This window comes from Dreissena polymorpha, chromosome 13 (genome assembly GCF_020536995.1).
Source record: "Dreissena polymorpha isolate Duluth1 chromosome 13, UMN_Dpol_1.0, whole genome shotgun sequence".
Classification (NCBI taxonomy): Eukaryota; Metazoa; Mollusca; class Bivalvia; order Myida; family Dreissenidae; genus Dreissena; species Dreissena polymorpha.
The window spans coordinates 11,737,280-11,874,527 of NC_068367.1; the positions used below are offsets into that span (position 1 = coordinate 11,737,280).

General features: G+C 34.6%; 2 protein-coding genes across 5 annotated transcripts; both read right to left on the reverse strand.

The window, feature by feature from the left end:
• Positions 1 to 35,902: 35,902 nt before the first annotated feature.
• Positions 35,903 to 119,535, reverse strand: LOC127856292 (nephrin-like). 4 transcript variants are annotated; one of them, XR_008037946.1, is made up of 21 exons: positions 119,027 to 119,535; positions 111,673 to 112,029; positions 95,953 to 96,285; positions 95,496 to 95,792; positions 95,084 to 95,377; positions 94,350 to 94,634; positions 93,426 to 93,725; positions 89,237 to 89,557; positions 88,592 to 88,882; positions 82,012 to 82,317; positions 56,160 to 56,450; positions 55,907 to 56,017; positions 51,814 to 51,867; positions 47,609 to 47,645; positions 47,305 to 47,363; positions 46,940 to 46,952; positions 46,749 to 46,831; positions 46,485 to 46,582; positions 39,420 to 39,473; positions 38,817 to 38,865; positions 35,903 to 36,843 (listed from the first exon to the last, which is right to left on the reverse strand). XR_008037946.1 is itself a non-coding variant. In XM_052392402.1 (18 exons), the coding sequence occupies exons 1-18, from the start codon at positions 119,163 to 119,165 to the stop codon at positions 46,548 to 46,550; spliced, it is 3,606 nt and encodes a 1,201-aa protein (XP_052248362.1). In that variant the 5' UTR covers positions 119,166 to 119,535; the 3' UTR covers positions 44,082 to 46,547. The 4 variants fall into 4 exon arrangements, 2 of the variants coding, with proteins under 2 accessions (XP_052248362.1, XP_052248364.1); XR_008037947.1 differs by lacking the exon at positions 119,027 to 119,535 and adding an exon at positions 114,050 to 114,164; XM_052392402.1 differs by lacking the exons at positions 35,903 to 36,843; positions 38,817 to 38,865; positions 39,420 to 39,473 and having other exon boundaries at positions 44,082 to 46,582.
• A 9,154-nt stretch (positions 119,536 to 128,689) lies between these two features.
• LOC127855956 (uncharacterized) lies at positions 128,690 to 129,615 on the reverse strand. Its single transcript, XM_052391893.1, has 2 exons — positions 129,155 to 129,615; positions 128,690 to 128,818 (listed from the first exon to the last, which is right to left on the reverse strand). Exons 1-2 carry the CDS (start codon positions 129,536 to 129,538, stop codon positions 128,690 to 128,692), a joined length of 513 nt encoding a protein of 170 aa, XP_052247853.1. The 5' UTR covers positions 129,539 to 129,615.
• Positions 129,616 to 137,248: the final 7,633 nt, after the last annotated feature.

The window sequence follows — 137,248 nt, forward strand, 5'->3', positions numbered from 1 at the left end:
TAGCACATACATATCAAAGCAGAAATATACTTATTAGGTGTGCACATCTTAAGAAATAGCCAAAGTAGGTTTATTGTCCTTTTCGACACCCATACACTACTGTTATTTTTTCTTATCTAGAATTGATAAGCAGAAAGAACTGAACAAATCATGACATATTTAAATTAGAATGTCAAAGACACCGTTCCCCCTGTCTCCATAACACATCGTGACAGATACATTTTAATCAATTTTGAGTCATAAATATTACTTCTTAAATTGTGACAAGTTATTTTCTGAGAATTCACCTGTTTTATCAAGTTTTGTATTGGATATGATCCGTATTCAAATATGGCCAATACATTAGCAATATATTTATTGTGAGAAAGTTTAATTAAGAAAAAGCCTTCCGGAGTTGTAATACAGTTTTAATAAGATTGGAAATGGTGAATTCGTTTTTGAACCCACTTGACCCAGAATTGAAAATGTTTTAGATATTGTCAAGATAAACATTTTTACCAAGGTTCATCAACATTTGGCGAAAAAGTGGCTTCTTAAAAAATATTTGGGCAGGGCATAACATTTCACAAACGATACCTCTTAGAACCTTATTACTGTGAACTTTACTTGTGGAAACTTCAATAAATCTTCATAAAGAATGGGCGGAAACTTTAATAAATCTTCATAAAGAATAGTCAAAAAATTTATAACTTTGTATCATACTGTTTGGCAGCTGATAAAAGGTCCACATACTATATTAAGCTAGCTCTGATACTGGTGCAGTTGAAGTTTCGCTTTGTTTATATTTAGATAGGTCGCACAACGCGACAACAAAATATTTAATAACACATACTCTAATTTAATCCGTTTTTATAAACATAATCCTCCGCTTGTTTTAGAAGGAATCTTCGGAGCTATTTTGTTCGCTTGCTAGACTTCATATCAAGAAGGTAAGAAGGTCATTTACAACGTGATCAATTTTAACAAAGATAATAACGAACATAAGCTCTTAGATGTAACCTGCTAACCTGTGATGTCTTTTTTGCAGGCTATATAATAATTATTATAAATAAATGTATAAAGCATCCGTATTATAACCAACATGAGTATATCATTCAGAAATATGTTAAGCTCTTAAAGTTTATCGATAGCTAATCTTTAACAAAGTATTTAACTGCTGATTTAAACTTTTTAAATTTCCACCAGGCAGAATTATAATTAAAACGTTTTTTTGTAGTTTGCATTTTCTAAAACATGAACATGCGCAATTCTATTTTCAGTCACAGCTCCAGCTGCGAATAGTTATCACAAAAATATATGTCAACAAAAGCTGTGTTTGTGAACATATATTTGACCTTTGACCTTGAAGGATGACTTTGACCTTTCACCAATCAAAACGTTTAGCTCTATAGATACGAATGCATGCCAAATATCAAGATGCTATCTTCAATATTGCTAAAGTTATTACCAAGGTTAAGTTTTTTGGACAGACGCACACAATGACAGACAGACAGACAGACAGGCCAACAACAATATACCCCCCGATCATTCGATCCGGGGGCATAAAAACCATGATAGAACGACATCCTAAAAATAAAATGAATACTTAAAATATTCGTCAATATTCGCCTATTGATAGTGGAACATCAGAAACGCGTATCAGGGACAACATATTTCATTTAAGCTCTGAAAAGTACTTTCAATGATCGGTACGGTTTTCAATCAATATCCTCTTTTTAATTGGTTACAGGTCTAATTTATACGAAAACCATTGTTTACCTACACCGTTACGACATTGTGTTATTGTTAGTATAACCTTGTGCAAAAAATAAAAACAGATACTTTTTGGTGCACTGATTTGACTTTTTAACGAGTGAAGCGAATCATTGAATACGTTTGTCACATGATCACGGCGCTGTCATTTAGTTATTTTTCGGACACTCGCTGTTTCCCTCGTGCGCCTACTTTCCTTCCAAATCCTCTCACACCAACTCTTCCCAATAAGAATCAATTTGTTTTATCAATTTGATTTGACTTTTTGTCGATAACCTTTATTTATTTAAACAAAATATAAACGACTGAGACATGTTGAATATTAATGTATACTCAAATGAAAAACAACGACTTTTGACAATTACAAAATCAATACGGAAAATAATCTGCAGATATGTGTTGTAAACATGGACGATATATCGAATATTTTGCACATAACTTAGATGACAACAATGCATATCTTATCCATAGCACTAGATACACATACACATTAAATAGATCGTTTCTTTAAAAATGGATACCACTGCTTACTTTTTGTGGTGAGGCCAGTATCTGTCAAGGTGGAAGTATTGACAAATAATTATTTAATTTTGATATGCAACAGTCAAAGAGGGTAACATTAACAAGGTTTTTGACGATGCTGCTTCATACCATGAAAAAATTCTTTACAATGGCGACCTATGTAAAAGACCGAGCCAGTCCGATTAAGTTAGCTAAATTTTCTCAATCGGCATACCTCGCTGATTATCAGTGATAAAGGTAAAGGCAGCTTTGTTCCCGTCCTCTTTCAAATTTACCGAGAGGTTCGGGACAGGAACCAGACACGAAACTGCGTACATTTCCTAGTTGTTTAAAATATATACATTTATATTTATTTCGTATGTAATATTTGGATATCTTTTTTTACGAATTGTGTCCACTGTTCAAGCGATTTATCAACAGATTTTGAATTGATAAATGTTCCCTGCTCAAAAACCGGTAGGATCGATTTATAAAGTATATTAATGATATTAGTTTTATAAAGTTTAATTTGTTAAAAGTGTCAATAATTGACATTTAATAATCCTTAAGGAATATGAATACAAAATAAAGATTAGTACTGTATATTTATTAATTTATAATTATGAACCAATATTGTAAGGTCATGATTAACCCCAACAAGTTCACTGAGTATAAACTGATCAGAATTTTACTACATACAAAAACAAATGAATGGACTAAATCAAACTAGCGCTGCAATTGTGTTTTATGCGTTTTAAGTTTAACATGACCTTTTTATTTTTCAATCACCACAAATAAGTTGATATTGGATACATTGGTTTTAAAATCTAACAAAATAAAATAGTAAAGTGAAGGAGATAAGAATATGAAAAATACAAACAAAAATACTACTACTTCTGGTACTACTACTACTAATAATAATGTTTAATAATAATAAAAGTAATAATAATAATAATAACACTAATAATAATAATAATGCTGAAATAATTATACTTATTAAAGATAAAAAACAAGAAATTGAAGAACTAAAAGAACGCAAAATAAATGGAATCATTCTTAGATCGAAGGCCTTTCGAATAGAACAAGACGAAAGAAATTCTTTATATTTTGCAAACCTGGAAAAAAGAATGCTAAAAAAAGCTATACATAAATTACATATCAATAACAAGTATATTACAGACAAAGATGAAATATTGAAAGCTGAAGCGCACTTTTTCGAAAAACTATACAGTTTTAAACCTGTTGAAACAGAAAACTACTCATTTTTAATATAGCAGATAAGACTTAAGACGAACAAAGAAAACTGTCTTGTGAAGGAAAATTAACAGAGCATGAATGCAGCAAAGCTCTTTTAGAAATGCAAAACAACAAGAGTCAAGGTTGAGACGGTATTACAACTGAATTTTTAAAGTTATTTTGGAGACAATTAAACAATATCTGATTAAGTCATTTGACTATTCATTTGAAACTTGCGAATTATCAACTCTTCAAAAACAGGGAATTATAACACTGTTACCAAAGCAAGGAAAGGATTTGTACAATCTATCAAATTGGCGACCTATTAGCCTATTAAATATCGACTACAAAATTGCCACAAAAGTTATATCAAACAGAATTAAAAACAATCTACCAAAAATAATTAGCAACGACCAGACAGGTTTCATGAAGAATAGATACATAGGAGAAAACGTTAGACTTAAATTCGACATTATAGAATATTTCGATCATAATAATAAACCAGGTCTGCTGTTTTTTGCAGATTTCGAAAAAGCTTTTGAACGTTTAAACCATTCATTTATCACTAAATGCTTACAACACTTTAATTTTGGTAACGACCTTATACAATGGATAAAAGTTTTCTACAAAGACATAACTAGCATGGTAATAAATAATGGGCATCTTTCAGAATCGTTTCAAATTAAACAAGGAGTCAGACAAGGATGTCCCCTCTCTTCTTTATTATTCATAATTTGTCTTGAACTACTATCAAATTGTATTGATAAAAATGATAACATATGTGGCATTAAAATTGATAATGTAGAAATCAAGCAAACATTCTTTGCAGATGATGCAACATTTTTCAATAATGGAACACAGTCATCTTTGATAAACTTAATTGACATGATTTCAAACTTTGGTAAAATATCAGGCCTAAATCTCAACACCTCAAAAACAACGATTATGAGAGTAGGTTCTTTATCACAAACATGTACAAAATATTGCCATGATTAACCCTTCATTTGGACATCAGATGGCACAAAACCCCTAGGAATAACCTTTTATAACAAAACACAACTTAACATACACACAAATCTAGTACTTAAAATAAACGAGTTTAATGACTGCTTAAAGCGATGGCAACATCGAAAATTATCTCTCATGGGAAAAATCACAGTTATCATAACATTTGCTCTTCATAAACTAATAGACCCATTTTCTGTACTCCCGAACCCACCAAAACATAAAATAAATGAAATAAATAAACATATTTAATTTCTTATGGGATAATAAACCAAACAAAATCAAAAGAACAACACTATATCAAAACTATGAATATGGCGGTTTAAAAATTACAGACATAGAATGCTTTCAGAACTCAATTAAGGCTTGTTGGGCTGAACGTTACCTGGATAATAAGAATGAAGGAAAATGGCAAATATTAATTAAACACAGACGCAGGAACCAAGAAAAACCTAAAATATGAATCTGATAAGTTGAGAAAAATTTCAATTACAAAAAAACAATTTAGAATCCTTTGTAGTTTCATCTCTTATTACAATGTATACATCATTTATACAGCATTGCTTATCTATACACACTGAAATATATCTATATCATTAAATGCACTTATTAATGCTTCTCTCTATGCCTTTACATTTGTTCGTACAATTTAAACAGCATTGGTCGTATATATATATAAATAAACAGACACACTGGAAAATGGCTTTTCTTTTTCTTATTTCTTTTTTTTTCAACACAAAGTTAATAGCATCATATAGACAACCTTAGATGTTTTGCATTTTTATTTTCGCTTTTGATATCTTCATCTCTGATTGAATCACACCATTGTGATCTTTCTTTATCAATTCTGTATTTTGTTAAATCGACATTATCAGAGAATCATACATTTCGCAATTCAACACTTTAGTTATCTTTAATATATGTGTGCAATATAATATAGAAAGAATATTCACGTACTATCATGTAAAATTATATTTAGTAAGTATGTTAAACAGCTTCCTTGAAGGGTTTTATTTTTGAAATATGTGTTGTATTTGAATGTTTTGAATACAATTATGTTTATATACTCCCTTCAATTACATGTCAATGAACTGCAACATATAAAACATGTATGTATGTAATACTTTATATTGAAAATAAAATTTTGCAGTTGAAAAAAAATTCTTTGTAATTTTGTATAATATGAGCCACTTCCAAGTTCGTGGTGTTGATCTGCTTCCTGCAAATTAATGATTGCTACGTCTAATAGATCGGCAAATTGTTCTAGGTCTTTTGCGTTGCCAAGTCAGATGTTTTCGAAGTGTTCAAGTTCTTCTAGGTAAATTGCTATCTGTCGACGCCTGCCCCTTATATATATTTTCTTTCAAGTCGATCTTTTGCCACTTCGTATGCAAACGCCGAGTACACAAGATTTTCAATTACCTTTAACGCTTCGCCAGATAAGTACTGTCTAAGCTGAAGAAGTTTGTACTCTGCTGTGGCTGGCTCTCTGTCAATACAAGCAAGGAATGCTGCTTTCCATGATTGGTAGACTCGCTTATTACCATTGAACACTGGAATTTCTACAAGTTTGAGTTGCCTCCGAAGGTCTTGTCCTAATGTAGGATCGATGCCTGAAATCATAGCATTGCCTGCTTCAAATTCGTCTTTGTTGTTAGAGGCATGAGGTGCTTCACGCCCACCCTCGTTTTGCGCATCGAACCCGGCCAAATTACGCCACATACTTGAAAATATGTCATTGTGTCGCACAGTTTCATGTAAAGCCGGCCAGTCGTTAGAAATATAAAGTTTACTCACAGTGTCCTGCGACAACGCTTTGCTTACTTGACTTGCTGTTTCACTGCGTTGATCGTCTAGATAGGCACAGGCATCCCCCGTTGTTTTTCCATATTGAAGTTCTATCATCTCCATTTCCGCAATTACTATTTTACTTGTTTCAAGTTCATCTTCTTCTATGTACCTATTGGATAAACTATCAAGCCCTTCAACCAGTTCATCCATTGCAAAATCCAAATGCTTGCAAGCGTCTTTCACTGTCGCACTAGATGCATTTCCCTCCAAATGTGACACTATCTTTTTCCGTGCTCTGGTAAAAAAATAGTTTTCAGTCTTGTTTTCTCCTTCTTCAACAAAATCTCTGTCTTTAAATATCAACTCGATCCATCGCTGATTCAATTTTGAAAACCACGCTCTGCTACCAAATGTTAAGAAGTTTCCCCGATAATGGGAATTTCCGTATTTTACTATTTACTGATAAGTTTCACCGATAATGGGAATTTCCGTATTTTACTATTTCCCCGAAGGCGGGAAAAATACAAACGCCAAATGACCGCTTTTGGTATGAACATTTATTATCGATCTTTAATATATATACTCTCCTTGTTATAGATCTAGTTCATCACTAAGTAACAACGTCACGTCTATAACGTTACGTCACAAATCGACGTCACGTCATGGAACCAATCTGCTGGTACCAATAAAACGTTTAAAACTTATGTCCATCACATTTTATAGAAGGTCCTGTCCTTGAGGATTTAAGTTTCAGCCACTCGAAACTGCACTAAAACACACACACACACTGGAGCACTTTTTTGCAGTTTTATCCATTTTATTTATGTCCATAACACCTACTTCCACTTACAGAGAAAATTAGCTTAATGGTCTGTCACTTATACAAACTTTGCTGGGACTTGCGTTAGTCTTTAGTCCAGGATCTCTCAGACACACGGGCAAAATGTACATTAAACACTAGATAAAACAGTGTAGCCGGATGACTTTTCACGTACAGTGACTTGGTTTCAATAACCAAACGACACTAACAAAATTACGTGTAGATGAGACAAACAGGTTTAATGGTGATACAGTCACGTGGCTGTCATGTGTTCTACTAGCACGTATAAGTTGATGGTTGGAAAACTATTGTATGAAACTTTTGGCAACTGAAACATTGGCATTAAACGTTATAATTAAAAAAAAAGTCTAACGTGCATTAATTGTCACGTGCATGCGACGAATTCAGACGACAGGTCACTATCAGCGTGGTGGTTATTTGTGTTCTCTACAATAACCTAATAGTAGATTGTTCGAGAAAAATCTTGATTCGGACTTTTGTCTTCTGAACTTTGGGCGCAGGACATTGAACAAAATAATAAAACCGACAAAGTGAATGTTTGACCATATACATTGGATGTGTGGCCTATATCTTAATATTTAAAAGTGGTATTTAAGCAAAATATGGTGAATCGGATGAATCAGTTGAACATATTTTTCCGATTTAAAGAGACATGCTTTAATAACGGTATATTCCCTCAATTGGATACATTTGTAACTTCTCTTACAAACAAGCGTCAGGCTTCCATACCAAGCTAATCTGCGTTACTATGTGTGTGGCGCTCTAGAAAGCGAAAGGTACATGAAAATACACTATCAAACAAAATAAAGGACAACGTCTAAGTGCCGCGCCAGTTAAAACACGATACAATCAAATTGACGTGCAATAAAAGTGGAATAAAATACCAACAATTGTAAAGCCTGTTCACTACTATTACAAGGTTGATGAGACAAAATACTACCATTATTGCGTTTCGGAATAAGTGACGTAATTCGGAATACCTGACGCGACCCGAGATGCATATAACTACATAGGCTAACGTTTATATTTATTTATTTAATTTCTTTGTAAAACTGGTATTGTACGTTCTAAAAAAACTCGGATTTTGTAAATTAAGTAGTTTATATTTTAACAAATAGCGCATGGTAACGATTTTATAATACCTGTATTATTACCAATAGGTTTTTTCACGCATAAATAATCGAACAAAAAATCATAGACTTTATATCTATATATATAGCACAACATTGGTAGTATTTTCTTTCTTTTATTTAGCAACATAATTATATTTATACATGTTTTTATATAAATTGAAAAAAATTCTGATCCTTGTATGGTACATATTGCGACTTGCTTTGAAGATTTAATTTTGTGAAAACTCATAACTAATCTATATTTCCTTAAGATTTAAAGATAATTCTCCAAAACCGCTTTAAATCGTGGTTAAATATATAATCACCAATGCATGAGCAACCCTGAATATATAAATGACACTACATAAAATTTAAGGGTCAATTTATGCAAGTAAAATATTAAATTTTCTCGCAACCATGGGCATTAGACTAAAAGGGGCCTTTTCACGTTTTGGTAAATTGACAAAATAAAACAAACTGTTTCAGATTTGCAATTTTTCGTTTTAGTTATGATATGTTTGAGGAAACAGTAATACTGATTATTTACCATGCTCTAAAATAGCCATTAATATATGCATCTTTTGACGATAATAAAACCTGAAAATTATAAAGCGTTGCAACGCGAAACGATTGAATAATTTGGAAGTTCTGTTGTTGTCTTTATATTTTGTGAAACTACGCGGATGGCTTGTATAAAGCATAAAATACATCCACCATTGTTTGATCACCGATGGCCGAGTGGTCTAAGTGGTAGACTTTTACTCTAGGAATCCAGGGGTCAGTGGTTCGAGCCCTGTTGAGGGTTACTTTTTTTCTTTTTTAAATTTTATTCTGGATTTTTTACTGTAGCTTTTTAGATCCAATGCTTACATTTATAAGTATAAAGTATTTAATGGCAAACTTCAATTCATGACAAAATCTGTGAAAAGGCCCATTTTATTGAAATTTATTAAAATGCTAACTAAAAACTGACCATTGTGATGGATGTCAGCCCAAAGAACCTCGTCGGGTAATCTAGATCTAATCTTTAAGTTTTAGTCATTTTTGCTTCAACTTTACATGTTTAACATGACTTACAAAGGTGTACGACATTTATCGTTAATGTTGCGACATTTATCGGCAGCTAAACTTTTTGCGACATATATCGTTAAAGTTGCGACATATATCGTCAAGAGGATTTCCGACATTAATCGTTCCTTGCGACATTTATCGTCGAGGTTGCGACAAATCCCGTAGCCTGCGACATATAACAGCGATGCGACATTTAACGGCGCTACAGTCATTAAGCATTCAACCTATCACAATGATGTGTGTATCAATTGGAAATCGTGCAGGTGATTAACAGTACACAAGTATTTGTGAATCCATTGCAAAGTTCGAGAACGGTGGCATACACTATTTCAACAGTACACGTGTTCGTGTTGAAGCTATGTTACATCTTTGGACATTATTTTTCGTTTCGCCCCGCCTTTTTGTTCTCGCTTTAACGAAATAATGTAAACGTTATCAAGGTAGATCTCAAATTTTAAATGCTCTTCTTCCGTCGTCAGTTTTGGTGGGTGGCAGTTAAGTTGTTTTTGTGGTTGTTAAGCGTCTTTGTTGCCACTGGTGTATATCTTGCAATTATTAGCAAAAAGACTGCCAATATATGCATTTGAAAATTCACTAGTTTGCTTGGTGAATCTGTCCGAGCACATTGGAACATGAGCGAACGCATCATCTCAGTTTTTTTCTCCCAACAGTATTCATTCTCTGTTAAAAAAATAAAAAATAAACTCAATATTCATATGCACATATGTTTTTTTTCAGTTATGCTATTATGTTTACCTGTTTAACAAAAACCAAACCTAATATACGTATTAGTTTATGTTAAATAACACCGAACAGTTCATAATATAACCGGATATATCGCCATTTAGATGGGAAAAGGCGACATGCTGGTAGGCGTATAAACGAATCGCTACGAGAAGTCATTTTGATTAACGTTAAGTTAAATTATGCGAATTTATAAAATATCAACAATATATAAAACCGGTGTATTAATGTACGTACACTGGTTATGTCAAGTTGGTTAGGCGAAATGAGATAAGGTTAGGAATATTGCAAGACACAATTTAATTAGAGCACTTGCATGGAATGAAAAAAACAACAACACAGCAACATGTTATTGTTATTTACAGATCACCCGACTGAGTGTCCCCTTCTGCGCCGCTTTTAAGCTATATATTTGACCTTTGACATTGAAGGATGACCTTAACCTTGACTTTTCACCACTCAAAATGTGGAGCTCTATGAGATACATATGCATGCGAAATATAGAGTTGCTATCTTCAATATTGCAAAAGTTATGGCAAAATGTTAAAGTTGGGGCAAACAATCACACAAACCAACCAACAGACAGGACAAAAACAATATGTCCCCAACTTTAGTGGTGGGGGACATAAATATAATTTGTTGTATAAGTTCCAGTCTGGCTTTAGGCGAGGTTACTCAAATGATACATGTCTAATTCATCTTTTCTATTTTATTAGATTACAAATGGATCATGGCAATCTTGTTGGTATGATTCTTTTGGCTCTTCAAAAGGCCTTTGATACTGTAGACCACGGTATACTTTTAACGAAATTGAAAGGTTAAGGTCTCAGTAAAGATGTTTTAAGGTGGTTCAAATCGTACCTTTCTGAACGACAACAACTGGTTGATGTTTCAGGAACGTTTTCCTTTTTTTTCTTGTGGTGTTCCTCAGGGCTAAATCCTATGACCGCTTCTGTTTTTATTCTATGTAAATGACATGTCAGCACTTGTAAAAAACAAGCTTTTATTGTATGCTTCTGATTCTGGCATTATGGTTACCGGAAAAACAAATCTGATGTTGAAAATGCACTGAATGAGGAAATTGAGGTTGTTAGTAAATGGCTCATTGACAATAAATTGCCTTTAAACTTAGGTAAAACTGAGTCCATTCTGTTTGGCTCTAACCACAAACTGCGGTAAAATTCTTATCTAAATACATCATGCAATGGCCAGGTTATTGAGAAAACCCCTTCTGTTTATTATCATGGTGCAACATTGGATCAAAATTTATTTTGTGATTCAATGGCTTCTTCAGTCATGAAAAAGGCGAACTCTAGTTTAAAATGTTTATAAAGGAAACGTGAATATCTCACTCAACATACTAAGAAACTTTTGGTTATGTCACTTATTTAATGTCATTTTGACTATGCCTGCTCCGTTTGGTATTATGGCTTGAATAAATCATGGATGAACACGTTACAGGTAACTCAAAATGAATTGGTAAGGTTTGTTTTGAATTTAGATCCACAGCGACACATTGGTCCTGAGCAATATAAACTATTAAATTGGCTCACGGTATCCAAACGAGTCATTCAAAATATTCTGTCTCAAGTATTTAAAATTGTTGCTAGTACAGCCCCTGATTAAATGGGTGAGCATTTCATTCCGGTTAAGGAAACACATGGTCACAATACAATGTTCCGTGAAAAAGCTTCTTTCACAATTCCGAAGGTTAAAGATTTCGGTATCAAATTCTTTTCGTTTGTGGCTTGTAAACTATTGGATGGGTTACCTCCATATACATCCATATACTAGTATATCTGAGTCCCATAGGTTTAAAGTTGCCGTCAAAAACCACTTTTTAAGTCAGATTTTATAATATTCTTTTACTAAGTAATCGGTATCATTTGTAATTTTTAGCTCGGCTGTTTTCGGAGAAAACCCGAGGTATTGTCATAGCCAGCTCGTCGTCCGGCGTCCGCCGTCTGACGTCCGCCGTCTGACGTCCGCGTCGTGCTAAAACCTTGACATTTGTCTCTAAAATCAAAGTGCTACCACCTACAACTTTGAAACTTCATATTTAGATACACCTTGATGAGTTCTACACGCCACGCCCATTTTGGGGCCACTAGGTCAAAGGTCAAGGTCACCGTGACCTCTAAAAAAATAAAATTCTGACAAGCTTTCATTTATTAAAAATTGCAACCGCAGCCAAGCGTTTGCACCCGTTATGCAGTGCTCTTGTTTTAATACATTCTGCTTCTTAATTTTATTTCACTAGTTAGTTTGTGATGTTAATGTTGTAATTATATGTGATAAATTTTAATTTGCTATAACTATTTTAATAACTTAAGCCATTTATCAACTTCATGTTGTATGTGCACATTTTTAACTGTGATATTCCTACATGTATGTCCACCAATTCAAGTATTATTAATGCTCAGTTTAAATCTGTGATATATTATTAAGCTCCAATTCATGTCTCTGTATGTCAGGCCACCAGTAACAAGGACCACAATGGAAATAAGAGATCACTCTTTTTTGTGCTATCCTTGGTACTGTGTTGCATGACATGGTTCATTCTCATGTTTGTATTTTTATGCCCTGGAAGGAGGGCATATAGTGATCATATAGTCCGTCCGTCTGTCTGTCTTTCCGTCACACTGTGCATTTAGGTTTCGCATTTAGGTTTCGAAAAATGCTCATAACTTCTATGTCGCTTCAGATAGTAACTTGATGTTTGGCATGCATGTGTATCTCATGGAGCTGCACATTTTGAGTGATGAAAGTTCAAGGTCAAGGTCATCCTTCAAGGTCGAAGGTCAAATATATGGCTTCAAAGCGGCACAGAAGGGGACAAACACATCTCTTGTTATGTATTATTTTATGAATACAACATGTTTCTTGATTGTGTTTGCATGATGATACCGAAATAAATCTATCTATCTACTCCACCCCCCTTTTTTCAAAGAACGTGGTTCGTATAATACACATAATAAACCATATACATGGCGTTCATGCTAAGACGTAACGGTCACGCCTGTATATAGCTATTTGTACAAATTTGCCGGTTTTTTATGTTGAATGTACTAAGGTTGCTGAATCGACTATTTGTCAGTATACAATATCAACAAAAATAGACTTTGTGGCGAATCCAATAAATCGAGAAACATTATCTGCATTTGACGAAAGTTGTTACAGTTTCAGTTAAAAAATGACAGAAAATGAAAGTTTTTTGTTTTTACCAATGGTGAGTATCATCAATAACGATGACTTTATAAGTAATTGTAAAAATAACAAGTCACGGTGCACAAGATTTTAGCATTATTTATTTTAGATTCAATAATACTGTCAGTAAAAACATATAGTAAAATATTTAAGGAGTTCACATGTACACATGATTTAATTTTGTTGCGCTCGTAAATATGTCAACGTGCGAACAGTATGATGACGAGAAAGCGACAGTGCGATAGTTACAATACGAAATTATTTCGCATGTTCATCGTCATAGTATCTTGTCTTTGCCATCTTTCTGTCTCGTTATCGTTATCGTCCAGACGCATTGTCGTCATCGTTATGTCGAGCACTGTCTCTAAAGTCAATCCATACATGGACAATAACACTAACGGGATTCCGTACCAAAGTGGACACTTGGCCTTGATGGTTTGATATTAATACTAGTACACATGTATACGGAATGGAATTTCTGCCAGTCCATTCATGTTGCAATATGATAATCGCATATTGTTTAATCGCTATTGTATATTACTTAGTAAGAATTCCTTGTTGACAAATAACACGTGCAGGATGCTATATGACAACTACTTATTGCATTGAGTTATCCGTTATTTACATATTTCAATTTTAATGCTTTATGCTTCTTTAATCATATAGTGTCACATACTAGTATCTTAACTGCATCTGTTTTCACTAGATAAATGTAAATCACATCTTATTGTGTATAAATGACAACGAATGCATTTAATATCACGTTCTTTTAGCTAGACAGTTTGTATATTACACGTTTACACTAGTTATTACCTTAGTTATTACACTAATAACTACAAGTAGCAATTGAACAAGAAAGCAATAACCATTTAGCAAGTTACAAGGCTTGATGCAACATTTGGTAAGTCAAACGAAACAAGCAATTTGTTATATGAAATGTATATAAAGCGGAGAACCTGAAATATCGGGAAAATTACACTCCAAGCTTATGTTGACAATTAAATCCCTGTCTTTTTTTTTCGAAAAAAAACCACAACAACACCGCCTCAGTCAGTAACACACCAGAAGCAGGCTGGTTTCATGTGCTTAATCGATGTATGGTTCGTACGTTTGTATGTCGGTACTTCCCTACGTCCATCTTTGTTAGTGAGCCACGGTTTGCGCATAAACTGTAGGGACATATGTTATGGTCGTTTTTAGACTTGCATCTCCCAGACGGGGTAAGAAAGTCGAGGAGGGGGTAGTTCGTTTTTTCTCAACTGTCATTAATTGATTGATTGATTGATTGATTGATTGATTGATTGATTGATTGATTGATTGATTGATTGATTGATTGATTGATTGATTGATTGATTGATTGATTGATTGACTGCCACACTCCGTATTAAAGATATAAATAAATTCCAGAAGAAAACGCGTGAACCATTATGTCCATCACTTACGCACAAACCGTTACGTTGAAAACGTCATTTTGTGAGCCCTTGCTTTTATAGAAATAGTTTCAAATGATTAAGATAAAAGGTCAATCTTTGTTTTAAAAACCTGATTTCATATGTATGCAATTAGAGCGCAATCTAGAATCTTTAGCATAAAAGATGTAGGATCTATATCCGAGGCTCTCTTTTGAAAGCTCCGTCTTTACTATTCTCATTTACTCATAGAAGCCATTCACAACTGTTACAACCGTTCACTTCATTGCACCATGGTGAAGTGAACAAAACAAAACGTGGAGTTCAGAAATGCTTGGCGAAGGCGAACAACACACCTGTCACAAATTACCAAGTTGAGTGAAGAACTGGGGAAAACACATCATTCAATAACGTTACAAATGTGCAAACGATGTACAAAAAGCTTAATCAGTTCGACCAATGCAAAAGAGTCCTTCCAAACGGTTCGGATCTATGCCCGGTGCTTGAAGTTGCTTCGGATCTGGAGCAGACATATGATAGATGCATAGCGAAGAATTCTATATGGCAGCAGGCAATATAAGACAAGACCGGAACCACTGGGAATGAGGAAGACATGGCAGCAGTACAGGCTATGTCCTGCAATAATGATGACTCGGGCAAGATGGCTGACACTTCTGGGCTCACGTGCGGGAACATACCAAGCGGTTGACACTTATTGGCGAACGGGGAAATACCTGAGTCACGCGGGCCTGGTGAACGTGACTTCGAGAAGCACGATTGCCACAAACCGAGCGGGCATCGGGATCGCCAGAGGCGCAGACATTGGAACCACCCGTCGGCCATACAGCGGGGCGACTAACGAAGATACCTTTTGGCAGCTGGAAAAAACTCTTCAAGAAGGGATCAACCTACCGAAGCCGGAACTACTGACGTGGAATGGTGATAGCACAGAGTTTTGCAAGATTATACAGAACTTTGCAACAAAAAGGCAGAGGTAAGCGATGATCGACTGCGGCTAAGCTATCCTATACTGTGCAGTTCATGTGGGCCACAAGTATTGAAGACTGTTTAAGTACATTAACGTCAAGGCTATAAGCGGGCTAGATCCAAATTGTACTGACGATACGGAAGACTGTACTTGATTGTTTGATCGTATAATAATAATAATACCACATTTATATAGCGCCCTTTTCATACAGTATTGTGCGTTCAAAGGTGCTTTACAAAAATGTACATGTATAACAAATAACATTTGTTAAAGCGTCAAATTTAAGAGCACATTCTAAGTCATAAAACGTAATACAAAAACTGGCTTTATCAAATGACGATTAAAATAAAGAAAACGCCTAATTATAGAGCTTGTACAACATGATACTCAGATAAAAGAATCAGACACAAATAATTTGTCCAAAATAGCATTAGAAATGCAGTAATTTGTAATAATAATTTTAACATAATTTGGCTTTGCATCAGACATTAATAATTCTGAAAACATTGATCTTGTTCAGGAAACCACCCTATCCGAATCCGACAAATACAAACATGATTATTAACAAATGAACGTTGACAAGAGCAAAACACCAACCATAATAACAGTAATTCACAACAGTAACCACTTAAAGTCGCAACATAGGTGACACATGTCAGTTTTGCACAAAATCATGTTCAAAACCAGTGCGCTTTGCGAAAGTCTTTTTTAGCGATTTATAAAACAGATAGAGTGAATTTTGTTACGAAAACTTAATTGTGCTTTTGTTGACTGAAAGGCAACCTTCCATTCAATGAGTTCTAGAAAAGAAGCTTTTTACCTGAGCTTTTTTGCATTGTCAGTATATTCACCGATTGTTGTATATAAGAGGTTTAAATAAGGTTGATCCCACGGCTTAAGATACGTCAGGAACATGCGATGCTACTAAGACTGAAGAAATGTCTTAGCAAAATTACAGCGGCGGTTATGGGCGAGAACGAGTGTAGCGCCGTTAAATGTCGCATCGCCGTTCTATGTCGCAGGTTACACGATTTGTCGCAACGTTGATGATAAAAGTCGCAAAAATACCGATATATAGAGAATAACATGTTAGTGCCTGATCTTTTTGAAATATGTCAGGCAAGGCTTAGAATAATATAACGGCAATAAATGGCGCAAAAATTTCAATATATTGCAAATATATTTCGCAACATTAACGATAAATGTCGCACACATTTGTAAGTCATTTTTAATATGAAATGGTGAAGTAAAAATGACTTCAACTTAAAGGTTACATCTAGATTACCCGACGAGGTTCTTTGGGTCGACTTCCACCAGAATGGTCAGTTTTTAGTGAGTATTGTCCGAAATGGTCAGTTGTGGTCAGTATTGCCCACAAACACGTTAAGCTGTATTCAAAATGTCAAAAATCGTTGTTTTGAATTGATCGGAAATCGGAAAAGCGAGGTGCCCACAAGTTTTGCTTTGGGTTTGAGGCCGTTTCGACAAGTTTGTTTATATAAGGTCAGCCTTACAGGAACCGTCTGGGAAGAATAACATGTGAATCCCTCGGTATTCTGCTGGAGACTGACAACTTTGCCATCGTTGAATAAGCGATGGAAGGCGTATATTCTTTGATAGAATCGTCAATCCAAGATCACACCGGTACCTCTGGTCCCAACCCCTGTGCTGAGCTCTTTTGCACATTGTGGAGCCGGCAAAGGATAATGCCTTTCTATGAAAACTGCCAGTAAATGCGGGTTCTCATCTGAAACAGTTGGTCGTTCGGATGCAGCTGCGCAATGCATTAGAAACTAAACCCATAATCAAATTATCGCCGAATTCAGCTCACTTTGATCTGTGAACTGCTTTACAACCAACGTCATCAGTAATTAGGCTCAAATGACAAGGACTCCGTGTCGGTCGTAATTACCAGTTAACTGAATAAGCTGTACGATTTTCCTACCGAAATTTGAAGAAACACTTGCACTAAGGTCTGTATTGTTGTACGGCGATAAGTTCAGTAACTTAAAAAAAGTCTCTTTAGCGACACATACATCACTGTTTTCATTGACAAAAATAAGATACAAACGAAAATTCTTTATAGAAATCGGAATATATTTATTTCATTTAAAAAATCCATTTATGTTAATTTCACCAGATTATATTCCAATCTTCACGGTTGTCAATTAAATGTCTATCCATCGTATTACCAAATGCTTATTACATGTGCGACCGCATGGGAAAAATATGTTTTGTTTGCAATTTAATCAGAAAAACGCACAATTAAGGTCTAATATAATCGGCTGGTTCATGTCAGGGGAAATGACCTCGTAACCATAACGTTTTAATTGGAATAATGCCATACAGTGCTATTTTATGTCAACCTTGGTCAACAGTGAGCTCTACTGCTTTTTTATTAAGGTCTTATAATAAAGATTGAAATTCCCGTAATTTGCGATTTTTCGAAAACAGGTATTCTAAAAATATAACAACAGTTTAACGTTGATAAAACATATAAGTAAAAGCAATACGATACTAGAACTGTTAACAGAGTTTTAGTTTATTGTTGTTTACTAACATCATTTTATTGATGTATTTCAGGTTTGCTGTTTCCCTATTGTGATGGCGCTAGCAAAAGGGCTGGAGGACGTGTGGGCTATTGTCCGATACAGAGTATAGGATAATACTCGAAGTGGTATCGGACAGAACCTATCATGTACCGGTTGCAGAAAGGACACATTTAGAACGATCTACACTACGAAGATTTTAAAGTTACAAGGGGTTTTATTCCATTGAAAATAATCGACTGTACTATAAGGGAAAAGAGCTTTTGTGCATGCAGCAAACTTATAACTCATAATTACCGTAAAAGTAAGGGCGTGTGTGAGAGAAGTGTGAGAAGGTTATATCATTTGTTATAACGAAGATATACTAAGTTTCAGAGGCAAAGCATGTTTTCAGCAGTTCTATGCACGATATACTTCAAATCGATCTTGTCGATATGCAGAGGCATGAAGTTATATACAATACAGTATGAAAGAAAACGTGAATTCGATGGGGAAGTAAAACGGTTGTTGAAAGTTTTCAAAATAAAGAATAGCAAAAGTCGTCCTTATCACCCTCAAAGACAGGGGAAAATTGAAATGATGCATACAACATTGAAGCAAATGATTGCATACGATTTGACGCATGCGGATAGCTCTGGTATAAACAGGGCAAAACAGCTACCAGAGTATCAACGTATAGTAAACAATTACCCAAACAAATGTCCAGCATTGAAGTAACCGCATGAAATTATCTATGTAAGGTGTCAAATAATGATGAGAAATTGGGTGAAATATTTGGGTTTTCTTTATGTACGAAATATTGACAAGTATATCAGTGGCGAGTATGCATGACGGTCAAAAGATTAAATATTTGGATCTGGTGTATGTTTAACAACAAAGGGGTTACAATGCTGTTGACACAAGCCTTAGGCTGTATTTGCATTATTTATGGTATCACAATGCTGTTTAACGTGTGCATACTTGAATAGTGACTTCTCCAGTAGGTTGAAATTCAGCCAATCAGAAATAAACACGCATAGAACACTGACCAATGGGATTCATAACAGAGTTTCACTGGGCAGGTGTTAGAGGGAAACAAGACGGTTAGCGTTTAGACTTGGCGACGTACGGATCGAGAAAGACACAATCATGTAGCAATCACAACGTATTTGTATAACTGAAAATATTAAGTATGTTAGACATTAAATTGGACTAGAAACTGATATGTGGTGTTGTTGAATATTTTATCCTATATTATGCAGAGAAATTAACATAAATAGAGAGGGACCGACTTGTTCCATGCGCGGCACGAGAAAATGGTAGTTAATGCAAAACTCGTCATCTTGGCATTATGCGCATGACGAGATATCGAATGATAGGCTACACACTGGTAATTTAAGAGTATTGAACATTGTTAGTAACTATGTGTCGTCCATGAACTATGAACGATTACGCGACAAAGGGATCCTTATAATGACACTTCAAAGCTAAATTGCAAACCACTAATAAAGAAACTAAGAGATGCCGAAGAAGTCGCGACCCTAAAGTGTAATAGCCGAAACGACAGAGCTCACGAGAAGGCAAACAAAACACCGATTTATGATATTGGAGACACAGTACTATTACGCTATAAGAAAACATGTTTATTCAATAGGAGAATATAGGCAGTAGATGGGTCGATGATGACCTGAACGCTAGTGGTTATAACCTGAGCGCTGGCGTTGATGACCTGAACGCTGACGGTGATAACCTGAACGCTGGCGACCTTGGATCGCACAATACCAGTGACATGTCGCGATTGCGAGAAAAGGCACGCTTTAGAAGAAACAGAAAACGCATTCACCAAAACCGCCATGTGAACTTGCCGCGTGAGATTTTGTCTATACTTGTTGATATTGTTCTAAAACTAAGCCCTTTGTCAAGATACTCCTTTTAACGGGTAAATAGGATGTTTAGAGATTTCGTAGGTAAGACACCGCCTCCGCGGTTGTATCTATGCCATGGTCGGTTCAATGACGTTACCGTATCGCCAATAAGTGTTCGAAAGATTAACGCAATATCTGGCTCTGGCAGTGGGCTGGTCCAGGCGATTCGTCAACTTATAAGGCTTTCTTCGTGGGTAAATGCATGGTTTTTTCTGCGTTTAGCTACTATATGCGGCTGGTACACGGTAGAGGGAATTTGGTCTAGACGGCAACGGCGCAATTAATGCCATATCATCATATGTTCAACTGCAGCAATGGTTATACATAAAACATCAAAACTGAAAACACGTGTGTGTTATCATTTTTATTTTATCACTATAAAAAAAATTAACATTAAATTATGTATTTCTTCAAATAATGTGTTCGCAAACACTACTTATGATATAACCAATTGCTTTTACGGCTTTTTATTACATGATGTTTTTAGAAATATAGTAATTACATAGTTTTTGTTGTTATATATTATATAATTATTGTTATAGTTATTGTATTTCTAAATTATAACCAACCTCACTTAATTTCGTGCGCGCTTTTTGTGCCCAAGGATCATGCGTTAAGCACTTTGTATCATTCAGTAATATTGTCAGTGTCTGGAAATAGTATTGGAGATCAGCATGTGTAACCTTGCAGTCGGCTATATGACTTATATCTCGGCCTATCTGACGGACCTAAAGACAGATCATGAATAACTTTAACATACAAGCAATAATTTTACTGATGCCAAATAGTGTAGTTCAATTCGTTACAAAGCCAACTGCATATACCATAGTTTTGTTACACTTTTAAGTAAGCTTATGCTGTAAACGTAACCTTTTTTTAAAGGACACTGTGGGTCAGGTGGTTTTAAAGATGAGCTAGAAGAGAGACACGTATCGAAGTGTGTGCAGTTCAATATGACACTTATCATGCCATTAAAGTCCGATTCTTGCATCACGGAAACAACTATGTATCCATCCGGAGGGAGGTAACATTTGCAAATTTCCCATGGATCGGTCACCCAACTTTCTGCCTGTGTATTGCGCCAGGATGGGTTGCAAAATCTATGAAATGATATGATTTTTAGCTTCACTTGATCGCACATTTGGCATTGCTTGGGTACTTTTGTTTGGTGGAACGTGCAGTCATTTCGTTTCCTTTTGTTGCACAGACCCGAAATAGGACATGCCATCAGACTTTCAATAGAACAATTCCCACAACTACTACCAACCGCTGCGTGGACCTTCTGTAATTCGGTTTCAATGAAGTCATTCAACCCTTCCTTTGCAACGTTGAGAGCTATGCATGCCTTGAACACGTAATTGGTCTCCTTTTCAGTGAATATGTTTGTGTTTGTCGCAATCCAGTCTGAATCCACATTTTAGTTAAGTGGCAAATGTTTTTTGCGTTTGACCCTGTTATTGTGTCATGACATCAACTCTTTGATCAGCAACATTCCTGTCATCAGTTTTCTCTCCATGCATTATTTGACTGCACATCACACATCACCTATAAGTACAAAATTACAAGTACAAGGTCCTTGACGATATATACAAATATGTGCATGCCGTTTATGAATGCACTCTCTCACTCTTTCATTTGATACTTGTACAAATCTAAAGAATATGTAGTATCCTTCCAAACATGCCATATCATAATAAAACAGTATGTGTGTAAAAATGTAAAATATAAAAACTTGCTTTTGCACTTTTCACCTAACAACATGCGTCTTATGCCTTTGTTACAATTATTTAAGACATTGGGAATATGTTTAAATTTCAATGATATTTTCAAATTCGTACCAAGTATGGATCTAGCGATTACACAAGTCATACAAACAATAGTTTATAATATCACCGTGTGTATACAATACATATAAATACACGAACACTTGTATTGTTTTTCACCAGTTTAATAAGTGTTCGTGTATAGTTATATAACTGAGTGCGTGTAGAAATAAACTAATTACAAAAGCATGAAGCTAACTAATGTAATACCATCAAACTGTATCACAGTAGAATTTTGAATTTAAAAAAAGAGAACCAGATTATCATTAACATTGTTTTGACATTAAAAAGCGCACTGTGATTTTGAAATTTACTGTGCTAATGAATTCTGCCTATCCCTATTTAATCTTTATCAAAACATTTTGATAGATGGCACACGCCATTAAATGATTTTCTGAGAATGCTCATTTCACGGTTTAAGTAGAAATAAATTTGCTGCGGACAATTTTTTAATTAAAGTGCATTAAAGTTTTGTTTACATTGAGGATATTTGTTGGATTCGGTGGATTATCGATTTTAATTCACGAGTGATCATACAAAATAATATTTTCGCCACGAGTGAAAATATATTTTTTCTATGATCACGAGTGAATTAAAATCGATATTCCACAGAATCCAACAAATTTTTTATTTTTTTTTCACAGTTTATATACATTGTGAAAGTGTTTAACTAAATAATTTCGCTGGGATAATGACGTCATTTCGTCAAAAAAATGACGTCATTTCATAGTAAACAGTGAAAATTATCGATAATTTTCACTGATAATTTTCACTTATAATTTTCACTGTTTGAAACAGTGAAATTATCAGGTTTAATTCACTGATATTTCTCTATAAACCACCGGAAAGCATAACATAAAAATGTATTGTTACTAGACAAATAAAGCTAAAATTTGGCAAATCTTCATATGAATGATGCTACTATTAGATATTTCTGTATTTAAATTTTAATATTCCAACTTATATGATATCGTGCTGCTATGTTTAAGACTTAAGTGAATATTAAGGTAAACACATTTAAATGCAAATATATGTTGTCCTAAATGCATTTTATATTCAGACTTTGGTAATATAGAGGATATTTTTCAAATGTATTTTATTGCCAAGAATATGCGTATATATATGTAATGTTCATATATATTGGCCATGTATTGAGATAAAGCATATACTTTCCATCGTGAGATGTGTTTGTTAAGGACGACACTAAACTGCTTAAATAAAGTCTAGAGCTATTAAGGTCCTAATAAAGATAAAAACAAGTATCGGTAATACACTTCTTGAGAGGTAACTTTAGCATGAAAATCAACTGAGTTTAAATACATATTCGTATGCTAATGCCTTCCTAGAGTTCACTTATAATATGTTCATTTTTCATGAAATTCCGACTAAATTCTAAATTGGCAGAAGTGGAAATTCCATCATTCTAAAATTAAATCATAGAAAAATATACGAGGTTCTCAGTTGAACCTTAAATTAGACCATTACACAATTGCGTTATCGATATACACCGACATCTCCTGGTAATATTTCACTTTCTTGTATATCAAATATTGCCAATACCCGGTTGAATTATTTAAAGTGTACATAGTTATGTCTGCTAGAGTTAAACATCAAATTGAATGACTTGAAATTGAATTTCTGAGTAGATGACATGAGCTTGTTGATAAATGCGGCATTAAAATTATATTTCGTTAAAACAGCGCTTTAAACCTTTTAAACATGAGCTATAAGGTCAAGTATCAAATTATATTTACCGAAGTATTGCCTTAAACAATAGTGTTCCTAGTTAAAATTTTTATCTTCCTTGTTACCATTCAGAATTGTGACTAATGATTGTTAAATGAGTAATCAGAGGAAATCCGGTCTATAAAAACGCTTCAGCGCATAGCTCGAGGGTTACACTGCACTACATTCTGCACTCGAAAGGACCCTTTAGATGTTTTCTACTTCGCACACTACTACTGATAGTATTAAGCAAACTTCAGTTATTTTAGAATATATACGATCTTATTACTTTTTTTTCAAAACAGATACAAATTTATGTTGATGAATCAAAAACTGTAAGAATATTTTAGACGAAGTTCGAAAATACAGTGTTTTTTTTATACAATTATTAGTTTATATTGATTAAAATATCACGACTGGTATATCATATTACTTTAAAAAAGTGTATACTTTCAGTATATTCGGTAATAAAATTTTGCGATGTGAAATCTTACGTACATCGCGAAAATATGTGAAAATAGGTGACATAACGATATACACACTATAAATAACGCAAGTATATTGATCATTTTATATATGAAATATATACAATTCACTACGAATGCACAATTTGCATTCCTGGGTTAACCACGTGACGATGATGATCAATCTACATGCGTTTTTTATAGTTAACTGGTAGTTACCTGGTACCTGTACCCAGTAAAATTAATTACCGAATATACTGAAAATATGAAAACTTAACAACTTTTTTTCAAGTAATGTAATATACAAGTCGTGATATTTTAATCAATATAAACTAATAATTGTTAAAAAAATACGGGTTTTTAGAACTTTTCTTTTTTCGTAAATCGCGGTTGACGGTCCCTTTGAATGATTGCAATTACTGTTCTTTTCTACAGCAGACAACAACTTCATGTATACAAGACATGTGATCGGTTGGAAATCCCCATTAGTATGTCGGTATCTGTGTTGACTTTTGCTCGTTATTAATGTGACTACAGTATACCACATTTGATTGATTATACTTTATAACGATTGTTCATTCATTGTATTTAAGATTGCTCGGTCATATGCATGTGTTGGTTACGAAAATGAAATGTTGACATTTAAATCTGATATGCTCGCTTACAGCTGCTACTGCAAATATATTCACCTAGCTTGATAAGATATATTATTAATTAAAGATAGAACTCCAGATTATAAAGTTATAGATTAGTATTATTAAGTGTAGCCGATTTATTTCTTTTTGATCGATAAGATTGGGGCACTTGATTAACAACATTTTGAGCATCCAATTTGGAAAAAATTCATTAACGCAACATTTTAGAACATCACTATAGAATTATAGATGAAAAATTATTTTTACCATTAAAGATGTCAAAGAAACTGTTTAATATAAAACCAAATAATTGTATTTTCTTTCGAAACTTTGTAAACCTTTTGTATTATTCATGAAATGAATATCCGTTTTTTAGTAATGGAATACTAAGAGAAATGTTACATTTGTTGTAGTCATTAGCTCATGAACAGGCCCTCGCTTATGGAACTAATTTTGGAACAAGAGCACCGCATAACGGGTGCCACGCTCGGCTGCAAAAGCTTGTCAGAATATTTTTTTTTAGAGGTAACAGTGACCTTGACCTTTGACCTAGTGACCCGAACTTTGGTGTGGCGTGTAGAACTCATCAAGGTGCATCTACATATGAAGTTTCAAAGTTGTAGGTGGAAGCACTTTGATTTTAGAGCCAATGTTAATGTTTCAGCACGACGCCGGCGGACGACACGACACGACAACGACACGACACGACGAGCTGGCTATGACAATAGCTAGGATTTTCTCCGAAAACAACCTTGCTAATAAATATGTCAAATTCTCTTAGGAATATTACCTTCCGACAAGGGGAAATTAACAATTTATAAATCAACATAATCACGAGTGTCGTAAGACCAATTGGTATTTTGTTGTTATTAATAGTAAGGTGTAAATCTTGAAATGCAGAATCAGCACTAGATGAATTAAATTACAGTTTTGAAGTGAGTTTAAAAGCTTTTCCTTTATTAGACTTATCATAAAATCTCACTTATAGCAGTATAAAACTTGGTCGATATTAGATGCCCGAAATTACTGTCCATAGGAACCCCAACAATTCGGTAAAAAATCTTGACATGGACTTTCATAAATAAATTGTCTGCATGGAAAATGGAGAGAAGTAATTTAATCTAGGCATGCCATAAACATATATATTTCCAATTCTAATAATATTTTAATATTGCAAATATTTCTTCAATAAGCGCTAAACGTGTATATTTAATAAGATTGTGCGGAAGCGTAGTGTATACAATTAAATAATCATAGGTTCTTAAGTGGAATGCTGAGAAATAATTTGTTTCAACTTTCGAAACAACTTACGAAGATTATAATAAATAATAAGTTTAAATAAATAGTAAATAAGTTATATATTTTTTTAAACTGCATTTCTATAATTGATTATGTGTCTTTTAATCACACTCAGTCTTAAAATGAGATAAATGGAGACGTGTTAAGTAGAATATGAACACTGAATTTGCAATCACTATACTCTTAAACGGAGTTTTATGGAGTGCAGAAATCCAGTATAGTTTGCCGTTGATTTTTAAACTTAATTTGCTACAATCCGATAAATATGCACACACATTATTTCATAAGCATCGTTATTAAACTCAATATAATATGTCTTATGAAGCAATAATTTTTATACTGATGTTCGAATATAGAATAAACGTCACACTATGATAATAGTTAGATTCTTGATCAGGGGAACCATAACACGTTTAGAATTCAGTTCATTCTTATGCTTACATCAGTTTTATTGAAATGTGCTTTTTGGTTTTTGTAATAGAAATCTACTTGATTAACATCCACTCATAACACTTTTACACTCGCAAAGAATATAATTGATCAGTTTTCGTTTTCCGTTCTGCACCATTTTTGGATATTCACTTTTAAATCAAACTTTTAAATGAAAAAAAAGGATGCGATATATTTCAAAGATTTTTGTTTTTAAAGAAAATAACGTCAATTGTTATAACATACCATATCGGTTGATAAGTACATGTTCAAGTACTTGTTAGGAAATTATTATCTAAGTTGTAATTAAAAGAAATAGCGAAATGGTTTACTATAATTAAAATAAATTATTTCACACGTGTCTTCAATGTCTTCATTTCAATTGACTGACCTAAACTCATTTAATCGATATGCATTTGAGCATAATAAAGAATCTTTAGCTAAAATTTTGCGTACAACAATTCAACATCATTTATATCTGCTAAAGATTTACGATTTACCATAATCTCTTGAATTATGTGTACCATGATGTGATTTGAGTAATTGGAGTAATTGGATATAGCCCATGTGAAAAATGTATGTCATATATATTTCTGTTTCTGCTGTATGTATTCAATTCAATACAAACATATGTCAGTCTAAACTTTTTTTAGCGTTTTTTAAAACATTTTTTGGAGTAATGAATGTTTAAACGCGATTTTAATCTATATTAATTATGCAATGTATCGATGACGCTTACTTAAGCGTTAAATTAATGATAGTTACATACGCAGTCTTTGAAGCCGCCTACAGAAAGGATGAAAAGGCGAATCTTAGAAAAAAAGGTGGTGCATGTTTTTAGTATAATTTATTTCTAGTTTGGATAGTTTTGATTAATTTCCGTGTTTAAAATAATCAGCATATAGTAAATCGATCATTATTGCACATTATACATAAGATAAGTGTTCTGGTAAAACCGATGATTGTTTTCATAAGCGATTTTGATAGACGTTAGGGAACCGAATGGACAACACCATGACACAAAACACATGTCCAATCAAAGCGCTGAAGTCACTGAATTTGTTTGCTGTTGTCGTCCTTGATTAGCTTGTGCGCATTGCACAGGCTAATCAGTGTGCACAGGCTAATCTTATTTGACGTGCTTTAAGCCCCGTTTTCCCTGAAAGCAGCCAATATGTACAGATTTCAATGATAAACACTAGACTTGCCAATGTCGTTTTACAAGCTGGTATATACACTCACTGCTAGAGCAATATCATTTGTCGTCTGCTGCAGACAGGCAGCGGTAATCGTCTCTAGCAGAGTGAGTTGCGGTTCTTACCGTAGCTAAGGCTTCTAAGCACAAACTGATTTGCAAAATATGCTCTGTAAATTTAGTCGGCCGCTAACGCCACCAACTAAAAATGGCACTTAAAAAACAACAAACACCCTGATATGAATCCAATATGGGTCACCGCCATGACTTATAGTTAAAATAGTTTGATTAATTTAACGATTAAGCTGTTCAAGCTTAAAATATGTTAAAAGATTGATTCAGCGTTTTCTTAAGCCGTTATGTTCGAACTTGAATCTGAATGATAGCATAATTTTTTATGTTGTATAAGAAATAAATACTGAAAAGGTTTAAAATGAGCAGTAAAACAGCGTTTAATGGCCACATTGACATCCTGTCACGTCCATGAATATAAATTAGACGGCATGTCACCTAGTCAGTCTGATAGACAATACCTTGTTTTAAAAAGAGACATAAGTAGTATTTAAGGTGAAGCTCTTGTTATCTTAAATGTAACCACAACACCTTTTGAAAGAGTTGCATGAAATTTGGCACAACAGTTTTGATAATTGAGACCATGTGCAAAAACAGGTATATCTAGAAGATAATTTTTATTTTATGTAATATCAGTAACATAGCCGATTTTACAGGAACTTGTTTGCAAATTTTTGGCTATTTTGTAATTTGATATTAGATGCCATTAATTTATAAATGTAAACACCGCAAATAAAAAGCTCATATATAAAACAAAAACTTAAATAGAATTTAAGGAAAAGAAAAGTTCCCGTCCTTAGCTCGAACCAGTGAACTTAGGTTTTTAAAGCCGTCTGCTTAACCCGCAAATGGTCGACTCGACAATCCCTGAACAAGTCTGTTTTAAGTAAACGTATTAGTATAAGGTAACTATTTGTGTCAACTAAAATAAACTCATAGTACATAAACCAATAACATAGGTTATTATACAATAATATAATCAAAGCGTACATAATCAGGTAGACGCAGTTGACGAGCCTCTGTATGTATAACAACTATGAGCGAAACACGCGAGACCTTTATTATGTGAAAACTATCTGGCGTAAAAGTGAATAATAAACAAGAAATATATTTAACGCAATATATACAGCGTTGATTTTAATTGCTTTTAGATTGTAAAAAACGATCTTATTTAAATAAAATAATTCATAGATTATGACTAACGATGTGGATGTTTTTCTGAAACAAAAGGCCGCATTACATCCACATACATTTAACTGAAGACTGAAGAACGTAGTATACACTCTTATCAGAGAAACTGCTCCGAACATATAAGCGTCCAACAAAGGTCAATATTCGAGAAATAAAGCTTTGGGATTACGATGTTGCGTGTCACTCTGTCGATTGCTCGTTAACCAGAAAACTCTAGCAATCCATACATTTATTGAACATTGGCTCTTGTGACTCGAAAAGTACTCGTATACGGCAGTGGTGGCCGATCAACATGATTTATCAGTATGTGGACTTAACGGTGTATTTTCACATCTTAATTTTAAGTTGAAAATTAATTTATGTCATATAAAACAAGTTTGTTTGAACAGCTAAATAGCTCTACACGTTTTTTTTTTAAACGAACTGGCAGAAAAACTAAATTCGGCTTCGGTATTGGTATTTCGACCACAGGTGGTTAGCGTGTGGCTATGATATTAATTAGTGGAAACTTCATTTTGGATGATACATAATCAAATTATAGATTTAAAAAAATGCTGGTTCAAAGTATAAGAAATAGCACGATACACAACTCGCGTGACCTACTCGTTGTCGATCGGACCCGATTAATGAATGAAATCTTCAGGTGTTAAGACTCACCTTCGCATTGGACCAAATCACTCGTGTGTTTAAAATGTCATACAGTTGAAATGTATATAAACAATGGTTTCAAAGGGCGCTGGGCAGTTAGTTTTGATGCATAATGTAACGGCAAGAACGGAATTATTTTATTTTAACGTTTCATTGAATTATGGTACCGAGGTCCGTGAAATTTGCAGGGAAAATGCCCTTTACTCCGTGAAGATTTCAGTTTTAGATCGGGCACGATCGACAACGAGTAGGTCACACGAGTTGTGAATCGTGTTGTTTCTTAAAATTTGACCCAGCATTTATAAAAAATCTTGCAAATAAGTACATTTTCAGAAAGGATATTCATTTTTGCATTGAATAAGACCGAGTTCGTAACAATCGCTGAACAATTGATGAAATTATGGCTGTTAAAAGCGATGCACCCCGTTTTCGGGTGATTTTGAGGTTTATACCTTGTTCTATGTATATATATATCATATATATATGATAGTGAATTTATTTTCAGAAAAGTAGATTTTTCGTTATAATTTGTTTTTTTTATCATTTAAAATGATGTTTTTACTAATTAATATCATAGCCACACGCTAACCACCTGTGATTTTGACAATAGTACCGTATGTAAATCTATACCGACAAATATACCCTTATAAGTTGCAGAAGAAAATTTTTGACTATGTGTCGTATGAACTTAGCTCTTAAAAAAAGAAAATGGGATTTCAAAACGGCGTGCTTCTTAAATACTTTACTACACAACAGAGCTTGTCAAGTAGTTCTTCTTTTGATAATGCGACACTTTTATAAGACAATTCAGAGCGTTTACTTTTCACTGTTCATCTACAAAGAATGTGAACATTTAAATCCTGATGTGTTTATAAGAGGCGTATTACTTAGTGGGAAAGTTTAACTATGACGGCACCTGAGCAATTAATTATGACTGTGGCTAACTGGGAATGTCAGCTTCGACCAACTGTCAATCCTCAAAGAATGTGATGCTTGAAATATTCTTGTACCCATTACAGTATTATTTTTTTTCATACATGGTTGTTATACTAAGACAGTACAAACCTTTGAATATAACGACCTTTAATTCCTCGTTTCAGGACACTATTGGACCATCAATATACAATTAAACAAATGACTCAATATTTTGCTCGTAATCCACTACCAGGTTTTGCCGCATGGTTCTAGACCATGTCGGATATCAGGTTCACACGCTATAGGCATTAAAAAACTGGTTAAATTAAAATAGTTTATTATTCCACTTACACCACATAATTAGGTTTGGCATTTCCGTTTATAAATAACATAACTTCAAAATAGCTGCTGTCATTTGGTAATATTGATAATGATTCACGTTTAACGATGAAAGACAATGCCCGAATGCACTGAGGAAAAACAATATGTAATAATAACGTTTTGTAGATCAGCCAAACATTGTTAATTCACTATTGATATTGTCGATATATTCGTCAACAACAAAGAGAAACAAAGTAAATAAATGTTTATCTTCCATATAATGTTCTCGAACATGGCGGAGTAAAATAGCGCAGCGTTTACTCAATTACAGTACTGATTGATAAACTTATTGGAGCCTTCAGTATAAACGTATTTGCATCATAAAAGTAACAAGTATTCACAATTATTATAAAATCTGTATAACCTTTTAAGATTTTGAATATAAATATAATCAACTATTATATTAGCAAAAATAATCGAGCGTAATAATGTTAAAATTGGATTTTCATCCATTTACAAGTTAGCTTAAAGGTAACCACCATGCGTATATATCGTGGTCTATTACGAAATTATTCACCACAAATTCAGCAACACTATGACGAAAAACACTCAAATCAGACTCAAACATGATTTGTTTTTTTTAGTTAAAGGCCGATATTGTTCAAATGATTATAATGTCTCGATTTTATTGATAGAGTCCAGGCAGTGATGAGACAATTCGGGATTTACTCTTTGTTGCATCTATTACGCGCGCATGCGTATAGATTGCATTTTTGCGTCACATAAATAACATTACGGTACGAAAGTGTTGACCTCAGATTGATGCAAGAATGCTGCACGTGTAAAGTCTTGTGGACACAAATAGATTTTAAAGACATTTTCTGATTTAAGGGGGGTAAACGCAAACCAGGCCTAGTCACAATGGAGCTGTATTTACAGAGAATCGTCATTTTTTGGGTAGGATATTACGCGTTTTGGCAAATTTCACGGAATACACGCGTTTGATTCATGAATTTAAGGAGCATTGTGAGTTTTTAAGAAAAAATGCATTTTTAGAGGAAAATAAGAGAAACAACGTACACAAACTCGTCTTGAGCATCTCAAATCGCAACAATTTGTGCTGAGAGAACTCGTGAACACGTTTTAATAGTTGTTTACTTCTTTTTCTACATGGCTTGTAACAATATTCCAGTATTTTGACCGATTGTTCTTACTTAGGGTAATTGTTTTACTCCTGAACGCTCGTTATAAATCAAAGCTACGAACGCGAAAACCAGATGGCTTATCAGGCGTTATAATAAAATGCATGTTCAAGCATTTCTACGTGAAAGATCGGTCTGAAATTTGGCATGCACATAGAAAATAGATTCATAAGTACCGAGCAGTGCTTATTTTTCGCGATGTTAACAGCAGACGTTGACTTATAGGTTACAATATACTAGATAATCGTTTCATGTAGGGCTGTACTCTCTAAACAAATATCATAGTTGACTCGAAGGCATGTTTTACACTTTAAACTATTGTTCGGGTTTTATCTTTCGGAGATAATGGTAGGGCATAAATATGTGTTCACGACCGAATCCCTGAAATATGATAAACTTGGAGACTTTAATAAAGCCTTGCACTGAAAAAGGTTACATTCCACTAAGAAACGGCCGAAAAAAAGTTGCAAAAACAGTCGATTTTGATTTGTGTCAAGTTCTTTCTTGCACTGTACATGACATATCTTTTTTATTGCATAACTCGATTTCGCTTAGAATGGCCTTTAAGAAAAGGTATGGATATGGGGGTCTCTATGTGCAAAACGTTGCATTTATTTTGGCCTAAAGTTGTCGCTTTCACATTGAATTATATTGGAAAACTATTTAGTATATTGTGACCTAAATGGATAATTCGTCCAGTAGGTGAGGAGTCCGTTTCATAAAGCTCACTAGTACTATCTGATATTTTGTAGAACCACACACATAAATTCACTGATAGATTTTATGTAACAAAATAAACAACTAAAGAAACAAGTTTTCTCTTTTTGCCAGAAAGAAAGCAGTTATGTAAGGAAAAATAAATATTGAAGCCTTAATAAGTGAATCATACACATATTTGTTTCCTTTGTATTCTAAGGCGTGTCAAACGTTGCAAAATTCAATGTTTTCATATGTATGTGGTATATTTGTATACATATGTTGTATATTTTCATGTGTGTGTGGTATAATTGCATATATATCTTGCATTATTCGATTTGTGTGAGGTAAAATTGCATATATATATTGTATATTTCTATTTATATGTGGTAAAATTGCAAATATATATGTTGTATAAATTCATATACATATGGTACAATCCGATAAATGTATTGCATAAAAAATATATGTTGTATAATTTCATATTTATGTCCGATATTTTTATATATATGTTCTTAAAGTTCATATATGTATGCAATATTTTGATATATATGTGGTATAATTGTGATATTTGTGTTGTATAATTTTCAAAATATGTGTGTGTTATAAACTTTCATATTTGTGTGCAATAATTCCATATGTTTGTTGTAAATTATCATTTATATGTCTTTTAATTTACACCACGGGAAATATTTTTCACAGGCGTGACTGAAAAGCGGAGATGGCTAAATCTCGCATAAAGGGCTTTAAGTGGAAAACAATGACTTATAAATATTAAAGCTGAAATTTCAATAATGATGTATGAGTTATTTATTTAGATTATTAGTTCCTTTGCATCTATTGGAAAATATTAAAAATAAAACATATGAGGCCCTTTCCGTTTATAGAAAACCATGTCCTTGGAAAGGGGCACTTCTCACTATTCAATCATGCCGATTTGAAAAAAGGATTTCATTTGACGGACTCACAATTAATTCAACCATTATGATTAATGACTTGCTTTTTGAAGAAAATGAAATGGACTTGCTCTTTGATAAGGCTAGTGGAACAATGCCAAGATTCGCCGCTCTATGTTCAGCAATGTACGTATTGTGAAATATCTATTCTAACATTATAAACGAATTCACTTGTTATACTTGTATTCAATGTTTTTTCGGATAAACTAAATTTCGGACAATTTAAAGAACAGTAATTTCGGCCTCGGGATGTGAATAGTTTAAATGTATACACCGAGTATTAACTGTTTACAATTACCAATTAGAGTATATCTTGTATATATTGGATCACTAGTCGGAATTCATAAATTATAAAAACAATAAAGATGCTAAGGAATTTTTATCATCCAAAGGTGTGTACCCATACTCCCTAACATCTAAGGACCATGCTTCAGCCCTGTGATGTTAACATAGCCATGAAAACAAACATCTAATCTCAAATTTGAGTTTTCTTTGAATAATTATTGCAATTTTAATGGCAGTGTTGTATTAGGATCCTGGGTTAAAAATGCTCTGAACCAAGTAATAAAGATTACTAAACACACTAGTCATACTGAGTTTTAAGATATTAATAAGCTTGACGTAATCGAAGCGATATAACAGCCTTTAAACTAAATCCATTTAATAACTAGTAATTTGGTTTCTTTTCAGCTGCTTATATGATGTCCCAAAAGTGGCCAACTACGTACCTCAGTACCTCCCAGATGACTAAGACCATTTTTCGCATGACAATGGATACTTTTGAAAGAGTTCAAAACTTCTGGGAAAAATTTCAACTGATGATCAGCTTCGTAGAAGGATTGCCACTGGGGATCATGAACAAGTTCCATTGGATAAGGACTTACTTATGACGCTTTGGTATTTGGGTAATTTAAAGACAGTAAGGTATATTGCAGACCGTTTAAATGTATCAAAGTCAACTTTCTTAGACCATAACCGAAGAATGTTGACAGTTTGATGTGACTTCTTAAGACAGTAATATGTTGGCCATTTAACAATGACAAGCAGACTGTCATTGATGAATTTCAAAATAAGAAAGGCTTCCCTGGAGTCTTGGGGGCAATAGATGGGACGCACATAAAATGTCTGCACCGAGGAAAAGTTCTCCAGACTACTTCAATAGAAAAGGACACTTTTCAATAATCTTGCCAGCTGTTTGTCGAGAAGACAGGCGTTTCACAGATGTGTATTGTTGGTGGCCTGGAAAGGTGCATGATGCACGCGTTTTACGTATCTCGCCTTTATATGCTGCACTTCCCGGGTTTACTGGAGTCACATTATAGGAGATGGAGCTTATCCGATTTTTAGATACTTAATGACACCATTTCGCGATAATGGTCACCTTTCAACAGGCTTTAAAGGGAACAGGTAAACTTTAACAAAGCCCTTTCTGGCACCCGTGTCCTCATAGACAACAGCTTTGGCACGTTAAAGAGTAGATTTCGCAGACTTATGTTTATTGATATGGTGGATATAGAGTTAATTGTCAAAACAGTCATTGCAAGTTGCATACTGCATAATTTATGCATTTTAAATGAAATTGACATTCTTTTTGAAAATGATAATAACTTTTCATTATTTGTACCTCAAAAAAATGTCGAAGGTATTATGAAAAGAACAGTTATAACCAGGCAGTTCATGATAAAATCAATTTATAAGCTTTCGGTTTCTGTTCTACCTGTTGAGACGATTTAATTTGGTTAACTGTTTATAGTACAAATAATGAAACATACTAATACAAATTTGAATTGACCATTATTTTTTTTAAATGTTTGATTTTCACTATTACTGCTCAGTAGTTGTTTACATTATTTTGTAATCAGACGGTTAGTTTTGAGTTCTGATCAGGCATTTATCTTCATATTTGTTAATAAAAAGTAATACAAAATTAAAGTGACCATATGTCTGTTAAATGATAAGGTATTTGTGTATCCAACATAATTGTTTTCACATGTATGCAATTCTATGTTCTTGAAAATATGTCTATTTCTTTTAAATAAATTGACTAAATAACTATTGCTGTTCCACTTTAATAGCAAATTACATAAAAACGATAACATATCTTAAAACAACAAGAGCATCGCATAACGGTTGTCACGCTCGGCTGCAGGTGCAGTTATGAATAAATAAAAGCTCGTCAGATTTTTTTTAGAGGTCACAGTGACCTTTACCTTTGACCTAGTGAACCCAAAATGGGTGTGGCGAGTAGAACTCATCAAGGTGCATCTAATTATGAAGTTTCAAAGTTGTAGGTGGAAGCACTTTGATTTCAGAGCCAAGGTAAAGGTTTTACCACGACGCGGACGTCGGACGACGAGCTGGCTATGGCAATACCTCGGGTTTTCTCCGAAAACAGCCGAGCTAAAAATCAACAACAATTATAATATCATCCATGATTTGAAACTTGAAGCTTTTTTCATTAACACTTTGAGTCAATGCAAAATGCTAAAGTGTTGGAAGCTTCTTACTGCAGTGTATAGAAAACAAGTTGCATGCATGCAGTTTATAATTGGAATGCAAATGTTTAACCTCGAATTTTAGTTTAAATATATTCAGAACTGCACACAAAGAATAATTGCCTTAACATGCATGTAACTAGAAAAAACCATTGAAACATAATATCATATGGTTGACCTTTGTTTAAGGTATTTATGTTCAAAATGTCTATGATGATGACATTACATATCAATATTAAGGTATTGTATTTGTCTTTATTGGTTTACTTTCATTGAAATCCATAGATCACTTCTATTCACAACGTAATCATTCCACACTTGAGCTGATGATCGATTGTTTGATCTATTTTTGCTTTAAGTGTCAAATTCCATCACAATCTGTTTTAGTATCACATTATGGCTCTTTGATCCCGTCGCTCTGTTGCTGCCTTTAGCTCGCCGATAAGATGCCACGTTGGTCTTCCATCTCCCTTCAACCTGCTTGCTATTAAAATGGTAACCTTTACTGTTAAGAGATTTGTACAGTTCTTCCCACAAAGTCTTTTAACAGGGGGTTGTTGAACTTGTCTACATTTGCTTTATACAGTTCAAGGAGGAGCAGGGTTTGGGATCTTGTCCATGTCGTACTGGAAGTATCTTTTTCTGATCTTTGGTTCTCAGGCAGAGACTCAAAAAACATTAAAACAAATGTTTCATATTGCCTTTAGATAAAACACTGGTCTGTACAGGAAGCAACTAGAGCTTTGTCACAGACGTGACGTATACCCCCACATGCTGCATTGACACAGAATATTTTGCATGCTGTTTACACAAAAAAGAAGCTAATTTATAGCGATTTTTAAGCATTATTATGCCATTACCATTTATGGCCATTTTGACCTTTGAACTCTTGATTTTTTTCTCATGACACGCCACCCAATGACTTTGAACAAAATTAATGTACAAAGTCATTTTAAAATCTCACAATGAATGACATAGTTATGGACGGACAAGCTCATTTATGGCCATTTTTTTAATTCTGAACTCCAAGTGTGACCTTGACCTTGAAGATATCGACGTAATTCTTTCGCGCGACACACCGTCCAATGATGGTGAACAAATGTGCCAATTGATTTTAAAATATCACAATAAACGACAAAGTTATGGCCAGGACAAGCTCATTTATGGTCATTTTTTACCGTTCAACTCAAAGTGCGACCTTGACCTTGGATAGATCGACGTAATTCTTTTGCGCGACACACCGTCCCATGATGGTGAACAAATGTACATAGTCATTTTAAAATCTAACGATAAATGTCATAGATATGGTCCGGAAAAACTTTGGGTATAAAACACACTAAGTGACCCCGTGACCTAGTTTTTGACCAGGCATGACCCATATTCAACTTGACCTACACATCATGTAGATACAACTTGTGACCAATTTTGGTGAAGAACGGATACGATTTTGGAACAGACCGACAGACAGACCAAACAAGTGACTCCTATATAGCCCCCATTACCAAAAGTAACGGGGGTATAATTACAGCATCTAAAAACAATGGCAATTAACACACATACATAAATAATGGCAAGACATAAACACTAATTCATTGTGAATAAGAGAGAACTGTTGAATATCATAACACTTTCGTACATACATGCTTCAAATTGTGATCACTTTTGAGCAGAACTTGACCATTCTTTTAAGAATGATTGTGAAAGGGTAAGTGACACTTACCCGTTCACAAACATTCTTTAAAGAACACTAAGTGTGGTAACATTCACAGCATTATAGGCCAACTTCTATGTTGCGTTTTAGAAAACTTCACTTTTCGAGATTGGTCATAAGATTGTGAATGAGTTTATTATGTTCTAACAAGCATACGTATCATTGCCATGATCATAATTACCACAATCACCATCATTGTCACCATCCTTACCATTACTATCATCTTCCTCACAACTATCATAAAACTCATAAACTAGAGCTTTTTCACAGACATGACGAATACCCTCACATGCCCCATTGACACAGAATATTTTGCATGTTATCTTCACATAAAACAGCGGACACCATGCTTAGTGTTTAGAACGCACGAAGTGACCGAGTGACCTAGTTTTCGACCCGGCATGGCCCATGTTCGAACTTAACCTACACATCATCTAGATACAACTTCTGGCCAAGTGTGGTGAAGCTCGGATGAAAAATTCTTGAATTAGTGAGCGGACACCATTCTGAATGTTTAAAACGCACTAAGTAACCCCATGACTTAATTTTTGACCCGGCATGACCCATATTCGAACCTGACCTAGACATCATCTTGATACAACATCTTACCAAATTTGGTGAAGATCGGATGAAAACAACTTGAACTAGAGAGCGGACACTGAATACGGACCGACCGACAGACCGACCGACTAACCGACAGACGCACCGACAAGCTCACTCCTATATACCCCCCTTTGTTTGTGGAGGTATAATTAGAGAGCGGACACAGACCGACGGACCGACAGAAAAGCTCACTCCTATATGCCCCATAAACTTCGTTTGTGGGGGTATACTTATCCACTCATGGTCACCATTATCATCATCAGAATTATCCGTATCAGCATTACAATCCTTGTCATAATCATAATCATCATCCCAAACAGCCTTACCTCCCCCCACCACCACCACCATAACTAGGAGTACTGGCACTTGTCTTCCCTGCAATACAAAATAAATAAAATCACTTTCAGCAGCTGTGGGATTTTTTTATACATTGCAATATGGCATTGTCCATTGTGATGTTTAATTTTCAAATAATTTTAAATGTAGAGGCTTGTCTTCAAAATGAACAAACATAAATGAAACTAAGTCCAAAATCAATTCATGTACAGTATTGGTAAACATTGTTTAAACACACGGTTATTATAGTCATAAAAAAGATCCGCAAATAATTTTATTCATTAGATGCCTACTGAGCTTTGTGCTTCTTGAGGCAGAAAGTAAAGCAAGTTTTTGTGATATATGCGCATGTGCGGCTACCCAATGTATTACCAATTACAAAACAGTATTTAAAGAAGTGACCACATCACAATGTTTACTTTGAAATTAAAACAAATCATTCACTATTTTCGCAATAAACAATCGGAAAAAAATCCAAGCACATGAACATATTTGTATTATTTGAATCACTAATTATCATTAAACATGTAATCAATCACATTTGCAAGTTTCATTTGAAAGTAAAGAGATAAGAAAGAATGTGAATGACAAACCTTGCCTCAGCACAGATAAAATGTACTCATAGGCATGTTGCTTGTTTGAATGGTCTGAAATACAAAGTGTCACCACATCTTCAATAAATTATAATGTTTCAATGTCAAAAAAGTCCCAAACAATAGTTTCCAGGTCTATGGACACACGTAGATTATACATGTAGCTACCAGGCTGGTAGTGTCAGGTGTTGTATAAAACCGTCAAACACACGTAACCATTCGTCCCATTTGGCATTTTATCCGCTTTTATCCGCTGATATGGTCTTTGAATTTGCCACGTGCATGTGAAGATTCTTTCATTTCATAAACAACGGTTCTTGTACATTGCTAAACACAGCGACCCTGTTTGAGTATATTCCAAGACTTTGGACTAACATATGCTTAAAGAATACATAAAACCCAGGACTCGATTATAATCTCTCACCGTCTATATTCGGCAAGGGCATTAGACCATTTATCGACTGTATCGTTTGTTGTTGCTTTCCTACGTACAGTGACTATATTTCAATGGCCAAAAGTCTCACACAAGTTTTCATGGAGTATTCAGCAGCACTAGGTTAATATAACATAGCTATTATGATGATATAGCCACGTGTTGTCTATATCCGTCACTGCCATAGTACCATTAATGTTATTAAGAACACTAACTTAAAAGTACAGTGGCCATGGTTAAGTTTCCGAGAGTCCAAAACAAGAGTTTTCCCGGAGAATGGATTTGTTCTTGCATGTAGGGTACAAACTCGGATTAGTTTTTGGATACTGAAACATTGTCACTGTACGTTGGAATGTTCTAAGTGTTTCTAGTATGTAAATGGTTTCATGCACGTGGCGAAATGCGACGACATGTGGTTTAAGAGGTAGTTAACAAAAGTTTTATCCATAGTCAGGGTAAACTATTGATTTTGAAAATTATGAACACTGAAATCTGAACACTGTACGTATAAAAGGTAATACACATGGAGTATATTGATGAATGGTCACGTGGACGAGCCGAATTAGACCGGCACGTGATTATATTAGCATGATAGCTGCCTTTGTACTTTTTACACATGTATATGTCTCAAGTACGGGGAAACTTTTTTATGACATTTATACACTGATTCATTAGTAATGTAAGTTAGTAAAAACGCTTAGAATAAATACAAGGCTGAATTAAATTAATGACGACGCGAACATGCTGCATTAAGATTACACGCAACAAAACCAGCTTTGTAGGTGCTCTAAATTTCATAGGTGGTCATGTGCATGTATAGACATTAAGCCGACACTTGACTTTTTTAGCGTGGTATCGGTTTGTGTACTTGAAAAGTACGTTAACAAGTTAATAAAAGAGCTTACTTGTAGTAATGGTCACTAGCAGGACGAATTTACATGTAACGTGACTATGTAAGCGTCGTAGCTGTTAGTGGCCCTTACACTCTCTTGTAAGTTTGTCAAGAAAAACTCTTGTTTTGAACTTTTGTCCATGAAATTATGGATATTTGACATGAACAAAATGAAATACTGAACTAGATAAATGGTTCCGTGCATTGGATAAATGGTCCAATCGGTATTGACGAACGTAACCTGTATTTAAATCTGTAAATGTGCTAATAACGCTGAATGGTTTAGATTGGCTAATTCTGTTGAACATTTATTTCGATTTAACTGGGTTGATTATTTTTGCAAATGGGAAATCGACCAGTAACAGTGGTTTGTGAATACATTAGATGACCAGTCATGTCTTTGTATTGGCATTGGTAAATAAAAGCACATTTCTGCATAATCCAATCGATTAAGTGTAGAAACTTGGACACACACCCAGCAGGATGGAATTAGCTTTCTGTCTACTGCTCGACTGTGCGTGTCAGCGCATCAACTTGTATGTTAATGGTTTCAGTGCCATCACAATTGATATTTTTTATCTGGTTAAACTCCATCATATTGACGTTAAAGTAAGTAACGTGTTTTCATGCTATTACGTGTTGACAAAAGATGATTGTATCATAACTTAGGTGTTCATAGTTATGGTAGTGTGACCATGTTGTAAAATGTCAGTACATAATAATTCATTCTAGTCTACCAACGCTTACTAGTGAAGGCTTGCTAAGTGCTATTAACATTAAATTCAATGACAAAACTATACAATCTAGCTCTTTAAACCAGGAAGTGAACAAGGAAGAATACAACGGTATATTACAATTTGCATGTTAAACATGTAAAACTACACATTTCATATTTTTGCAAAGAACACCGAAATAATAGTTTGAATAATGTGCATATATAAAAACTATTGTACAACGTATCGATCCAAGTACAGTAACGTACACTTAAAAAAATATATACACACACACATATATATATATATATATATATATATATATATATATATATATATATATATATATATATATATATATATATATATATATATATATATATATATATATATATATATATATATATATATATGCACCGTATACATACTACTTGAAAAATGTTGATTTTATTTTTACTGAAGGTGAAGTCTTACATAAATAACTTAAGGATTGCAATTAATACATTGTTGCCATACCCGAAACGTTTCCGCAAAGAGTTATTTATCGTCGAAAATTTGCTCTGGACTCGTACCGCTTCACAATTCGAAATACTAAATGCTATTTTCGAACACCGAAGCACACGTAGGGAATCCCACTTGTCCGGTATGATGACTACAAACGAAACTCACATGCGCCGGGATAAGCATTGAACCCGCCAAGATGAGAAGCACGTGTACCCACCACTGCGCTAACTTACTAAGAACTTACATTATTCTTTAGCGAACAGTACTGCGTTTGAGAAACGCTGGGCGCAAACGCGACAAGACACATTTTCACGTGTCGTGGCTCTAAAAGTGTGATTTGAATGTGTGGAAAAATGTCAATTAATCAAAGAATAACATAGCATTTATTTCGATGGCGAAGAAATAAGTTTATAGCAAGCAATGTCGGGATAAATTATGATGTGGTTTTACGGTGTATATTTTATCTACGAGCGCTTTTGTGTGGCTTGAATATACGTGTCCTCCATAAGAAACATTGTATGCGGTCAGTTCCGAATTAACTTTAAAGATAAACATAGACAGTGAGCCTTTTGGGGCCCACGCCCTAGGCCTCTAATCGGCCTATTGCCTACCCGAACGCCAGTGCCCAGTCGATTTTACTCGTTTAAATTCGCCTACACGTTCCAAGAGGGGCGTTCATTTGGGGAATGACCCATAATAAAAGAGTTATGTGTTGATAATTCATTCTGAGTCCCCTAATGAACATCACGAAATCCCCAGCAACACAATACGGTTTTGCAAGTAATGAATGATTGTCAATTGGTAAGACAATGTAGTCTTTAGTCGAAACATAACATTGATATACAATAATTGGCTTTGTCAAATAAGGCTAAGTGAGTAAACGCAATTCTTTCGTCACGGTCTCAAGGCGCCCTTAAAGTCGCGGGCCCATAGGCAGTTGCCTCCTCTGCCTAATTGGCAATCCATAATTAATTTTGTTGTACATTGTACTTACAAAAGGACAAAACTAACATAAATAAAACTGTTGTTTTCAATTTTATTATTTAGAAACGTAAATGTTCTACCTTTATTTCATATGCATGAAATATACTCCAAATATCATTTTAAAAAAGTCTTGTTACTTTAGGAATAAAATGAGAACACACCATTAATGTGATTCAGATTCAAAATATGTATATGTATTTAATGTTATAACATAACATATTATTTATGGCACAAATTATCAACACCCAAGTAATGGATGCATCTTGCTAGTTGAGTCTTATTAGAATAAGTAGCGTATCTACAGGTAGGTCAAGAACTACAACGTTTTCTCAAAAGTAAAAAAATGCAATAAACATGTGAGTAAAAGGGTGTTGTTGGTATAACGATTTAACACAATAAATTCACTACAAAAACATATGAAAAACTTCTATATTATAAAATCTGACTACTTGCCAAAAAGTTGTTAAACAAATTTGAAAGTATTTCGAAGTTGACAATTAAGATGAAAAAATCATATACATTTTTAGTGTTATTAAGTAAACACAGTAGCTTTCTTGGTCTTCAAATAAAACACAGTGTTCTTGTTTGTATGAGGCAAACTTAAATATCCATATCGTAACCAAATTACGTTCACTTGATTGCCTACGAACAGTGGCTAACCTTTGTCTTTACATATGACGACATTCGCAGTTCCGTGAAATCGATCGTGCGTCATGTCATATCTCAGAAGGTATTGACACGACATTGGAATTGAAAGGCGATTTCGGCTTACATATGCTCCCGTGGAGTAAAACATTCATATCAGAAAGACATAACCAACATGTTGTTATAATTTTGGGCACGATATGTAATTAATGTACATAATAACTTTAAATCCTGTTTTTACATTAAGACCGACGGTAGTTACCACTGCATGTGAATGTGATAGAGGCGGTTGACTAGTACGCAGCTTTCTGAACGAAAATGCATAAGTATTCGCTAGCTTAAGAAATTTTAACAAAAAGACACCACTTGACATTTTCTTATAAAATATCGGTGTCAACTCAAATAGTAGGAAAGAAACGATAATCGGTTAACTGATATCTTTTTGCTTTTAGTTTTAATAAAAGAATAACAATTGTACGAAAGAGAGATATTATATTAGAAAGCATAATAAAATTATACATATAATGGTTACAAGTTTTACAAAAAGGCAAACAAGTTTATTCAGTATTATTAATAACTCATGTGCCAATAATCTATATATAACATCAAAATAACACACAAATAAAGCATGTCGATTCTAAACTTCATACTATTGTGTAATACATGTATTTATGGTACGATCACCATGTTACATTAAAGGGACCTTTTCACAGATTTTGGCAGATATTGAAGTGTGTTATTAAATACTTTATGTTGATAAGTGTGAACATTGGATCTAAAAAGCTCCAGTAACATAACAAGCATAAAATTTAAGAAAAAAAAAGTAACCCTTAACTGGGCTGTCACAAAATATATCGACAACAACAGAACTCTCCAAATTATTCAATCGTTTCGCGTTTCAATGCTTAATAATTTTCAGGTTTTTAAATCGTCAACAGATGCATACAATGGATATTTTACAGCATGCGCTAAATGTTCATTATTACTGTTTTCTCACAAATATCATAACTACCACGACAACTTTTGAATCTGAAACATTTGTTTTTAAATTTTGTCAATTTACCAAAACGTGAAAAGGTCACTTTAACAACTAAATCACATATTTAATTCATGTAACAGTTATTCAGCTATATTCATATAAGCATGCAATTCCTGAGATAAACAATCGTTATTTATATGAACTAAAACTATTAACAAAAATTTGCCGTAGACCTTTTAAGTCTCGTGTGGAGATTTAGTCTTTCCTAAATACTATCAACATAGTTTAACATCAGTGAGACCCGAAGTGTGATAAAACTTCGGAGTTGTAATATTGCAACTAGATAATTATAATTTATGAGCAATAATATTGTAATACGATTTATCTTAGCATGCATTGTTAAATTTGTTAAATGTTTTAAACAACAATATTGAGTTTATCTAAATAGACGTTGTAATACATAGCCTAAAAGAAAACATCAAGTGAAATAAACATAATGTCAATTTTGAAAACCATGTTACAAGTTTAAGTCCCTTCCAAAACCATGTATCACCAAACTAGTGTCCCAAAAGGGCGTAAAACACTTATAAAATGCGATTTAACTTTGTACTATTTGACACTATAATCAGAGATTTCAATAGTTTTTGAAAACCAGACTTCAAATGACCCCTGTGCTTGAAATTTTCAGGGGTCAAATGAAGATTCAGGGATCAAAATATTGAAATCTCGTAAGTTTGTTTTTTAATATTTGTTCAACTGAATAACATTATATTTCCATACTAAAACATCATTTTGTGTAATAAAAAATGCATTTCATGTTCGTTACAGGGTAACATTTACATCAAAATGATGGAGGAGTCAAAAGTGACAACATTGCAAACTTCTCGCATCAACAAGCAGGATTCTGCTGCAATTGAAATCCCTCATATATATTTATAACTAAACAATAAAACCGGGGTCACTTAGCAGTGTAAATCTTGTATGTATAAGGCATTTGATTTTTACAAGAGGATCATGAAAGTACTATATTAATCACCTGAATTCACAATGAACCTGTTGATAAATATTTGACGCGAGGACTCCAACTGACCAAGACTCTACACTTGCTGAGATATTGGCATGATTATCATTTGAACTAAATTTCATCAGTTTTGATGCAAAAAGTGATCTACATAGGCAGCGCTTCGTTTCTAATATATGACCTTGTGACCTAGTTTTTGATTTCCAAAAATCAAGATTAAAACTTGGTACAGATATTGTAAGGATACAATGTATATCCTAACGAAGTTTAATCAAAATCGAGTCGTGAATGTGGCTTCCGTAGTGACAAAACATAGATCTTACTTGAATACCTAGATTATTTACATGTGTTCCAGATTGGAACCTGGCATATTGTCCAGATAAACATTGTTACCACGTTTTATTCATAAATGTTGCCTATAGTGTGGTAACAAGACTTTAACTTAGTTTACGGACACACACGACTTAGACTCGAACTTGGTCGAGACATTGTGCAGAAAAATCTTTATGACTGAGTTTCATCAAGATTGAAGAAATCAAATGGTCTCTATAGAGAGGTAAAAAGCGTACAGTTAAAAACACGTGCTACACGACGGTGACCGGAATGCGGAACGATCACAATAGGTCACCTTAAGATCTTCGTGATCAGATGATCTATTAACTATATACCCCTATATATAGATAAAAACAGATGCCCAAAAAGTAGTAAAATCTCTTATAGATTCATGAATGTGACAGATAATATGGGAACCTTCAATTGTCAGCATTTTTCTATCAAAACTGTTGTAATTTATATGACTTTATCAGGATCGTTAAGCTAACACTTTTATCAGATAACATTATTTGGTAAGTTTATGTTTTCAAGCATTAACAGTTTTGTTTTCAGCATATTCACCTTTAAAGCGATTGAGATATGTTCGTCGAGTACTGTCCGTTTTCCACAAAGGAGAATCTTGATTTATGCAATCCTTAAATTCATATACTCCGCAGTACCTATAAAAAAGGACTATGTTTATGTGTGTATTAGTTTTGGTATACTTTAAAAAAGACAATATCAGACGGTTGTAATTTTTTCCGAGATATAACATGTAATCAGTCGAAATTAAATATATTTCAATTATTGTTTACCATATAAATAAAAGAATAATTGTGTATGTACCTGCATCTGTATGAGTATTCTCATACAAGCCTGCACTCTTCGAAGGTTGGTGTTTGGCTAATGATGCATACGTGTTCTTATCGCTGGAAAAATAAAATATCGTATACGCATAATATAAATCAATTAAAAGTTGTTTTTCAAAGATGTTTTTATATCAACAATACACCTGAAAAAACATTTAATGTGATTACCTCTGGCTGGCATCTAAAATGTAAACACAATACAAATACATTATGTGTCATGGTGTTGTAATGCATTGTAAAGGAAAATTCTGAACGTTGCAAACAATCAATACACATATTATTAGTTATTAGTTGTTTACCAACATTGCCATGCTATTTAACAATTACGGCAAAATAGTTGTCAATTACAGTGTACAAAATGGTATAACACATTATATAATTAATACGTTAGGAACATGTTCAGGTCAATTATACAATTAAATGGAATGATTTGATGCTAATGTTTTCTTTTTGTACTCATTAACATTACACTGAATATACATGAAGACAGCTAAATAAAGTTACTTCAACAAACAGAAACGAAAACTCTTTACCTAGAAGTTCATAGGTCTTCGTGGCTGGGTCATAAACGCTGGTATTTGTATCTGCCAGACTAAGTATGTATCAACATGTATTTACATGTATATATTTTACAATAGGTATTATGAAAAGGTTATCCGTATATATTACATACGCAACATGTATATCTCTATTTTGACCAGCAATTTATCTCAACACTTACATGATTTATCAATTGAACTAAACCCGAGCAACCTTTGCAAAAACACATTATGGACTAATTTTGGCATCGATATTATCCATGTTTTTTAAGTTGTTAAGTGGTCACAGATGTCTTACCGAATCGCATGCGATTGTGAAAGCTCGTCGTAATCCCCTAAAAAATAGTACATATAATCATCAACAAAATACACTCAATATATAAGTTTATTTTCTCTTTGATACGTTGTTGTCAATATATATAGAGAAATCACAACGATTTTGCTACTTAATTTTTTTTTAATGTAATAGTTAGAATTACTGACACGAAATTTCCATCACTTTACTGGATACCTAAATTACATAAAACGCCATATAAAAGTCGTTTTATCGCTAATTCAGTGTCTTTGTATCACCAAGCAATTATCAGTGTATCTTACATCTGCATTGAGTGCTATTAGATATCATATAGCTAAATTTGTAATACAGTTTATGAAAATAGTAATATTAACCTATTTTGGTCAATAAAAAAACCCTTAGAAATAATTGATAGAATTGAAAAGAAAAAATATAAGGTATCACAAATAAGCACTTATGATTTTTCTACACTATATACAACGCTTCCTCACACTTTAATAAAATCCAAACTTGTTTCTTTGATTGAAAAAACATTTGCTAGAGAGAAATGTACATATCTGGCTTTAAACACTGAAACAGCTTTTTTTACTTATCAGATATTAGATAATTACATCATTTGGACTTGTCTTGACTTTTGTGCAGCACTTACTTTTCTTCTGGATAACTTGTTTGTTGAATTTAATAGTAAAGTATTTAAACAAATTATCGGCGTTCCTATGGGTACTAATTGTGCGCCACTTATAGCTGATTTTTTTATATTGTTATGAAAGCGAATTTTTGTTAGATTTATCTAAAACTAAACAACTGGATTTGATTCAATGTTTTAACCTTACTAGTAGGTATATTGATGACATACTTAATGCAGATAATCCATTCTTTGAACAATATATTCACAAAATCTACCCAAACGAACTAGTCTTAAATAGATCGTGTCAAGCCAATACAGACGCTGCGTATTTAGACTTACATCTTACTATTAATAATAATATGATTAAAACTAGTTTATACGACAAACGGGACGACTTTAATTTTGAAATTGTGAATTTTCCGTTCCTAGATGGTAACATCCCTAAAGGTCCATCCTTTGGTATTTACATTTCGCAGTTGGTACGTTATGCTAGAGCATGTTCATGTATTAAAGATTTTAATCGTAATCTTATATTAACGAAGATATTGCTAAAACAAGGTTTTTTGTATCATAACCTAAGAAGTAAATTCGCTAAATTTCACTCAAAGTATGGTGATTTAATTTCAAAACATAATGTTTCTTTAAAATGGCATTTAACTAATGGAATTTCCCATCCATCATTTTATGGAGAAGTTTTGAAGCGTGATCTCAAATTAAAATATGTTAAAGAAAATGTTTATATTAAACTTTTCAATTCAATAAACTCGTTTATAACAAAAGGATATGATGCTAACGTACTTAAAAACACGTGTTTGTTGGTTTTCGATTCACTATATCTTTCTTCTCTTTAAATTTGGAATCTTTAAAGTGATATTATGAACAGTTTTTACTGTTGAACATAATTGTGTCTTTGTGTCTTATGAACAAATCTGCATGAAAACTACATTTAGACTCACATCGTACATCGAATCATGAATTTCAAGGGCGTCTGTCTATAACACAATTTTAATATGCGTAAATACATTAATACAAAAAGTATTACGACTAATAACTATAAAAACAGGACTGAATGCCAAAAAGTTAACCTCAATTTTTACAATTTCGTCGACATCATAAACACCGCGGGCGCCAGTCTAAAGCACATGGCATAATTCAGCGTGAAGTTGTTTCTTGTGGCTGCAGATTTTTACAAGACAATGGTTCTTTTGTGCATTCGAAATGTAGAATCGTTTACTCATATCTGTATACACCCCTGAAGAAGTCATACGACCAACTTTCACAGTTGTAATCTACATGTATAGGTCATTGGGTGTATCGCTTTCAATTTTTATTTTATTTTCTGTCTGATAGGCGTTTCTCGTTACAAATTTTTTGCAGTCACATAAACAACCAAGCAATGTAATATGGAACTTTTACACCCATTATTGCTGCTTCTTCCTGTATTTGCGCGATGATGATCTGAATTACTAACTTTATGATGCTATATTCCTAAATCTTTTTCTATAAAGAAGGAATGTAGTTGATACTTGTTCGTAGTATCATTTCACCGTTCCGTAAAAAGTTGTAGCTCTGCTGCTCTGGTCTCATTCCTACCATTGAGTAATTAAATGCTAATTAAATTGAATGCGTTTTAATTCTCTTTTATTATTGTTTAATTTGAGTTACAATGCTATGAGGTTAAATTTTATTTACACTTGAATGTATCATGAATATTGATGGGCCAAGTGTGAGGTTGAGCGCTCTAAAACCGGTTTAAACCCCCAATGCTTTGGATTGACCGTTCCAAGGCGGTGACCCCAGCTTTATTCATTTATGTGTTATGTATGTTGTTTTGTATTGTGCTGTTTTGTGCTGTTTTGTGCTTTGCCACTTGCCTTGCAAATAAAGGACCAACTAATTGTGTATAATGGAAATTCAATACTGCTCCAGCATTTTGAGTTTCACTTCTTTATATAAGCTAGAATAAAATGATATACAGTGGTTTTGGTTCAAATTGTAGGCTCTTTTTGTCGCCCCATTCAAAATTGTTAAGAGTATATATATTTCCGCTAATGAAACCTAAATATTTTAACCGAAGGTTTTCAAAAATATTTAAAAACATAAATAAATATCCCATACTGATCTATAAGTTTAACCTTAGTAAGTAAAATATTGGAAAAAAACTTTTATTCTAAAATTTAAAGTATATTAAAAAATAACACTTATATCCCGATTGTAGTCAAAATGAAGAAAATTGTTCTAACCCAAAGGAACCCAGCCTCATTCCTTAAATGGCGAAGAATAACCACTGCTATAGCGCGTGAGACAATTGTTAACTAGGCCATACACATTGAAAGCTAGTTCAATAAGGATACTCATTCCACGCAGTCAATCAAGATACCCGTAGTGGTGCAATTATGCAAACACAACTTTTTAATAGAATACTCTTCTAAACATAAATAAGGATTATATGGTAATGTTAATATTATTTTGTGCTGTTTTTTGGCGATTCCGATAAATACATTTGTGCAAACGTGAGTTACGGTAATCAGACAGTTTAAATGGGTTAAGTCTTCGGCATTCTGTCTTAAATAAGTTTTGATCTTATTTCTTGTAATCAGTCTATGCAGCCGGAACACTTATTTACTGACAAGGAATCGCACACCTTTTCAATAATCAAATAAGTTTTCAGTAATAAAGTTGTAGGAAGAACTTAAACACGTACCGGCCTTTTCCATACATAACGTCTGTCTAATTATAATGTGTTGTGTCTTTTGGTGAAACTGATATATTTTTATTTGAAAAAGACATTTTCCAATAAATTATTAAACGCATATTATTGAACTCGATCGAGCTTATTTCCGAAAACCGGAGTGTCACAACAATTCTGTAACTGAATTCCACACATTATTATTATAAACCTCCCAAAACAAAGTTAACTTATCAAAATAGCGCGCGTTTTATACATTGCATTAGAAACATATGGAAAAATCACTAAATCACTTAAAAAAGATGTTGATTTAATTAATATTGATAAATTAACTGTATTTGTTAATTTGATAATGACAACTGTTGTGCTTTGGTCATTTTCACTAATACAAAAATTGGTTGGTATATGATCGCATGATCTATGATGCAGTTACTAATAATGAAAGACTATAAGTTTAGTCCTGCTTTTGTAAAGTAAGACCTAAAAAACACCAATTCTCATTTACATTCTTCTGTATGTAAAGACATCCCTTGTTATTCTTGAACAGATGTGGTATTATTTGTACATCTGATTGCATATCACCACTGTTATTTCAGGAAGTTCTAAATCACAGTTTATTTGTTTGATTGTAACGAAACATTTTTATATTTCATACATGGGGCCGAAGAAGTTTAATATGGACAAAACTACTGTTTAAACAAACCAGGTAGTTTTTTTAATATTGCTTAAGTCATGGGTAAATTGTATTATAATATATAGAGTTTTACAAAAGAGGATATACAGAAAATGACTATAAAGACAGTTATAGAATAATAATAAGCATTGACAGGGAGGTTGAAGAACTATTTTGTTCTACATGTTCTTTTATTACTTTTATATAGAAGCACTTACTGTTATAAACCGTATTTGTGTGCGTTGTTTCGCATACAGACTTGTTGGCTGAATCTGAAAGGATATGCAAGATGTAAGATTGTATATTTATCAATTATAAAGCAATATGATTTTAGATATTGATTCTGTTATTTTTGTTGTGTTGTATTTAAAAAGTAGGTTTCCACGTTTAAATATTTAATTTTAACAAACATCGCTAATTTGGAGGTTACATCTTTTTATAAAATGGTATGATTTTGTGTTGTTGTTTAGCACAAACAGACAACTACTGTTGGAGACTTAACCTGGTGATCCAGGTTTTTTTCTATAATTAACCCATATTCACACATTTCCTTGTTTTTCTAAAGATAAACATTTTACAATTCCAGTGTTAAGTCAGAGTCTGGCCCTAAAAGGGTAAAATGGTTTTCACATATTTGACCAGATAACCTTGTGTTTTTACGCCTGTGACCCATTCGAAATCTGCATAGATATTGTATAAATAAGCTTTCTGACCAAGTTTCATTCGGCTTGACGAACACATTTTACCTCTATATGGGTACCAAGGATTTTATAAAAAGTTGATCTCTTAACTAAGTTTTTGGACGCACTTAAACAAGATTTACACTCAAATAAGTCAATATTTATAAAACGTTTTTTAAGAATGAATCATAAATGTGTACTTTAGAATGGTAAATAATTGTTTTTCTTAAATTTGACTCTATGACCTAGTTTTTTAAATGCACATGACCAAGATACGACCTTCGCATAGAAACTGTCGAAATACACATTTTCAGTTTGTTTCATTATATATTGAGTCCTAGATATAGTCTCTAGAGCGTAAACACGTTTAAAAAAAAGATTTCATCAAACGAACTAGTTGTTGGACTTTGATTGAACTTGGCCTAGAAATTGTCCAGATAAACATGGTGACATAGTGTGATACCGCACAAGGGACACCGCATGCCAACCGATGTCGGACATTGTGATCACATAGATAACATTGAACATTTTTTGCTCGGCTGAGCTAAAACCTTCGATATATAGAATTCTGATTTTCTTTCAGAATTATGCACAAAGTTTGAACTTTAATGTTTCTTTATAACGAAGAAAGATTGCGAAGCGAGATTGATACAGCAAAAATCGCGATCATTTTCACGTAAAGAAATCCCGTTGAAAGAATATATTCCAGTAGAAAAATGCTGAAATTATTAACGTGAGTATTGAAATGTGTATTTAACGCTTGTTGATAATTTGGAAAACGACAACCCTTTCGGAAAGGCCATATGATCACATTTAATTAATTAAAACAATTGTTAAAGTTTAGCACAAAACAGAACTAAACAGTTTAACTTTAGTAAAAAAACATTCTCGAAACAAGCGATACAAATACAAGTTTAACACACACATACTTGCTTTCCAGAAGCCGTTCGAGACAAAAAATTGTGTTTTACTTTGATATTCAATGACTTTTAAAATAGTAATTAAAATTACGTTTAATTGTTTTCTTTTTAAAGGGACTTGTTCACAGTTTGGCAAAAGTTTCAAATACATTTCCATTGATTACAAAAGGAATGTATACATTATATAAAAATTATTAATAACATTTTTTTACAAATATGTGTTCCTTTATTGATAACCATCATTACAAATCGGACAAATCAGCGTTTGTAAGGCTTCCAATTGATAATTTAACAAAATTAATTTTAACAATATAGCGCTACCTTCCAATTTTATAAGCATGCATGATGTAGTGGTAGGGCGTTAGGTATGACTTCCTCCGGTTTGTATAATTAATCAATACTATTCAAAATGCTACATTTGTTGGTAAATTAATTACATAAATTTTTTTTTTCGAGTAACAAATCAAAATATGTTACCGAGATGGTTTAAATCTTCAACAGTTTGATTTGCGCTCTATTGATGCAGCACTACGTATCATTCAATGTTGTTATAATTCAGTATTCAGAGCCTATAAGCAGTAGAGCATTTGTGTGATGTAGAATTTACATATGAACAATCTCCGTTACACCTAGTTTGTTTAATAATTATCTGAATATATATGACAGTTCTTGTTGTCAAGAAAAATACAGTAAAAAGCCGCTAAGCTCCCGTATACGCATGCCCCCTTGATAGAGCTTTTGTAGTGTAATTGTATCCTATATTAAATACACAAAAACACTTTACGACTTTTTAATTTATTTGATCAAGTTACCTAGTTTGTGAATGCACTTGATCCAGAACAAAACTATGCCTAGATTTTGATAAGATAAACATTCTTAACATTTTATCAACATACGATGATAAACGTGGCACTCTGGAATGGTAACACGCTTAAAGTTAATGACTTCACGACACAGAACGCATAACAAGTGATGTCAAATGCTTGAGTTTTGGTGACCAAAATTAGACACTATTTACTTGTTATCAGGGGAAGATGAAGAAAAAGTCGTCTTCGCAGCTATGAGTCTTAAATAAAGAAAGAGACACACTGCTAATACAACAAGCAACTTTTAGATAGTAAGGGTCTAATGGTCGTTAGCCTAAAAGTCATTTGAATAGTAGGTATTTGTGGCGTGCAAACACGAACCTAAACAATATACTCATGTCAAAAAGTTGATGTGTAGTATAGCTCAACTATTTGATTAGTAGTAAATGTTTTCCCTGTACTGTTCGGAATGTCAGAACGTGTAAACACAGTGAGTTGAAAGCCTTAATGATGTTGCACATTAGTTTTATTTTATTAAACAATATATCTAAATGACACTGACGCAAACAAGGCTTTAAAATTGGTTTGTTTAAAAAAAAGTGACCTTGACCTGACTACCCCCAAGTTAAAGCACATGAGAGGTCTTTATGCAAGATTGCAATATTCTTTTGTGATTAAGTTCAGTTAATACAAACTGAATCTATTGACCTTAAATCACCTGTTTGACGCTGAGACTGATCGCTAACTTGCATGCTATACCCCGATTAGCTAAATGATGTTTGAAACTTGATTTTAAATCGGTTTTATAAAAGATACATGAGCACAAAACATATTAAGCCTGATTTGTTTTAATAGTTATTAGTAAAAAAGAGGGCCAGGAGCCAAGGGTTGCTCATCTGAGACTTCAGGGAGATGAATCGGTCCCAGCAAAATTTGAAACGTCTCTGAAACCTTTTCAAAATTCGACAAAATATCAACTAGAAAAATAAGATTTTACTATAGCCATATAAGGAAAAATGCCCAGCCCCTGGATGCCATGTTTTTTGACGGATGGGAAACATTCCCAAAGTCAGGTCAGATATCATTTAAACAGGTGTTCCGACCACGTTTTATGAAGATTGGACCATACATGTGAATTCCAGAGTGATAAAAAGGTGAAGATAAGCTATACGAGGAAAAATGCCCCGCCCCTAGTGGCCCTATTTTGGAACGAACCATAACCATGATTAAACTCAGCGAATATATTATAAGGACAAATGTCCTGACCAATTTTAATAAAGATTGCACCATACATGTGACTTACAGAGAGTAAACAAGGTTTTAATACAGCCATATTAGGAAGAATGCCCAGCCACCTGGCTGCCATGTTTTTCAACAGACCGGAACCATTGTAGAACTTAGCAAAGATATCTTTAGAACAAAAGTTCCGACCCAGTTTCATGAAGATTTGACGACAAATGTGGCTTCTAGAGTGTTAATAAGAATTTACTAAAGCAATGTAAGGAAACATGTCCCGCCCCCCTGGCGGCCATGTTTATTAACAAACCGGAACCATTTTAAAACTCAACGGAGATATCATTACAACAACTGTTCTAACTAAGTGTTATGAAGATTGGTCAATAAATGTGATTTCAAGAGTGTTAATAAGGTTTTACTTAAGCAATATACAGAAAACTGCCATGATCCCTGGCGGCCATGTGTTTAAATCAACTTGAACCATTATCACAATCGTCCAAGATATGATTTGGGTACGTGAGCTGCCTAAATTGCAAGGATAAATGTGGCCTCTAGAGTGTTAACAATGTCAATGTTGACGACGCACGACGGATAAAGGCGATAACAAAAGCTCGCCATGAGCATGTTGTGCTCAGCTAAATATCAAAGTGTGTGACTAAGTGCACTTACCTTTTACTTGTCTACATTTCCTCACACCCAGTACAACCACAACAAGAATTAATGCTGCTCCGATTACTCCACCAATAGCACCACCGATTAGTGCAGCATTATTGGGTTTCTCTACAAAAATCTATTAATTTTTATTCGGGGTTTTAAATAAAAAACATATCAGTGTTTAGCAATTTGAAATGAAAACAATCTACAAACATCTATGCACTATAGTCACTAGAAAACTTGAACTTTCAAAGATAACACCACATACCTATTATTAACGTTGTAAATGAAATTGGCTCTGAATGTTCCGAACTTCCAATACTGTTCTCAGCAAGCACTTTGACCTGATAATCCGTTCCTGGTTGCAAACCTGTCAGTGTTATATTGGCGACTGTTGTCTCCATTGGTGCAGACCATTCATTGTCAGCTCTTCTCTTGAATAATACAAGAAAGGTCTGTGGATTTCCTCCGTCAAACCCTGGTGACCACATAATCACAGCGCTGTTTTCTGTCAAAGAACCCTCAATGAACTGCAGATTCCTAACAGGCTCAGGTTCGGCTGTAAGGAAAATGTTCGATTTAAAATAGCTCTACCAAGACTATTTAACTTGAATAATATAATGAACATCTTCTGTCATTGATCAACATTAGACAAGCTTTTCCAACACAGTATTCTTGTTTAGTCTTGTTCTTTAGTATAATGTTTAATGTCAGTCAGTTATCTTCGATAATAGGCAAAAAGACTTATTTAAAATATCAGTTAAGAAATGAATCTGTAGGAGTTAAAGTAATTGTGAACTGAAAAATTCTAAACAGAAAAAAGGTGCAACATATGACTGAAGAAAAAAAAGACTCATTGCTCATGCATAAATCCACAACAAAAATCTTTTCGGAGAAAAGTGCTTCATAATCAAAATGAAAGTGATTTGGTATTAATTGTTTTTTATGTTGTTGTTTATTCCTACCACCCCCATCTACATGTTTGACCCAATACAGACAAAACGTTCCTTTAAAAAATGTCATGAGTGTTTTTCCAAAACAAAACTTTACCTATGTTAACTCTACAACTAATATCTCATGTTTTTTTTTTTATTATTTGCAATATATTGAACCCATGTTTTATCATAATGTAAAAGTTCACACATTTCAATTTAATTATAAACGTATTGCGTGAGATATAGTATTGGCCATTTTATTGAGAGTGTATTCAGAATTCAGCCAGCAATAAATGAACAAGGCTTGGACAGTTCTGAAAGCATTTCAAGAGTCTCCAACCAATAAAACATCTTATCAAATTAAGATTGTGCTTAACCTTCCTATATCCCTTAACGTGCCCTTGTGTGATATTCCATAATAAAATCGAATGCATGTCACAAAAGTAAGATTTGTTGTTGTTGTTGTTTTATCTGCCCTCTTGCGAAGAAATGTTGCACATTAATATCACATTGCATTCAGGTGTATACCAAGTTTCATGACTATGCCGTATTTACTATTCCAGTTATTACAGTATTAAGTGTTGTCTTTTATATACATTTACCTGACTTTTGACCTACATGTATGAAGAAATAAGGGTACAGCCATAACTATGTCATTAAATTTCATGTTTACCAAGTATTCTAATTACACCTTACAGTCAATCTTGTTTTAAGAGACAACAAAAGGTAGTAACCAACATTGGTCTCTTAATAAAATGGTCTTTGAATGAAAAAGACAATTGTGGAAAAAAGTAAAATCAGCGTCAGTGTATAATTCATAGACCGATTATGTGACACAAATATCTTGTTCAACGTTTACATTATATGAAATAATCCAGATATAAGTTTTTTACCTTGTACTTTTATAACTATTAATAATCTAACAAAACATGGTTGCCGTTTTCGACTATAACTTTGTTTTAAGAATTTCGTAAATATAAACGTTCACCATTTTTGATGATATGCACGGGAAGTTGGTATATCGAAACTACTCGGCCTTTAGCGAAAAGCCGAAACAAATGTATTCATTGTTTCAAAGCTTATGCCGAATAATTACGATTGCAAATACTTGGGACTGCGCATGCGTGAATTAAGTGTTCAATATCAACGCTCCACCTTTGTTCTCAGTAAAAGATTCAAAAGGCGGAGCTATGCACGTGCTATTACACGGTTGGTTTATCCTGTTGAAAAAGACAAAGGAAGCTAATGTTACCGATGAGAAGGTGTTGTGTTATGGGCTCTTGACAGGAGGCGGCTTTCTTTTGATTACGTCAAACTGACGATAAATTGGCTATAAAGTTTGCCCCATAACGATCAACAGATTTTTAAATTGTATCACCACGTGGTTGCAAAATACTTGGACATCACAATACTAGAAAATCATCGGTTGCTGGTCGCGTAAGACATAAGTCCATTAATACAATGTCAAAATAGAGTAAAAACACTCGGGGGAATTCAAAGTGGTCGCATCAGACAAAGGTCACTTAATTCAAGTGGTCGCGTCCACAAGATTGTCTGCATTTTAGTTTGTGCGTCATGAACAACCTGACCATTACACAGAAAAAAAGATTGACAGACAAAAGGAAAAGTGTGTATACAATTTTTTTGTGAAAATTTCTCATGTGCATGTACTTTTTTAATTATAACAAAACTAAGTTGTGATCCATTACTTATAACAGGGAATACTTTTTGACCTCGGGTAAAAAGTGAAATAACCCCCTCAAATCCTTTCATACTATACCAAGTTTCATTAAAGTAACTTCAGTACTTTTGAAGAAAGTGAATGATCCAGTTTTGGGGACATAAGTGCTGACATACACGATGGATGAAGTGTAAACCTATAGTCCAATCTAGTGAAACCAGTAGAGGAAATATTTAGCTGCAGACTAAACCCTCTTTTTTCTAGTTATAGTTGTGTACAGCATATGGGTTAACATAACATCCGTCAAAGAGGATTAAAAGCATACGGCTATGATTTCATTTTTTAATGCACTTACTGCAGAGTGGAAACTGTATATCCATAAATATACGGAATGCACTGCCTACTGACGAAAGCATGGCATTCCTTCCTCTTGTCTATAAGCCCAGATAAATTTTACAGAAGACATTGTCAGATGATGGTCAACAATTGTTATCTTCACATGCCACTTTATCAATGAACATGGGAAGCAATGGGTTCATCAGAAAGAATGTTTACACTACACTTTTTTCCAAGATAACAGTAGCAGACACATAAGATTATAGCCAAGCTATGCTATGGACCAAATTAACATTAAAAAGGATAATAACTGTGAAAAAAATGAAACAAGGAGTAATGGTTCCTAAGCAATGCACTACCAATCATTGCGACAAACCTTCAAATTAAGTTCAACGCAAACACCACTAATGTTTGTGAAGATATTATGTAGACAAATTCAAGTTTAACAAGACCTGTGTTTGTGAAACACAATGTCCCCTTCTGCGATTTGAAGCCACACAGAAGCTATTTTAGAGAAAATTGCTAAGTCCAATGCCCACAAATCAATGGACCGGCGTGTGACAAAACTCACACTTTATCTGAACGTCATGTGGGTATACTCATATGCTTAAAATGAGCTAAATATCTGAAAGCATTACGTAACAAACCTCCTGAAAAATGTTATTATAGATACAATTTATAAGTCCAAGGCCAATAACTTAAAAAAATATCAATGGACCGGAACCAAATGTAAACTTCATCTGTTGGTTATGTAGGTAGACACACACACACACACCAGAAATCAGCTTAATATCTGAAAGCATTGCGTAAACAAAATCCGGAAAAAAGAAATTTTCAAAGTACAAGGCCCATAACTTCACCGAATATCAATGGAAGGCAACGTAAATCCCACTTTATCTGTAACTCATGTAGGTAGACTCACATACCAAAAATGAGCTACATATCTGAAAGCGTTGCGTAAAAAACTCTGGAAAACGGAAAATAAATCAAGTCCAAAGCCCATATCTTCGCCAAAAATCAATGGAATGGAACGGAACGAAACTCACACTTCATCTGAAGGTCATGTAGCAAGACTCAGATGTCAAAAATCAGCTCAATATCTGAAAGGGTTGCATAAATAACCTCCGGAAATCTGCATGCAGGCCGGACTGATGGACGGAGAGACAGGCTGCTATATGCCACCACTATAAAGGGGCATAAAAACTTATAGAAGAAAATAACCGTTACCAAGCAGGCCAAATGCCCTGGTTCGCTCACCTGAGACCCTATGAAAAGGTATTGATCTTATCTGCTTTCTTGACGTTTGTATGATAAAATTGACTTATATTAAACCTTGTTTTATGTTTACTCTTTTTAACAGTCATTTTATTTCGAGGCAGTGAAATATTTGAAACAAATGTTTTGCCAAAGTTTGAAAATAAGGCAAACAAGAAGGCTGTTAGTTGGTCGACTGTATTACATTCATGAAATAAAGTATTGAACCCATTGTATCAGGTTTTACCAGGAAACAGTATCATCGCATGATAGCAAGGTATTTATTGGAAAATGTTAAAACTCTCCAGAGAAATTTATGATAGTATAAAGACAAAATTGCTTGTTCACCGTGTTTCATAAAGTCTTTCAAGGAAAATTGGCCCACTCTCTGTATTTTGTTTAACTTACTGGAACCATTTTCGAACTCGAAGTGGATATCAATCAAACAAGTTTTATGAATTCCGATTTTATGACATGGCATTTCAAGTCAACATTCGGACCTACTTTGGACCCCAATTGACAGAGTATAGAACGTAGCCAAAATATCATATAGGCAACATTTAATGTAAATAATTCTGACCGATTCCCAATACTTTCGGCTAATAATGTCGCCTCTAAAGTGTTCAAAGTATAGAATGTTTAATACAGACATAACAAGAGCTGCATTTGTGAAACACAATACCCCAATGGCAATAATGCGCTTTGAAGTCCCACAGCAGCTATTGTAGAGAAAACAAGGCCCATAAGTAAGCCAAAAATCAATGGACCGAAACGAAGCTCAATTCATCTGTAAATCATGTAGGTAGACTCAAATAACAAAAATCAGCACAATATCTAACAGCTTCGCGTAAAAAGAATTCCGGAAAAAGGTTATAATACAGATACTTTCTAAGTCCAAGGCCCATATCTTCTCCAAAAATCAATGGACCGGAACAAATTTCACACTTCATATGTAGGTCATTTAGGTAGACTCACATACCAAAAATCAGCTCAATTTCTAAAAGCATAACAAATTCAGGAAAACAGGTATTATCCTGAAAATTCCTAAGTCCAATGCCCGTATCTTTGCCAAAAAATCAATGGACCAAAACGAATTTCACACTTCATCTGTAGGTCATGTCGGTAGACACACATACCAAAAATCAGCTCAATATCTGAAAGCGTTGTGTACAAAAACACAGGAAAACGGTTATTATATAGAAAATGCCTTTAACCAAGGCCAATTTATTCCGCACAAAACCATGAACCGATAGAATTTCACACTACATATGTAGGGCATGTATGTGGACTCGCATACCAATAATCACCTCATTATCTTTAAGAGTTGCATAAAAACATCTGGAAAACGATTATTGTATAGAAAATTTATATATACAATTTTGTCTCAAATCTCCATGCCTTTTACTTTCTATTGATAGAAGTTCTTACCTTGGAATATAGCCCTTAAAAATATTACTTCCCTTGTCAAAAATGACCTTGTACCTACCAAATGATAAATAAAAAATATCCCCATTTAAAGCTTATTACTTCCCTTGGCAAAAATCAGTCAAAGGCCTGTATCTTCGTAAAAAACAACTGACCAGAACGAATTTTACACTTCATCTGTAGGTCATTTAGGTAGACTCACATACCAAAAATCAGCTCAATATCTTAAATCGTTGCGTAAAAAGCAGAACGCCGCACGGACAGACGGACAGAGTGTGACTGCTGTATGCCACGCTACTGGGCGCATGAAATCAGCCCAATATCTGAAAGCCTTTCGTAAAAAAAACTCCATAAACAGTTATTTTTTAGACAATTTCTAAGTCCCAGGACATCAACGTCGCCGAATTTTAAACTTCATCTGTATGTCATGTAGGGAGACTCACATACCAAAACTCAGCTCATTATCGTAAAGCGTTGAATAAAATCCTCCTGAAAACGGCCATTATAGAACAAAGTCTGATAAAATCAGCTCAATATCTGAAAGTATTGCGTACACATTTGTATTTCCTCCGCTGCCAATTTACCCACAATAATAAAATAAATAGTCGGAGACAATTTTCACAAACCTAATAATAAAGCCAAACTTGCAAACTGGTTTGACCCAGTAAAACCAAATGTGGTTGTAACAACGCAACGTTTCGCGCAAAAAATCGGGTTTTGTTTGATAAAGTTACCTAATTTACGCATGTCCATAATGCACTTTACTTGTACTTCTGGAAAATGGCCATTATTTGTGTTTATGAAATTGTTAAACATATTTGACGTTAGTATTGGTAAGATTTTGTTCTTTAAGATAGAAATTGAGATTATATTGAATTATTGGATGACGAAAAGAGTCACATATTATATATAAACTGATTGAAACAGAAGGAGTTATACGTTTGACTACATACGCATTTGAGAATCTTTGTTGGTAATTTGAATCACAGGTGGTTAGCTCAACTCAACTCTCAACTCAAACAATTTTATTGAAGTAAATACAGGCCACCGGCCCAAAAATACACAATATACACAATTTTTATACAATCACATAGTTGCCTTGTAACTATTTATATCCATATTTAATTATACATTTTTAGATAAATATATAAATACATGTAAATTGATGTTGTTTCACATGTAGATATACATATAAATGCAAAGTTATGAATTGATGTTGTTTAACAGATGGTATACAAAACTTTATGGATAATTTCATCATTATTTGATCCCATTAATGAATACAAATCAGATATTGAACATCCCCCATGGTACCAATTAAAAAGATATTGGGTACGGATGTCTCTGTGTTTAAAAACAATAGAAAAATGCATGAAACTCACAATCAATAACACGTATATTATTATTATCCAGACAAAATAACATAGTCTATCATCAAATGGGATATTTGATTGTCTACCAATCTCAATATTTAATTTGTGATTAGAACATCTAAATTTAGAAAATGCAATTTTATGTTTATATGGTATGTTTTCTAAGGTAAGATATATTTCAGTATTTAGCATTGTTTTGTAATACATGTAATGGTGACAGCGAGAGAATTGTTTTTATCACTTTGCCAGTTTTGAGTATAACAATCAATAATACGTTGGCGAAAGTGTCCAATGAATAAATTAACATCACCAATATCTTGACTTATCCATACATTCCCATAGCCATAACGAAATAGCATTGTTTGACTTTTGAAGCCCAACATTTTCCTCCGGAGTCATCAAGCCCTTTTAACATTATATAACATTGTTAAGGGTATCTATGAATAGGCATAGTTAGTAACGTGCACCAATATTTTTTAAAATTGACAAAGTAGGTAACACATAATGGGAGACGTCCGCATTCACCATGAACAAGACATGTGTGAGTAGGTTTTTTAACATGCAAAATTCGTTTACAAAATTTGTTATGTACAACTTCAATTGATTCAATATACTCGTAACCCCATATTTGTGATCCATAACATAGAATTGGTTAGATCATACTATCAAGCAATATAAATCATTCTTTAGTCGGGAAATACCCAAATGATTTTTTATAGTTGTAAATAGAAAAAAACTGCTTTTTGTGCTTGTGCACTTAGTTTTTTATGTGTAGCGCTCCATGATAATTTGGTGTAAACATTAATCCCATGAATTTATAAATAGATGTAGTATTTATTCGCGTGACCCGGTAACTCCAAGGTTCGTAATGTCTTAAAGGTCCACCGTTTCTAAATACAATTATTTCTGTTTTTTGTAGATTAATTTCCATTCCAGTTAAAGCACAAAATTCGTTAATAACGTTTAATTGCTGTTGTAATTAAATTGCTGTTTCGGCACAGCTATCTACATCATCGTCGAACATTAGACATATAAGGTCGTGGATTTCATTAGTAATGAATATTCCAGATCCACATTTCTCTCGTAACATCGTAGATAATTCATCGATAAATAATGTAAAAATCGTTGGACCGGTTTTATCACTTTGCCTGGTTCCAATATTGCATTTAAAAAATTCTGTTATGTTAACATGTGAAAACAAAGAGTGTCCGTCGGGTTGGATTTTCGTATTGAATTTTAACGCATGGATACAGCGATGTATACATATTAAAACATTTAAAAAGTTCCATGTATGCCTTTTCTTTGTAGGGACTGGAAGAGTACTTGATGATTGATTTTATCGAAGGCTTTGCGGAAGTCAATGTATAAACAATAAAATCTACCTCATTTTTTGACAGATATTTTTGAGCTACAGCCTGTAGACAGAATATATTATCGATAGCTGATTAACCAGTACGAAAACCTGACTGTGATTCATCAATTTTATTGTTGGTTTCTGCCCAATCGTACTCTCGTTTATTAATGACACTCGTGAAGATTTTATACATTGTATTTGTAAGGGATATTCCACGATAGTTTTCTGGCATATGTGTTGGTCCTGATTTATAAATAGGACAGATAATACTTTTCCCCCATGAATTCGGGAATTCTTTGGTTTCAAAAATGTTGTTAAAAATCTTAACAAGATATGGTGCTAAAATGTCAAAAGTATATTTATAACATTCTGATGGGATGCCGTCTATACCACAGCTTTTGCCATTTTTCAGTTTTCTAATGGCATCTTCGACTTCTGATAAAATGATTGGTGAATTAAGGGATATTGTATTAGGCGCAGGATCTACAGCTATATCGTCTAATAAAATGGGTGGTGGGTTATTATCATATAGTAAATCAGAGAAATAATTTCGCCAATCATTTTGACTTATACTTATGTCAGTGCATATTTTTTGTTTTGCTTGTTTAATTTTTGTCCACAAATAATTTGGGTCATTGCGGTTATTAATAAGTTCCCGTCTGTTTTCTGTTTGGAATTCCCGCATTTTGTTATTGCAGTAATTTTAAAATGTGTTTCTGCGATTTTTGTATTTCCTTAGAAATATTAATGAATTGGAAAGCCGAAATTTCCATAAAAACATATATTTCTGCATTTTAAGAAAGTTACAATTTTCGTCCAACCATTTCGGTTGTTCGTCTCTCATCCTCGGAGACTGTGACATAACTTCGCCAGCTTCGTGATAAAATGACGTAATTTTATCAATAGCTGCATTAATGTTTTCATCTATAATGTTAATCAATGTTGGCTGTTTTTATCAAACAAACTTTTTAAGCGATCTAGAAAGACATGTTCAAATTTACTCCTCCATTTATACTTTTTAAAATACGAGAATTTACCTTGGTTATTTCTGACAATATTTATGTCATCAATATACTTCATATTCATATGACATGTAATCGGAAAATGATCGAATTCGCCACGGCTAAGCACTTAAAAATCGTTAATATGATCGAATAATTCAGATGATGCAATCATATAATCAACCACACTAGCTCCATCGTTTGAGATACACGTAAATTGACCATCTTTGTTTCCTGGGAATCGTCCATTTAAAATATGAGTATCAAAAACACAGCACATATTTACAAGAGATCTGCCAAAATTGTTTATCCAAAATTAATCTTTGTTTGCTCGTGGTATGTCGAATAAACTACCTTCGTAATCGACTTCTCCAAAAATGTAATCTAAATTGTCATATTGTATAAAATCTATAAAATCTCTTGTTCTTGGATTAAAATCACCTGCTAAAAATATCGATGCGTTTGGGTATAGGAGTTTTAACTCTTCTAAATTTGAGAATACAATCGATATACCATTCTTTTCATTTTGTGAGTCATATATAGGGGACCCTTCTGGTCAAACGTATGCACAATACATGATAATATCATTTGATTCAAATATAGATGAACATTTGAGATATAATAAAATACAGTCAGAAAATGAGTTCATAATACGGGTCACAATATTAAGTTTCATTAAATGGCTTCTGACAAAAACGCACACCCGCCACTATTTCGAATACTATTTATCCCCACGCTTTTTGAAAAAAAAGTGGGGATATTGTGGTGATCTCCGCCGTCCGTCCGTCCGTCTGTCCGTCCGTCCGTCTGTCCGTCCGTCCTGGCCACTATCTCCTCCTACACTAAAAGCACTAGAACCTTGAAATTTACACACATGGTAGCTATGAGCATATGTGCGACCCTGCACTATTTGGAATTTTGATCTGACCCCTGGGTCAAAAGTTATAGGGGTTGGGGTGGGGCCGCGTCAGAAATTATCACTCATTTTTTTAGGTTATTTTACATTTACTTCTTTATTTCTACACCGATTCACTTCAAATTGATACTGGACCTCACCTATGACAATACGGTCAATCTCAACCATGCATGGCCCCATTCCCAACCCTGGGGCGCCCCGCCCACATAGGCCACACCCACCAAAAATTTCCATTTACTATAATTTTTTCATTTCTACACGGATTCACTTCAAATTGATACTGAACTTTTGTTATGACATTAGGGTCAATCTCAACTATGCATGGCCCCAATCCCAACCCTGGGGCGCCCGCCCACATAGGCCACACCCACCAAAAATTTCCATTTACTATAATTTTTTCATTTCTACACGGATTCACTTCAAATTGATACTGAACTTCTCTTATGACATTAGGGTCAATCTCAACTATGCATGGCCCCATAACCAACCCTGGGGCCCCGCCCACATAGACCACACCCACCCAAAATTGCCTTTACTATAATTTCTTCATTTCTACACCGATTCACTTCAAATTGATATTGAACTTCTCTTATGACAATACAGTCAATCTCAACTATGCATGGCCCCATTACCAACCCTGGGGCGCCCCGCCCACATAGACCACACCCACCCAAAATTGCCTTTTACTATAATTTCTTCATTTCTACACCGATTCACTTCAAATTGATACTGAACCTCTCTTATGACAATACGGTCAATCTCAACTATGCATGGCCCCATTACCAACCCTGGGGCGCCCTGCCCACATATGTCACACCCACCCAAAATTGCCTTTTACTATAACTTCTTCATTTCTACACCAATTCACTTCTAATTGATGATGAACTTCTCTTATGACAATACGGTCAATCTCAGCTATGCATGGCCCCATTACCAACCCTGGGGCACACCTAGGTCAAACATTCGGCGTGGGGATACGCGTCGGCCTCTGCCGCGCCATTTCTAGTTAAACTTAAATTTCTTACATGATCGAAACAAATATACGAGTCCAAAATTGTATTAAATTCCCAGATACTTTTACCCCATGTTTCACTTAAATGAACTATATCAAATGACCTTAAAAATGATTTAAATTCTGCATTATCTACATGTTAACTTAAACCAGCAACATTCCAACTAACAAAACTAAAATTAAACTGGTTTTTATTGCTATTTATAACATGTGCATGACCTCGGCCGTTTTCCTAGTCCATGACAGAAAACGTCAGAAAATATGTCATCTTCTCCTAGGTCCGTGTTGTGAGCGATTGGTCGGTTTCTGTTCGGTGTTACGCGTCGCGCTTCTACGTCATGAATCACGTGGTTGGTATCCAATCCGTGCTCTGAGTTAATGTTGTTGGTGGGTTCGTCATTTGGAAGATCACGTGGAAATGAACGTGGTCGAAACCCTGATCTCCGTTTACCGACAGTTATTATTGATTGTGTTGAAACTTGAAACTTGCTAATTTGATGAAACGCCTATTTATATAATTATATTCAATGGCGTTGTACAAAACATATATATGTACATAATATTGATAAAAAATAAGAGGTATTGATAATATTATGCAACATTAATTAAAGGATTAATGATCTAAATATGTGTGACATAAATAATAATACTGTAAGAAACTTGAGCAATAAAACAATACCGGCTAAACTATTAAAACACAGTAAAAGTAAAATATTATGTAATAAATTGATATAACTAGGGTTAAGACAATAATTATAATGATTTTATGAGCAAATATTTGGCAACATAAAGACACTGTTTTTCATTAATTAAAAGGATACGTAAAAGGATATTTCTGCACTCTGGCTGTCGGATCCCACAGCTTTTTGTCACCTGTCACCCTGAAGGACACTTCTTTTGGGTTTTAACCTTATTTGAACTATCCTGACTACAAATCACAAATAGACTGACCAAGTGTGACTACAAGACACAACTTGAAGGTTAAAAATACAGTGTGACTATAAGACACAACTTGAGGGCCTAAGCGTGATTAAAAGACAGCTGGTTGATGTAACTCAATCATTGAGCAAAGAAACCCTAATGATTCTTGGTTAACAGTCACTTGTACAATAAATATCCTTTTCGAGCAAAGAAGCCCGCAAAATTCTTTAATTTCTTGGTCCTCAGAGTCCTAGTGACAAATAAGCCCGTGCAACTGAGTCTCGATTTTTTTTTAAATCACAGGTATTCAAATTGAAATAGGTTGTAAAAGTCTCTGAAGAGAAATGTTTTCAAATTCCTTTTGAAAATGTCTATTGAGGCGGAAGTCCGGATGCTTGATGGAAGGTCATTCCACAGTATCGGACCAACAACTCCGAAACTCCTGTCCATGAATGTTTTTCTCTTTGCGCGTTTCACATCATAACATCCGTTATACAAGACGGTAGATCGTAGGTTACGTGCTGGTACTTTTTCTTTTAAAAGTTCAGTGAGGTATTTTGGCGCGTGACCAACAGAACAATTATACATGAAGGCCAGTTATTTGAATGTTATCCTTGCCTTTACTGGTAGCCTATGAAGTTCATATAAAGCATCTTTTGAACTGTCATATTTCTGTCGGCCGAGTACCAATTTGGCACACATGTTTTGGATACGTTGCATTTTGTTTATTTCACATTGAGCTGTTCCATACAATATCAGATTACAATAATCCAGATGGGATATTACCAAAGACAAAACAAGTATTTCTGTTGCTTCTTTTGTTAAGTATTTCCTTATGTTTTTTATTTTAAGGTAGTAGTACATAGCTGTACGACACTTAATTTTGATGTGTTCTTTAAAATTTAGTGTTTCGTCTAAATATGCACCCAAATACCGTATGCATTTTTCTGCTTTAACAGTGTCACCAGCAATATCTATTTCTTTAGATTGACATTTATTTAATTGGGGTCTACTACCGAACATGATGAATTCCGTTTTTGATGCGTTCATTTTCAGTTTATTCTCGTTCATCCAGTTGTTAATAACGAGTGCACAACTTTCAAGTTTTTGAATTGCAGTTCTTTCAACAGAAGAAGATGTAGGTTTGAATCGCTTGTTTGCGGTGTGGTCGTCTGCAAAACCGTAGACTGTGATGGAGGCAGGAACGACATCAAACAGTGTTCCAGCGTACGTCAGGTAGAGCCATGGACCAAGACAACTACCCTGGGGGACACTACACTCCAAAGAACGTGCCGCCGATAAAGCTGAATTAACACTTATGCGACAACTTCTTGGACGAAGATACGAGTCTATCCAGTTTAGTGCCGTGCCACATGCACCGTATTGTTTTTGCAATACGTCTAGTAGAGTGTCATGGTCGACTGTATCAAAGGCAGCACTCAAATCAATGGCGATAAGTGCTGTAACCTCTTGTTCCTACATAACTTTGAGTATATCATTGACTAGTCTAAGTAAAGCAGATTCACAAGAATTGAATTGTCTGTAGGCTGACTGATTTTTTGGAAGGAGATTGTTTTCGTTTACGTGTATATTGAGTCTAAACAGAGCAGCCTTTTCAATCACTTTCGATAGAAATGATAAGTTGCTCACTGGTCTATAGTTGGCATAACTCAGGTCTAGTCCAATTTTCTTAAGAAGTGGTCTTACTATTGCCTGTTTAAATTTTGAAGGAAAAACTCCTTGACTCATAGAGAGATGAACCAATTTTGTCACGAACGGTAGTAACTCGTTTAACAAGAGCACCGCCTTGCGGGTGCAGACCGTTCATCTATTTTCTTTTTAAAGGTGAAGGGACTCTCATTTTCAATCACAAAGGAGGGAGGGGCGGAGTGAAGAGGGGTGTATAGTGTGGGGGTGTTGAATTTATCACATTATCTTCCAAAAATGCGAAAAAAAACGCGAAAAAAAAATCGAGGGGGGTGGGGGGATTTTTGGGTGCGATGGTTGGACGTTATTTTAAACATAAAATAATAAAAATAAATATTTGTGTTTTTTAACCTTTTCTAAAAAAAAAAATTGCGGGGGTGGGGTGGGGGGGTAAAGTGTGAGGGTGTGGTGGTAATTTGTGAGATGATCTTAAAAAAAAACAATTAGGGGGGGGGGGATTCGGGTGGAGGGAGGGGGGGGGGTGGGGGGATTCTTGGGTGCGATGGTTGGACGGTCATTCTAACACAAAATAATGAAAATAAATATTTGTGTTTTTTAACCGTTTAAAAAAAAAATTGGCGGGGGGTGGGGTGGGGGGGTATAGTGTGAGGGTGTGGTGGTCATTTGTGAGATGATCTAAAAAGAAAAAAAATAGGGGGGTGGGGGGGTAGGGCACAGGGGATGGTTTGGGTGGAGTCTATTGTGGTATGTCAGGTAAGAGTAGTTTTGTCAAAGTATCAATCAAATCTAATCATAAATAAAGAAGTTATGGCAATTTAAGCAAAATTTAATAATTTGACCTTGAGAGTCAAGGTCATTAAAAGGTCAAGGTAAAATTCAACTTGCCAGGTACAGTAACCTCAGGATAGCATGAAAGTATTTGAAGTTTGAAAGCAATAGCCTTGATACTTAAGAAGTAAAGTGGATCGAAACACAAAATTTAACCATATATTCAAAGTTACTAAGTCAAAAAAGGGCCAATATCCCGTAAAAATGACAACCAGAGTTATGCAACTTGTCCTTTTACTGTACCCTTATGATAGTTTGCGAGTGTTCCAAGTATGAAAGCAATATCTATGATACTTTAGGGGTAAAGTGGACCAAAACACAAAACTTAACCAAATTTTCTAAGTATAAAAAGGGCACATAATTCTGTCAAAATGCCAGTCAGAGTTACATTACTTTGCCTGCACAGTCCCATTATGATAGTTAATAAGTGTTGCAAGTATGAAAGCAATAGCTTTGATACTGTAGGAATAAAGTGGACCTAAACACAAAACTTAACAAAATTTTCAATTTTCTAAGTATAAAAAGGGCACATAATTCTGTCAAAATGCACGCCAGAGTTATCTTACTTTGCCTGTCCAGTCCCCTCATGATAGTAAGTAAGTGTACCAAGTTTGAATGCCATAGCATTGATACTTTCTGAGAAAAGTGGACCTAAACGCAAAACTTAACCAAAATTTTCAATTTTCTAAGTATAAAAAGGGCACATAATTCTGTCAAAATGCACGCCAGAGTTATCTAACTTTGCCTGCCCAGTCCCCTCATGATAGTTAGTAAGTGTACCAAGTTTGAATGCAATAGCATTGATACTTTCTGAGAAAAAAGGACCTAAACGCAAAACTTAACCGGACGCCGACGCCAACGCCGACGACGACGCCGACGCCAAGGTGATGACAATAGCTCATATTTTTTTTTCAAAACATAGATGAGCTTAAATAATTTCAGTACTCTTGTTGGCAATGCATCTAGTTCGCATCATTTTGTTTGAAGATGATTGATGATCTTTTTCACTTCATCTTGGGTTAGCTCCTCGAACATACCGAAACATGGTACTTCCTTGTGATCGGGTGTGAATTTTTCGAAACTTGCAAGGGTATCTCGAATTTTGTTAATTTTATCCAGGAAGTGATCGGCAAAATTTTCAGCTATCGCGGTGTCGCTTTCACCTTCCGGCATAGGGTTATCAGTATTTTTTCCTGTTAATTCTAATACAAACTTGTAGAGTTTTTTAAAATCCCCGTGAAAATCGATTACTTTTTGACTAAGAGATCGTTGCTTCTCTGCATTCAACTCGAAAGTGTATTTATTTCTGGCATTTTTGAAAAGTTCATATTGGTCTGGTTCTTTGTATTTTCTCCACATGCGTTCCAGTTTGCGTGTTTTGCGTTTTAGTTCAAGAATGTTTTCATTAAACCATGGTTTTGGTGCACGACAAATTTTGTTTTTCTCAATGTATGGAGCGTGTTTATCAAGAATTCTAGAGATTTCATCTTCAAATTGCTCTACAAAAGTATCTACTTTGTCTGCTGTAATTGACATTTCATTGAGGTCGTTAGTAAATGCTGAGTGGTCTATGTTTTTAAAATTTCGAAATTTTATTGTTTGACACTTGATATTTTCTTTTTGCACTTTGGTAACGACTTTAACTACACAATGGTCCGAAAAGAAAGGGCCTGGTTCACACGAATTGATTTCAATACAATTTGTAGCCTCAGAGATTACTAGGTCGAGTGTATTTCCCTCTGTGTGTGTGCTGAAATAAACATGTTGTTCCAAACCCATTGCTACAGGAGAATTCTTGAATTCAGTCACAACACTGTTAGTTTTGTTGACATGCAAGTTGAAATCTCCAAGAATCATAAGATTTGAATAGTTGGGTACAATTTCCTCCATGAATTCGAACAATTCTGTTAAAAATTGATGTTCAGTCCCTAATGATTGTGGTCTGTAAACGCCAATTACATTAATTGTAATGTTTTTGAGAATCAGTTGCCATATACCATGCTCAAATGTCCGGGTATAACTACTTGACACTTTTCGTAAAGTAACCCCAGTCCGACAAGTTAAAGCCACTCCGCCGCCTGTTCTATTTGAACGATTTACAGTACTCATTGTGTAACCATTTTGATTTAAGTCTGAGGTATCTATTTGGTGTTGCTTTTCATCTGAGAACCAGGTTTCTGTGAATACTGCAAAGTCGATTTTTTCTTATCTCAGATATTGACCAATAAAAACATCTTTGTTTCTGACAACAGAATGACAGTTCAATATAAGACAAGATATTTTTTCGTTTAGACCATTTAGTGTATTGCATTTCTTGGGGTATGAGAGGTTGTTTAAGTTTGCATCTGAAATGTTGTGTGTGCTGTGTCTTTTCAAAGATGTTACAGTTGGAATTTGTGATGGTAAACTTTGTAGATTATTTAAATTTACTCCACTATTTGTGTCCCATACACGCAACTCTTGATCTCTACCGCAGCGGGTACCTCTATATTTCAAAAGATTGTATTGCTTTAAAATGGCTAAAGTTCCTTAATTTGGTATTGTATGATTTCTCGATACTGCAGATAAATCCAATAATTCGTCCCTATTATAACTTATCAGACACATTGTGAAATGTGTTGAGTCGCTGTATTTGTATACCGTGTCATTGATTATCAATTTGTCGTAACGAATGACTGCGTAGTTACCCTTCGACCGTTCGGACATCATGCGTTCTCCAAGGTGTTTTCTTTGTTGACGGATTATTTCACTATAATCCTGTTCAACAGAGAATGCATGATTTTTCTGAAGTAGGGTATTTTCCCGGTTTAAGATGTGTTCACAGTCCTTGTATTTCACGAATTTTACTAGTATTGTACATTTGTTTGGGTCACGTGACTTAATTCGATGTGCTCTTTCAAATTCAAAAACGTCTGCTTGTTCCCCAAAATTAAGCGTTTCCTTTAAAAACGATCGTATTTTAGATTCTGAAATGTCCGAATTTTTCTTGTAGACTTCCATTTATACCATTAAAACGAAGATTGTTCCCACGTGACTGGTTTTCAATGCGGTCTAATTTTTGTTTCATAAAGTGCATTTCTTCCCGAAGATGTTCGTTATCTTGCCGTAATCGTTCGTTATCATGTTTTAAATCGTTGACAGATGTAAATAGCTGATCAATCTTTGAGTTTATTCATATATATATTTATATACATGAATCTCCAGTTGTAAAGACACACCTTCGCATTGGACCAATGAAATCACTCGTGTGTTTAAAATGTCAGTTAATTGACAGTAAGTCTTGATGCATAATGTAACGACAAGAACGGTTGTAATGTTTTTTCATACGTTTTATTAAATTATGGTATCGAGGTACATGAACTTTGTAGGGAAGATGCCCTTTACACCGTGAAGATTTCAGTCTTAAAGACTGCATGACCATTGTCAACTGGGTCATGCAAGTTGTGTATCGTGTTATTTCTTAAAAGTTGACCCAGCATTTGTTAAACTATTGCAAGACATTACATTTACAGAAAGTAAATTCATTTCTGCGTTGAATAACACAGAGATCGTAAAAATCGCTGCACAATTGATGAAGATATGGCTGTTCAAAGCGATGCACCCTGTTTTGGGGTGATTTTGAGTTATATATATATATATATTTATATATATTTATATATATTTATATTTATATATATTTGGTAGTGAATTTGTTTTTCATAAAAGTTCATTTTTCGTTATAATATGTTTATTTATCATTCAAAATGATGTTTTCACTAATTAATATCATAGCCACACGCTAACCACCTGTGATTTGAATATGGAATATTTGTTCTACTCAATTTGTAAGCAAGTTATGATTTCTTTGAAAATGATTGTTTATTATGTGATGTGATATGTTGTTAAGATGTTCTTTAATGCTCAAACGTTGTTGTTTGTATTATTATTATTAAGTTATTTATTTACACTTATTGATACCAAAAACAGCCATACTGGTTAACGTGGTGGTTTTTTGGTAAAAGTCAAATCGCCCTTTAAATAGTGTTTGGTTTGACAATCAAGCAAAACTTGAATAATTTGATGATGATCTTTTTCATTATTTTAGCATCCCAATCCGATCATTTTAATAAGTAATGTAATTTTTGAGGATATGTTTAGTAAAGTCACTTTTTAACATCTGTTTTTATCTTAAATTACATATGCACAATATTTCTTATAATTTACAGTTCTAGACTATATTTTATTTTAAGTTTTATTGTCTCATTCTACGGCCTATTTCAACCTAAATTTCTCATAAACAAAAGAATAAAATTGTAATGGCCTAACATTCAAAATAGAGACAGTAGACAGATTAATTATTGTAATATGTTGCAACCACTTGTGAGAGTATTAAATTTGGTAGCATGAACCAAATATTTTTAAACATAGGTAATTGATGACAAATAAGTTCAGACATAATATTTAGGGTTTAAGAAAGCGTTTGTCGTTTTGTTTTAATAGATTACTCTGATATATATTATATTTTTCAAGACATTTTTGGTAACAAGAGGTTACCAACTTTAAAAAATGTTATTTTTTAAAAACCAAAACCTGGAATTATGATATGACTGGATGAAATGCACACATTCTTCAAAACATGTATAATTATTATGTATAATAATATTGTTTATTCCTGAAAATGTATCACCTCTCACAAATACCACTTTTGATCAGAAAATTCATACAGAATGATGTTACGTTTTTTTTTGTTTTTATATTTCAATAAACATTAGTCTCTTTTCCTGTTTATTCAGCCACACGTTCTTCTCAGCCACTTAAATATTTAAATATTGACCTTTTTTACTGAATGAACACATTTTCAACACTTTGAGTGAGGCATTTACTGAAACATTTAATGTAGTAACAACAAATAAAGCCAAATAAATTTAGATACAAGGTAGGTACTTCCTTCCTAACATAACCATTTCAGGCGGACACCCTAGCAACCCTGATTTGTTCACATCTTCCTATGAATCTGTTATGTCATCATTTTATCGAAAAACATTTAATGTGTGTACTAATTTTTGAATAAATCAATGAAGTGATAGTGTTATTGACTAATAAAACCAACATACTGATTATATGGCAATATTTTCAAAATAATTGGCATTTGATATTAAATGCGTAATATTTACCTAAATTTTTTCAAACTATATATACAATTGACATTATTTAACGAAAAAACACCATTTATGTAATAGAAGTTTCTAAATAAGAATACGTTACCCAAGTTTTATCAGATATGTGTGATAATTTCAAAAGAAGTGGGTGGCCGAGCAGTAGAACATGATGAAACTATCCGATAGAAAGATGAACTAAAATATGATTTTTTTCAATATTTTATGCACTGACGTTGAGCCTTGAGGCGTATTTTTGAGAAATTAATCAATGAATCAAGGAAATATTACTTTTAAATCATTTGTGTATTGGTATTCAACACTTTCGTGGAAGAATATTTTCAAGTTAACATCAGAATATTAACGAAAACGTATCTGCTGAAATTTTCCGAGTGGTTACGGAAGTTACCGATCATAGGTTTCCGAAAAATAATATGTCGCGGTTTCCGCAAAACACTGTGGTCTCGCCAAACAATTTTGGTGTTACTGACTATAACTGGTGGATAAATCTATGATTTTGATTTGCATTTGATAACATGATTATTTCAAGGCTTATGAACTTAAAATATGAAAGCTATTCTGTCTTTTGGCATATGTCTGTCAATGCATCTGTACGATCGGTATATTCCGTAACCACTCGTTAAATTGTACCAGACACAAATTATTGTTTTCCACAAATATTCTACCACTTTCTCGTTCAATGCCATCCAATAAATAATTGTTTTCAGAAAAGAACACTGTCTATAACGGAGAAACAAGAGGGCCTGAAAGGCTAAAAGTCGCTCACTTGAGATACAAAGGAACTGATCCGTTCAGTGTAGCCCATGATATAATTAGAACAAATGTTCTGACAAAGTTTCATGAAGAGTGTACTATAAATGTAACTTTAAAGTGCTAACAAGCTTATTCTATAGCCATATAAGGATCCATTAACCGACCCCTTGCGGCCAATTTTTTCTACAGACTGGAAGAATTTTCAAACTAATCCAAGATACCATTTAAACAAATGATTCTTGCCAAGTTTCATGAAGACATAAATGTGACTTTGAGAGTGTTAACAAGTTTTAACTAAAGCCATATAAGGATAAATGCCCCCGGGTGGCCTTTTTTTCAACAACCGGAACCATTTTCAAACTCGTTCAAGATAATCTTCTGAACAAGTTTCATTTTTATAAGAAAAAAATTTGGCCTCTAGGTTTTACTATTGCCATATAAGGAAAATTGCCCATTTTTTTCAACAAACCGGAACTATTTTCAAAGTCGTCCAAGATATCATTATGACAAATATTCTGAAAAAAGTTCGAGAAGATCGGATAAAATGTGGACTCCAGAGTGTCAACAATGTTTTACTATAGCCATATATGTCAAAATGCCCTGCTGCCTAGGCGCCAGCCAGCCACCTTTTTCAACAAATCAGAACAATTTTCCAAGTTATCCAAGATATCATTAGAAGAAATATTCTGAGCAAGTTTTATGAAGATAACACAATAAATATTGGCTCTAGGGTGTTAACAAGGTTTTACTATAACCATATAAGAAAAAATGCCCCGACCCCTGGAAGCCATGTTTTTCAACCAACCCAAAAACACTTTCGCACACTTTTAAGATATAATTGGGACAGAAGTTTTATGAAAATCGAACAATAAATATGGCCTCAAGAGTGTAAACAAGGTTTCACTATAGCCATATTAGGAAAACTGCCCCGCCCCTGGCGGCCATGTTTTTCTAACTCATTTAAGATATCATTGGGACTAAAAGTTGCGACAATGTTTCATCAAGATCGGACAAAAAATGCGGCCTCTAGAGTTTAAACAAGGTTTTATTATAGCCATATGCGAATAAATGACCCGCCGCCTGGCGCAATATTTTAATCAACCGGAACCAATGTGCAATATAAAGAAGTGAAACTCCAGCTGCTGGAGCAGTATTGAATTCTCAGTATATACAATTAGTTGGTCCTTTAATTTAGGCAAGTGACCAATTGCCAAAACAGTACAAAACAGCACAAAACAGCACAAAACAACACAATACAAAACAACATACATAACACATAAAAGAATAAAGCTGGGGTCACCGCCTTGGAACGGTCAATGCAAAGCATTGGGGGTTTAAACCGGTTTAAGAGCGCTCACCCTCACACTTGGTCCAGCAATATTCATGATACATTTAAGTGTACATAAAATTTAACATCATGGCATTGCAACTCAAATTAAACAATAATAAAAGGGAATTAAAACGCATTCAATTTAATTACCATTTAATTACTCAATGGTAGGTAAGAGACCAGAGCAATAGAGCTACAACTTTTTGAGGAACGATGTGTCAACTACATTCCTTCTTTATAGAAAAAGATTTAGGAATATAGCATCATAAAGTTACTATTTCAGATCATCATCGCGCAAATACAGGAAGAAGCAGCAATAATGGGTGTAAAAGTTCCATAGTGCATAGCTTGGTTGCAAGTCATCCAAGATATCATTGGGACAAATGTTCTGACCAAGTTTCATGAAGATCGGGCAATAAATGTGGCCTCAAGAGTGTTAACAAGGTTTTACTAAAGCCATATAAGTAAAAATGCCCCGCCCCCTGGTGGCCATGTTTTTCAACCAAGCAGAACCCTTTTCAAACTCCTACAAGATATCATTGGGACAAATCTTCTGATTAAATTTCATGAAGATTGGACAATAAATGTTGCCTCGAGAGTGTTAATAAGGCTAATATTGACGCCGCACAATGCACTACCGACAAAAGGCGATCACAAAAGCTCACAATGAGCATAGTATTGTGCTTAGGTGAGAAACAAGCAAATTCGTTGAATTCCCCGCCATATACATTTCGCAAATGGATGGTTGCAGAAATAAAATGAAAAAAGAGCTGTAACTCTCATTTAAGAAAGTGTAGGGTTATTGTTCTTGTGCATTGATATATATACACCCATGAAGTGTCATGTTCAAATCTTGAATAGTATCTGAGAAATAGCTCTATGAACACAAAATCTCGCCTTTTTATATTAGAGTAGGAAGATGTCTGTGTGAAGAATTCTTTATTTAAGAACAAAATCCCTCTGTTTGTCCTTAATTGTGACACATTTTAATAAATATTGCACATACAGTAACTGTTATTCTATCAACAAATACAGGTTATAATTAGAAGAAGGATTCAATATGCAAGTATATGTTACTTAGATAATTTAATATATTTCCGCGACCCTATAAAAACTGTCAACGATTGGCAGCATATATACAGGCATTGAAATTAAGTATTGCAATTTTTTTCCATTAATGAACATAGATTATGCTAAGTTTAATCAAGAAAATGCAGTTTGTGCAAGATAATGATGAAAAATAAGTTAAATTCCAATCTGAATTTTGCAAATATCATAATTATAATAGACAAAAATAACTCAATTCGAGCATATAGTAATTAAACATAGGGGAACTTGCCCTTGAGACGGACACTTTTATATTTGTAGATGCTAAGATCAGTTTGTTTTGAATGATTTGAGACTTTATAACAAACACTTTACCCTTGGTACTCGAAATTAATAAAATTATAAAATCAAATGTTATCAAATATTTTCTCACCATGAATTCTGATATGTAAGTGTTAAGTCCAGAAAATGTCATTTTTTTTGTTTTTATGTCTTTAACTTAATTGAATGAGTGACATATGCCAGACAAGGTATTTAAGTTGTGAAGCCTTACCTATGAGGTAACCTGTATAAACCTGAGATAGCGTTAACCTTTCTGAATTTTGTTGACCCAATGATTTGAATGTAATTTGTTACCATTTTAATTCATTCTTAAAAAATAATGTGTACATGATGCAAGTTTTAAACATGCCTTTACTAACTTAATCCTAACAAACAGAACTCCATGCTTGTTTATAATATCGTGCCTCTTTTATCACAATTAAAAGTTTGTGACTCGTATCTTTCAGAAATTCAAAAAGTTTGTGACTCATTGTTTCGCAACGTGAGCGTGAGCGGCCAAAGGCCGCTTCACAAAGACTGAACAAAAGCTCTGACCATGAGTATGTTGTGCACAGGTTAGTTAAACAGGTATTAGCTGAACCAATATTTACAAGAAAATAAGTAATTTGATGGATGCTCCCAATGTCAATCATAATGTAATAATATTGTTATAGAAACATGCACATTCGTTGAATTGATATCCTCCGCCAAATAACGTTAGTTTATTGATGGTTGCAAATCCCTTTATATATGGTTTATTCCTAAAACATATTTAAGTGTAGCGTAACTGTGTCTATACATAGCACTTCTCGTTGATATCTATACACCCATGCACTTTCATATTGAGCATATCTGAGATATAGCCCTGAAAAGTTACATCATACAAACAAAACTAAGGGCAATAACTCTTATTTAAGAAAGTTTAGGGTTATGGCTCTTGAGCATGTCACTTCTCGTCATTGATATCTATACACCTATGAAGTTCCATGTTGAATCTTATTTAGTCTCTGACATATAGCCCTAAATTGTTTGTGACAGATGGAAGGGCAGTTCGGAGACCGACGGACAACGCCGAGTCTATATCCCTCAGCGACGGATAATAAACAACATGTTATGATGTTAAGAGCCATCTACACATTTTTCTTATTATTTCTGTCTCCCTGGATGTCTTGTACAATACCTGAATTTTGGAATATCTGACATTTGAGTTATTTACATAAATTTAACTGAAAGAAACCTAAAATGACCAACAGGTATCCTACATTGAAGCTTAACAAGAAATAACAAGCGGAAAATTATGACCCTGAGAAGTTCACATGAGTTCAAGGAACACCTAATGTTTGAACATATGAGACCAATTTTCAAACTTAACCTTAAATTTGTAAATAATAAGCATTTTGACCAAATTTCACCAAAATCGAGTCATGCATGTGGCTCCCAGTGGTAACTTGGTGTTTTGGATGGTTTCAACTGATATCATAGTTTGTGGACACATGTCACCAAGATTCAAGCAACGTTTATAAATTGTGACAAAGATTCATCTATATTATGTCATAAATGTGGCCGCTAGAGTGGCAACAAGGTTATTTTAAGATTTGACCAAGTGACTTAGTCTTTCTATACGCAGTAACCAGATCGTTCTCGGTCTAGATATATTTTCAAGATAAACATTTTGACAAAGTTTCATGAAGATTGAGTCATAAGTGTGACATAGCTGAATGAGCAAACATCATAATAGATTCACAAGTGGTGAAAAGCATGAGCAGGCAGTAGGGAGTGCACGAAAAGCCATTCAATACATAAGATTTATTTCTCATTTCTTCATTTTTTCGCATGTCTTTAGCCGTTGTTCATTTTGTATATTTTAAACATTCTCCAAAAAGTTAATGAAAACAAATAAAAGCTTAAAACAATGAAAAATTATAATGCTGATTCCGTCGTAAGGTTATAGGAAAGTATGTAAATTAACATAAATATAGTTATTTCAGTGGGGTCTAAACCAGAATAACATAACATATTCCTGTGACATTGATATCTGACACGCTTATCTCAAAATCTATACAAGTGGTCATTATATATACCACTATTTAAAATCTGAAGGAATCTCAATATACGACAATTGACATACTATTCTCGAAATGTATAGTGTCTTTATAAAGTACCAATTACTTTTTATTATATGAAGGGTTCTCAAGAGCAAAGCAGACCCTAATATTTACCTACTGATAGGTGACTTCTATGGCATTGACCTTAAACCTACTGAATCCAAATTCAATAGGGGTCTTCTATGCATAAAACGAATCATGTTGTGAAATATCAAAGCTGTAAATTAAATTGTTCAAAAGATATTCAACAAAAATAAAGAATAACGCCTGAATTACATACAAAGTGATGGGCAGATGAAAAGGGAAAACAATGTTTCCCCCCCTGTACAGGAGGAGATATAAATATATTTTTTGGATATAACATAAGAAGGTGGCTTGAAGCATGACTGTTTATTTGATTTACACAAAATGACAATTGTAACGTAATAATTGTTTAGTTATTGTTCAGCAAAATGTTGCACAGCTGCTTTGACTTAGATCTTAAACCAGCTGACCTTGTTATCTTCCTAACCTTCCAAGTAACCATTGTACCTATTTCCATGATCTTAGGTCAAAGTATTAGTTAGATATAGTTAGATATAGTTCCAAATGAAAACGTCTATTGACAGACCATCCGACTGGTTTATCCACAGAGGGGTGCAAAGAAATATATTCTCGCTTATTCGAAGGGGTGCATACATTAAATTTGGATATTATATACTCACATGACACTTGGAAATACAAAACTATGGGAATCTCTCCTTGTGAATTTTTAGCAATCACACGATAGCTTCCAAAATCCGCCTCCTGTATGTCAGAAATGCTCACATTTGACTGCAATCGATCCACAGACGTTACAATTGATACCCGTGAAGAGGTTTCTATTTCTTTCCAGCCTGAATCATTCAGTTTCTGCCAGGTATAGGTTGGAGCTGGATATGCAATCATCGTAACGGAAATGTCAGCTGAGGAGTGGAGACTACCTGTTACATTTGCACTGTGCTGTATAAATGGGGACAGCCTTGGTGTACCTAGTATAAGACAAAAAGCCATGCGTTGAAAGCACCAAGTTGATTGCTGTTGCATAACAATGGGCACAACTCACTCTTCAAAATTAAAGGTTTAAAGCAATTCATGTGTTTATATATAATGTATTTGAAGGATGTATTATAAGTGTGTCTTAACAATAATATCAACAATATGGACAATATAACGGCACTGTTCAGCAATCGTCCTATTCATGATATCAAGTTAACTTAGTCCAAATAATACAGGAGGACTGTTAAGCTATGATTTGCAGAGAGTTTAGCAAAGATGTTGATAATTAATATATTAATCAATTTAAATCAAACTAAATGCCATCCCCTAACAAGGAATATTTTGAAAAATTAAATGCTTATTACACTCTGAATACAATTATATGAAAATGCACTTTTTATAAAATAAGTGCATTCAATTAATATCATTCATATAATATACTATTTGAAAGTGCTCTAAAAAATAAAATCCCAAAGTAGGTTTGATTTCAATAAGTAAGACATCAAGAAAATACAGTTCAAAATCACTTTATTGTCCATCATCAACAATACCATTTTCATCCTAATAATTAAAAAATCATCATAATCATCCTTATGATTATATCATGAACATTAACACCACCTTTATACACTATATTTACATAATAAAAGTATACTTTTCATGTTTCAAAGTTATAAGACAAGAGTTTTTCAGATATTTACATCAACATAAGCCTGATAAATGCAAATGCTTTTTGAATAAGGTTAAACATTTTGAATTAAAGATGTATAAAAAATTGCCACAACACACAAGCGCACCTTAAGGTCCCGTTCAAAGACATGATTTTTTTTAAAGACCATACACTCTGTGAATTGAACTGAGAATTAAAAGTGTTAATGTGGTAGGAAATCAATTTTCTCACCAGGATGTATGAAAACATGCCTGCTTGTCAATCACCTTATTATAATGATGACCAAATGGTTGCAAAAAAAGTTGATTTTTGCTAAAGATATCTCCTTAACATTTTCCATTTGTTATGAAGGTTTCCAAACATTTCATAAGAAGAAAACCTATGTATATTTTAAGAAATAAGGCTAAGGCTACTACAAGGAACCGCACATACAAGCCCCAGCTGTACAGGAACCACACATACAAGCCCCAGCTGTACAGGAACCGCGCGAGATGATACAGCAAGTACAGAAACAGCTGCAGATGCCACATCATTTACCAAAATTAACACTACCGACTTTCAACGGTGAATTAATGAGATGGCCTACGTTTTGGGATTCGTTTTTATCCGCCGTACACAACAACCCCCACTTGCCTGACACACAGAAGTTTTCATACCTGAAATCTCTTATGCAAGACGAAGCTGCCAGAACAATTGAGGGATTCACGCTAAGTAACGCCAACTATCAGCAAGCTGTAAATTTACTACAACAGCGTTATGGACAGATTCAGAAGATCACCGCTGCCTACATGTCCAACTTACTACAGCTGCCGTCACCCGCCGCAAACATCCGAGAGCTTCGTTACTTCTACGATCGTCTGGAAACCAACATCCGAGATTTAGAGGCACTTGGAGAGGTACAGGATTCCTACGGTAATCTGTCGATTCCTATCATTTTAGAAAGACTCCCTCGGAAACCCGCTGAAATCTAGCCCGAGAAAATAAAATCGGAACGTGGACTCTTCCAGATTTGAGGCAAGCTATTTTTCGCGAGATAGATATTATGGAAGCTGGGAACAGTCTTGAAATCCGCGACACACCATTTCCGGCAGCAGCCTTCCATTCAAGTGCCCGGATGAACGAAAATCGACAGAAGCGAACCGATGCCAATACGCGAATGACGTTCAGTGAACGTGAGAGTAAAAAGAGGCGAACAGAATGTGTATTTTGCGGTATGCAACATAACGATGATTGTTATTCTGTAAGTATTATTCCCGAGAGAGTTTCTATTGTGAAGAACAAGAAACTGTCTTTTAATTGTTTAAGTAACAAACATTCAGTGAGAGATTGTCCATCGTCATGGAGATGCAGACATTGTGCACGTAAACACCACACGAGCTTGTGCGAGAATACACACGCAAAGACGCCGTGCACAGGAAACGGAACAGCCGTTACCAGAAGTCATCCGAATGAGAGTATCGGAAGTGCTTGTAACAATGATACCGGTGCAACAGTGCTTCTAACCACTGCGAAATCGACCCCCTCTAGCGTGCTGGTGAAAACTGCGGTAGCGCCAGTGTATTCACACGGTTTGTGCTTAGACGCTAACATTTTGATGGATGAAGGAGCACAGCGGTCTTTCATCACACAGGATATGGCCGATCATCTGCACTTGAAGCGTGAAGGATTCTGACGTCATTAATCTATCCGCGTTTGGAGATCGAGACCAACGTGTGTTGATTGTACCCTTCATTGCAAAACCACTGTCCAACTACTTCCGGTCATCTGTAACAGATCTTCCTTATCTCCGGGGCCGTAAGCTTGCACACCCAATTACATCAGAAGCAGATTTGGAGATTAACATTTTGATCGGTGCCGACCATTACTGGGATATTGTTGGTGATGAAATCATCAGAGGCGACGGTCCTACTGCAGTTGGATCTCGTCTTGGGTTTCTTATTGTCAGGGCCACTTCCGGAAAGCGCAAATCATGGAACAGGCGTTATGGATGTTATCACCGCCAAACCGGAAGACGCAGAACACGCATGCGCAGTCGACCGTATGAAAAGCTACCAAGACACGTGTATAACATTTTCAGACGGTAAATACACAGCAAGATTGCCATGGAAAGAGGAACACGCTACTCTACCTAAATAGCAAGGAAGAGAACAGAAAATAGCATAGGAAGACTTAGTAAAGACCCAGCAACACTTGCCTGTTATAGCAAGATCATAAATGACCAAGAGAGACGCGGAATTATTGAAAGGGTCGAAAACGATAGCACATTCGCTGGTATTCACTATATTCCACATCATGGGGTTAAAAAGGACTCTGCTACAACTCCAATGACAATTGTTTACGATTGTAGTTGTCGAAAAGCAATCGGAACTGCCAGTCTCAATGATTGTTTAATGTCAACGCCACCGGAACTCAATGAGCTCACACTGCTGCTGATGAAGTTTCGAGTAGGCAAGTACGGTGTTGTCTCTGACATAGAGAAGGCATTCCTCAACGTTATTCTACATGAAGATGATCGTGATGTCACAAGATTCCTTTGGCTGTCGGACCCTACAGACCGATGCAGTCCACTAACGACATACCTTTTCCGAGCTGTTTTATTCGGAGCAACGTGTTCCCCATTTATTCTAAGCGCAACAATTTTGAAGCACTTGACCCTGAACAAAGACAACCCAGCGGCGAGCACGATCAGCAATAACCTATACGTCAACAACGTTGTTTCAAGTTTCACATCAGAGACTGAGGTACTGAAGTACTTTCGCCACGCACGTGATTTGATGGCAGCCGGCGGCTTTAACCTGAGATCATGGACGTCAAATTCAAGCGCACTGAGGACTACGACAGAAGCTGAAGGTGTCGTAGACAGGGATGCTGTGATAAAGGTGTTAGGTTTGCTATGGGAACCGGAAATAGACCAAATGTCATTTGTCATGCGCTCCATAAATTGCAAGGAAAAGGCTACTAAGCGTGGAATTTTACAGAAGACGTCGAAGATTTATGACCCAGTCACTATTCGTTCAAAGTTGCTGATTCAGCACTTATGGAAGCGGAAGAATGCGTGGGACACACCAATTCCGGAACGTGAACAAAACACCTGGCTACACATCGCATGAGACTTAAATGAAGCTATGACGACATCGTTCCCGAGACAATATTTTCCGGACAACCCATCGAACATGGTCGATGAAGATTACGTGTTACACGTATTTGTTGACGCCAGTATACGTACGTACGGCGAAGTCACGTACCTGAACTCATCGTCGAGTTCAGCGTTCGTCTTTGCCAAGAACCGAGTGGCTCCAGTAAATGAATTATCTCTACCGAGGCTGGAATTAATGGCGGCGCTCATCGGCGCAAGTGTCGCCCAGCACGTGATGAAAGCCGTTCTTTGCAAGAGAGTAGTCTGCTGGTCTGACAGTCAGATCACGCTGCATTCGATACATTCTACAAAACAATTAAAACGTTTTGAAAAGAACAGAGTAGAAGAGATCCGGAAGCTTGTCCCAGACGCGGAATGGTGGTATTGTCCGACAGTCGACAATCCGGCGGATCTCCAGACACGCGGCATCTTTGCGTCTCAACTTAAGAAAAGCATTCTTTGGAGAGAAGGTCCCCCATGGCTGAATGACAAAACTAAATGGCCGTCGTGGAATACAGCAGCAATCACGACAGTGTTGTTGGAAACAGAAGAAGAAAACGAAGAAGAGACTAAAGAAGAAGAAGATGATGATAATGATGAAATCGTTTGCGTACAGACCTCCAACCTGATGTCGGCAATTGATTCTCATTCCATTGTCGATTGCGAAAGATTTATCCCTTACCGGAAATTAATTCGTACTACTGCTTTCGTATACAGATTCGTAAGAAATTGCCGGTTAACACCAGAAACTCGACAACTCGGTTTTATTTCTGTGAATTAAATTTACTTTGCTGAGAAAGCATTGATTCGAAGTGTCCAGAACCACAGCTACAATGATTTAATTACAGAGCTTAAAAACAACAACATACGACAGTCGATCATTAAGCAATTACGTCTCTTCATTGACGATGATGGATGCATTCGCTGCGTCGGGAGGATTCACAACGCACGAATTCCTGCAGATACAAGATTCCCGTATCTCCAGCCTACACGTAGTCATTTATCGACATTGATCATTAGAGACGCTCTTGCAGCCAGTTACATGCCGGCATTTTGCAGACAGTAACTTACATACGACAAAAATACTGGATACCTTCAATTCGCCAGCGAGTCAATGGTATTTTAAGGAAATGAACTACGTGCTTGAAGATCAACTGCAGACCCTACAGAGCGCCTACCTCCCCTCAACTTCAGAAAGACAGAGTTTCCGGCGAGGCACCGTTCACTGTTACCGTCGTAGACTTTACGGGCGCCCTTCACGTCAGAGAAAAAACAGGTATACAGAAGTTGTACATTTGCCTATTTACCTGCGCCAGTACCCGGGCCGTGCACCTTGAAGTTGTTCCCGACTTATCAGAAGAAACATTCATGATAGTATATAGACGGTTTGTCAGCCGACAATCCGTACCGAAGATCATGGTGGCAGACAATGCGACCACTTTCCGAGCTGCGGCGAGTCACATTCGCCGATTGACACACAACACTCAGGCGTGTCTTGCAGTACAGGGCACATAATGGAAGTTCATACCGCAACGCGCACTTTGGTATGGTGGTTGGTGAGAACGGCTAATAGGCGTCACGAAGAAGACCATAAACAAAGTACTTGGTAATGCTTCAGTAGACCTACATAAACTGCAGGCCGTCGTCACTGAAGTAGAGGCAATTATCAATAATAGACCGCTGACATTAGTTTCAACATCACGTGAAGATCCAGAGCCGCTAACACCCGCTCATCTGTTGAACGGCAAGCGGATGACGTCACTTCCTACATACGACACTCCCGATGCAGGCGATATCATTTGGCGCAATCATACCAGAGATAACGCAGCACGGCGTTTTGACCAACACAGACGAGTCATCGACCAGTACTGGGCGTGCTGGAAACGTGAATACTTGACGTCACTACGCGAGGACCATAAGACGGGAGGGACTACCGAGCAGACTTAACGAGTAGGTGATGTTGTCATTGTACATGACGATTTCTCGCCGAGGTTGCAATGGAACTTGGGCGTCGTTTAAGAGCTGATCCTGCGTAATGATGGACTCTCGCGTGCAGCGCACGTGAAAACCGCAAATGGACTGTTGACACGACCCATAGTTAAACTATATTCAATGGAACTTAATGTGATGGACACTTAGTAACAGTTATAATAAACATGATGAACTTTACAAACGAATATTGTAACTATTCGAGTGCATGAACATTGATTGAACATGATAGTGTTGCATTTATCGTCATGATATATTATTTTGTCGGCAAGATAAAGTTAGGATTTTGGCGCGTCGTCGCACAACCGAGGTCGCCGCAATCGTTCACGTTTTATTTGACGTCATATTTAAATACTTGCTTTTGTACGTTACATTTTGAAAAGTCGAGTAAAGGTACGAACCTACACAACGCGTAGTTTTCTATTACGATCGCACAGTTCTATATACCTTAGTTAATTAAATATTCACTTACATAGCACATAGTAACGCAGAGTCCTCTTGTCTGCCGATGGATTCAGTTCATTCTGTGACAAACATGTGTATTCTCCCACGTCATTCTCACAGGAGCTGCTTGGTTTATTATACTCTATCTGTCTGACTGAGGCATTCTCTTGTACAACTACTCCATTTCTTGTCAGCGCTATGTCAGGCCATGGATTACTGTCTGTCACACAAGTGAGTTTAAGTGGAGTCCCTTCTGATACTTCAACGGTTATATTCCCTTGGGCAGGATTTGCATAGAATGCAGTGATGGCACTCCTGTCTGTACAATCAAATCCATTTCACAATAAATAAGTTTTAAAGGTTACCAATTGCATACATATTTTTGTAAAACATTATATAAAACATAAAATAAATTATAAAATGATATATTTTTTATTAATATAAAATACGGTGTTCTTTATATAATTAAAAACCACTCATACAACTGCCACATTTCATATTTATGTCAAAAAAGTTACAAAAGAAGAATTTGTTGTCTGAATGTTTTTATTTAACTTCAAAACACTTTTAAAAGTGAGAAGAAACTGATTTATGGACAAAATACAATAACTTATTTTTATAAATTGTCACCAAAATATAAATGTTATAAGTTTGAATAATTATGAAAACTTACATTTAACATTAATATAGACATCAATTGATGTTGTGCCATTTTCTAAAGCAAATCCAGTAGGTTTCATATGATTGAGGGCTGTAAAGTTGTAATAGTCTGCTTTTGCCCGCGTAATTCTGGTGAACGTTATTGCTTGATTATTAGTGGAAATGCCTCCACTACGTCTGACCCAAGTATATATTGTGGCTGCAGGATATCCAGGCATGACATCAAATGACAAGGTAAATGTGCTATTCTCCACTGTTGATATGTAGCTGTCATTGACACGGGATGTAGTGCTGTCTCCTTGTATACGGATACCAGACTGGATTCCTGGTGGATCTGCATGTCAATAGAAATCATGATTATTTCTCTTAGTTATTACAGGGCGTGAAGTGTACATGTTAAATTGTCTATTTAAAAAACAACAGAAAATACCATACTTTTTGGTACAAACATGTTTTTCATAAAACTATGACTTGCAACATTTCGTATAGTTGTAGTTATGCTACTTAAATGTTAATATGCTGCAAATGAGAAAACGGCAAGAAAAGCAAGCATTTCATATTTAATATCTTCTCAGTTTTTTAACTTGTCCTAAAGATCTTTTAACCATGTTATACAAATTATAATTCTGCTCTACAAAACGTAAGACACTTCATAAACAAGAACCACACACTGAACAACAGTAAATTAACTTCCAAATAAAGATGCATTCACAACAGAAAACTAACATCAAGATAATAGAGATACTTTATAACAGTCAAGTAAAAGTCGCAGTCCTATTAATGCATGCAGAAAACGAAAACATTCCATCATAAAGTGTTCAAATCCTAAAACCATGTCATGTGTCAGCATGGTCTTAAACATATAAAATTATATTCAATTTAAACTGTTCAACATGACACAAAACATTCAAAATAACTGTACGATAATGTAAAAACGACATATCATCTTTTTAAAGCAATATAGTACATACCAATAAGGTTTAAAAATTAGAAATGTTGTTTTTAAATGCATTGATAAAGTTGTGTTGACCTAACAAAAGTTCCCCAAATAAACCACTTAATCTGTTTTAAATTGTAGTGTTAAAGTTTCAATTTTGGTAATAAATAAACACAATTTATTAAATAAGATAGGTCTATTATAAAAGTTAAATCCTGGAATTCACATAATATTAGCTCAAATGTTAGAAATTGCAATGTAAAAAAACAATTATTAAGTAATAGAAGTAATAAAACCAAACCGTCAGCAAAATATTAAAATGAATGAGCCCCTTTAACATAACACAAGTCATATGTACTGTGGTAGCTATTTAGGTGTTTTTTTTAACTCTAAATCACAATTGTGGATAAAAATCATAGTAATATTTTCATATTATTTAACAACACATATGACATCACATTGATTATTCACTCAATATTTATAAATGAAATTTACATAATTTTTTTTTTTGTCTTGCTGACGTCACTAAAACTGATAACAAATTAAACAAGAACTGCGCGGTCGGAGATATATATCCCCCCCCCAAACATGGATTTGATCAAGTGACGCAAATTTCAATAAGGGTCATCTACTGTCCAAGGCCAATTCACATTTCAAATTTTAAGTGTCAAGTCAATCGGTCAATTTGTTGACGAGTTATTGATAAGAAACACTTTTCACAATTATTGTGACAGTAATATTGACCGTTGCTATAGTTAACCCAATTTCAATCGGGGTCATCTACTGTCCAAGGCCAAAGCACATGAGAAGTATCAAGCCAATTGGTGGATCAGTTGACAAGTTTTTGATCGAAAATGATTTCACACTTTGTGTTACAGTGACCTTGACCTTTGACCTAGTGACCAAAATTTCAATAGGGGCCATCTACTGTCCAACCCTAATCCCCATAAGAAGTATCAAGCAAATTACGTCAGTGACCTTTACCTTTGACCTAGTGACCCCAATTACATAAGGGGGGCATCTACTGGTAAAGGCCAATGTATAAAGGAAGTATCAAGCCAATTGGTCAATCTTTTCACAAGTTATTGATCGGAAACAATTTTCACCTTGACCTTTGATCTAGTGACCCCTATTTCAATAGAGGTCATCTACTGGCAAAGGCTAATGCACAAGGGAAGTATCAAGCCAATTGGTAAATCCGCTCACAAGTTAATTAACCAATTGGTCTCGACATCCAGCGAAACAATAAACCCCCTCTTCATCGAAGGCGGGCATAAAAAGTAGAACTATTATGCAGCAAAACAAGAGCACCGCATAACGGTTGCCAACGCTCGGCTGCGGGTGCAGTTATAGAATAAATGAGAGCTTGTCATAATTTTTACAGGTCACAGTAACCTTGACCTTTGAGTTAGTGACACAAAAATGGGTGTGGCGTGTCATTAAGGTGCATCTACATTTGAAGTATTAAAGTTGTAGGTGGAAGCACTTTTATTTTAGAGCAAAATGTCAAGGTTTTAGCACGACACGGAGTCCGGCGTTCGACGAGCTGGCTATGACTATACCTCGGGTTTTTCTCCAAGAACAGCCGAGCTAATTATATGAAAATTTGTGGTGGAATAAGCAATAATTAACGATTGTTCCAAGGATTGTAATCAAACCACTTAGGCTATTGTCCTTGTGATTTAATTATTTAGCATCGGAACGGCAAACTGTTGATTATAACCCAATTAACCAATACTTAGCTGATAATTATTTTCTTAACTTCCACATCTGTATTTTATTATTAAAGTTCCTTTTACACAGACGTCCACTACAGCCGCAATGATTTCCGGTCATTTTGCTGAAGGCTACTTTTGTGTACAAAGGGCAGAGCTTGACCATGAATGTGTAAGACAATCCCTAATTAAACATTTGGCATTCTAATTTTAAAACTTAAAATGTAGATGGCACTGTTTTGTTTCCAATCAGGCATTGAAGATGCCAGAAAGGTACAGAAGAGATATGATCAGAAAAGGAATGATTTCAGATCGTTGCCAAGATCGTTTCCAATTAACTTTGGTGAACCCTTTGGGAGCTAGTGGACAGCATGTTTAATCTGAAGTTGTTGTCCATCAACCATCAAAACAAACATACTGTTTGCCTTAAAAACTAACCCAACAACAGCTCTCCAGTTGGAGACTTATGCCCCACCCCCCAAACAGGGCCTTGACACAGGATTTTTTGTGTCACAGTGACCTTGATCTTTGAACTAGTGACCCCAATTTCAATAGGGGTCATCTACTGTCCAAGACCAATCCACATGTGAAGTATAACGTAAATCGCTCAATTCGTTGACGAGTTATTGATCGGAAACCATTTTCACACTCATTGTGAAAGTGTCCTTTACCTTTGACCTAGTGACCCAAATTTCAATAGGGGTCATCTGCTGTCAAAGACCAATGCACACGGGAAGTATCAAGTCTATCAGTCAGTTCATTAAGAAGTAATTGATCGAAAACAATGTTCACACTTATTGTGTCAATGACCTTGACATTTGACCTAGTGACCCCAATTTCAATAGAGGTCATCTACAGTCCAAGGCCAATTCACATTTGAAGTTTCAAGTAAATCCGTCTATTCGTTAAGTTATTGATCGGAAACGATTTTCACACTTATTTTGACAGTGACCTTGACCTTTGACCTAGTGACCCCAATTTCAATAGGGGCCATCTACTATACAGGGCCAATGCACATGTGTAGTCTCAAGTCAATCGGTAAATTCGTTAAAGAGTTATTGATCGGAAATGATTTTCACACTTATTGTGATAGTGACCTTGACCTTTGACCTAGTGACCCCAATTTTAACAGGGGTCATCTACTGTCCAAGGCCTATGCACCTGCGAAGTGTCAAGCCAATCTGTGTTCGATTTGTTGACGAGTTATTGATAAAAAACGAACTGGTCTACCGACAGACCAACGGACAGACATCCAGCAAAACAATATACCCCCTCTTCTTCGAGGGGAGGGGGCATAATAAAAGTTATAAACGTTAAAGTATTAAGCCATAAGTTTTAATGTAAATTGTTTCCCAAAAAATTGGAAGTATCAGAAACCAATGCCAGTGTAACATCACAGTATATACTTATTACTACACACGCAAAGAATAACACTTAGCGATAACATCAGACTTAAGTCTCTGTATGCCATCATAAAACTGCAATGAAGTATAGCTTACATGTTCTTTGATTAATGCTCTTAATACAGTAAGATGTGACTTAATACATACACAAAAGTTGAATATCTAGAATGGTTGAATTTGTGCCCGTTGTTGCCTGGCCTACACTGGGGACCATGATGTTGTTGACAGTAACTCGATACTGGCTTGTTAGTACAGCTTGTATGCTATTAACCCTGAGCTCTGGTCCCATTCGAATTCCACCATTTGGTAAAGTCCATGTGTAATTGTATGGGGCAGGGAAACTGGTGCTGTCACATCGTATATTAAATGCTTTATTTCGTAAGACATTCACTAGTCCAGATGTAAATCTGGACGAGCCGACTGTGCACTCAATAACTCCAGGAGGAACTGCAAGGCAATGCATTAAAACTGAATAAAATAGAATTGATCTTAACAAATAATGCGAGTCAGCATAAAATACATATGCTCCAGTATTATTTTGTGTTTCTTTTTCATATTATACACATACAATTTTTAAAGAGTGTATGTACCATATAAACCCCCTAAACTCTTCCTTAATATAGTAATGAATTTAAACCACACAAATAATTCAGCAATTCTAACAGTCAATTTGTTAAGATATGATGCCTTCAACAATTACAATGTTTTTGTAACCCTTTCTGTAGCTCTTTGAGAAAAAAACCAATATACAAGGTCTATTTTAGATATTGCAAAGGCAAATTATGAACAAATACCCAAGCAATGCACTTATAATTGTGGTAATAAATACATAATTGAGCTATAGCAAGCATAATATAAAAGCTATTGAACTACAACTGACATACATAAAAGTATCAAACAAAAGTACCACACCATTTTTTATGGGGAGGGGGAGCAGCAATGCTAACATAATTTGCATTTGTTTCCAACAAAACACTTAATGATCATTTAATATTATTAGTAACAATTCTTCATGGAACAAATTTCTTTCTTTTGATAAATAACTGTTTTCATGGGTAAACTATAACTTACACATTACTGTCAAGTTTAGTTGGTTTTCCTGGCGAGTCCCGGGTTCTATATTGTATCCAGTTTGGTTTAATGTATTGACCACACTGCATGTCTTGGTAAGGTTGGTCTGAGCTGTGGTCGACCAAGTCTGACTGATTCCACTCCATGTATAGGTGGGTGAAGGGTTGCCAGTAGCGACACAGGTCACAGAGAATTGTGTCCCTATGATAACATCTAGGTGGTTGTTAGGTATCACAGTACCAGAAGATGAGGTTCCATAGTAGAATATAGGTACAGATGGAGATTCTAAGATTTATACAAACATGCCATGAACAAGTACAAAAATATTATTTATAGTAAAGATAACTTAAACAGGCTTTCTTGTTATATCCAATCAGATATATATTTACCACAATACAATATGATTTACATCCACATTTTATACACATGCAAAGTATGAACCAAGCAAATATTTATAAGGAATCGTTTAAAACAAGTTATTCTATAAAGAATATACGAGAAATAACACAGTAGATCCATACAACTACACACTGTTAATAATGTCAGGTGGAAGTTCAAAGATACCATTCACCAGTGACAGTTGTGCTACCATTAGGAAATAGAAACACAGCGTCAAAATTAATATTCACATATTGATTATATTTGAGTCTATCAAAACTTTCCGTCAGAGTCTTAATTGCAATATGCACTCAATTAATGTATTGGTGATAACGTATGAATGTAAAAGAAATTACCAAGTATATCAATGTTGAATGTTGAATTTGCAAAACCATACTCAATCTCTCCCGTTGTTGGCTCCATTATGTTACGCACTGACAGACTGTATGTGCCTCCAGTTTGTATGTTGGGTACAGACAGCTCTGGATTGTTAACTGTGTTTCCATCAGGTGGGGTCGTCCATATGTAGGTTGGTGAAGGGTTAGCAATTGCGCTGCATGAGATATCAAATTTCTTGCCTCTTATAACTCTGACAGTGCCGTTGGTGACTGTGGCAGAACCAACACTACAGCTTGGACGAGATGGTGAGTCTGAAGCATACGTTTGCGATATACCATACATTTAATCAAACACTACAAATTACGATCAGACAATAATAGTAATATGTTATTTATGTTAAACCATCAAACAAACATAAATTAACCTTACATAGTACTGTGACCGAAACAGACTTATTCCTCGTCCATGTTGATCCAGATTGAAATGCAGTACAGGTACAGGTAGAGTCTACATTCATGTCGGCAGTCCAGTACACAGTCAGTGAGACAATGTCACCTTGCGTAGAACCATTGTGTGTACCATCATAGCAGTTCCAGGACAGAGTGGGCAGTGGATAACCACCAGTAACAGAGCAGGTCAGTCGTTGCTGGGTTGAAGAGCCACGTATCATCTTGTACACACCAGCACCAGGCAAAGCTTGTATAACTGGACCATCGCTAGGTAGATCTACAAACATGTACTAAACAGTTAAAAGATAAGCATATAATTCTTATTTACCGGTAACAACAATTGATATGTCTATGTATATTTGAGTATGTTAATGCTTTTTCCCAAATTCTCACCCTTACAGATAACAACCTTATTAAAACTGTATAGAGATACCTACATAATATGTCCAACTGAGGCCTGGTAGTTGACTGCACGGCAACGCCACCATTTGTTGCATCGCAGAACACTCTGTAACCATTGTCAGTCCTACTAGCTGTGTATGTCAGTGTACTGGTCACCTGGATTGTCCTATCTTGATGGATACTTTGTGAAGACACTATACCTGTCGTGATAGCAACCTCAGATGATCCCATGATCTCAGATGATTTGTACCATGTTACAGTTGCAGCAGGTTTCCCCCAGGAAGTTTTACAAGTGAATGTCTGGTCAGAGTTTTCAACAACCCGCACAGTATCAGATGACGGTGAAATTGTCACACTCGATATTTGAACTGGAAAAGTGGAGTTGTAAATATATAATAATATGATATTCTTCTTAAAATATCATGAGTTGGAATGTCACATTTAAAACACAGCTTCAACAGTTAGAAACTAACTATATCAATAATCAAAAGATGTTAACGTAGCCTTCATGAGGTCACAGGTTTTTTTATAAAATGTTGTAAAACAGGACGTTTGAGTAACACTTTCGATAGGAGGATGGAATAAAAATAAAAATAATGTCAACAGAGTGAGCAATAGGAATTAAAAATAAAATTAGAATTCGATTTTTTATCCTTTTTATTTTGTATGTCAGACAGATCCAAACAAGTGGGAAATGTGTGGAGTTCCAAACTGTTACACAGTTAGTAGTAATTGATCTTTACAGTATCTAAAGCGAATAAATGACAATTGATAAATGTAATTTGGTGATTTAAAGCTCGAATGATCACCACTCAAAACAATGGTGTAGAAATAATTGATTACTTCTGGTGTTAACATTAACTGGATAACAGGGTTAATTGTTACATCAGAAACACATTTAGTATAAAAAAAGAACCAACAAACTAGAATCCATAAAAACATAAATAACAAAAGCTGCGTTTAGGGAACATAATGCCCCCTACTGCGCTTTGAAGTCCCACACCAGCCATTTTAGAGAAAACAAATCCCATTAGTAAGCCAAAAATCAATGGACCGAAACGAACCTCACATTTCATTTGTAAGTCATGTAGGTAGACTCAAATACCCAAAATCAGCTCAATATCGGAGACCTATAAAAACACCAGAAAAAGGTTATAATACAGATAAGTCCAAGGCCTATAACTTCTCCAAAAATCAAATACAAAAACGGAAAAATATGACTTCCCATATCAAAAATGACCAGTACCTGCAAAATGATTTGTTAAAATTATCTCCATTTAAAACACTGTTGCCCGTATCTTCGTCAAAATTCAACAGACCAGAACGAATTTTACACTTCATCTAAAGGTCATGAAGGTGGACTCACATACCAAAATGCAGTTCAATTTCGTCAAGCGTTGTTAAAAAATCTGCGGGAAACAGAATGCCGGACAGACAGACGGATAAAGTTTATAAGTCCAAGGCCCATAATTTCGCCAAAAACTCATGGACCGGAACAAAACTCACACTTCATCTTTAAGTCATGTAGGTAGACACACACACCAAATATAAGGTCACTATCTGGACGTGCAGTGCGAAAGCTATGTGTCACCATACCAGGGACATGCAATGATGCTTTAGATCTCATTTGCGATTTATAAGAACTAATGTGTGCAGATTTTGTTTTGTTTTGTAATAAGTGTGGCTTCCAATAGTTTTGTTAGTCTGCATGACATTATGGTAGTATTTCAAAATGCTGTATTGTACGTGCATTAGTTCTGTGTTTGCATGGTAGAGGACCACCATATAATTTATATAAAATTTATATGTGTTACGATATTGTAGGAGAATTTTAAGTTTTTACTATATGCATATAGTGCAAACTAGGTATCCCCAGTTTGGGCCCAGAGTCATGATTTGCTAAAACTTTGTTATGGACCACAATATGATGTTATCTGCCATATACCAAATCTCTGTGGGATTTCGTTTCAGAGGAGACGAGTTCACTATATTCAAATAAAAGGAGCTATTAACTATAAGGGACATGTTTTTAACTAATCAAGAGGGTGGTGCAAAGTTTGATTTTAACAAACTTGCTAGAGGGCCACTATGCAGTGTTACATGTAATTTATCAAACCCCTGGGTCTTTTAGTTACAGAGGAAACGATTTTTCAACTTTTCACTTTATCCCTGTAAAGTCAACAAGTTTACCCCAGGGCAGGATCAATTTTGACCAACGGGGCATGATTTGAGTAAACGTGGTAGAGAACAATTATATGATGTAAGATAGAAAATATGACAACTGAGGGCCTTGTTGTTTTAGAGAAGATTTTGAAAGTTATATTCTATTTAAGTCTTTCATAATCATGTTACGCGGGCGATGTGGACTTATTTGACTACACGGTCATTATTTGAACAAACTTATTAGAGGATCACTAAATGATGGTACACACTAAATATTTAACCCCTCACCCTTGTGGTTTCATATTATATAATTGTATAGTTTTCATCAATAAAACCTATTTTTATCTAATGTGTTTACATATGCAACGAATCAGAACGATTTAAAGAACTTTCAATGAGAGCCGAGAACCATTCCTTTGAAATTTTGTTAAAATGTGCCAATCAGTTCAAGAGAAGTTGTTTGAAAAAGACATCACACTATCTGAAACGCAGTGTGCTCATGTGAGGTAATCAAGATCGTACAGGACCAACATTAGATGAAACAAGCTTAATACCATACAGTCTTGCAGTTTCACAGATGTCTAAATATTTTACCATATACATATGTAACACGTAACCCTAATAGCAGGGCCAATTTTGACCCCTGGGGCTTAATTTGAAAAAACTTTGAAAAAAGAAATTCTATGACAAAAACCTAACCTTAGGGCCTTTTAAGTGGCCACTGTATAAATAAGAAAAACAAACAATTTGACCCAAGGGGCATGATTTGAACAAGCTTAGTAGAGGCGTACCATGTAAGGACAGGAAAAATACAAAACCTCAGAGCCATGTGGATTCAGAAAAGATTTTAAAGATTTCTCTTAATACATATTAGGGAAACAAATAACCTTAAGGGCGGGGCAAAATTAAACTATTGTGGCATATTTTGTACAGACTTGGTTAAGGACCACCATTCAATGTTACGTGATTAATACCAAACCTCTGGGCCTTGTGGTTTCAAAAAAGTATTCATTTTTTTAGAAAACAGGTGACTTCCATGTTCAGTCGAATGCTGACGCCTGACACATATGCTCAACAAACATTATTGAAGACCACTTTACTATGTAAAAAATAGTAAGCCTCTGAGCCTTGCTATTTAAGTTTCCACTTTAAAAATCTATATTTAGCTCTGAAAGAGGGTACCCAAAGGATCATTGTTGTCAAGTTTCATTAACATCTGCCCAGTGATTCAATATGATATTTTTTTAAGAAAAGCACACACTGACGGACGAAGATATCTGACCATATTTCATAAAGACATAAAAGAAAAACTGCACAGACCCTTGCGGCCATATTTGTATATGGAAGAATACCATTTGTGAACTTCCCTAATAAATCATTAGAACAAATGTTCTGACCAAGTTTCAGGAAGATGGCTTTATAATGTGACTTCTAAAAAGCTTTTTTATTTGACCTAGTTTTGTACCCTCATGTGACAACGTCTAGAACCAAGCTTTCAAATGTTCTGAACAAGTTTAGTGCAGATTTGACATACAATGTGGCCGACAGAGTATAAACAAAGTTTCGCAAGAGCCAAATAAGTATAACTGCCTCCCTGTTGTGGTTCTATGTTTTTCAATGAACAGAAACCATTTATGAGTTCGGTCGACATGTCATAAGAACCTATGTCGACCAAGTTGAAGATGGAACTATTCATGTGATTTTTATAGTTTTAACAAGCTTTCTCTTTAATTTGACCCACTTTTTGACATAACGTGGCCTAGCTCAAACTCCACCAAGATTTCATTATCACACAGGTTCTGACCAAGTTTCATGAACATTGGATTGGACGAAGAATAAGACTTCGATCTAGAGTGCTTATAATGTTTCACTATGGTGACACAAGGAAAATTGACACGCGCTGAATATGTTTATGATCTATTACGACGGAGGGAAAATAGGCGATCACAAAGCTTTCCCACCTTTTTTGATGTGGAAATGTGATTTATTTTATTCCAAACCGAGGTTTTCTGCAGTTCAATAATTTAAGGACAACTATATCTAAATTTAATAAACTTTTTACTTCCTAGCCATGAATATTACAAATTAGTGTTTGTGTATGACATCTTATGTTAAAATCTTACTTTTTATAGTTTGTAGGATTTATATTAACAAATCATCCTTTTGTCATAATCCATGCTTTGATGTGTCTTTTATGCCATTTGAGACCATTGAACTTGTTCATAACAGATGTAAAACGAGTTTCCACATGTCAATAAAATACTCTAACATTAGGCATTCAGTGTGAAGAATGGGCGAGTGAAACTGTCGTAAATCTGTCATAGTATATTTGAGTAAAACCAAGAACGTCTACATGTATGTGTACATTTTGTTATCAAATCATATGGTTAGAACTTTATTCCGTCTTTGAGTTAATGCCCTTAGTATACACAAAGGTCAGGAGCTTCCTTTGTGAAAATATTCTGGCACTCTGAATTTAAAGCGTTACTTTACAATGTCATAATATAAGTGTTTGTGTTTTCAAAATTGAGTACACAAATCCTCCCCATTCCTAATCTCAAAAAGTATATATTTTCCCAAATGACTGCCTACTATTCTCAATTCAAGGTTTCCAAGAACAAGAGGACCATGGACCCTAGGCGATCATCTGTGACTCACAGTACATTCTCAGGTGAGCTAACACACAAACAACTTCAAAAAACACAAATACATTTCAACAATTATCTCAATACAATATCAAGTTTGATCTTCATGCCTTATAATATCTATGGTACATGTACATAACAAATCACGTTTTCTGAAAACAAACCTTATTAAATAACTGATTATTTTAGTCAAAATGGTAAAGAAGAGAAACTGAAGTGAAAGTACAAAATCCTAGATTAAATTATAAATTATTTAATCTTTTAATAGAGAACGATGTATTAAACAATCTATGGATTTATGTGTTGTCTGTAAAGATAACTCGGTAAAGGAAGGCAATATTTCAAACCTGCTTCTTTGATGCACATTTCTTCATAAGGAATAAAAATTTATCATAAAAACATGATTGTCTGACATTAAAACAAGTCAATAATAATAAGCATCCAATTTGTCTCAAGTTTATCGATGCTACTTATGGTTTGTGCATCTTTGAAGAAAGTGATAGGAATTCCCTATTATGCTTAAAACCACTTATTTTCCCAATTTAACCAGTATTGGTACCGTTCCTAAAGGGGCGAGGAACAACGCTATTTGTAAATGTGTTGAAATTAGTGTTGTAAAATTAATATATCCTATAATCAACAATGTTAATTTAAATCACCTGAATGCTGTCTTTTCTACTTTATGGTGACAAGGATGTTTATTTAACTCTTGAACTAAGTTGATTAATTTTTTAAAGGGAAACAAGTTAGCTCGCTCCAGGGCAGGGTAAGTTTTAACCCTAGGTACATTATTTGAAAATAAACTTGGCAGAAGATACCCATAGGATGTTACATGTCAAACATTACATCTCTTGCTCTAGTTGTTTTAAAAAAGAAAGTCATTTTGCTATATTGTGACCCCTGGGGTAGTGACAAGCTTTGACCCCAGGGTCATGATTAAAGAAAACTATGTAGAGGAACCCTAGACAATGTAACACAACAAATATTGAAAACTCTGACCCATGTTTAGAGAAGTTTTTTTTTAATCAATTTTTCGCTTAGAAAAATATTTTGAGCTCTGGTGATCAAAATATGAAATGGTGTAGCCAATTGGTGACCAACATATGCAATGGTGCAGCCAATAGGTGACCAACATAATTGATGCATCGGACCAGACAATTGTTGACCAAAATATACAATTGACCAGACAATTAATGACCTACATATGCAATGGTCCAGACAATGTGAACAACTTTGAAAGAGGGTCACTGAACAATCATTCCTAAATTTCCTATGAAGTTTAGTTAATTTTTTTTGATGGGTTAATGCGCAGAAGTTACAAGAAGAAGAAATGCACACACCACATACATGCACTAATGGACAACAGACATCACGGTCTCCTAAATGCTACCCTTGAGAACTTTGGGTTCAGGTGAGCTAAGAAAGTCAACAAAATGCCACAAAACCAGTGAAATTATCCATCTACACTGACACAGGGTTATTTTATTTACCTAACTGGTAAATACTATAACATAAATTTAGCAAACATCAAAGTCATGTTTGTTCGTGTGTCCACTTTGATAATACAATCTTGATCAAATGTTTATATAATAAACTCTGAATTCAAACAAAAACTTTTGTTATAAAATTTACCAATTTATTATACACATATTTAGTTTTATTATATACATGTTTAATGCTTTTATCAAAATACAGGTTGTATCAATCGTTGAAATAAAAAATCTTGTATTACGCTACTCGCTGTTTCCAATTCCGTATTACCATACTAGCCGAACTACTTCGACCCATTTAATGACGTCACATTACGCGCACCGAAAATAGAAACAATTTATATTACGAAATATATTACGTAGTACATCGTGTAACGTCATTTCTGTGACGAAACACAATAGTTTCATCTTAACTCTATGGAATTAAAGAACCTGTCGGACGTGGTGTTTTTTAACAGTAAACTATTCGTTAAAAACATCTAACAAATTCAAAACGTATTTTGGAGTGTGTGTTATCATACATAAATGTATATTTCGATAGGAATACAATAAAATAGTGTGGTTTAAAATAAGTTTCGATAAAGACATGGAAGTTAGAAGTGGAAGTGCATATTGTTTCAACGTTTTTTGTTATAAACATCGGATTAAAGTTGTCAACTTTATTGTTATAAACATTGGATTAACGATGGCATTTAGGTAAGCGTGTCGGAAACCTGTGTTTTCCCGGTTCTAATGTTTACACGTTAATTTACATAAACTAAATTCATACGCGTATTAAATAAAATATGGCATACCGTTTTAGTCATTGTTTTGTCAGTTTTGTTAAAGTAAAAAATACAATTGTTAACTGTTTGCGTTAGTTGTTGTATATAATAAAAGGAATATTACGCTAGTCAATTGTTCCAAGAGTTTGTATCACTCTCGTGGCTTGTGCTATTTCGCATCACACTCGAGGCTCCGCCTCTCGTGTGATACGTCATCACACAAGCCACTCGAGTGATACAAACTCTTGGATTAATTGTCTAGCGTAATATTCCGTATTTATTTAAACAAATTTGTGATTGCATCACTAATCCATTCAGAGTAAACATTAACATCCTATTCATATGATCCATATATTTACCTATGAAAAGTTTGATATAACAGTATATTTGTTATTACAAAATTGATCTGATTTCACAACAAAATATTATGATATCCGCGAGACCCGTGCATTTGTTGTGGGTCACGGCTTTCTTATATCCAAGAGCGACATAGGTTTGTTGTAACTACAAAACTATTTGCAACCATTTAATATATTCAAGGGGTTCAGATAAACTTCAGCTGTGATAGACATCAGATTCATTTTAATTGCGAATCGCAGGGCAGGCTTGTAAGGGTCAGGCCCCCGTCGGTATGTTTAATTATTGGACTTGAATATTTAAGAACTTGAAAATTACTGAATGTTTCTTATTAATTAGTATATTTTGTGGATTTGTTTAATAGCGGAATAAAATCTCAATGCACTATTCAATGGATGCCTTGTCACTCCATCAAGTTATGCAGCATTAACAATTAGCTGATTCATAACTGTTTGCACATTAAGTGCCTTTGGGTTATACAACATTAAGTGTCATGTTTCTGGAAAAGCGTTTAGAAAATCCTAAAATAAATGTATCGGAAAACTACTTTGTATTTGATATTATATTACATTTACAAATTAGATATATTACTGTACACTTGTTCGTTAACCAAGTACTCCAATAGTATTTGATAAGTAGTGTGCAGCCAATTTTGTTGTAAAATGAAATTGTTTAATGAAAACAGCAAGACAAAGTTGCATCTTATATTTTGGAAAAATACCGCAACTTAATTTGAATTATTGTGCAATCTTATACTAGGTTTGCATGTTAGCTACCAACTCACAATATGTTTGTGCAAAACCTCGATCCAGCCTCAAGTTATCTATTTTTACCAACAGAGAACTTGACAAAATTGCCTTTGAATGCGAATCCAAGCTTTGTCACAATGTAAGCATTCCGCAGGCAAAACTAAATTTCGTGACCTGTTTGCTGTTTTTCTTTTTTTTAAAGGGATCTTGACCTTGTTCTGATAGGTTCCAAATGCTATCCCAAGCAAGGTATTCATTAAAGCTATCTACAAACAAAACTTCAGCATAATACTTTCATCCATATTCAAGTTATTAAATGGCACCTGTTTCTTCTACTTTTAGTAAAAGTGGCCTTGACCTTGACTCGACTAGCCCCAAATACAATCCCAAGCTTGGTCTCATTGCAAGCTTGCTAAAGTTTCATCCTGATTATTCCATGCAAACAAAAGTTATCAACTGGAAACCACATGTTTAGTTTTGCTTTCTTTGCCTGCCTGCCATACCTCATTAAAGATACCACGATCTTTAACTTCGTTGAAAACATGGTTAACAAGCTTTATGTTGTGTTGAACATGGTATTACGTAAAACTTAACTTTTTAAACTTAAAAGCTAAATATGAATTATACTAGAAGGGCTGTATGTTAATTTTATACCCAACTTGTCTACTAGGGCAAGTACTTTAAAAATCCACTTGTCCTGACCTAATATCTTGCCTGTGCATGAACTGCACTGTTTGCAGTAAACATATTTTTTTTTAAATCATATAACCTCACATTTCTGCATTTAGAACTGTTAATACAAAAATAGGGACATGATGGCCCTGAAGCACTCTTGTAAAAGACTTGACCTTGTGACCTAGTTTCTGACCCCATGTGACCCAAATTCAAGCTTGGCCTACATAATGTCAACATTAATATTCTTTCCGAGTTTCATCAAGGTTTAGTCATGAATTTTCTCTATAGGACTTTTCTCTCAGATTTGACATGGTAATCTTGTGTGTGGTAAGATCTTTCCCAGATTTGAACTAAAGTATGTATTGTCAAGACAAACATTTGGACCTTTCATCATGTTTCAGTCATAAATACGGTCTATAGAGTAGTAACAACATAAGATTTGACCAGGTGAGCTAGTTTTAGACCTCACATGATCAAATTTTAAATGTGGCCTACATAGTGGAAACTTTTTTCCAAATATTTAACCTGTTGAACTAATTTAAGGACAAACGTGACAAGGCAAAAAATGTGTCCAAATATTGTTAAAATAAGCAGTGTGACAAAAAAACATCGTGAATGAGTAAAAATGTGGCCTCTTAAGTGGTTACAAGGTATTTCAAATATTTAACCTCATGACCAACTTTTTTGCCATGCACTCAAACCATGTTTGAACTAAGCCAAGATATTGTCAAGGTAAAGACCAAGTTTTATCCAAATTGGACGAACAATGTGGCCACCAATTGCTTAAGGGGTCATACGTTGTTTTTTTTCTAAGATTTGACCTGGTGAACTAGTTTTTGTGAAAACTGACCCTGGTTCAAACAGTCTGACAATGTTGTATTATGATTGAGTCATAAATGTGGCATTGAGAGTGAAAATAATGTTTTTTCTAAGATTTGAACTCGTAACCTAGTTTTTGGACACAAGACTCCAACATTTCATTCATCCAATGGTTTTTATTAATGCTTTCATTCATTGCTGTCAATAGATGTTGTATTATTGTAATGTAGCTTAGAAAAACACTAAATGCATTTGTGTTTCATGGCCCAATCAAGCCCGACTATTCAAACTAAGCAAATCAATACTTTTGTATGTCACAATGACAGTAAACCAGTCATTTAAATGTTTATCATTCACAGAAATTAACCTCCATTTTCACGGCCCAAGTTTCAAGAAATGGTTTGTAAAAGTTGCATTAATTCTTAATCTAAATCCACTTGCCACTTCGTTGATATATTCAAACAGTGCCCCATCTCCTTAAGTGATATATAAATGTTCAACATGAGATCCTGGGTCTCAATTGTTTCTTTAGATAGAAATATAACCAAAAAGTCACTTTACTATATTTACTCCCCCAAAAAATCTTCAACACAATTATCATCAATTTTGGGAAGAATTGCTTTGAAAAATGCAAGTCATTAAAGTTTATTGAGAATTAATTGAAATATCATATGCATAATTTTGAGTTTTTGTTAAGTATTGTTTTTGTGTGTTTTTGGCTCTGAACGTTATTCGTCTGCAGATTTATAAGTCATCAAATAATACATACTAGCCTAGCTTTCAACGACTGACGGATTTCCCATGCAAGAGTAGAATCAGGGCAAGTTCTTGTCAATGCCAGCTGTCTTAGTAGGCAAGTTTCAAACAGCATTGATAAAACGTAATATGTACATTGCTTGACCCTATATAAGAATAATGCAATAAATTGTGTATACCAACAATTGGTGAAAATTTCTTGCGTTGCTACATTCGACCATCTGGAATCCATTTTCGAACTCAGCTGAGATATCATTAAAACAAATATTCTGACCAAGCATCATATAGATTGGACAATTTTCACTTCGGTAGCACAAACTTTCGGAGTATGGTCATTTTAACCCTAGTGGTATGATTTGAACAAACTTAGTAGACAACCCATAGAGGATGCTACACAAAATATTAAAGCCCCATAAATACTAAAAATTAACGAATATTTCATAAAATAATTTGTAAAATAAAATTAACCCATTATAATCCGTGTTCCTTATAGCAATAGCCAAAATTTCAACGCTAGATGTGGTCTTGAAATATAGATTTTAAGAGATACAAAATGCTCATTTTTATTTTTTGTGACATTATATTCCATGCAAATTTCCCACGACCATATCCGAAAATTTACCAGCGAAAAGAGATTGGCTTCTTTTTCGTGCTTTCAACGCTGCCTGCAGCATTCCTCGCGCCAATCTGGCTGTAAATTGTTAAATTTACTTTTTCAAACGCCATTGATATTGCTTTGTGTTCATAAGTTTAATCTATTATACCCACGCACAACAAAGTTGTAAGGGGTTCATACTTGTTTAAGGTTGTCAATCTGGTCTTGGTGTTACTGTTAATGATTGTTTGATTGTTAAATTATTGCTGCTGTCAGTGTATGATAAAAGACGAAACGATTTATTTTAATGACATATTCAACGATTAACCCTTTGCCGCATAGATGCTTATAATCTTAAGCCTATAGATACGTTTATAACCGTCTCTATTGATAACCGCATACATTCCACTTCTCCCGTCTCTATCCATTACACAATAATCCTGTATATGCCCGATTTCCGTTTTTTAAACGAACATTCTGGTAAATATTGACGACACAAGTGCTCAAAAATTTAATTAACACAAACATTCGCTATTTTTCTTTAGTGTCAAATTAATGACGGCAAATATTCTATACAAAGATTTTAGGAAATTAGCGTCCAATCAGGACAAGGGTATTCCAAAATGCGTAAATTACCTGATGCGATGTGCGGCGTCGTGTAAAGTTAATGTTGTGTTACAAATTCCACCCACAAATATATACATGTATATGGCCATGATATTTGTGTGTCCATCTTTTGTCCTGGTTAAAAGCGCGCGAACATTGGCGTGGGTGTATTTATTTTTACACAAAATCTTCGGAGCGCAGACAACATTAAAAGTTTCTAAGTGAATTTCCATTAAAGTATCGGTGTATCTCACAAATGATTTGGAATTGCCATTTCCTCTGAATGAAATAAAAATCAAACATGCTGTATCATTATTATCTTTTAGTTCGTTCAATATTGGAACAATTATTTTACTGCATACTCATTGCACAAAAAAGCGCCATGTACAGTTCATATTATTTAACAACGACCAATAAACAACTTCGTTTATATTGAGATTTAATGCAACATGTACAAGTCATCTTCTGGAAAATCGGGAGAAAGTTAAAGCGAATTTTTGATAAACCAACATTTTTTTAAATTTAATTTGTCATAAATTTGTCTGTGTATGTTGGTTTGGTTCTAATTTGTTTTTACCAAATCTTATAACAATAAATATCGTTATTTTAATTTTTTAAAACAAGTCTGGTTTCCGAGATCATATACGAGAATTAACAGGGTGAACTTCTGCGGTATGTTAACTGACCTATACAATCATTGTTTTAACAGACGACGTTGATTGGGCATTAAAACAAAGATGCAGTCAGCGGTTTCAGTAGACCTTTTGTACTGACGAACATAATACTTAATATTGCAAGTGCTTATCTAATATTTAGGGATAAAAAACACAGGTCCCAGCCACTTTGTGCTTGTTTGGGCATCCCAACACGTGTTAAGAAACAAACAAGCTCGAGTAATAAAGCACATAGATTATGATCTGAAAACTGCATTTAGTCTGAAACAATATGCCGACAAATCAAACGATTCGCTAACTAATGTTACAGTATAAAATTCTATAGTTTAAGATGGGATTGCATTTCCTACTGCATTAGCATACGCTTCTATTTCAGTGTTATATCCTCGTATTATTTGCACAGATTTATTGTGTTACTATGGCTGATTACTTAGATCAATTATTTGAAAGTGACTGATGAGTCTGAGTTTTCTTGCTTCTCAGTGTTTGACTATGATATTGAAGTTGGGGATTTGTCCGATGATGACAATTTTCCTGATTAGGCTGCCGTTGATAATTGGACAGATGACTTCAGTCAAATGAGGGTGCGTCTGCACAAAATATATGATGAAACAAAATCATAACCTAGATCTATTGCTGAACAGATTTCAAAATGTCAAAACAAGTTATTTTCATTAGTAACTCAACTGCTACCACCCAATTATATCTACCGGTATGCCCTAAACATAAATCAACTTAATACATTTAGATTATTTAAAATAAAATATTACCAATGACAAGATCATATTATTAATAATATTAAATTTTATGTTATATTTGTTAATAATTAAGATAAAAAATTATGTCGATAATAATATAATAATTATGTAAATAAAAAGCTGTTTTGTTTTATAAGTTTCAGTTTGATGAGTTCAACACGCAGCCTGGTTCACGCCTAGCAGTGGGATTAAATTACTTTTGGCTGCTGTTTACTCCACAGCTGCTTCAGTCTATTGTGGAGTACACAAACAGCTACTTTGCTTGGAAGATGGGGCAGCCGGACTCCCCGATGGACGCTAAATGGCAGGACACCACTAAAGAAGAGATGCGGGCATTCCTTGTCATCAATATCCTGGTTAAAATCAACACGCTTTCCAATGCCGAGTTGTTATGGTCGACAGATCTCTTCATCAGAAATGCTGGAATCACCAACACCATGACGTGCAACAGGTTGCAGAAGATGGTGCAGCATTTGCATGTTGCGGACCCGTTTACTGAGCCAGGAAGGGGAGAGCCAGGATATGACCATTTCTTCAAGGTGCGACCTGTCATGGACAGCGGTAGCCGGACCTTCCAGGAGCTCTACACTATCAACAAGGACGTCGAAGATGACGGGGCAATCATAGCATTCACCGGCCAAATCAGCTTCCGACAGTACATGCCCGCCAAGTGAAAAAAGGGGAATTAAGGCGTGGACGCTCTGCGAAGCCAAGACAGCCTTTCTTGCCAGTTTTGAGTTATACCTGGGGCAACAGAACAACCAGACAGAACCACGGACGTGTCCACAATGTTGTGATGAGGCTGGTAGACCACATTTACCACTCATTCCGTTGGTTGTTTTCGTCAACTTTTTCACAGGTATTTCTGATGAAGCAAATCCTGGAGAATGTGCTTTACGTCTGCAAGACAGTTAGGGTCAAAATGAAGGAATTCCCGAGTCAGTGGAAGAAATCAACAGAGGTACGATAGCGCGGCAACTGCAAGATCTTGAAGAAGGACAACACCAACCTGACTGACACTGTGTGGAATGACAAGCGACTTGTACATCACTTGTCCACATTGAGCCAACCCACCTTCATTATGCCTGAACAGCGACGATGCAGAGCCAATGTCCTGCACCTTCAGCAGCCACACACTGTGTACATGCACAACATGTTTATGGGTGATGTCGACCTGCATGATCAGTACCGGGCTAAGTTTGATGTTGGGCTCTGTTCCAAGAAGTACTGACAACACATCATCTGGTTTATTTGCAATTGCTGCATCGTGAATGCCTTCATCCTGTAAACACAGGCTTACATGGGGGGCATGTCTTGTTTTGACTCTATGACATGACAGGGCATGCAAGTACCACACCCGATACCTGAAGCAGCAGAAGGATACGAAGTATGGTTGTGCTACTTACAGTGTCTACCTGTGTCGGTATGGATGTTTGTGAGGTATCACAATCTGTCATAATTTATGACTGTACTTGTAATGACACTTTTAATTTCGTTTTTATTAAGCTATTCATAGATTGCTACTATATTTTATTTCTTCAAATTATATTGTTTTATAATTATGAAAAAAAAACTTTAAAGTAATAATTTATTTTAAATTGAAATTTGTATTAACCATGAACTATAAATATAGTTAATTTTATCACTTGTCATGTAACATTATAATTTGAAAAAATCACACTTAATAGTCATAATTAAAAACAATGAGCTGTAAAAAACTTCTAACTAATGTAAACAGTAGTTTCATGTTTGCAAATTAAAGTTTATTGCAACCCAGCTATTTGTTAAGCTTGGGTCAATGCTGTTATTGTGTTATGTAAATATAGATGATAATTGTATTTTATTATTAATTGTGTTATATTAATATGAATTGAAAGCATGTGGTTTGTAAATAAATACTGAATAAATTCTTTTTTACTTGACAAAAAGTATGTCTTCTTTGTTTTTTTTCATACATTTCTTATGCGTTGTTTACAAAACAGATTTTACATGTATATGATTGAAAGGAAAATTTATTTCCTTACAATCTGGACATTGACACAAATGATGTGAAATGAAAGGAAGTCAGTGATAGTTAAGCCTACACAAAACTGGCGTAGCAGTTGATAATTTTTCCAATATTTGTCCAATAACCCTATAGAGATGGTGTAGTCAGGCTTATCAGCTGTATATGCAGTCACTGTAATCAGAACAGAATGACGTGTATTTGCCCGGAGCGGCAAATCAGATAAGAGGTCTATCAGGGAAAGGCTTAACACAGTACAGATTAAGGGTGACATACCATCAGACATGTTTTTATCAGCATGGTTTTAACTTAAAAATACAGTGATGTTTCTGACATTCTGAACGTGAAATAGAATTTGCCTGTGCCATTTGAACCGTTGGGATCTATTACCAAATTAACTTTGTGCTATTATTATTAGTAATGTTGTCTCAAACTTTGGAATACAATCCATAAATAGTCCATTTTTAGTAAACCTTGAAAATATTGTTTAAAAATTAATAGATGTTATTCTGTAGCTATTTTTGTCTACGCAATTAAGGAACAGGCCCCGTATATAATGTATATAATGAATCTGTGTAAAATTCCCAAAAGTTTCACGTTAAAAAAGCCAATTAATGTTGACATTTATTATCTGTGATAAAGATAATGACGACAATGATGATATTTCATTATTTCAATTGCAAACACTGCACTACTTACTTAATATGTGGAGAGTCACATTAGTGCTAAACACTTGCTGTCCATCTGGGTTTGTACTCCTACATCTCCATTGATCTCCATCCTGATCACGAGTCAGGCCTTTGATGATGCATGTATACTCCCTGGATCTGCAGCTGCAGGACATGAAACTGGGTGGAGTAGGTGGGTCATAGTCGCACTGGTCAGCGCCCCTTATCGCTATAAACAGTATGTTTATCTCTGTTGCTGCACCAAAGCTTCTCCTTCTCCAGACGGCAACATCCTCCATATGAGGCTGTAGAGTGCATCTGAGCTGCAGTGAAGAGTACTCAGCCTGCATGGTGGTATTGGGAGTCAGTGTAACCTGGCCAAAGGCAACTGAAAAAGTTTAACAGAAATAGTTTTTGTTGAAGAGAGTTGGATTTGTTTGAATGAACATGTGTGAAAAAAAATCTTAAAAAATAATTTGTCATCCCTATGTTAAGAGAACATCTAAACTGCGTAGGCGAAACATGGGAAATACGAACCTGCAATAATAGAAACAAAGAAAACACACGATCTATTTACATAAGTCATTGTAACCATGTTTAATTTAACAACACCTGCGATATTCACAAAATTATACGCTGCTTCTAAACCAGTTTGAAACGGCTCCTGGTGTTGAGTTGCCCATATTGGGAAAATTGCATCCATATTGTATACATGTATATACATTTTCAACAGCGTTCATATGAAAACATAATAAAATGTCAAGAACCAAACTCAAGCGTGATTGTTGATAAGCTATGTAAGCTTCCCGGTTAGCTAACTCGGTAAACCACTCGGCTTGATATCTAGAGATCACTGGTTCGAGTCTCGGACTTGCACACACTTTTCACCTCCCTGACTACAATATTACCCAAACTAGGAATGTGGCACTCTTAGTTTTCCTTGTAACTTGCGCATTAGCTCGACAGGATCAGTTATACACTATTCTCTGTGACACAAATTCGAGGATGAATTCCAACATGACAGGAGAGAATGTCACGGTACCAAATTTTAAAGGGATTGGTGATAAGCTGTGTATGCGAACCAGTATGCTCAATCACTATCCGTAAAAGGGAGGGGGGAGGGGTACGAGAACCGGACTGGCTGCACACTTTTCACCTCCCGTCGCCATATATATAAACATGTCTGACGGCAAAAAACTTATTTATTAAAATAAATCACTGTGTATGAAGGATTTATCCTGCGAAAACGATCATGCTGATAACCTTTAAACTTAAATTGCATTGTATAAGGAATATTTGCATATGCGTATACAGTTGTTTACATACAGTATTTCCCGGAACCGCTAAAGTGATTAAGTGAAAACTACCCTTTAAGTATTGTTTTTGTGAACAATCTTAAATATGAATCGAGCTGAGCTTATTTTATATTTAATTTTGACTATTTTTTATTATACCTTAACATTTATTATTGCAACATTATCATTTCCACTAAAATCATCATCATCATCATCATCATCATCATCATCATCATCATCATCATCATCATCATCATCATCATCATCATCATCATCATCATCATCATCATCGTCATCCTCCTCCTCCTCCTCCTCCACATCATCACCGTCATCATCATCATCATCATCATCATCATTTACATCATCATCATCATCATCATCATCATCATCATCATCATCATCATCATCATCATCATCATCGTTATTTTCATCACGTCCATTAACGTCATCATCATGATTATTATCAGCATCAAAACAACTACTACCATCATACTAATCATCGTAAGCACAAATCACCACCATATTAATTATCTATATAGACATCCGCATCATTTTCCTTATCATACTTATCGTCTTTATCATAATAACTGTTTAATTACATCATTTTAGAACGTGATTTTTTAAATATGAAAACTTTCAACACTCGACATTTTTTCAAACAGACAATAAATCAAAAACACAATCTCACGCATATCGTCATTACTCTGACCCCAACAGGTGATTCTTATATTGCTTTTAAATAAAGGTAAATTGCATAGTTGCTCGGTCTCTTGGACTCTCATTGCTTGGAATTACAGTTACCGAATTAGCATACTAAAAAGGCCACTTGCTAAGAATAACTGGGCTTTCGATCATAAAATGAATTCAGTATGTTGATACACCTACTGACGAGGGAAAGCACCGTGCATTGATTTCTGCTATAAGAGTAGCGTCGCCTATTTAAAATTCTTAGCAAAATTAAACCTGTAAGTGTTCCTGACTACTTAAAGTAAATATCAAACATAAATAATCAACATGCATGTCATGTTTTATCTTTCTAAAATTGTATAATTTGAAGGATTTATACTACGTGCAGTTGAAAACCAGCTTTAATTAAAATAAAAGTTCATTTACTCTGAAAAACTACTGCAAATCCTAAAAGATATCTGCTCCATATTATCCCATGATGTGTCAGACACGGTGTAATTTTTTTATGTCGGTAAACATGGCCATTCGTCTCACTATTCGCTGCTGTGTTTTATCTCATAATCGTGTATGCAGAATTTCTAATAAAAATGATCATGCAGTAATGTATATTTACATAAACGAGTTTTGAAACGCAATGACAGATTAATAATCATATCTTTATATCTACTTATTCTTGTAACTGTATTTTTAAACGCTTATTTAACAATATGCCGACCAGGAAGTTATCATATAGTTGGATAAAATCCTCCTTCGTTCATCATGACCTACATTACACCTTCATGTATAGGCTCCTGCATGTGGATTGTTTACTCACAAAATCCACTTCACAAGTAAACGAGTCCAGAGTACATCACGACCACTGGCAAAACTCGCAAAAACGAAATTTTGCAAACTAAAATACATTGATTTCAATAGATATGAAAATTTCAGATAAAGTGTGCGATAAAATGCTTCCTTGTGATAAATTTTTTGATGTTTTTTTTTTCACAACAAATTGATTTATATCAGTATAAATTGTTTGGTTAAAATTGCCGTTCTCATCGGACGTATTGTAAGCATAAGATATAAAGTTTTTTAATGAGATCTCTGCACTTGAGATTTTCTTTTCAAAACGCAAGTTCAAATCGAATGTATGCAGTAAAACATGATTTACGGATAAAACAACTGATGACACAGTTAATATTATATTTTTGAGAATTAAAGTATTATAATTATTGTTATTAACCCATAATAACGTATTGACTATTTTTGGACTGTGGTATCTTAATCAGAATGATCAACTACGAATCTATCCGCTGATAAATCACAAATATGTTTTTACAGTAGTCTGCATGCTTTATTGCATCAAAACAGGTACATATTGGTTCATACTATAACAGATGCAAACTGACTGACTGACTGAATGACTGACTGACTGACTGACTGACTGACTGACTGACTGACTGACTGACTGACTGACTGACTGACTGACTGACTGACTGACTGACTGACTGACTGACTGACTGACTGACTGACTGACTGACTGACTGACTGACTGACTGACTGACTTACTGACTGACTGACTGACTTACTGACTGACTGACTTACTGACTGACTGACACACTGACTAACCGACCGACCGACCGACTGACTGACTGACTTGCTGTTTGTCCGTCAGTCAAAGTCAGCAGTCCGTCAGCAAGTCAGTCAGTAAGTCGGTCGGTCGGTCGGTTAGTCAGTGTGTCAGTCAGTCAGTAAGTCAGTCAGTCAGTAAGTCAGTCAGTCAGTCAGTCAGTCAGTCAGTCAGTCAGTCAGTCAGTCAGTCAGTCAGTCAGTCAGTTTGCATCTGTTATAGTATGAACCAAATGTACCTGTTTTGATGCAATAAAGCATGCAGACTACTGTAAAAACATATTTGTGATTTATCAGCGGATAGATTCGTAGTTGATCATTCTGATTAAGATACCACAGTCCAAAAATAGTCAATACGTTATTATGGGTTAATAACAATAATTATAATACTTTATTTCTCAAAAATATAATATTAACTGTGTCATCAGTTGTTTTATCCGTAAATCATGTTTTACTGCATACATTCGATTTGAACTTGCGTTTTGAAAAGAAAATCTCAAGTGCAGAGATCTCATTAAAAAACTTTATATCTTATGATTACAATACGTCCGATGAGAACGGCAATTTGAACCAAACAATTTATACCGATATAAATCAATTTGTTGTGAAAAAAAAACATCAAAAAATTTATCACAAGGAAGCATTTTATCGCACACTTTATCTGAAATTTTCATATCTATTGAAATCAATGTATTTAAGTTTGCAAAATTTCGTTTTTGCGAGTTTTGCCAGTGGTCGTGATGTACTCTGGACTCGTTTACTTGTGAAGTGGATTTTGTGAGTAAACAATCCACATGCAGGAGCCTATACATGAAGGTGTAATGTAGGTCATGATGAACGAAGGAGGATTTTATCCAACTATATGATAACTTCCTGGTCGGCATATTGTTAAATAAGCGTTTAAAAATACAGTTACAAGAATAAGTAGATATAATGATATGATTATTAATCTGTCATTGCGTTTCAAAACTCGTTTATGTAAATACATGTATACATTACTGCATGATCATGTATATTAGAAATTCTGCATACACGATTATGAGAGAAAACACAGCAGTGGATTTATTTTTATTAGTAACTAAACTGCTACCACCCAATAATATCTACCGGTATGCCCTTGATGTCTAGAGATATCTGTCGCGCAAAATAGCGTGCGTCGCCGCGACTGTCGCGCAAAATATCGTGTATCGCTTCGTGTGTCGTGTGTCGCCCTTAATGCAAGAAGAGCGAGATTATAGATGGCTCTATCCGGATTCCGTAAATTTTGTAGATAATGTTTTTAATTGCAATTTATCAAAAACATACCAGCAAATGCACATTAAACCTTACTGGTTTTACATGTCCATTGACGTGACATTTACAAATTTACATTCACATGTCATTTTAACTCGACCATTCTGCCACCACTTGATATGCGATATCCGATCATATTGCGTGTCATGTGACATACCAACGAAAACACTGTTACCACGTGCGATGCGACGTACCATCGACAAAGTTGTTACCTCGTGCAATTTCATGTACCATTAACAGTTCTGTTATCATGTTTTATGATGGAGAGTAAGTTGGTTCCTTTTTCCTAGTTCCTTTTTTGAAAAAGGAATAAATAATAAATTAATGAAGATGGGACAATAAATGGGGCCTTTAGAGGGTTAACAAAGCTTTGCTATTGCCATATTAGGCCATATGCCCCACCCCCCTGGCGGTCATGTTTTTCAACAATTTTTTAACTTATCCAAGATATCATTTGGACACATTTTCTGACCATGTTTCATGAAGATTGGACAATAATGCAACTTCTAGGGTGTTAACAAGGTTTTACTATAGCCATATAAGGAAAACTGCGCCGCCCCCTGACGGCCATGATTTTCAACAGACCGGAACCATTTACAAACTTATCCGAGATTTCATTTTAACAAATGATCTGACTAAGTTTCATGAAGATTTGACAAGAAATTTGACTTCTGGAGTAGTACCAATGTTTTTAAAGAGCCATGCAGGGAAAACTGCCCCGCCCCTGGAGGCCATGTTTTTCAACCAACCGGAACCATTTTTTGAACTCGTCTAAGATATCATTGGGACATATGTTCTTAACAAGTTTGATGAAGATTGGAAATACATGTTGCCTCTAGAGTGCTAACAAAGTAAATGTTTACGACGCAGGATGCGCGACGGACAAATGGCGATCACAGAAGCTCACCACGAGCACCCACGAGCACGTTGTGCTCAGATGAGCTAATAAAACTTCATTTTCGTGTATTAATCAGAGAAGAAGGAATATAAATACAACAATTTACATTATTTAAACTACATCTCGTCGTTCATTTTTTGATGTCCAGATCAAGGCGTCCTATTATGATTAATATTCTAGAATGGTTTCTTTTCTGTCTTAAACTGTGTTGAATTTTGATTACATCGTCACATTCGTCCATACCTATAAAACATTTAAATAATTGGCCCTCGACTACAATTCTGAATGTTGAACAAACAATAGTTATACCAACAAATGGGCTATGATTGCCCATAAGAGCTCATCTGAGTTTACAGACACCAATTGTTGAAGACTTCAACATTCAAACATGGCCTTATTTTTTTCAAGATACATAGGCTATCAGAATTTCATTAAGATTGAGACATACAGTCAATTAGGCCCTAGAATGGTAACGCGTTTTTTGAAAATTTGTCAGGGTGACCATGTTTTTTGACGCATCTGACAAAAATTCAAACTAGGATAGATATTGTCTATTTTTAATTTGTTATAAACCTACTAAAAGGTAAAGCACTGCGCATTGATTTTTGCCAAAAGAGGAGCTTCGCCTATTTGAAAGTCTTATAAAAACACTCTTTAGTGTTACTGATTTCTTATAGTACTATCAAACATATCTGATCAATATGCATGTAGTTTTATTGCGTGGCTTTTTCATCTAAAATGACCTATCACAAAACGCGAGGAGACCCGAATGAGTACACCTCATTTATTCCATTTGCTGATAAGAGCATAATCCCCCAGAATATTGGAGACACCACCGCGCCTTTGTCTTATAAGGCGTTACACTGCACAGTTTATGGAGATGCGAACTTCTCACTTCATGTTCATAAGAAGCGAAGACACACAATATGGTCCAGTAACAATTACGTATTGCTGTTAAAGTCCATCGCCAAAACTTTCAGGGTCAGTGCTGGACCAGTAAATCGCCCGGGGAAAAAGGAACGTACTATCAATAAACGCCTTATTTTGATAACACAGAATAACTTTAATTTGTTTAATATATATTAAATGACACGAACTTTAGGGACAGAAATGAATGAAAACCTATCGGCAAATGTCATTAGTCTTGTATTGCGAGACAAAACTACCGAAATAGTAAAGTGCCCATGATAGAAGGGAAATAGTTCAATTATCTAGCCACACATATGGAATCCGCGTAGTCTTGTCAGTATATGCATACTGAATAGGCTACTTTGGAGATTCCACAAAACCTTGTGTGTGTTTTTATAGCGGAAAGCGAACACTTGTTTGTGGTATAATATACGTGCACTTCATTACAAACATTTCATGCGGTGGATATTCGACCGTTTAGTGAAAAACGAACACAACCATACTTAAACTTTTGTTCCTATTTTAATAACTTAGAATAAAAAATTATCTACCTTTATTTCAAAGTCAGGATATACGCCGAACATCGTTTTTAAAGATATTTTTTGTTTTATCTTCGACAATTTTGATAATTAAATTCCTACACAATACGTGCAGTTGCATACCAGCTTTTATGTAAATAAAATATCACTTACCATGATAACCTACAGCAAATCCTAATAGATAGGCGTAAAACACATGTTTCATCTTAAAAGTAAATGTAATCCCATGATGTGTCTGACACGGTGTAACATTTCTTCTATCGGTATACATGGCCATACGTTTCACTTCCATTCACTGTTGTGTTTGATCTCATAACCGTTAATGCACATTTTCAATTAAAGATTGATGGTTCTATAATGTGTCTAACACTAGTTGTTTAACACAATATTTGTTTAACACAATGACAAATTAATAATCATAGTATTTTATCTACTTAAACTTGCAACAGTATTCTATAACGCGAAGTAAATAATATTCCCACCCGGAAGTAATTATATAGTTTTATAAATTCATCCTTCGTTTAACATGACCTAAATTACACCTATATGCTCCTGTGTGTGGAATGTTTATAACGAAATAACGTTTACAAGTGAACGAGTCAAGCGCACATAACGACAACTGGCACAACATCGCGAAAACAAAATTTTGCAAACTTAAATGCCCATTTGTCTATTAGATATGTACATTCAAGATAAAGTTTGCGATAAAATGCTTTGTTGTGATAATTTATTGTATGCATTGCCTGAGATGGTACTAAAAATGTCATAGACCTGACGAACTCGTACGTCGTGAAAGAAAGAACAAACATATATGATTTATTAAAAAAGGGCATTTATTATAAAATGCCATAAAGCAAATAATTATTTAACAGATTATTTCCTGAATGACATAATGGGCGGTTAAAACACTCCCTTTAGATGAAAGATAGCCGACCACGAAAAAATAGGAAATACGGACTTTACACAAGAATGCTCGGAAATCACCCGGGAAATGTATACCATTGTGGCGTCCGTTAGAATGAGGAACTCGGCTATCCCTGTGGTTGCCGTACGTTTATTAAACACATTTATTTTGTAAATAAATAGATATTTAGTGGACACTTTGTTGGAGACAATATGTAACTAGTTAATGCTAGTTAACCAAGATGCTTTTGTTTTACTCACTATCTCTGCCCAGACAAGTTGAGCAATTGAGGTGAAATGTTTGCTGTCAATTTCGAATTCGACCGCCATTTTATACTTCTTCGAACGAGCCCAAGTGACTTAAAAGGACCAATGACCATATCCAGCCTGCCAGCATAATGACAATCAGCCAATAGGATTCGGATGTTAAAATGATGTTAACAATGGACATAGACAGACTTACGTAAATAACAAGTTAAGTGCAATTATTATCATTATTATCATCATCATCATCAATAGTATAAGCATTAAAACTTTGAGAACTGCATTCCACGTAAGTATAAACAGTAAACAATAAGGCATATTATGCCCGCACTGGGTCATTGCAACCTTCACATGGATTCATGCACGAAACATGGACTTCACATGTGGCATAAAGACTGGTAAAAACGCGCCGCAAAAAGGTATATAAAAAGTGTATAAAAACACACATTACACATGTATGCAAAATAAAAACCTAAAATGCATTATAAGAATGAACAACATGAAAATCCTATTAGGTACCACATACAGAAAGTACACGGATAAACCATACGGCGGAGGTGTATGGAAGGAAAAGACCGCCAATATTATTTATCACCAGAAATGTTACACGTGTTGAGTATTCAGCTAATATGTTCCATGTTGCAATTATAGATTATACATACATGTCAAATAATATCCGTTCAAATAAACAATGTTTGATATTAATGTTTCAATTTTAAACAATGTCAATTTTAAAGATGAAGACATCTCAAATGTTCATCGTGTGCATTGTCCAATTAAAACTGTTCAATGAATAAAAAATTAAATGTTCAAAATATACTCTCGATTGGTCATTGTCGTCTTAGTTACTTCTTATTAGTACATCGGGTAATCTAAAGTATCATGCACGCTTAATATACTAAAACGTACACCTGAGTATGACTGTGCGTCTTTAAATGCATTTTGCCTGCACAGGTTATATTGTTGTATTCTTAGGTTATATTGTTGTATTCTTAAGAATATCAGGAGTACATCAAAGTAGAACTTGTGCCTACAACGAATAAGTGAGCCCTAGTTTAACACATCTCTATAATCGCATTATATTTACCGTCCGATTTCAAGTTGACAAGATGAAAGGTGTTATGTCCGTTTATCCGTAATCTTTCTCAATAAACACCGACCATAACAGCATGGTGGCATTTATTGGTAAATGTTCCAATTAGAAACGAATTGCCTTTAAATGCAGATTCGTAATTATATGTCTGCTTATTGAACCAGTTGATTGATTACAGGTACTTTTATAAATAAAGTTTGCCAACATCATGTCTTTTTTCGAGCAAGATTGACACCCAAGCTGTGTTATTGGGCTTTTTACATCATATACGACAGCTTCTTTTAGAGATGTATTCCGTTCATATACGATACACGGTTCCGAATTCTTGTCAACATGAACTAGTGTAGTTGATTTTTGTAGTTACGCATTATCAGAATGCTTCAGAAATCTGCAATGCTGTTGATCCAGTTTATATTAAAAGTACTTATTGCCAGAATGGCGAAAAAACAATTTTCACAAATGTTGCCATAGAAAAGAGTACACACATGATCTTTAAACCAGCATAATAACACTCCTTAATGTTACAAATATCAGTTTGTTAATGAAAAATGTATCACTCAAAAACTGTTAAATCATATAGCGTTTGGAACACTTGTAATCGACCATCTTAGATATACGCTTTGTTGTGAACAAAGCGTTAACAATACGCGGTATATGGTAAAATAATAATGATGTAGTAGATGCTCCTAAGAATGTGCATTTCAAGAGGACCCGTCTTCGAATTGATAAACATGAGGAAATAGTGTCAGCATTAGTATACCATTAATACTGTTAAGGAGCTTCGTTGTATCAGAATTAGTATATATTATTATAGTCTCTTTCTGAGAACACACTGCTGAATGCATATACGTAAAGTGTCGTCACTTACTAGTTTATGCAGTCCGCACGGGGGATTCAGGGACGACATTCCTCTGTTATGGAATTGACCGCTTAAAAGAAGTCTCTTTTTAACGAAAGTCCAGTGTAAGTAGAGCGTGTTGTCTCTGATTAGCCTGAGCGGACCACACAGGCTACAATTGGGCAACACTTTACGCTCATGCATTAAGCCTAGTTTTCCCAGAACGTGGCTCATAAGGTTTAAAGGGATAGTGTCTCGATTGTAAGCTATTAAAACTTCACGATTATTGTCTGAAAAAGTGCCATTTAAAAAATAATTTAAAAAAAAAACGACGCAAAAATTTTAAAAATCTGTGGATAAGCGAGAAATTTATTGCATCTATAACCTTCCGTAAACCGCAGTATTTTTATGATACGCACTCTCTCAAATCGATTCCACTTTTCGGTTTCAATGTTCTAGTATTATTGACACCATTGTTTCAGTTTAATTTCCCTGACAAAAGTTAAAGCGTTTTTTTCTAAACTGTTTTTAAAACAATTCGTGAGTAATATTGTAGGTGAGTGTTCTGCAGTTTTGCTGATTTTTTTTTCCACCGAATAGATTTTGTGCAAAATTTATATTCAAGTACTATATACAAATACTATATGAAAAATGAAATAAAAATATAGGGTCACCGGCCTTGTTTTGATTTTATTCACCATTTTATAACATGTACTTTTTCATTTAAACTGGAAAATCTCTAATTGCCAAAACCAATTAATAACCTATGAAATAGACAACGTATAGATATATATTGTATAAGCTGAGATACATAAAGTACAATTTAATTAAACAACACAATGCCAAAAAATGGTGAACACAAGTTGAATATAAAAAAGATTACTTTAATTTTTATGTCACCCCAAAAAACATCATTTTTTTTACTATTTTTAACACCAAAATGTTATTTCAAAAAATTCTGTAAATAGAATTCTGCAAAACTGCTCAAATATGTTCATCTACGTGTTGTAATCATAGAACACAAATAAAAAAAGGGGGTCACCGCACTTTTAACCGTCTACGTCAAATTTTATAAAAATTCACCAACTAGGCAAAACCCAAGTACCGGTACATAGAGTGTAAGAAATATGCATAAACGTTAGAAAATGTTTACAATCTTAACTGGGATCACAACAGCTTTCTAAAAGACATAAATAAAAACAATATTTAATCACAAACATAATACCATACAGTATCAAACTCGACCTTAATCATTAATAACTTACATGTACTTGTTCACAGATTTCGGCTTATTTTGAAGTTTGTGATTAAATGCTTTAAATTGATAAATTAAAACGACATGACTAAAAAGCTCCAGTATAAAACAATAATGAAATTAAAGAAATAAAAAAAAGTAAAAAAAAAAGTTAACCCCACCTGGGATCGAACCACTGACAATTGAATTATGAACCAACTCGGTCATTTCTGATGATACTGATAACAAAAATATTGAGCTGTGATAATAACATCAACGGTGTTGCTATAAATATATTCTCGGTTAAAAAAAAAAACTGCCGCAACACCCCTTAAACGAATACAATTTTAAAGCAATGAAACTCCAAAATTATCGCAGCAAACACAGCTTAAAAGTGAAGGAGAAAGTCTTTTAAATATGAGTCATGTTCTGACAAAACTGGGCTGAATGCATGTGCGTAAAGTGTCGTCCCAGATTAGCCTGTGCAGTCCGCACAGGCTAATCAGGGACGACACTTTCCGCTTTTATGGTATTTTTAGTTTCAAGGAAGTCCCTCCTTACCGAAAATCATGTTTAGGCGTAAAGTGTCGTCCCTGATTAGCCTGTGCGAACTGCACAGGCTAATCAGGGATGACACTTTACGCACATGCATTAACCCCAATTTTCTCAGAACACGACTCATATAGTGTTTTCGATCAAAGGCAAATGCTTACAAATGTGTGTATAACATTGTGAAAAGCAGTCCTATACACTAAAGTTAAATACGAACAATCAAACGGATTGTTTTATGAAATATTGTCGATTGACATATTTTGCAGTTATTTTTGTTGGATTTCAGTTCTAGACATCGTATGAAAAACAGTTTGGTGCATTTTGTTAACAAACATGTATTATTGGTTTATTATCCTTTTTTATATTGATAACACTGTTTTGTAATGCTTTTAACTCTGGCTTTGCATATACACGTGCGTGTATTTCCATTTGCGCTAAGTTTATTGTCATTATTTTACGATTTCCTCACGATGTTTTCGAAACTGTTAACGTTTTGTTTCCATATAATTGTTATGTTTATTTCGTATTCGCAGTAAATAAGTTACAGATATGCACTCGCTTTAAGTTTCCATCATCGTCTTTCTAAATATTTCTCTTTTTTGTTGTTCATGCGGTTATTGATATTTTCTTGCGCTCTTTTCTGTTTAACTTACTGACCCGCACACACCCTCTTTCTAAATATTTCTCTTTTTTGTTCGTGCTGTTATTGATATTGTCCTGCGCTCTATTTTGTTTCACTTACTGACTGACTCGCACACACACAACTTCTCACGCGCTCACATACTTTCACGTATTAGATAAGAACTATAAACAAAATTAATCTAACCAGGTTTCACATGCAATATACAACTGTAAATTACCAAACTAAACACGATTCTTTATTACATACAAACAAACAAACAAACATACATACAAAAAATAAATCCAGTACAAAAACGCTACATCAGTTAATATGTCATCGCTCAGTACAATATTGCCAAGTCAAGGCCGGCGTCTCCGTAGTCGCCCACCTCGCTTCCGGTGTCGCTTTCTTCCGGGCTCTGTAAGAAAGAATGCCAATCAATTACAGGTAGAGATATTTCAAATTAATTAATAATTATTATAAATGATAAAGATGGTTATGGGGGTGAATATATTAAACAACAATTTGTTAAGTGGATAAACCATATTTATTCAAGGTAACTATTTGTTAAGTTGTGGATGTGAATTATGGCGATTATACTTATCTCGGCGTTTAATAGAAACAATGAACTAACATTGTCATAGTATTAACTATTTCACCAACATTAATTAACTTTATAATCTAACTGTGAATTAACATTTATTGTAACCTACCTGTGGAATAGCAAAATTCTCGGAGTCACGATTCCACGACGAGGTTCGCTCCCTTGACATTGCCCACGTTTCCGGTGAGACCGGTCTCTGCGTTCTCTCGTGCAGATTATTCTGGCGCCTGCTAGTTTCGGCGGCAGTTTGCGAATCTGCATGTTTGACAACTGATCATGCATGTACGATTTGAACCTAAAGTTAGTTTTAGTGCAGATTCGTTCATACGACACAAAGACACAATTTTGTTTAACGGATCATTTCGGCTTACAGGACTGGGTGGGTCACGAAAGAATATCGAATATAAAATATATTTTTTATAAACAACTGGTAGCAAGAGGAGTTGCAGATAATTGGTCAGTTACCACTTTTTAACTAACTCTTTTGACCTGTTAATTCTTTTCAGCTCAATTCAACAGTGCAAAATTCCCATAATATCACTTTAAGAATACCAGCAGTACATTAAAGTAGTACTTGTGCCTACAACGACTGATTGAGAATTTGTTAAAGACAGCTCTATAATCGCATTATCTACCGTTCGATTTCCAATTGACAAGATGTAAGGTTCAATGGCCGTTTATCCGTAATCTTTCTCAATAAACACCGACACTAACAGCATGATGACATTTATTGGTAAATGGTCGAATTAGAAACGAATTGAATTAAAATGCAGATTCGTAATTATATATCTTCTTATTGAATTAGTTGATTCATTACATGTACTTATATAAATAAATGTTGCCAACATCATGCCTTTTTCGAGCAAGATGGACATCTAAGCTGTGTAATTGGGCTTTCTACATCATATCCGACAGCTTCTTCTAGAGATGTATTCCGTTCAAATACGATACAGGGCTCCGAATTCTTGTCAACATGAACTAGTGTAGTTGATATTTGTAGTTACTCATTATCAGAATGTTTCAGAAAACTGCAATGCTGTTGTCCAGGTTTATATTTAAAGTATTTCTTGACAGAAGGGCGAAAAAACAATTTTCACAAATGGTGTTATAGAAAAAAAGACGTGTACGTGCATGTACGTAAAGTGTCGTCACATACTAGTCTATGCAGTCCGCACGGGGTCTGATAACACGCTGCTTAATGCATGTACGTAAAGTGTCGTCACATATTAGTCTATGCAGTCCGCACGGGGTCTGAGAACACACTGCTCAATGCATGTACGTAAAGTGTCGTCACATATTAGTCTATGCAGTCCGCACGGGGTCTGATAACACACTGCCTAATGCATGTACGTAAAGTGTCGTCACATACTAGTCTATGGAGTCCACACAGGGTCTGAGAACACACTGCTTAATGCATGTACGTAAAGTGTCGTCACATACTAGTCTATGCAGTCCGCACGGGGTCTGAGAACACGCTGCTTAATGCATGTACGTAAAGTGTCGTCACATACTGGTCTATGCAGTCCGCACGGGGTCTGAGAACACACTGCTTAATGCATGTGCGTAAAGTGTCGTCACTTACTAGTCTATGCAGTCCGCACTGGGATTCGGGGACGGCACTTTCCTCTTTTATGGAGTCTAACTCTTAAAAGAAGTCTCTTCTAAGCAAAAGTTCAGTTTGAGCAAAAAGTGTTGTCTCTGATAAGCCTGTGCAGACAACACAGGCTACTCTGAGACGACACTTTACGCACATGCATTAAGCAAACTTTTCCCAGAACAAAATGCTTATGAGGTTTAAAGTTACAGTGTCTTTTTGTGTGAAAAATGCCTTTTAAGGGGTTCAACATGCAGATCTCCAGATAAGATGCGTATCTGCGTATTTACGCATTGAAAAATTAAAAAAAACGCTTTAAAAATCGGCGCAGTGCGTAACATTACGCAATACAAATCTCGGTACACATTTTTGATCGATTAAAGTGCGTAACCGGTTAAACAAATAATCCTGTTAAGGGTTTAGTGTAAGTTAACCTTTGAATCAAAAGTAAGTCAATCAAAACAACCTTGAAATAAAAATGGCGGCTCATTGTGTTCTAGGTTCGAAAAAGGGACGTTTCAATCGAACAGCGGTTCCTGTAGGAAGTAATTGTATATTACAATATGCAATTAGAGATAAATCTTATGATGCTTCTAGAATTTTTTAATGATTTTAAGCGATCTCATTGTTGTAGAAGTTTATTATTAACTTGCATAGACCACATATAGTGTGACTTTATTTTTCATTGCACAAGCAGTGCCATAACTTAGTTTAATTGCGAAATGGCGTTCGTGGTGTACTACATGAATACTATATGCAAGAAAGACCCAATCAAGACAGAGATACAACACATGTAAGTTGAATATTTTAAAGTAAGTCTGTTCATATAATCATTGATAATTTATTATGTTTGCATTTATGAATTAACAAATAATAATAATTCTAGATTAAACACGCCATGTACTATGTCAGTTTTCTATGGACATGGAAAATACACCTCAAAATTCCGAAATACCCTTTATGGCTAAAACAAAGGAGTAAAATACCCTTTAACAATAATTTCAGGGGGTAAAATACCCTGTAGACTAAATCCTTATCTGGAGCTCTGTCAAGATGTGAAAAATCCATACTTGAGCGTGAAATAAATTGCACGTATAGCCTTCCGTAAACCGCAGTCCTTTTATGATACGCACTGTCTCAAATCGATTTCACTTTTCGGTTTCAATGTTCTAGTATTCTTAACACCATTGTTTCAGTTTAATTTCCCTGACAAAAGTAAAAGCGTTTTTCTGAACTGTTTTTTTTTCCCAAACAATTCGTGAGTAATATTGTAGGTGATTTCCTTGTGTTGATAGATTTCAGTTTGTTCGTTGGGTCTTACGACGATAAGGTTACGATGTAATACATGTAAAAAAACACAATGAAACGAATACATCGTAAAATGTTAAAGCAATGAAACACCAACATATAGCTCAAAAAGATATCGCATCAAACAAAGATTAAAAGTGAAGGGGATAGTTTAAAAAAAAGATTGCCTTTTTTACAAAAGGTGTATGTTTACAAGTGTGTTTGATTACCTTGTGAAAAGCAAGCCTAGTGACTAATGCTAAATACAGACAAACAAACGGATGGTTTTATGTAATAAAGTCAATAATTTGGCATTTTCACGGTATTTTTGTCGGATTTTAGTTCTAGACATCGTATTAAAAACTTCAGTTCGGAGCATTTTGTTTAAACATGTATATTTTGGGTTTGTTGGCCTTATTTTATATTGTTAAAACTGTTTTGTATTGGGGTTGTTTTGTTGTTACATTGGATATACACGTGCGTGTATTTATTTTTATGTTCAGTTTATTATTTTCTATGTTACGATATGTTCACGATGGTTTCGAAACTGTTCACGTTTTTCTTGCGTATTATTGTTATGTTTATTTCGTATTCGCAATAAATAAGTTACATATATCCTCTCTATATATATTTGCCTATTTCTGTTTTCAGGCTTGTATTGATGTTTTCTTGCGCTCTATTTTGTTTCACTTACTAACTCGCACACACTAATCTTCGTACGCGCTGACATAATTACTCTTACGTATTTGCTAAGACCTATTCTTAAATCCAACCGCAGCTCACATGCAATATACAACTGTGAATAACCAAAATAAACACAATTCTTTATGACATAGAAACAAACATACATTCAAACAATTGTATCCAATTCAAATACGCGTGCAATGTTGCCAAGTCAAGGCTGGTGTCTCCGTAGGCGCCCTTCTCGCTTCCGGTGTCGTTTTCTTCCGGGCTCTGGGTGGGATTAAGTAAAACGAGCAAATAAATAAAGTTTTCAAGAAGGAATGCCAATCAATAATAGTTAGATATATTTCGAATTATTTAACATAATAATTATAATAAATGATCATCAGGGTTGGGGGGGGGGGGGGTAATATTGAACTAAAATTTGTTAAGTGGATACACCATATTTATTCAACTATTTGTTAAGCTATGCATGTGAGTTATGGCGATGATATTTATCACGGCGTTTAATATAAACAATAAAAAATACGGTCATATTATTAACCATATCACCAATTTTAATTTACTTTATAATATACCTGGGCATATACATTTATTGTAACTTACCCGTGGAATAGCAAAATTATCGGAGTCACGATTCCACGCCGAGATTCGCTCCCTTGATATCGACGACGTTCCTGGTGAAGCCGGTCTCCGCGTTTTCTCGTGCAGATTCTTCTGGCGTCTGCTAGTTCCGGCGGCAGTTTGCGACTCTGCAAGGGTCGCGCTTCTTGAGCCCTGGACGCGCATCCTTTCGGTAGCGACGGCTTTGGTGAATCTGGCGGCCCTGTAAACGCGAGTCATCACAAGGTCATCGGCATTGTTGCATTCGTTTGCGTCGACCTCCATTTTCGTGACTAAAGTTGGGCAGCACATGCAGATGAACATCTTGAGGACCACTTTCCTCGCAATCGAAAGTTTTTTCTTAATTTTATTTTTTAGTTTTGCCATTTTACATTCCGGGTGTTGATGATGTAATGGGTTGGCTTATAATGCCGTGACGTTGCTAGGCGCGTTGTTTCTTTACTATGACGTAATTATGTAAACGTTATTGACGTTATGAGGTTTTCACTGGAATGACGTCACACAAATCCACATGTTTCTAGATGGCGGTTGTTTGTTGTTCAGTTTCGGCGTAAGAACTTAAGAAGTCTGATTTAAATGAACATTAATATATATTGATCTAAATTATTTGTATATTCATAATTATAATTATACTAATTAATAATATTATTATCATTATTATTTTTAATTATACAATTGTGGCACTGTATTACAAATATTGTATTATGAAAGTATTGTTTATTTATGCTTGTTTAATAAACATCATATTTGTGGATAAACTATAGTTAACATTCACAATATCAGTAGACTTCAAATACAAATGTATGCAATAGTATTTCTGGATTATCATGGCTGAATCGACTAATAAGTTATATGGGTCTATCATATATTGAACGAAAATGTATACAATACAAAAATATGTTAGGATAAGCATTTTTACAATGTTACATTAAGATTAACTCATATATATTGCCTCGAGAGAGATTATTGTTGGACGCACATGAATCCGTTTCGAACTAGGCCTAGATATTGACTAAAAACCCATTCTGACCAAGTTTCATCAAGATTCATAGATGTTGCCACTTGTGTTGAAATAGGGTTTTACTACGATTTACCTAGTTTTTGCACGCAAATAAAGAATCAAGGAAATATTTTTATGATTAATTTTCCTTCCTTCCCTGAGATTAACCTTTTACATTATAACAGTTCAATATGAATCAATACGAGTTTCGTACTGTACATTATTTAATCATCAATGACACAGTCGGCTAATTTGTTTGTTCATATCGGCTCTACTTCGAACATTACAAAGTTATCGACTTGTCTTTGATACGATAGCACACAGTAACATTTGCAACACATGGCAAAAATGTACCTGGTATTACGATTATTACAAATCCTTGATATAGGAGACAAATTATGGCTTACTTCCAGCTATTACTCTTTTAATGACGCTCACAAACTATTTAAAAATCTTTTCGACGTTTTTAAACACTGATTAATGATGTGACTTTCTTTTAAACCCTTTGCATGCTGGTAAATTTGTCGTCTGCTAAAATGTCGTCTGCAGAATTTCTAAAATTAGCATTTTCTTCGATTTTTTTCAAAGAATACTATCAGAATAGCAAACAGTTTGGATCCTGATGAGACGCCACGTTCTGTGGCGTCTCATCTGGATCCAAACTGTTTGCAAAGGCCTTTCAAATTCGGTTCCCGCACTGAAAGGGTTAAGAACATATTGAACAGCACTTGTGTCCCTTTTATGATAATTGAGTACGGTATTCGGATATATTTAATAACCATTATTATGTAATTGTAACTCTATGCATTCAAACCATATTTAACATTTAAACACAATTATGTACCAAGCGGCTGTCTGTTATGCTTCGCTTTGTAAACATTATAGATAACGACAAGAGTTATTTACAAGGCAATTACAGGTACAATTTTCGCCGTTGACAACATTATTTATTTATTAAACCATGGAACGTGTTTGTTTTACGCACGTAGACAATAAACAGCTCCGTTACCAAAACAATATAAATATTGTATATAAATTAATCAAAACAAAGCTGTATTTAACAATTAACACTGACTTTCTGTGTTAGAATATAAACAAACCATGTGCTTGCTATTTGTGAATAGTAACATATATAAATATTGTTTGGTGTAATAAAGACTATACAATTAGAACACTAATTTTAAATGTTGAGTATTTGTCTATAAAAGTGCTAAGGTTCCACGCGGTGTTTATGCAAAAGCCATATTTTACAATTGGACTTCAATTATTCACATTGAAAGTATTTGCTTTGCTGGAAGCAATTAGTACCTGTTGATTTAATGGAGTGTTGGACAGACAGAAAGCCACGTACGAACTAGCTCAGCGTAATAATTGACCTTTGTACTCCGGCTCTGAAGGTAATTCGCTAACTTTAGGCCCAGCTTACAAAAGAAGATTAATAAAACATAAACATGTATGTAAAACTTATATGAGAAACGGGTACGATCACACGGAAATTGAGCAATCAAACTAAACACATTGATTATTCCAAAGTATTCTTTATACATCGCATGATCCTCTTGTGCCATTTCATACCCTTTTTGAACGCTTGTATTCATCATATCTTAATGGCTGTTTACCAATTACGCCTACATACTGGGAGGAAAAACGACATAACCATTGATGAGCCGGCGGATATTTGCATTGTTTATATGAGTAGAACAGATGTTCTTGTTCACATCTAATTTAAATTTGAATCCTTAAATACGCCGACATTAAAAATACATGAAAAACATTTAATTGCACAAGCAAATGGAAGCTGGTTGTTTGCGATCGATTTTGTGAATTCAGCAGCTTTTCAAAGTAATTTATCGGTAATTGTTTGTTAATGAAAAGAATTGCATTCAGTACTATTTATGATCTGTGTCTAATTAACTAAAGCTTTAACGAACGGCTCCAGACTCCATAACTATACACCTGACAATGCTATCGCATTTTGTCGAGTTGCATCTCCAACGAAACACTCAACAAACACTTGGTAGATATTTAATGAGCGAGATGCTTACATTTTTGAATTTGGCACTTGCTTTCGAGAGTCTGAGCGTGTTTAGTAGAGGTTATTAGTTCTATTTATGAAAAACTGTTATTTAAAGACGGAACATAATGGCGAGACTTCTAAGAACGCTTTTACTTTGTGTTTGTGCCACTGCGTCACAAGTTTGGACCTTGGAATACAAGTCTTCGTGGTTTGGTCCACCAATGGGGGATAATATACCAAGGGTCATTCAAGTTCAAAAGTCGTTGACGGAATGCTTGAACGCATGTGCGTTGAGACCATGGTGCAAAGTTGTTGGTTACCATAGGTATGGTATGTGCGCAATATTTTTCGACATCATTTCTTCTGCAGTTGAACAATGCAACAACGGTGATTGTCAAGAGCAGGACCAGAGGATTATATATGTCGAACGAGAAGACTAAACAACCGAGGTATTATTTTCATCCTTTAACAAGTTTGATATTTTCACGGACCGAGTTCACAATGTTTGTAAATTCTGGGGTTTGGTCAATTTAATACTTGAACAGCCGTTCGCAACCTTCATGTGTTTTAAGAATGGCAGTGTTCAGTAACTTAAACAAGAAGAGCTGTGCATGGGATGGTTCACATATTTTAGTGTTTTGTTTTTTTAAGTGTTATCATATAAAGTTACTTTCAAAGCTGTAATATTTGGAACAGTTTAAAATAATTATAATAACAAAGAAACAAACATTATACAAACATTGATCCTAGGAGTTCCAATACCGGGCCTCTAGAATCAAACACTGACAATCTACCACCTACATCACGCAGGATTTTGAATAATAATCACAGTTGGAATGCTCAGGCAGAACATTTGTTTGCCTAATTATTTATATATAAAAAATTAACACGTTTTATTTTATTTTAGGAATTTTGATTGATAATTTTCCATAAAAGAAAAGTAATTTTTAGCATGTGACTAAATCAGTTATTGCACGCCGCTTTTTTGATTCAATTGAAAACACTTAATAAGCATCTTGAATACGTCCATTTCAACGCTGTTTTACCGGCCGGTGAAATTGGTTTGTCTTGTTGAGGATAGATTCGTTTTAGTATTTTTACAAATAGTATGGTTTGGCTTTTTAAAAGAGGCGACAAGCTGTATATTTAAAACATATAACCTACCGCATTGTAGTGTTTTATGTCCTGGTCACCAACGGTAAACGGTTTCAATAAGTGTATATTTATTAATGGTAAGTCGTAACTTAACGCATGGCATTGAATGCTTTATATATTTGCAATCTGTATGCATAGATTAAAAAATAAAGAACCATTCGTTCATTATATTGTTGTTTGTGGCAAAATGTTATATGATATAGGATATTGGAACATTTGTAGGATAAACCATGCAACACAGCCATGGCTTTTTTGCAAAGGACGTATTGCTATAATTTTTGTACTAAAAGAGCAGGTCTTGTTTCGACCACATTCATGATTTTATTGGATGACATTTTAAACATCTTTTTTTAAATATTTATTAAACACTATTATTTATTTATATGCTAATACAATACAATTGTATTGTATCTTTATGGAAAACATCGGGATGCAACTTATTGTTGAATAAAACGAGCTACAAAAATTAATTTAGCATGTACGATTTCAACTGCTCAAACGATTGATTTATATGAGTGTAAACATAACAAAATATATATTCATTCGAATCATTTATAATTGCGTGTTTTAGAATGAACATGTGTATTTCACACGCTTTCTTAGTGGTATACAATAGAGATTATATTTCCAAAAGTGTTTACCAATTGAACCGCACTTAGGTATGACGAAGTAGGCTTATAACGCGTCGTAAATGCTATTTTTAGAATGGTTTTTAACGTGCGTTTAGTTATTTCAACACTTTAGTATGTTTATATATTTAATGGGCGGAGTAAATATATAAATTCAATCGGTGTTTTTAATAAAATAAAACGAAAAAACTGTTTTGGAAATCTAGGCCATCTTTAAACGTCAGTACTTACCGGTTGCCTTCGTTGTAAGTCATTGTGCTACAACATCTTCAAGCATATTGAAAGACGTATTATATTATGGTAAACGCATATTGTTATAAAAGTGTTTATTAAGCGATGCTAAATTAATATAATTGTATAACCAGATTGATATGTGTTTAACAAGCTTACGAGTTGATTTAAATATTTAATGTATACACAATGTTTAAGACGTCAACAAGAAGATTTATTTGAAATGCAAACATATTTGTCTTTTTATAATAATCGAGGTGTTGTGCAAATTAATGATGTTGCCTTTTTAAATTAAGGACAAACGAAAGTGCGACGACACGTGTCCTTATGATTCAACACAACCGCTGCAAAAATGTGACTTTACTTCAGCAACGTCCGAGAAGTGTCCTATATATGGTATGTTTTAATCATCAAACAAGTAAATTAAATAATTTAAAATAATTTATGTTTATATTCCTTTAGTTTTGTATACTAAAAGCCATTGTGCTCTGGTATATGAAAAAATGCGTGTCTTTAACCACTCAACAATTACGTTGAGAAACAAAACTGTGGAGAAATCGTCAATCATTCGAATCCAATCGATCAATATACAAACAACGGCAGAGAAATCAGAACTTCTGAGTTCTGGGAATAAACCGCATGTACATTTGCGCATGTTCGATAATTTCCATTTATTTAAACTTAGCTTGATGTGTTTTATGTTTCAAATAAAATTATAAGTGTACGGTCAAATCAGCGCAAAGGCCGTTTCTAAGGAATAGTTACAAAAAGAATATTGCTACATCAAGCGATTGGTCGAATGTGTTGACAGTATCCATTTCTTAACTTTTTGCTTATCTAATATGGCTCTGCATTTACATACATAATATGTGTTGCAGTGTGCCCACCATTCATGAAGCAGGAGAACGGAAAGGTCCTCGGAAACACGTACGAGGAAGGTCATAAGCGAAGGCTGCAATGCAACAATGGTTACCTTCCGCTTGGCCCTAACAATGTGACAAGTCAATGTCAGAACGGGCGATGGACGAACTTCACGACTTGTGTTCAAAGTCAGTTACCGTTTAGCCGTTGTGTAATGGAGATGCTTAATATTATTTTTGACATTTTCTTACGTATCTATGTTTACTTACCCGCTTGTAAGATGTTATTTGTGTACAATTGTTCTACCTCTCTTCATCCGTCAATTCAATACAAATTTAATTTTTGTTTAAATATTTTAAATATCCTCATTCACAAGTTAATTGCACAGTTATCAACACCCATTGTCGAAACTTCGCGTTCGTTATCTTCTGAAGGCATTTAAAATGTTATATGAAAGATAAAAAATATATCAAACGTTATTAGCCATATAATTACAACACGGATCTTAAAAGAGACGAAACCTATCATTCTGCGGGTTTTCGAAGGAATCTATTCAGACACCCAACAATTTCTTTGTATAAGAAATTTTATTTTTATTTTTCGCGTATTCAGATTATGGTTTTCATGTTTAAATAATTCATCAAGTTATAAACAAGGCTACCTACTGTCCGTGTCGTTCTTCAGCCTTACTGTATCTGGAAACGCTTCCTTTTTAGTGTGCCCTCCGTTTGAGAATATAAGTAATGGAACGGTTGTCGGAGACTCTTTTCTTGAAGGAGCTACACGAAATTTGACCTGCAACTAAAACTACAGTCCGCGTAACACCACAAACGTAGTAAGCAGATGTGAAAATTGTCGATGGTCAACTATAACAGAATGTGTTAAAGGTATGATGAGAAATATATATTACAGGGATGGCAACAAATATCAACATTGGAATTCGCATAGTATTTCATCAGGGCATAATCTTAAAGCAAAGTATTCAGATATTGGAATACTTGATCGTAGGGGACACATTAAATGTAAACCTGATCGGAAGTGTCCAAATGTAAATACACTATTGAATATAAATACATGATATTATCAGTATTATTATTTTTCGAAAACCGTTGAACACATTTGTACATTTAATTGTTTTAAAATGCATCAAATATATACATCTATGTAAAGTTAAACAGATAATACATATACATACAGACATACGTTTAAAGAGATGACAAAACATGACTATAATCATTATTAGCGCCAGACACCTGTGTTCTTAGCCGTTAATATAATCTGATAACGCATGAAAAATGATATTCTGTTTCGAAGTTTGATCATTACAAATCCGCGATAGTACGCTTGTTAATAGACAGTAGTTGAAACTTTCGAGTTAACAAAATGCAAGCTGTTACCAACACAATAATTAGATGAGGGGTGTATATGTTTGTTCATATAATTCCTGAATAACTAAAAGATAAGTATAATCTATTTCCAGACTGTCCGCAATTTATCACACCAAAGTATGCAGCCGTTGAAGGAGAATCTATCAATGTCGGGTCTAATCGAACATTGAAATGTGACAATAACTACAAGCCTGTGAATACAAGCAAGATCAAAAGCGTTTGTGATAAAGGCATGTGGTCGAAAATAACTAGATGTGTTCCAGGTATGAGAATATATTAAACAATGTATAGCTAAACGTTTTTCAAACCGGTAAACTTTTACAAGTTACATTTTTTTAAACTGTGTCTTTTGACAGTCGCTACGCGATATTACTGAATATAGGTGCATATTAAATTTATACCGTGATTCCCAGTATTAGCCTCACTAAGTAAATATCATACTTAATATTCCGAATCGAAACAACATAAAATGCAAAATTTAAAGGTACGTGATTAGTGTGTGCAATCTATATAATATATACGTGCTTACGCTATACTTTATCGATACTCGAATATTTGTGTTTTAGATAAGTGGGAGTACCGTGCGTTTGAGTTTAACCAATCCATCTACCTCTTCACTAAAGTGTCAGACACCTTTGAGAAGGCTGTGGTAAGTCAGACGTAAAAGACGCATGGAGAATTTGCATATTTTATGTATATGAGAGAGAGAGAGAGAGAGAGAGAGAAGAGAGAAGAGAGAGAGAGAGATAGAGAGAGAGAGAGAGAGAGAGAGAGAACGGACAGAGAGAGACGACA

Excerpts from the sequence above, each read along its gene's own strand:
- LOC127856292 (XM_052392402.1), bottom strand. The coding sequence starts at position 119,165 with ATGGAAGTGAAACGTATGGCCATGTATACCGATAGAAGAAATGTTACA. Across the intron at positions 95,378-95,495 it reads TGTTTCGGTCACAGTACTAT|ACTCACCATCTCGTCCAAGC; the intron begins GTAAGGTTAATT and ends CGTATGCTTCAG. Across the intron at positions 47,646-51,813 it reads CACAAATACGGTTTATAACA|GGGATTACGACGAGCTTTCA; the intron begins GTAAGTGCTTCT and ends ACTATTTTTTAG.
- LOC127855956 (XM_052391893.1), bottom strand. The coding sequence starts at position 129,538 with ATGGCAAAACTAAAAAATAAAATTAAGAAAAAACTTTCGATTGCGAGG. Across the intron at positions 128,819-129,154 it reads ATAATTTTGCTATTCCACGG|AGCCCGGAAGAAAACGACAC; the intron begins GTAAGTTACAAT and ends AATCCCACCCAG.